Below are 144,179 nucleotides of genomic sequence, written 5' to 3'. Positions count from 1 at the left end.
TAGTCAGGTTTAAATTAAGCATTATGGCATAAAATTGTTGTTTTGATGGTTGTCCAAGTGAACGTCTTCTACGTAGCGACAATGAGCCGAATGCTAACATGCTAACCAGCTAGCATTTTTCTCTCGTAACGTGTGTTTGTGTGTGATCATAGTATCAAATGTACTAGACGGGCAGGTTTTTGTGAGGGCTAGATGCTTCAAATCCATGAAGAAGAATGAGGAACCCCACAAACTAGAGGTTTGACCATAGATAGTGCCAGTTGGCATAAGCTCTCGGTTCTTATTGCTGCCGTTGCAGCTCTTTCTGACGAGTTCTTACACAGCTGGAAGTGTGGAAAAGTACACACACACTCTTGTTTGTTTGTTTCATCTCTTTCCATACTTCTATTTCATCTCTCTCTATTGGCTGTTACTTCATGTTACTGTTGACACTGTGATGTAATATGATATTATAATTATTCTCTTTTGTTGTTGTGTATAGATATCACTGTGCCACTGACAGTGGAAGTTTGATGGCTTATTCCTGCAGCTGCGTAGCTGGTAAAGGCTTCTGCAACCATGTAGTTGCCCTCCTTTACCAGACTGGGCACACTATTCACAGCTGGGTTTGCAGACTGTTCCACCACCCCTGGCCTGCACAAGTGATCTACAACGCTGGTATAGACCGAGAACACAGGTGGGTGTAAGATAAGTGGAATCAAGAGTAGAGTATTTTCATTTAGAGCGTTATTTTACGATCATGTTATTTATTTACTTTGGTTTTAGGTGTTTAAAGCTGCAGTCTGCAAGATTTGTTGTTGTCATACGTAAAGTCCTACTTTTTGGCATTTTAAGAGTTAACATGATCTATCAGAACGCTTGAAGTTGAAAACGGTGACCTCCATAGTCGCAAAATGCAAGAAATGCTTATTTTTTAACCGAAAAATAAAAAGTTATTCAACTTCCTGTCCCGCCCCTTCAAAACACATGAGAACTCGTGCACGTAGACGTGCACGCCAGATGCGCCTACACGACTCCTCATTCATCAACTCACCTGTCATTTGCGATCATGGAAGACACAGTAAGTAGACTAGCCCGTAATGAAGTTCAATAGTCCAGATAAATAAGCGTGGGGACGAGCCTACCTTGTATCGCGCGTGCACAATCGGTGATTGACAGGCAGCAGAGCCCAGCTCGTAAACCTGATTGGTTACCTTTTACCGGTACGGTCTGCAATTTTGTAAACAAACCTGCTGGCTTTGGAGGGACCTAGCGGGACATATAGGGGACCTAGAGAACTCTTTTTTTTGTATTGGGGTATTTAATGTACTACTTTCAGAATCCCCGGACAGTTCCAGGCATTATGCTGGAAAAAGAGTTGCAGACTGCAGCTTTAAGTACTGATCCACACATACAGTAAATCGTAGCAATTCCTGCAAAAGTGATCAAATTTTATTCAAAATTTTAAGGGAATCCATCCTGAACCTGTGAATAATGTGGTGGTGCAAAAGCCAACAACGGTGGGCAAGAGTGGTCTTAGCTCCACATTGTACCAGGCATATACAGGTGATATTTTATGGCCATTTTAATGTTGCTTTGAAACTACAGTAGTACTTGACTAACTCTTCCTTTTTTGACCAACCAGCCAAATAAATAAATAAATTAGAACCTTGTGTATCTTTTCTTTCTTTAGGACCGTTTCCTGATCCTGACATGATGGCATCTGGAGCAAAAAGAATTTGGCGCGATGATTCGTTCATAATCAGAATGAAGGACAAATTAGACCTTTTCTGCTACAACACATACATGAATGTTTACTTGGAATCACACTGCACTGTCTTGGACTCTCAATAGATACCTGATGTAATTTACCGTGAATAATTTTTCATCTTTGCATAGCACAAAATCAAATTGGTTCATCAACTCGTCCCTCCCACCACAGACTTTTATTCTGCCATGTTGTTTTAAGTTTGGCCTGGCCACTCCTGCACATGCCTCTTAAAGTTACTCACTATAAAATGTGATTCAACAACACTGTACATGTCTAAAAGTAGAATGTTTGTGTGCAAGATTAATATCCGGGACCTGTCTCCACATATGAAAGTCTTGCTCAACTCACTTTTGCTTTAAATGTCATGTCTGTATACAGAAGACTAGCTTTTGGTTCATTATTCAAAGTCTCCACTGACATGTTTAATATCTTTCTGTGCTTTCTATGGCTTTATATAAATTGTTGACATTGATGAAATTGAAATGTTGATGTTTATTGAATCATTTGATGTTAATCTACCTGTCTAACTCCTTGCTCATGGCACACAAGGCCCAAAATGGTAATGCTGCCACTTACCTTACCTACTCACACTGTGAAATGTGGTGAATTGATTCAATAAATCAGTTGTTTATCCAGTTGTTGTTTGTTCATTTTGAGTAAAGTAAAGGATTCAAAGTAAGTTGAACATTATAATTTATTATGAGGTAACATGCATAACAGTACTGATCTGGGCACCAATGAATGTATTTACAAAGCATCTCATCTGAAGGTTTCATTTCACACATTCTAATTAAATAATTAAAGGTTAACACATTTATAGAACATTAAGTGTTACTTTGTGTTAGATTATTGTTCATTTCTATTATACTGAACCACAACATTTATATATAAAAATATACAACATGTGAATCTTTGAAAAACAAATGCTCAAAACTACATAGTATGTGTATATGTGTTTGTTTGCTGGGGTTGTTGATGATCCTCTCAGCAACTTATTCTTCACAAGACAAAGGTCCTTGAAAATGAACCATGACACAGCAGTTGTGCCATATCTGGCTGACAGTGCCCATCAGAGTGAGCGGTACAGGTGAGTCCCAGAATATTTTGAACACACGTTCAGATGGACATTTTGTGTAAAATCGTATCTGGTCGTCTGGCGCACAATATCGGCTGAAGAGGGTCGGGGATGGTAGGGCTACCTTCTTCAACGTGGCTTTCAAGTCCTGGATATATCCCACTGCCTCATCACGAACACCTAGAGTGATTGAAAAGAAATACAGAAACTAATTCAGCCCTTCATTCTTTCAATCCTACAGTGAGATGATACCGAAGTATTCAGTAGCAGTAATGTCATCTAATAATCTATGATGATGATTGTTATTAAATATGAACTTTTAGCTTTGATCATCTTTGATCATAGTTATTGTGATTTTGTGGTTTTGTACTGTGTCTTCTATATGGACCTTATTTAAAAAAAAATGATTAATTGTAGTTACTAGTTCCTTTCCCTAGAAGTAATTGGGTTAGTAACTGAATTGATATATAGCAAATGCAACTCATTACCAGGAAAAGTAACTATTGGGTTACTTTTTAAAATAAAACACTTTAATATGTCAAATTACTTGGTCTCCAGTCAAATGACGGCGAGTAATGCCGCATTTTATAACGGCAACAGCGTTACAAAGGGGGAAACAGTCACTTTTTTGATTACTCATTACTGAAAAAAGTAGTGCCGTTATTCCCCTCACTTAACATCATGTAACAGATAGGAAAAGAAAAGTAAACATTTTGGTATTTTGTTTTATGGAGATGATTACCTGGTGGGGGCGGCGTCGCATAATCGTGGTCGAGTTTTGCCGCCTTCTTCGCTGTATGTTGTTCTGGCCCGTCACAGACAGCACAGACAACCGCTTGTTGGACCTTTCATAGACAGACTCTCTTTTCGGATGAGATGTGAAGTTGTTCCAAGGGAAAAGACTGGGAACAGCCCCGGGTATTACAGTTTTTCTCTATTGGTTTGGCTCATTTCTTGAAACAGAAATTACATTATCAAAATAACATGGACAAATCTCCAAACCACCTCGCAATTGTTCACAACAGAATGGCATTTCTCATTGCTTTCATCAAATTGCAATTCTCTTAATACATGTGTCGATTGTTTCAGTGCATCTCTGCAAAAGATTAAGTACATGTAGCCTACAGTTTGCACAGTTTGCCTACATTTAGCACATTTTCCAAGTGAATAGATTTTGGTGATCTGAACTGATTAGTTGATTCTTGGTCTAATGGTTCTTCTATCCAAAATATGTCCGCATGATTTCATTGTAAAAGTCATCACATGCACAATAATCTGTTCAATTGCCAAAATCGGCCAAGAACATGATACCATCAATACCATATAGAATCTCATGTAACATTTGATAAATTCATGACAGTAATTGACAATCAGGTGAAACTAGAACTTTACTAACGAAGAAGGACTTCCAAGCACCTCAGGTGAGCAATCAAATGGTAGGCATAGCTAGTTACCTGGCAGATGCTGTCCATGATTGTGTATGCTGCCAAACATGTAGACCTATATAAAGAGCTTGACCAGAACCAATTTCTGAACATGGAGGCACCAGGCCAAGCAAATGAACAAGGGCAAGTTCCTGCTCGAGGAAGAAGAAGAAGAAGAAGAAGAAGAAGAAGAGGAGGAATGAGGATGTGTGGTGGTGGAATAGGGGGAAGAGGCCGAGCAGCACGAAGACACCGTGCTGTACCAGATGAAATTCGGGCCACAATTATAGATCATGTCATCATCCATAGCCACATAATTTTGCTTGTTTTTTTTGTTTGTGTTTATATTACAGTATATGTGTGCTATGTATATTTTTCTTTTCCTTCTACAATACTATACTGTATGGAAGTTACGTACTTCACAGTATTTGTGTGAATAAAAATGGTTGGTATGAGTGTATTGTGTGTGTTCTGAGGCTACTCTTACTGTGAAACTTTTTTCCTCCAGTTTTATACACTATTGTATTCTGTTAGTTAGTCCTGTGCCATAGTGACAAAACATCTAAACATTTTGACTTGTAGTGCTCACACAATGCCAAAAGAACAATGCATTTTGGGGGCACTGACTATTTGAATGAGAAAGAAACTTCCTTTTGACACATGGCAGAACTGTTTAGGGGGAGATATGAGCTTTTGCTGATGAACCATGGTGTTTTGCTCAACCATTCAGTTTAGTTTTGTAAAAAGTACTAAAGAGTGTTGAAAACGTCCGGTCTGTTTCAAGAAATGAGCCTAGGCAATTGAGAAAGATCTTTGCAATTTGGGTGGCACTGACTCTTTACATGGGAAAGAAATCAGGTCTGAAGCATGGGTGAACAGTTTTGGGAGAGATAAGTGCTTTTGCAGGTTAGCTATGGTGTTGTGCTGAACTATAAGAGTGTTATGCCAAATGATCTTAGAGTTTTGAGCCGAATCGCCTGAATACACCTTCGCCTAAGATCGCTGTCGACCGGGAAATAATGAAAAGAGAGGTCAGGGGGTTTGCGTGCCTCAGGGACCTTAAGAGCTATACCAGCAGGAGCTTAGACTTCAGGTGGGACACCCAAATTGGACAGGTCTGACGGTAGAGGTCTGACAAAGTGCAATCCACTTCTCCGTGTTGGTGTTGGACGCAAAGCTAACAACCTAATTCCATGAAGAAAACACTGTTACTATAAGCACGGGAAAAAAAGTGCTGGAGCCTGATGTTTCCGCATGATGCCTGTGTTGATATTAATGTGTCATTACCAGTGGTGACCAGTAGAGGGGGCTGGTAAATGTGAATGACATAGATACACTTCCTGGAGAAGTGATTCAGAATGTGTATGCAGAAATAAATAAACGTTGAAGCAAGTTAGCTCAAAGAAAGACAAATGTGTCATCATTATTAAAAGATGAACAAGACAATGCCCCACATTTCTGACTGCCCCCTCATATGCCTGCCTAGAACTGTGATTTTACAACTGTCACTTAGACAGTTTTTATGTATATAAAATGTATTTATTTATTTTTTAAATGTAATTTATGACACGTGCATATGAGAGCCGGCAAATAATTCCTTGTATGGGTCTACGCACTTAAATAAAGCTGATTCTGATATATATATTTCAGACTGACATCTGCACACTAATCTGCACACTAATAAAAGATGATGTAACATTCACAGCATCATCACAACTGACACTTGACCAACTCTGAAAGCCTTTCTACACACTCTTAATTCAAACTAGTTTGGTGTGCTCACGAGTGTCCAAAAGCAAAGGCAGTCCACGTTAACGGAAACACCGTAAGGCTGAGTTATTCTGTTTATTTCTTTTTTCTTTATCAAAGTTAGCAGTCGGTCCCTGTACACAGAGTGCACGGTTGCCACAGAATATGAATCACAGTCATTACTTCTCCAGCTGTTGCAAATCTGCGGGCAGATGTTTACTTTGCAACACGGCAATCATAGAATTTTTGGGCTTCTTCGGAGTCTCAGAAGAAGTCTGTTCTCTGAGTTCTTCTCAAATTGATTGATTTATTTGTTTATTTAGTCATTTATTATTATTATTAGTTAGTAGTAGTATTTTTACTAGAATATATATAATTATTGTTGTTGTTAATATACAATCATTGTAAATATTTATAATTTTTTTGACCTACTTGACTAATTTGAATGGGGGATGAATAAAGTTTTTTTCTATTCTATTCTATTCAAAAAGGTGTCTTTCTCCATCAAAGGTGACTCTGAGTCGGGCTGGAAAAAGCAGACGGAACGAAACGCTTCTCTGGTAAAGAACCCGTTTGACGCCTTTCGACACACTCTTAATTCAAACTAGTTTGGTGTGCTCACGAGTGTCCTCCAAAGTCCACTTTTCTGATATAAGTAAAAAAAATGATTGTGTCAAAAGACTGAAATCTTTCACTTTTGTTTAATGGATTAGAGGATCGTTTACCCGATTTCTTTTTGTTGTGTTTGTTATTTTGAATAATCACGTGGATAAGGCACTGGCCTCCTAAGCCACGGATTGTGGGTTTGAGTCCCATCAGAGATGTGTAGCAGAGTGGCGCAGCGGAAGCGTGCTGGGCCCATAACCCAGAGGTCGATGGACTGAAACGATCCTATGCTATGAATGAATTTTCAAATCAAACTCAACATCTCTCATTAAAAAAAAACCTGGAAAAGATGATGTAACATTCATAGCATCACAATTGACACTTGACCAACTCTGAAACCCTTTCTACACTTTCTTAATTCAAACTCGTTTGGTGTGCACGTGAGTGTCCTCCAAAGTCCACTCTTCTGATATAAGTAAAAAGAATTATTGTGTCAAAAGACTGAAATCTTTCACTTCTGTTAAAAGGATTAGAGGATCGTTTACCCGATTTCTTTTCATGCTCGCACTATTTTCTTAGCGGTGGCGGAGTAATATCAACGAACATCCAGTACAAAATGTCAAATAAAACACGACAGAAGCAACTTTTCGCCACGAAATTTGATATGGATTACCAGTGCACACCAGTAACCACTCCGGTGAGTTGATGATTTTGAAAACGGACGTTTATGGTGCTTTTACGGACCTTTTTGTACATGCACATGACTTGCCATTCTGAAGCAGGTTGAGAAGAATCAAAATTAGGCAAATACCGGAGACAGCAGTAAACATCAAAGCGGTGAGGGGGGTTCTAAAACATTGCAGACGACTCAGAAAAGAGGCTTAATGTTGAAAATACCGCAGTTCTCCTTTAAGATACAGTTCAATGACATTGGTTCTACACAGTGATCCCTGGCACCCTCTGGCACCACTCACCAGCGGCTGCGCATAATGGTAGCCTAAACAAACTTTCGGCAGAGAAAGCGGGTTGGGTAATACCAAGTAGTCGGTTGGGGGGGGGTACATTACAGATTATTTAAAACATGATACTATCTTGAAATGAAATGAATGAATAAAGAAAACAAACCAAAGTTATTCATTCAGAATTTTATGATATTTTTTGATAATTTGATTTGATGATATTGGGGGGGTTATATTAGCTGGATCTGATTTTTGAGGGGGTCATGACCCCCGTGCAAATTACGCGCATGCCTTACTTGGATAAAGGACAGTCTTTGAGTTAGGATTCGATTCAATTCAATTCAAACAAGAAATAATGCCTTTCTAATCCCAAATTGAAAAAGATTACATTACAGTGATTGCTTTTCCACAATTTACATATTACCTTTACATTTGACTATGTGTCCCAACAGGAAGCTGAGGACTTCTGTCCTGTAAATAGTTTATTCAGCTGTATAAATATATATATGATTTAATGTATAGGACTCAATGATTACCGACCAGTAGCTCTCACATCTCATGTGATGAAGGTGCTGGAGAGACTGGTCTTGACGCATCTCAGACCGCAGGTGGCTTCTTCCCTTGACCCTCTACAGTTTGCCCACCAGCCTCACCTGGGGGTGGATGATGCTGTTGTTTACCTGCTGCAGCGTGCTCACTCATACCTGGATGGATCGGGTTGCACTCTGAGAATCACATTCTTTGATTTTTCGAGTGCATTCAACACGATCCGGCCAGGTCTACTGAGTGACAAACTGCAGGTCATGGGGGTCGACACATCCATCACCTGACAGACAGACCACAGTATGTCCAGCTGGGCGGTGTTCTGTCTGATGTGGTGGTTGGCAGTACATGAGCTCCTCAGGGGACTGTGCTGTCTCCTTTCCTGTTTACCTTGTACACCACAGACTTTAAATACAACTCAGAGTCATGCCACTTGCAGAAGTATTCAGATGACTCTGCGGTTGTTGGGTGTATAAGGGATGGACAGGTGGGGGAGTACAGAGCGCTGGTAGAGGATTTTTAAGGATTTGTCTGGCAGAAATCACCTGCTTCTGAATGTGGCAAAGACCAGAGAGATGGTCATTGACTTCAGAAGGAGGAAGACGGCTCCAAAGCCGCTGTGCGTTCTGGGAGAGGACGTTGCATTGGTGGAGGACTACAAGTACCTGGGAGTGCACCTGGACAACGGACTGAACTGGAGGACCAACACCGATGCTGTCTACAAGAAGGGGATGAGCCGACTCTATTTTCTGAGGAAGCTGAGATCCTTCAACGTGTGCAGCAAGATGTTGGAGATGTTCTACCAGTCTGTTGTTGCCAGTGCACTCTTCTTCGCTGTGGTCTGCTGGGGAAACAGCATCAGAGCCGGTGACGCCAGCAAGCTTAATAAACTTATTAAGAAGGCTGGTTCTGTCATCGGCTGCAAACTGGACTCATTTGAATCGGTGGTGGAGAGGAGGACACTAAACAAACTGTTATCCATCATGGATAACCCCACCCATCCTCTCCACCAGCTGCTGGTTGGACAGTAGAGCTCCTTTTCCAACAGGCTCATCCAGCTCCACTGTCACAAGGACCGTTTCAGGAAATCCTTCCTACCAGCAGCCATCACCATATACAACACCTCCCCTCTGGCTGGAAGAGAACTTCAACCTCAATAGGCTTGAAGTCTCTCCTAAAAAACAATAACAAAAAAAACCCCAAAAACGAATGTTTATTCACTATTTTTATTTATTTTATTTTATTTTATTTTATTTTTTTTTTACAAATTTATTGTTTCCATATCTTTACTGTATGCTTCTGCAACAAAACAATTTCCCAAATTGGGATTAATAAAGTATTTATCTATCTATCTATCTTATGAGGAAATATTGTTAATTGTTCACTTTCAATGCCGTATCTCAGCTCAAGATCAAGGGTATGATTAAGAGAGTGAGTAAGTCTGTGTACGATTCGAGAAAATTCAACTGAATCTAATATAGAGTTAAAGTTGATATTTAGGCTGTAATTTTCAACATCTAAATTAACGTTAGTCACCCACTACAATGACTTTATCTGTACTCAGCACTAACTGATTAAAAAAATATCAGAGAATTCAGACAGAAACTCAGAATAAGGGATAAGATATTTATATATACATATATATATATATGTGTGTGTGTGTGTGTGTGTGCATACATTTCCTATACATATATAGCCTCTAGAGTTCTGATGAAAACTAGTAGGAGAGAGTAGGAGATTTCTCCAATTTTAACTTTACTTCATTGGCTTCCTGTTAAATCAAGAATAGAATTTTAGAATTCCTCTAACCCTAACCCTATATTTGTTTTTTTTAAATGTTTTAAATTGCAGATTTAATGTTGAAGGATTGGTATTCAAACACTCAGTACAGCCACTTTAACTGCCTGCCCCCCCCCCCCCCCCCCCCCCCCCCCCCCCCCCCCCGGCTAACTAAAATAACAATTTACGTAAAAACATATATACAATGTTTCTGTCAATGTATATATGTTAATATATATACTTAATAACTTCTATTGTAAAGTGTTGAACCAAAGGGAGTGATTGGTGCAGATAAGATAACAGCAGAACTGCTGTTATCAGGGTGAATGAGGTCATGATGCTGACTGCCTTCTTGTAATATCTCTCTATGTAAACTTCTGTGATGGCGGTTAGTATACAGATAATGTGATGGCATAGAGTTCCACGAGGTTCTGTACTTGGACCAATTCTTTTTACTTATTTCATGCTTCCATTAGGGGCCAGTCTTAGGCAGCATTTTCATTGTTACACACTGTTTTGAGGTGTTTGGTGTTTTTTCCTGAGCCGTAAGTTGGGCTGAGCAGGTCGTACAACCAGCGCTTCCCATCAAAACCCTGCCGGACCTCTGCAAAAGTAAGAAGAAACATTCATCACTCAATACAATCACTAGATTATTCTATGGACATTCCCCTCATCTCTATTCTGGGAATGACCAATTTCTCTTTTCTCTTAGAGACACCTACCTTTCACTTGGACAAACTCTTGGATTACCTGATAATATGCTTACCAACATCTGTACAAATAAGCCTTTTTATCTAAAAAAAACTATATTTCTTGTGGTGATCTGCTCAGTTTTGGCTCAGAGAGCCATGATAAGCATGACATAAACTTCCATTGCTTCACAGATGATACTCAGATTATTATTACCCGGATCTGTTCTTTAACTCGCATATAAAGCAGGTTTCTAGGACCACCTTCACTAATCTTCATTGTATTGCAAAAGTTGGGACCATTCTGCCTAAGATAGATGCAGAAAAAAAACCAAGGAATTAATTTGTTACTTTAAGATTAGACTGCTGTAATTCTTAATTGTTGGGCATTAAATCTGAAAAGCCTCCAGAGTTCTGATGAAAACTGGTAGGAGAGAGTAGGAGATTTCTCCAATTTTGACTTCACTTCATTGGCTTCCTGTTAAATCAAGAATAGAATTTTAGAATTCCTCTAACCCTAACCCTATATTTAAATTTTTAAAATGTTTTAAATTTCAGATTTAATGTTGAAGGATTAGTATTCAAACATTCAGTGCAGCCACTTCAACTGTCTGTCTTTCCCCCCCTGTTAACTAAAATAACAATTAACATAAACAACATAATACAATGTTTCTGTCAAAGAGAGTATTCATTTATGTTGTAATTGTACATTTGTTCATGTTCTGGGTCATTGTTCAGAGTAGGGTTTATTTCCAAGGCTTTGTTTCCTAGAAGACATGTCCTTGTGTAATCATTAATCCTAGTGGACAGTAGATGGTTGTAAAAGAAGGGATGGTTGTGTCACAGTATCACCATCGCTGATAAAGGGTAATTTGCGAAGCTGATAATCAAATAAAGGCGCCACTCTTTCTGTGAATTTTTAGGTTGCAGCTGTGCGGAGGAAAAGAACTCTAATAATCAGGTAAGAAAGCATTTTATTCTTATGAATGAAGTTTGAATGAAGTTTGAACTAGAAGTTTGCACTAGATCAGAAAGTCCGGTACAATGGGAAGCATTTCATTTATTGATTGAAGCCACAATGCTGCTAAAGCAAACTAAACACCAGCCGGCAGGAGAGAAGATGACTATAATTTATTCTCCGAGTGCAAAAGTGTTATTAACGATGCAAAGTCTTCACATATTTTCAAAATTTCATCAGATGAAGTGAGGTACTTTTATACAGTGAAAAAGTATGTGCCTTGTGAAATTGAGAAATGTCCTTGAGCAAGACTTTGGACCCCATGTTTGCCTACCGATGCATCAATCGGTGTGTGAATGTGTGTAACAAAGGGAAAAAAAGCACTGTATAATGACACCATGAGTGAAAGTGGCTGGTAGTGTAAAAGCACTGTGAGTGGTCAGCTCGACTGGAAAGGTACTATGTAAGTACAGTCCAGTTTACTATTTGAGATAATGGCGCAACAACAGAAAATGGTGTATTTGTGAGATTGCTCCAGAGATTAGATCGAGATGTACCTCAGTTTCTGCCAGTTGGAAGGTTGATGGTTTTAACTCCTGGCCACGTGTCAAAGCGTACTTGGGCAAGACACTCAACCCTACGTTATGTGGTGGAAATTTTAGTAAGACACAGAGTCAGTCATTTTTTGAGGAGATAAGATGCTTTTAATAATATCTTGCAAGAGAGAACAACACAGTACAGAGTACAGAGCTGCCTTGACCACTTTGGCAAAAACAATTCAGTTATAATACAGATTATTACGTAATCGCTCCTTTGAAATGTTCAAGCGTTTTTATCTATTTTCCCTCCCTTCCTGCAGCCAAGGTTACCCTGACACTATACCATCTTTCCCACTATCCTCCTTAAAGTTGTTTAATCATATAACGCGCACACAATCCCCTCATTGAAAGGAAGAGAGAAAAACAGGTTGGTGTCTTTGCAGAAGGTTATTACAGGTTATACACAGTAACACTCCATACAATGCATATAGGAATTAATTCCCCCTTACAGTTACCTACCGATTCCATTGGTGTTTGAATGTGTATCTGGGGGTACCATAATGGCATGTACCCACAAATTCAGACCATTATTCTATGTTTTCATATTTTACATACCATTTTATCATGGTTGTGACTCCCTAAGTGTGCAGGTTAGTCAAGGTCATAGAGTGTAAACCAGTTCTGGACAGAATTAAAATGCACAGTGGCCCACATCCGGTTGAGCGCTGGTTTATTTGGTCTGTTTTTGGTTGACATATGGCATTGTGGTGACTTGGTTTCGGCCCACTTTTGGCAAACATGAGTGGACCACCCAAGTGCCATCAGCCCATGCTGTATGTGGGCTGGATGAACATGTCAGGTGTGGGCCAGATCTAGGGGTATCATATCTGGGGTATAATAGAGGAAAAAAAGCGCTATGTAGCCTGTAAAAACTGTATAGACTATGCTGTGTGAGTGAATGAGTGAATGTGGCATATAGTGTAAAAGCACTGTGAGTAGTCAGCTAGACTAGAAAACAGCTACATAAGTACAGTCCACTTTACCAACAATAGAAAGAACAATAATGGAATATGCATACCGTTTCTCTCAGTAGTTTTGCCGTTTGCGTCGCGTATGCTCCGGTTGTTTTAGTGATTGCCAGATTTTTCTCTTGCAGCGTTTTACTGTGGGATTTGTTTTGCCGTTTGCAACGCGTTTGTAAGGCCACCTTTAATAATGCAAAACATTTACCACTGTTAGAGAGCCACTGAGAATGATATACATATATATACTGTATATCAGCTTAAACTAATGGCTTTTAAAAGTTCTATTCATAGCCATTAACCACCAGCTCAAAAGATTCAAAAAAGACATTGATGTGAAATGTACTTTCTGTTCTATACAGACTGAGGTGCTGTTTACACATACCCGGGTATTTTGATAAACAAAGACCTTTCCCTTCGTTTGTGCCTTTCGTTTATACACAAACGGAGTTTTTTCCTCCGAAAACGAGGCATAAAAAAAACTCCGGCAAAAGTGGAGATTTTTTAAAAACTCTGTTTAGCGTTAGTCTATAAACTGGTTGAAAGAGACAAAAACGGAGTTTTGGGCAATTGAGAATGAGGAATTGTCGTCATAGTACAGAGCCCCGCCCCTATCCGCCATGTTGGCAGGATACTAGCGTGAAAACGCCATTCTCTCCGACATTGTTTATCTGGCAAGCATGGAGGTACTAGCACAATTTTGTTGTTGAGAGCTATACTCGCTTGTGTGATTTTGAAAATTACAGTCATACAATTTTCAGGGCTTTAGCAGTTTTATAGTCCAGCGCAACGTTTAAAAGTAACTCAGTCTCGCTGTCAGTCCACACACATGAGCCTGGCACCATACTTTCTTCTTGAAAAGGATCCGGAAGTTCTTCCTGTCAGCGGTTCTCTATTAGGCTTCTGATTGGCTTGAGTGGAATTCTCATTGTTCACTGCCACCGTCAGGCTTGGTGTAATTTAACAGCTCTTGATAGCGTATTTATGCTGATCAATGTAGACGTGTTTTTTTTAAAAAACGGGGCTGTGTGCACCTTGTTATTTTTGCAAACGTAGGTTAGAAAATATGCGTTTATCAAAATACCCGGGTATGTGTAAACAGCACCTGAAACTGTTTCCCATTTATTTTGGCACTGCCCTATTGTCCAAAGACTGTGGAGTGATATCTGTAACTTTATCGCTAACAATGTTGATAAGGACTTTGATTTATCTTGGAGGAGTGTATTGTTTAGGCTCCCTGACATTAACAAATCCAAAGAAAAAAACAACATAACTTTTATTATCAACCTCATCATTTTAATGGCTAAATTTTGTATCCATAAATGTAAATTCATGAAAAAAAACAAACATATTTTCTTGCCTTTCTCGGTGAGCTCAGGCAGTACATGACCTCCATTAAATTCTCAAACAATCAGAAAGCGATAAAAGACTGTTGATATCAGTGAACACTTGAATATTTTATTGTGAGCTCTTTTATCGCCTGGCGCATAATATTGAAATGTTTCATGTGTAATGTAAAAAAAAAATAAAAAATTAAATAAAAGGAAGTTTAAAAAAATAAAAAAATAAAGAAAAAATGAACCACCTGCTCTTTAAATTGGGGGAAAAAAGGCTGCTCTGATTCTCATAAAAAAAATAAATCACTAAATAGGGAGGAGTATACATTTTGGTAAGTGGAAAACTCTCGGATCACAATCTTAGAATGGCTAAATTTGCAATTATCTATATCATAATATAGATATATATTATGTTTTATTCAAGTGTTTTATATTGAAAATTGGAAAAAAGTACAGTATATGTTGGAAGTACCGATACAATTTATAGGCAATAAATCCACAGACTCCCATCCAATGATTCTGAGAACACCGCAGCACTGTTCAACAGTAAGTCATCTGTCTTAATAATTAATTTATATTATTGACCGGGTCATCCCAGCACTCCTATCCGGTGGCCAGCCCCGCTCATTGAGAATAATTAAATTACTTTCAGAGAATAATTAACTGAAAGAACCATGGCATCGGAAAGGAAAATCTGACTTTCGAACCTGTCAGTTACCAGACCATTGTGCGGGGTGAGTTGATGAAACGTAATATTGATGTATTTACTTCCTTTAAATCCTTGAGCAGCACAACTCAGCATCCGCGGTAAAACATTTGGATGAAAAACGTAATTGTGGTGATAACCGAGCCACATACTGTCATGCTCACAGATTATAGACATTTTCTGGACTCAATTATTTTCCTGTTTTATTTTGTTAACCGCTGTGTCATCCTTATTTCACTTCCTGTTAAGGTTCCACCAGTCTCAGCCACACCTGGTGGCCATCAGTAATCATTGTCTCAGTACCATTTATACTCCTTGCTTCAGACCTACCTTGCCAGATTGTCTAGGTTCCTGTGTTCCAAGCTATCTAGCGGTCTCAAAGTGTATGTATACCCGTGTTTAATCTTTTTCCAGTGTTTTTTGACCCTGCTCTTGCCTTGCCCAGTTTGATACCTCTGCCTGTGGATTTTTGACTCTGCCTCTGCCTGCCTCTGCCTACCCCTGCCTGTACTTTTACCCCACGGGTTGCCTCCCTGTGTATGACGTTTATTAAATTGTGTTAGACAGTGTGATGAAATGGTCCGCACACTGGGTATAAGCTCCAAAAAATATACTTTATTTAATTTATACATAAACGGCAACGTTTCGATCCACCTATGGGATCTTCCTTTGCCTGAGGAAACTGTTATCAATGAGTAGATGAACATATTTTATGCCAGAAATAACGTCCAGGTTTAATAATAAACAAAAATAATAACAATAACTTCCCCTTTAACAGGCGCAGCACCCACAGTGAGACAGAGATTGCACGGACTTTTGGACTTCGAAGATCTCTCCAGATTTGATGCATCAATCTGTAATTGTGACACGGACCTGGTTGGCAATAAAAGGTTTCTGTGTTCGACCAAGTCTGTTTTAGCAGAGTTCTTCCTTTACTTCTCTCCTATCTACACATAGGCTGTTTGAAGATGACCAACCCTAATACGCCACAAAACACAACTAGAAATTTCCTGTCAAATTTCGATCCATGATGATTTCCTTAATAAGGGTCACCTCGTCATCTTTCACCCAAGGATTAATTATGTTTCGTCGCAGTGACTGAATATGACTGCTGAAGCACTACAGTTGGAAAGAGGGGGACTAAGGTGCAGTGTAGATCTTTGGGAGAGTTGCTTTATAAAAAGAGCCCACAATGGCCAAAATACAGCTACAAATTTCAAACCTTAAACCTTTATTCGGTCTGTTAAACAGCTGATCCATCTCAACTGAAGCCGTCCTCTTTGCCCAGTAGAATCTCAGGAGCCTGGATGTGTGCTGAGTAAGGCTTGCTCTGAAGTTGTCTATCAGGTTCTTGTTGGTGATTCAAAGCAACTTGTCCATGGTCTGTTCAAAATTACAACCAGCAAATTTAAATGTGTATTTTACAGTAAATAAAACTTAAGCACAATTGCCATACATATTTGATGCATGCATTTCACTTTATATATGACTCGTCACTTGTTTTGACAAGCTTAAATCAGACAGCATAGTTGTAAAGTCTGGCTGAGTGGTTGAATTATGTGATATCCACACAAAAATCGTTAGCTATTGTTGCCACAACATTAGCGTTTGGTGTTGTGAGTTAGCAATCAATATTTTAATATTTAGTGCCACTGTTAACCTACAGGAATTGAAATATCACTCGTGGTACTCGTATAGCTCTTATGGCATAAATTAAAATCACAATTAAGACCGCTTTAAGCAGTCAGGGGGAAAATGTTCACATTTTTGGAGGATTGTCTAATTGCGCAAACATATATCGGCATCTTTATCTCAATAAAGTAGGCCTATTGATTTTTAAATGTCGTTTATGGTGTGTTTACCCCAATGTAATACAACACATATTCATAACAGATTCAAATATCATTTTAACCTAATTAAATACAAGGAAAAACTTTCACTTTCACACTCTCAGACTCAGACTCATAATTAAAAGCCCTAACCCTAACCGCATTTCACAACAAAAGCACCAAAGTTAGCAGAACTTTAGCACATTGTAATGAACTAAAACTTATAAGATAAGAGATATAAGTACTAAAAAGCCAATTATTGGCGCTGAAGCATACGACTACCTTGATTTGCCGGACAGACTTCAATTATTGCAGCTAACGAGTAAAACTTAGATCTTCAAGGTTTTACAACCAAACTTCTTTTTCACGCCAAAAAACGTGGTCACACAGACTTGATCGAACACAGAAACTTTATTGTCAACCAGGTCCGTATCAGAATTACAGAATGATGCATCAGTCTGTAGAGATCTGTCAAGCCTGGATCCCCTAGAATCTCTGACTTAGTGTTGGTGTGCTTTTGGTTAAAGTGACCATCCGGGATTTTGGACACAGGACCTCATTTCCAAGTCAGCAAGGGTGTAAGAAATGTGTCCAGGTGTTTTTTTTTTACATGTCCTTGTGAAATCTCGGTGTCCTGTTGCTAAGCTAGCGCAAGTGAACGGCTATGGTCTAGCCTGCCCCGAAAACACTCTAAACCTATTTATTTAACACTGAAAGCAACTCAATTATCCTGGCAGGTTATCGATGCAAATATATGTGTTGATGGGGGCGTTTAGGAAGTTAACCAACCTTGCAATTGTGTTTGATCACCATCAATCTCTCTTGGGGCTCCCTGTTGATGACAGTGTGGTTACATCACAACTGAAGACAGCGAGGTAAAATTCCGCTGACCCCGAGAAAATAGTCCCTCAACATTCTAAAATCCAGGCAGTGCTAGGTCGGTTTTATTTCAAACCTCATTATATGAAGACAAACATTTACATTCGGAGCCTGGCATAATTACGGTTTTGTTTTGAATGTTGTTTAAACTGGATAAGACTGTTTTTGGGACAGGCTAGAGCATAGCCGTTCACTTTCGCTAGCTTAGCAACAGGGATATGGGATTTCACAAGGACTGCATGGAATGCAAAAAAAACGTTCTGGACACATTTCTTACACCCTGGCTGACTCGGAAATGAGGTCCTGTGTCCAAAATCCCGGATGGTCACTTTAAGTAGAATCTGCAATTTTGGTGACCTTGAAGATGTTGCATGTTTCCCAATCAACAGGCACAAAGCCTGGATATTGTGTGTGCGAGACTTAAGAGCTTACTCACCATGGAGCTGTAGTCAAATGGAATAACCAAATAAGCTGAATTTGGCCGTTAGGTCACCCTGGAGCCCCCTGATGCAAACTGAGTGCAAGAGGGATGCACAGAGAGAGTGCATGAAGGTCCCAAACTCATTTCGCAGAGGTCAGAGCAAGAAGTACAGCGCTCTTGTATGAAAGGCATTTCAAAGCCACAGACTCAATCGGCTCAATTGGAGGACCACAAAGGGCCTCAAGCATTAAGGTCAAATTCCATGAGGTAATGTTTGATTTAAGATAAGATAAGATAAACCTTTATTGCCCCAAAGGGAATTTGTCTTGTACTTGGAAGCAACATACAGTATAGCACAAACAGCACATACAGAAAACACACAAGACGTACATATGCAGACAAGACAGAATAACAGACTAATAAATAAATATACAAAGAGCAAGAATTGGGTATTTCAGGTGCCTAGTACATATCTTCGGGTGGCTCTCTCCTTGAATTTAGCCTGTTAAGCAACTGAATGCTCCTGGGCACAAAAGATGTCAGTGCTCCATTTGTTTTCACCTGAGGCATTCTATATCGAAGACCAGGTCTCAGTATACGGTCGCCTTTCAAAAAGTGCATGGCCAGAGGATGAGCACCTGGTGTCCCTCCATCAAAACCAACATGACGGGCAGAAATAGCAGCTAAACAGACTTTAATTGTGGACAAGGAGAGACCTTTGTCCAGGAGCCGCTAGAGAAACATCAAAACATCCACAATAGGGCACTGAAAAGGAACAATGTTCCTGTGCTGACACCACTGCTCAAAGGCCCGCCATTTATAGGTATGTGAACCTCTAGTAGAAGATGCTCTAGCTCTCAGAATTGTTGCCACCACAGCAGCCGCCACAGTTCTGGCCTGAAGGTAAAGTAAAGCTCCCCCTCTGCTTGAGAGAGGAGATCCCAGGGGTCAGGGAGCTGCCAGGGCCTCGCTGCCAGAAGACTGATTATTACTGATTATAAATATAGCATAGTTAAGTCTTCTACAGAAAATAAGACTTTGTCCCATCTATGGCCACATACTTTCCTCCTAGTCATTTAAAACTTCCTTAAGATAATTTATTTAGATCATCTTTGCCATCCAGCTCGTTTTCCATCTGACACCAGGCAGATGGCAGATGTCAGATGTAGGAGTTCTCTCTGCCTGGTGTCAGATGGAAAACGATCCTCCACAGATGGGTTGTTTGGGACAATAGGAGTAAATCCTGGGAAAAGACAGTAATATTGCATGCTTTGTTGAAGGGTGTAGATTTGAAGGTAGGCTGGAGCAACACACTGAACTACTATCATGTTTAGGTATAAAGGATGACAAGGTATAGCATGCTAGTGTAGTGGGGCTCTTGAACGTAGCCCTGCATGGCTTTACCCTGCCCCGAATTAATGCCGGCCAGCATATCTTTCATCTCCCTCGCTTCCTGACTGTCTGTGGCTTCCTGAGCGTGGGCTGCTGGCTGCCTAACTGAGTTTCCCATTTCCACCTATTGTTTTGTTCAGCCGCTGTTCAGTTTGGTTCTGTGTCCAGTTCTGTTTTTGCATTTTTTTTATGTAAATTTAGTTGAGTTTCGTGCGTTGAATCTTTTGTGTTAGTTTTTCTTTTTTTCAGGAGCAGAGTGCTGGATTGTGATATGAGGATTGCTGTATAGCACCAGTGATGAGTAGTGGTAGAGCCCCTGGTCATCCCTCAGTGTAGTCTGCCTCTCCACAGTTGGCTTCTGCTTCCTCTCTTTATAGGTTTGAGGTCTATTTTAATAAATTAATTGAAGACATTTTAAGCTCTGGCCTTATTTTAATAGTAGTCCCAATAAATACAAGTTTCTAACCTTTATTTCTCCTTTTTGGTGTGTCTTCTTTTTGTTTTTGCTTACCCTTTACAGCTCCAGCCCTGGTTGATTTAATTTGTTTGGAATAAACATTTTCATTTTATCGTGAAAGTATGTCTCTGCCTATGTATCTCTGCCTCTTCAATACTAGCCTGTGTGCCTTATTTACATCAAACCAAAATTTAAGAGCATTTCCTGGGGGCTTAATTCCCCAGGTGGCGTTGGCGACCCTGGTCATTCTCCACAGCCCCTCACCACGCATGCACAGAACAACAGAAAGTAGGGCTGCTCGATAATGGGAAAAATCAATATCATGATATTTTCAGTCAATATTGATATCACGATATTTTAAACGATATATATATATGTTGTTTTTTTTTGCCAGCGGCAAAAAATATCCCATGGGCAGCCCTCTGCTGGCCTAGGTCTACCTCTACTAGAGCTACACTTTGTTGAGTGCTAAGCACATACAGTATAATTATTATAGGCCTTACCTTTTTGTTAACACTGTATATTTTGTATTATGACTATATTTTATTCTTTTCCAAACGACCCCTACTAAAACACCTAGACATATCCATACAGAAAAGGGTGTATAAGCTCACATTTTGAAACACACACTTATATCTTTTTGTTGTTGCTAATCTCTCTTCAGCGTTTTTTATTTTTATTTTTATTTTTTAATAATATCGTTTATATTCGATATTATTAATTTTGAGATCGTTTGACACCAATATCGTTATCGCGATCGAAATTCGATATATTGCACAGCCCTAACAGAAAGAGCTTTAAAATGGGTGTTATACCTCCAGGTTTTTTTTTAATATGTACATAACATTATTATAAGCAACAGCAGACATGCTTATGTAGTGGCCCTATTAGGTCTTGAATACAATCCAGGTAGTCAACCTGTAAGCACCTTCCTTAACTCCTTCCCATGCTGTAAATAAAGCCTCAAAATGGCTCCCTTCAGCCTCTTGCTGAGCTTGTGTGGTGACCTAATTCAGGTGGTCAGTAGGGTCCCGGTTTCATCAGGCATGTGTGGTGCGATCCTTTGTTCCTACTAACGCGTTTTTGACTTTTTAGGTTCACTTGCCGCTGTGCTGTTTTTTATTAGTTTGTTTATACAGTTCTGTTGTGCTGTTTTGTTTGCTTCGTTCTACTTTTCTTTTGCTTGTGTGGTTCTTTGTCTTTTGTCTTTTGTTAACCTTTCCTTCTTTTGAGTTTCAGTGTGGCCTGGGTGTCTTTAGGTGGGAGGCCAGGCACTGTGGTGAGGGCCTCACTTCCGTTTTGGCATGCAAGTACACTGGGGCACTTTTAGCATGTTAGCTTTTCAATTGTAGTGTTACACCCCAGCTTAAGAAAAGAGACACACATCCGGTAGTATGCCTTCCACTGAGGCCCCAGCCCACTGATTTTAATTCTCTATTAGTCATTTGGCTTTTAATATTGTCATAGCCAGCCTTTTAGCTTTCTGTTAATAAAAATACTTTACTAAATTCGTCTTGTTTAACTCTTTTCTCTCGTTTCTTCTTCGCAGCAGCTTTACTTAAGCTTTATTCATAAATTTTATTTTCAATAAATATGTTTTCTTTACTTTACTGTCTCTGCCTCCTCAGTCACGACCCTGTGTCCTTAGAGCATTTGGGTTTCAGTTGTCATATCCTGGGGGGCAAGTCCCCAGGTGGCGTTGTTGGCTCTAACAATTTCATCCTTTACACTGCTCCTTGCCACACTTATATTGATCACCGTACTGCATAAACATTTTTTTTCATCGCTAAATATAATCTGTTAACGTATTCAGCGATGTGTTTGCAGTGTCGCTTCCCTATAAAATTTAGAACAGCGATAAATGTTGTGTCTCTGCCCCCCTCCTCTAAAAAAAAAAAACAAGCTTTGAAAGATACATAGTCATTGTAGTGGTCACTGTGCATTATTGGTAAAATTTTTTTTTCCGAAAACTGTGGGGGTAATAGTATTTTTTGCGCTGCGTCCCCCGCCAGAACTTTTGGAATATTTGAAGGCTACGGGCAGTGTTGGGAGTAACGCCGTTTAAGTGTAACGGCGATACTTTTCCAGTAACGGAGTAATCTAATTAATTACTTTTCCCATCGTTACAACGCCGTTACCGTTACTGAGAATATAAAGTGGCGCGTTACTACAATTTGGTTGTAGGCTTTCGGCTACACATCAGCTGCATGCTGCCTGGAGAGAGCAGGGGTGGGGATGATGACACCGTTGCAAATGCGATGATGATTGGCTGGGTGGGCGGATGCCCTGCTCACGCTGTCTCACTGCACGCGCTGACGACTACGACTAAACACACACGAGACAGCGACAATGGCGACGAGCCAGGGAAGTTTAAAGGTAGCGTTCTCTAACTGGAAGCACCGGCACTACTTCTGACTCGTGGAGATAAAAGGCAAGAATCTGTATGTAACATGCACGCTATGCCCAGGGAAAAAATCTTTATCCACGTCTGCCTCAAGTAACTCAAATCTGATGAAGCACCTCACATCAACCCATGCGAATATGAAGCACTTGTTGCTTCTGCAGCTGCTAACCCAACCCCAAACCCAAATGCAGCTAGCGTGAGCCCCAGCGAAGGAGACGGAGCCACTCGAAAACAAACAACACTCGATTTTTCGGCTCAGAAACAGGCGACCACCATCACCATTTTATATTCAATATATATGTTTTTATTTCTATGCATCATATGGCAGGCTGCAATCTATTGAGTTCAAATAAATACCGAATGTTCTAAATGACTGTATATGGTGTTTTTATTCTTCAGTCAGTTAATATAAACATATTTGATGTTAAAGATGTTATAGAACGTAACAGTGTTATAGAACATAAAAAAATAACGCCACAGTTACTTTGCTGAGTAACTAATTACTTTTGCAATGTGGTAACTGAGTGACAAACTCAATTACTTTTTGGGAGCAGTAACTAGTAACTGTAACTAATTACTTTTTAAAAGTAACTTGACCAACACTGGCTACGGGATCTACGTGACCGTGTGTCAGTTCGTTCAAAGAGTGTTGGAGCTCTCTTTCTATAAGGCGCTAGACTTTTCTACTATTTATAGTGAGTGGCAAAGAACCCAGAGGGCTGACCAGGCTTAAGTTTGTGTTGGCCATGACCATCCTTGGCTTTGCCACCTGATTTTATTTTGCACATCTAAGGTACTTTTAATGTTATGCAGATCACTAATTACTAATCACTACTAAACAAACAACGGGGAATATTCTCTTGACTCACACCCATTTTGTAAGTCATAACAGTGTCATAGCATATGTGTTCATATAACACATGCTCCGAGCGAATTCGTCAGTTTAAGGTGGAATGCTCGGGCAGTGTGAGTGGCTTCCAATCCTCGCGTCACACATACTTTTTTCCCTATCAAAGCGCACGCGACGCCTCTGTGAGACGCAGTGACTTCTTGCGGACTTTAGCCACCCGTGGCATGCTCTTAAAGGTGAGTTTACAGGCTGTTTTTCAAGTATTCTCACAGATGAGGCTTAGACGGACAGTGGCTTTATTAATTACCCCCCGTGAAGATGATCAGAACTGATATAACCGTCGCAGCCATAAGAAAAGCTAAATGATAAATAATGTGACTAAATTAATGCAAGCTCACCCCCCACAAACTACTCAGACGAGAACAGGGATATTTGTTTTATTCATTCGTGATTTTATTAACCTCTTCCCTCCAGTTTGCTACATGGAATAATGTAAGCCCTTTTTTTTTTTTCAAGCTATGGCAGGCGCAACACGTTGATACGTTAACACATTTGCAGCACTGCTGTTCCGCTTTTTATTTTCTTTTTTTCAAATGATTTTTTTCTTTTTTTCACCTCAGGAATATTCGAGCGTGAGAACGTGTTTCTCGGTTCCTGTAGTCTGCCGCTGTCCCATTATATTTAGCCTTACGCTGAAGCGTTTAGAAAGTGCAGTGTTATTGATGGGTCGATGATTTATTCTAGAAAACGGCTCCCCTTGATTTTACGTGACGATGCATTATTTAGGTGTGCCCTTGATCATGATGAGTACAGTAATATATATATTATGCATAGTAATAATTGTAATATAATAAGGTATGCAACGCAATCCATACAATACCTTTCCACTTACAAAAAGGTAACTGCTCCTCACCTTAGACTTTAGGGCTCTTTTTTTTTGTCTGAGAATGATTTGCTTACATTCAACAGAGTTATATAAACATAATACACAAGTTGTTTGCACCCTCTTCAATGTCCCCGTGAGGGCAAAACAAGATATTATCAAAGCTGTTTTGTTGACATGCTAAAAAGGGATTACAGCCACTGATTTGTCATTAAAAAGTTGATTCTGCCTTAAATGGTTAGATTTCACCCAAGAGAGTTATGATGTGGTAAAAGTAGCCCATCTAACTCTTTCCAGGCTTATAGTACACCCACGGGCCTGCAATCAGGTTATGGCAGACTTGCACTTTTTGGTTGGCTTATAGGCCATTAAGTTTAGGATCTCAAAGCATGCACAGTGATTACGGAAAGTAACACAAAACAACATCAAAACAGCCTGTGGGCCATGATAAAATCAGGTACATGTCCTTATTAATCATGATGTTCAGGACAAAATCAAATCAAATCAAATCAAATTTATTTGTATAGCACATTTCATGTACAAACAGTTCAAAGTGCTTTACATAAAATAAAAGCATTGCAGCAGGGAGTGCAAGAAGCATTAAAAATACATAAAATAATATAAAGAGAAACAAATAAAATCATTTAAATGAATTTAAAATCAGGCAACAGTCTAGATAAGTTAAAAGATATTTCATGCATAGACACATGAGGAAAGAAATGTTTTTAACCTGGATTTAAAAATGTCTACATTTGGTGAAAGTTTAATCTCCACTGGCAGTTTGTTCCACTTATTTGCAGCATAACAGCTAAATGCTGCTTCTCCATGTTTAGTCTGGACTCTGGACTGGACCAGCTGACCTGAGTCCTTGGATCTAAGAGCTCTGCTAGGTTTATATTCTCTGAACACATCACAGATAAACCATTCTGGGATTTGTAAACCATCAGCAGGCTTTTAAAATCTATTCTGTGACTGACTGGAAGCCAGTGTAAAGATTTTAAAACTGGTGTGATGTGTTCAGATCTCTTAGTCCGGGTTAAAACTCTAGCAGCAGCGTTCTGGATGAGCTGCAGATGTTTAATGCTCTTTTTGGGAAGTCCAGTTAAAAGAGCGTTACAGTAATCGAGTCTACTGGAGATGAATGCATGGATGAGTTTCTCCTGGTCTGTTTGGGAGAGGAAACCTTTAATTCTGTTGATGTTTCTGAGGTGGTAAAAAGCTGCCTTGGTGACAGCTTTGATGTGGCTGCTGAAAGTCAGATCTGAGTCTATCAACACTCCGAGGTTACCAACTTGGTCAGTGATTATAAGGTCCCGAGTCTCAAGATATGTACCAACGCTGACCCTCTTCTCTTTGCTACCAAACAGAATGATCTCAGTTTTGTCTTCATTTAATTCTAGAAAATTCTCTCTCATCCAGGTGTTTACTTCCTCCAGACACTGACACAGAACGTCAGCTGGGCTGCAGTCGTCCGGTGACAGAGACACATAAAGTTGTGTATCGTCTGCATAACTGTGATAGTTGATGTTAAAATTCTGAAATATGTGACCCAAAGGGAGCATATACAAGTTAAACAGAAGAGGTCCAAGAATTGACCCCTGGGGGACTCCACAAGTCATGGCCACTCGCTCAGATTCATAGCTGCCAATTGTAACAAAATAACTCCGGCCTTCTAAGTAGGACCTGAACCAGTTAAGGACCGCTCCAGAAGGTCCAACCCAGTTTTCCAGCCTGTGCAACAGGATTCTGTGATCTACAGTATCAAACGCAGCGCTGAGGTCCAACAGAACCAGGACTGAAACATTACCAGAATCAGTATTCAACCTAATGTCGTTTAACACTTTGACCAGAGCTGTTTCAGTGCTGTGATGACGTCTGAAGCCTGATTGAAACTTATCAAGACTTCCACTTTCATTCAGAAAGTCGTTGAGCTGGTTAAATACAACTTTCTCAATAATCTTGGATATAAAAGAGAGGTTAGAGACAGGTCTGTAGTTGTTCATCATAGAGGCATCTAGAGTTATCTTCTTTAGGAGTGGCTTAATGGCAGCTGTCTTTAGTGACTTGGGAAAAATGCCTGATGCCAGTGAGCTGTTAACTATTCGTAGGAGATCACTTTCTACTGAGGTAAAAACAGTTTTTAAAAAGTCGGATGGTATTATGTCCAGAGAACAAGTTGTTGATTTCAGCTGCCGAACTGTTTCCTCTAGGATTTTTAAATTAACAACATTAAATTGTGACATAACGTCAGAGTTATTTCTAGGTTTTAGACACAGATTAGTTTTCTTGTTTGTCTGTGTTGCGTGAATGTTTTGTCTAATTGTTTTGATTTTTTGGCTAAAATTCGTTGCATTTCTCAGTGGAGAGGAGGTCTGGGTTTGACTGTTTAGGAGGATTTGTGAGTTTTTCAACCATAGCAAACAGAGTTCGAGAATTGTTGACATTCTTATTAATCATTTCAGATAAATGCAGCTGTCTGGCCTTGCACAGCTCATTGTTATAAATACGCAGGCTTTCTTTATATAGCTCATAGTGAATCTGAAGCTTTGTTTTCCTCCATTTACGTTCAGCTTTCCTGCATTCTCTTTTCAGATTTTTGACCGTAGTGGTGTTTCTCCATGGGGTTTTCTGTTTGATCAAGGTGCTCTTGATTCTTATCGGTGCAACAGCTTCCATTACATTAAAAATTTTCAAGTTAAAATGATCCAGCATTCCTTCAACCGACTCTGCGCTCATTGTTGGTAACATAACTATGGCCTCCCTAAACTGAGCACTTGTTTTCTCATTGATATACCTCTTCTTAACTGAGAAGCTGGTTGTTTGAACATTCTGAGTAATATGTAAATCAAATAAAATGCAAAAATGGTCAGACAAGGCCAAATCAGTAACAACAACAGAAGAAATATCAACACCTTTAGAAATGACCAGGTCCAGAATGTGACCTCGAAGGTGGGTAGGTTCTGTTACATGCTGCCACAAACCAAACATGTCCAGCACAGAAGAAAATTCTTTGGCAGTACCATCCGTCATATTATCCATGTGAATGTTAAAATCCCCGGTCAAGATAAAATGGTTAAAATCAGTCGAAATAACAGACAATAATTCAGAAAAATCATCAATAAAACTTGCACAGTATCCTGGAGATCTGTGAATGATTAAGAACAGGATTTTAGGAACACCCTTTAAAATAAAACTCAGATATTCAAAAGAAGTGAAATCACCAAATGATATCTGTTTACACTGGAATGTATCTTTAAATAAGGCAGCCTCCCCCCCACCTTTCTTACCATTTCGGCATTTATCCATAAAACTAAAGTTTGGGGGAGCTGCTTCATTAAGAACAGTAGCACTTGTGCTCTCTGTTAACCATGTTTCTGTCAGAAAAAGAAAATCTAAATTGTGTGAAATGATGAAGTCATTAACTAACAGTGACTTATTGGACAGAGATCTAATATTAAGTAAGGCTAGCTTTGTGGCGTTTACAGTGGTCTCTGTTGTATTCTGAGTTGTACGTGGTACTGTTAACAGATTAGATAAATTCACCCAGCAGGTTAACTGTTTTCGATTCCTTCTTTTACTAACTAATACAGGAATCCTATTGGGCCCCAGCTTGTTCTCAGAACAGCTGTCAGAAGTCGGACTTCTATAGCAGGGACCCTGAACACATCATGGCATGGTATCTTTGGTTTGAACAGTGCTATCTTTGTTTTGAACAGCAGTTCAACAGCAGGACAACAGTGACAAAGTGACACACTGACACATTATGTTGGTGCATTAACACTTGTTTTGCAGCACAGCACTTCTGTTCTACTTTTTGTCTTTTTAATTTTGTAAAATACATTTTTTTCACATTTCCAGGAAATCAAAGAATTTTCGAGTTTGAGGAACTTTCCACATGTCTACGTGACTGAGCTCGGCGTGGTTTATCTGTTCGGAGGTGTTTCTCGGTTTCTGTCATTTACGGCTGCAGTGGCGGCTCCTGACATTTTTTTTAGGTAGTGCAATTTCCAGTCTGTGAAAGCTGCATCAGAGTGTGCTGTGCGAAGCTGAACCGATTGCACTGATGCAAACCTCTTATGTTCCCACACAGGAAATAAAATGTCCAATCATCCAGAAACTCCTTGTCTTCCTTAAATAAACACAACGCAGAGTCGAGGGGTTATTTGGTCTTCCAAATAACCAAAGTGACTGCAATTTCCCCCGTTATGTCCATAAGTACCATAAAAGTCCATAGGACTGAGGTATATTTGTCTAGGTAGCATAATTTATTGTAATAATTTTAAATAATTTTTTGTTATTTTTTGCATAATTTGCCAATCAGTTCATATTACACCTTAACCATTATTTATTTATTTTCCTCATATTGTTCCAGGATTCTATGAAATAAGTAAACACATAAGCTCTTAATGATAAGATTTTCATTCTAAAGAATGTAATTAAAATGACAGCATATAAATCCAAGTCAAGTGTTTATTGAAGTTTTGGAAAATATGACTTAGAAAAGCATAACCAGTTGTCAAACATGGTTAAGTGCAGCTTACTTATGTGAGATTTCTCTCTTTTTTAAATATAATACTGCATCATTAACAATGAATGCATCATTATACATTCTGCTATCATTGTCAACATTATATAAAAGATTTAAATCATTACAAGTCAATGACTGAGCACAAAAGGTTAAGTTAATTAGCTACATCAAATACTACCTGGAAAAATAGCAGGGTTGGTGGAGCTCTGGGTTTCATCTTTGCCTCGCAAGGCGAGCCCGAAAATCCTGCAAAATTCTTCCAAACTTCCTTCTCCGCATTAGTACGACGACTAAAGGGAACTTCTGTCAGAGACAGTACCGTATTGTTGCACTCGTCATCTCCTTCATAGAATGTTTTTTTTTTGAAACATGAATATAACATGTATTCATATATAACAGGTTAATATATTCATAAAACATGAATATATTAACCTGTGTATTATTTGAATAGCTTAGTATTGAATGTACAATAACAGAGTAGCTATGTTTATACACGGCACTAGGCCCCGTTAAATATAAAACACAATTGTATGCCATAAAAATAGTAGGGGGGTCCCTGCTCCAACACTCCATCAGTTTGGGGGTCCCTGGCCTGAAAAACGTTGAAGACCCCTGGTTTACAGTATATATCACAGTAAAAAAAACATTTTGAATTAAGTAGCTTTTTTAAATATCTAACAACAAACTACTGTCTATTTACAAAGTGTAATAAATTCTGCTTCTTTTATACATGTTTTTTTTATTAAATCGCTATAGATCTGGAAAAAAAAACTAAAGAAAACGCATAATCAGTTTCTGAGGTAAGATATTAGTATCTAGTGACACACTAGAGCGCCACAAATTTGTTTAGTGATAGGGGATGAAAAGCGTAGGAATCCATTTTGGCGTCATCATTAATATTACCAAAATGAATGCATTAACATAACTTTTTCATATCTCTTTGCTTGCTTATTTCCACCTTTCGATTCCAAAATTCCCTCAGAACAAACCACCAGTTTTACTGTACTTTTCTGTACGAAAACGGAGATTTTTTGTCCATCCAGCCAACAGCTGCACTCATGGTGTCATTAGGCCCTTTCACACACAACTTTCAAGTCAGGAGTGATGCGTATTCTTTGTGAATATGTGTCATGTCTGAGCAAATGGAGGTGCAATGAGAAATCGAGGTTAACCGCAGTTGAAAATGCGCTGAGCCGTCAAGGGAGGTAGTTACAGAGATGAGATGACCCATGTGTGTAAGGGTGAGCCGGCATTATTTTACATACAGTGTATGTAAAATGAACCGTACTTTACAATTGTTGTGAGATACAGTAAGATGCTGTCGAAAATCAGTTTTGAATTTCTGCTAATCTGAGCCAACAGGTCATTTTACTGCACATGAGGCTTGTCTTTTGAATTCTTAAAGATGTTGGTTTATATATCCTTTTCAAGTGACACTTTAAGAACTTCCTGCCTTTTTTTTTTACCATTTACCATTTTATTTGGAAGTGCATTCCTCTGGTTAAGCGGGAAATTCTTGTTACACCAGGTAATGATTACGACTCCAAAGCCAATGAAGATAAAAAAAATTAACTGAGAATGGTGCTGCATAGTTTATATCAATGGGCAGTGTTTATGAATGATTTTAATCTTTTAATCTTCACAAAGGGAAAAAAAAATCTTTCTAGCAGGAAACATAATAATCAATGTTTTACTCACAAATGGTTGCGGTGAAACTGGCAAAATGATGACACCTTTGAAAAGATAATGGCATAACATGTCAAATGATAGAGAAGGAGCTTGAAGGGTAAAAATAGCTTGTAGTACTCAAAAATCCCCTTTCAGTTTGACTTCATCTTGAAAAGAAAGGAATATATATTGAATTAAATTATATCAGAAATGGATGGATGGATCATTGGATGGATAGTGTTTTCATATGTAATCACTCCTTTTGATGTGAAGCCAATAATTGTGATGGTTCTGACAGTTTGTTGTATAACACACAAAGTCTAAGTATATATGTGTATAGTCATGTAAAAAAAAAAGATGCACCCTCTTTAAATTTTAAGGTATTTTGGGAGGCTTCGTAAAATGAAATGGGAATTGGACAACATTCCTCTCTCAAATGGCCAGCAATTGGTCTGCCCAGTTCCCAGACATTTATGGAATCTTGTTAAGAGACAATGCTACACACTGGTAGACATGACCCTGTTCTGACTACTGTGAGATGTGTTGTTGACATCAGTACATGTACACTAACAGTCAAAATTATTTGGATACTGTAGTGTCTGAAACTTAGCAGAGGTCCAGAAGTGCATCAGGTTCAGTGTGTCCAGACAGGAGATGAATAATGATAAACATCTGGAAAAACACCCCTTAACACCCCATGCTTAACTCCCTCAATTAAGAATGTCCAGGACAGCCACACCAGGGATATATACATATTTTTTAGCCTGACTAGCGAGCCCACCCAGGGTCACCAAATAGGGGAAGGTTTACCCTACATAAGGAGAGAAGCACCCTCAGTGGGGAGAGATGACAGATTTTGGGGCTTCCAGAATCCCTCCAGATTTGATGCATCATTCTGTAATTCTGAGACGGACCTGGTTGGCAATAAAATACTTCTTTGTTCGACCATGTCTGTGTCAGCAGAGTTCTTCCTTTACCATCTACACATAGGCCGTTTGAAGACGACCATCCCTTATACACTACAATACCTCCACTCATTCAAAATATTTTTTTTTATGCATTTAGCAGATGCTTTTTTCCAAAGTGACTCACAAATGAGGATATAAGTATGGAAAAGGGTGTCCAAACTGTTGACTGTTCGTGTACATATATCGAGGAACCAGTGAGGGGGGACATTTACCAGGAAATTGGACCAATGAATAGTTCAAAACCCAGACACACCTAATTATAAAAGATCTCCACAAAGGAGCAATTTCATCTAACTACTGGCTATTAAACTGCACAACACGGAAGAATCCTAGAGGATGGGTAGGTACATGACTCATAAGTGGGGCCCAGAGGGGAATTCGACTACTGATCAATAAAATTGTCAGTTCAAACAATTTTTTTCAGAAAACATCTGTGCAATGCCTGGACTTCCTACAAGTAAGCCTATAACTAAACGCCCCACATTTGAACATTAAAATACTTGAGATTCTGTAACATTAACAGGACACCCAGAGAACTCAGTGGAGCTATGTAAGACAATGCTTGAGGGTATTTAAAAGTCCAATGCACAAGGTAACATCAAGTGTGGTAACTGTCAAGGAGATGCTCTGTCTCTGCTACTGTTCTGCATAGACCTGAACCCCCTCAGCTAAATTATCACAAAGAGTGGCTATACATACTGGTTCCAAATTTTAGCAATCACTAGCCAGCTTCTCCACATGGATGATATCATTCTGTATGCCAGGACTGAGCAAAAAAGGCTGGTCAGTAGCGATAGATTTAGCTATCCCAAGTGAAAGCAACAACAAAAAGAAGGAACATGAGAAGCATGAAAATTTTCAAGAACTGAATGAAGAAGCTGGGAAGATATGGAGAGCAAAGGCAAACATTGGTGACAGTGGTTATCTGAGTAATCAGAGCCATGACCCCCAAACTGGGAGAGTGGCTTCAACAGTTCCCAGAAACATCATAGGTCTTCGTCAAGCAGAGCACCGAGCTTGAAAGTGCGTCCATCCACAAGAGGGCCGAGTGTGGAGTTGTTATGCATATTGTAACACCTTAAAACCAACTTTTAAACTTTGCCACTTGAGTTGAACCTAAACTTTTCTTTCACTTTGACCTTGTGTTTCACATTTAGGTAAAATGACTCCTCAGGGAACAAAGGTGGTGTTGTCACTGGAAGCTGAGGCAGTGGACTTGCTCAAAGAAGGAGTCAATTTCAAGAAAAACCCAGAGGATGGTAATTGTTACATCATCTACAAGAGTAATGATGGCTTCAAAGCATGTAAGAATCAATGCAAACATCAAGGGGGGTTATTCATCAGAGACATCGAGGACTTGGGCGGCAGGTGAGGCCAGTCTGCCAGAATGAAACACCAGTTGTGTCGCTAAAACTGTTAGGTACAGCTAACAGGCTACTTTTTTTCTTACAGGACTGTCAAATGCACTAAACATAATTGGAAGTTAAATGTGTCCACAATGAAATATGTGAACCCACCTGACAGCTTCTTGCAAGACGAGCTAGGTAAGTTGTATTACAAGGTGTATACATAGGAGATAGCAAATGTGTCAAACTTGAAAATACAGAATCCAGCACATTTTGGACATTGACTTATTGTAAAATGTTAGGATATTTATCCTTTAAATTCAAATTTTGAAAAAAAAAAGAAAAAAACCTTTTCCTTTGGGGGCCCAAATAGAAAAAAAGTATATATAAAAATGGCAGATCACTTCTTGAGTTAATACTCAATGACAATTTGGAATATGAGCTTTTCTAAGCAACTTTCTGAAAAATGCCACAATACAGAATACATTAAAAGATTAAATGTAAGCTCAGACATCCACTATGTAGTTATTGCAGGCAGCAGTACTGGCGAAAAACTAACTTAGAGTTCAATTAACTGCTCTGTCAGCCTATTAATATACAGATGAAATGCATACTTGTAACACATTCACACATTCATGGCTACAAACCTTACAACAGTCTTATTTGTACGTACAGTACATTAACCACATACAGAAAGCACACCATTCTTTTATTCTAAGGTTTTACAGTATGGAACAGAATGGAAAATTACCTGGACCTTACAGAGTCTTAGAATTAGGTTTTTCTAACAGACCCGTGTGTCTGTTAGAAAAAGGTACATAAATGAGAATACCAGTGCTAAGTTTATGGAAGTTATAGCTATGTCATCAACTGCGAGTGCAGAGACAGTTGATGAACTCTTAGATAACTTTAACTTGAAACTCTCAAATGTCATGGATACTGTTGCACCTGTTAAAAATAAGATGATCTTGAGCAGAAAGCGAACACCATGGAGGAACACTATTATGGTAAAGGCCTTGAAAACAGAATGCAGGAAAGCAGAGCGTAAATGGCGAAAAACTAAACTTCAAATTCACCATGACCTCTACAAACAAAGTCTTTGTAATTTTAACCACGGGTTACTCCGGGCTAGACAGCAACACTTATCTGAAATGATTAATAAGAACATCAACAACACTCGTGCTCTGTTTGCTATGGTTAATAAGCTGACAACCCCCCCAAAACAGATAGTTTCAGAACTCCGTTCCACAGAAAAATGCAATGAATTTGCTTGTTTTTTCAATGAAAAAATCAAATCTATAAGGCTAAATATCAATATAAATGAGCAAAATAATAAAATGACGCAATCCTTAAAACCACCTAGGAATCAATCAACTATGATGTCAGAATTCAATACAGTTGACCAAAAAAACCATAGAAGAAACAGTCCAGCATCTTAAACCATCGACATCCTGTCTTGACACAATGCCATCTGACTTCTTTAAAACTATTGTAAGCTCTGTCCAAACAGATTTGCAGCAAATAATAAACTGCTCACTTCAATCAGGCACGTTTCCTAAACCCTTAAAAGTAGCTGCCATCAAGCCACTCCTAAAAAAGAGAACATTGGATGCTTCCATTTTAACCAACTACAGACCCATCTCAAATCTTCCTTTTATAGCCAAGATTGTTGAGAAAGTGGTTTTTAATCAACTCAGTAACTTCTTGAACTCCAGTGGACTCCTTGACAAATTTCAGTCAGGCTTCCGACCTCACCACAGTACAGAAACGGCTCTTATTAAAGTGTTGAATGACATAAGATTGAACACTGACTCAGGCAAGGTGTCAGTTCTGGTATTGTTGGATCTCAGTGCTGCATTTGACACTGTGGATCACAGTATACTGCTGAACAGGTTGGAAACCTGGGCAGGACTCAGCGGGACAGTCCTAGAATGGTTCAGGTCCTACTTGGAGGAGCGGAGTTATTTTGTGACCATTGGAAGTACTCAATCTGATCGAGTGGCTATGACATGTGGAGTTCCTCAGGGGTCAGTTCTTGAACCCCTTCTGTTCACTCTATACATGCTGCCTCTGGGTCAAATTCTGAAGAACTCTAAAGTCAACTACCACAGCTATGCAGATGACACACAGATATATCTGGCACTGTCTCCAGATGACTGCAGTCCTATAGAGTCATTCTGCGACTGCTTAGAGCAAGTCAGAAAGTGGATGAACCAAAATTTCCTTCAGTTAAATCAAGAAAAAACTGAGGTCATTGTGTTTGGCAACAAAGAGAAGAGGTTTGCTGTCAGTAAACATCTTGAGTCACTGTCTCTAGAAACTAAAGACCAAGTCCGGAACCTCGGCGTGCTGATAGACTCAGACCTGATCTTCAACAATCATATCAAATCAGTCACCAAATCAGCCTTTTATCAACTTAAGAACATATCCAGAATTAAGGGTTTCATGTCCCAAACAGATCAGGAGAAGCTGATTCATGCTTTCATCTCCAGCAGACTTGACTACTCTAACGGTCTTCTGACTGGACTCCCCCAAAAGAGTCTCAAACAGCTGCAGCTCATTCAGAACGCTGCAGCCCGAGTTTTAACCAGAACAAAGAGATCAGATCACATCACCCCAGTTCTCAAGTCTTTACATTGGCTCCCGGTCAGATACAGAATAGATTTTAAAGTTCTGCTTCTCGTCTACAAATCACGGAATGGTTTAGGTCCAGAATACATGAATGACATGCTAGCTGAGTATAAACCCAGTAGAGCTCTGAGATCTGCTGACTCAGGTCAGATAGTGGAGCCCAGAGTTCAAACTAGACACGGTGAAGCAGCTTTTAGCGTTTATGCTGCACACAACTGGAACCAACTACCAGCAGAACTGAAATCAGCCCCAACTGTAAGCACTTTTAAATCCAGGTTAAAAACATTTCTCTTTCGGTGTGCTTATGGTTGAGTTTATATCTTTCTTTTTCCCCTCTTCTTTGATTGCTTTTAACTGTGTTTTTAATTTTTATTCTATTTTTTTTCTCTTTAAATTGCTGCTTTATGCTGTTCTTTTAAATGCCTTGTCTTTATGTAAAGCACATTGAGTTGCCTGTGGTATGAAATGCGCTATATAGATAAAGATGCCTTGCCTTGCCTTGCCTAAAAACAAGGTCAGACGAAGAACCACACATGATACAATACACAGTTCATGATTTTGGTTGCAAGTACACCATTTTACTTTATGGTCACTTTACTTTATTTGGGAGTTTTGAGGGTGTTTTTGTGGCTTTTTCAACATAACAACAAATTAATTTGTTATTCATTCATATTTGTTAGGGAAATTAATAAGAATACTCAGGAATACTGTCTAAAAATCAAAAGCACAGGAAATTTAATTAGAGAACAAGAGAACATTTTACAACCAGAAGCTGTGAAGCAAATGTTCAAAGATACAGCGTTCTCAGGAACCTTTTACATGGTAGAGAAGACGGATGTTTGCGTCTGTGCATGAGACATTCCCTTTTGTGCTATTGGTAGCAGATAGTGGTGTTGATTCCGCCAAGGCTGTGGGACACTCAGATAGTGGTAATCTCCCAAGACAACTGTTAATCTCAAGTCAACAGTTACACAGAAGTAGAAATGATTATGTGGGCATAAATAGAATTTTTCAAGAATTTCCCTCCTGCTTATACTTTATGCTTACTAGAAACTTCCCAATCAAAAAAGAAAATATTAAACATACGAAAAGAGTAAAAATTCCCTCATGAGATTGTTTAATAAGTGGATCAAAAGTACATCTGTAATATCCACACACTCTACACTTTGTTAGATTTCCGTAGGGTATGTCATATGCCATTCACTCATGTTCACAGGGCACATGCTTTAGATTTCTGTATCATCATAGTTATCATAGTAGGCATCTGCAGTAGTTAGGATCTGTTGATACATCAATGTTTTAGTTATAGCTGTCTCAATCAATGTCTCTGAGCCAGGCCTCTGATGAGTCTAGCCTGGCTGACGCGTCCACATCTCGATGAGATGGTGGTCTGGGAACTAGGTGTGCATTTTCTCGTATTTGAGGCGTGGCTTACGAATGCCTAGAGCCGTTTATTGGGCGCTACGAATATCTATCAAATGGCGTCTGGTTCTTCCCATGCTGCTTTGCGCGCGATTCATAGCCAATTGTATCACTTATACCAGATGACGTATGTAGAGCAACAGAAATTCGACGAGGAAGAAGAAGAAAAAAAAGTAAACTTGCATTCTAAGCTACTTAAAACACTTTCTAAGGCTGCATCGAACGGTAACGTTGTGTCCGCTGCCATGTTGGATTAACACTCTACAAGCTTCGGTGTCGCGCATAGATGTCGTCATCGTCTTGCTGCCCCCTGGCAAAAATAAGGGCGGTGGTTTCCAGGCTACCTTTGCAGTGTGAATGAAATCGCGTGCATTTCCACTACGATGGAATGTGGGTGTAATTGCCGGCATACGGGGAAAGGTAGGGTGGATGAGCCCCAGCCTCCAGGGTATACAGGTAGTGCAGGTTGGTGGAGTTTCAAGGAGGTTTAGGAATTGTAAACAACTTTAGGCAAGGCAAGGCAAGTTTATTTGTATAGCACAATTTAACTACAGGGTGATTCAAAGTGCTTTACAGATACATTAAAATAGTAGAAATAAAAAGCATGATTTAAATTTTAAACAAAAAAGAAAGAAATAAGATCAATAGATAGAATCAGTAGTTAAAATGTGATTAATTTTTTAAACTCAAGTTTCAGATTTGGAGCTTTATTCAAATGCAGCTGAAAATAGGTGTGTCTTCAACCAGGACTTAAATACACTGAGTGTTTCAGCTGATCTGAGGCTTTCTGGGAGTTCCAGACATGTGGAGCATAGAAGCTGAACGCAGCTTCTCCATGTCTGGTTCTGACTCTGGGAACTGATAGAAGACCGGATCCAGATGACCTGAGGGGTCTGGAAGGTTCATACTGGGTCAGGAGGTCACTGATGTATTTTGGTCCTAGACCATTCAGAGCTTTATAGACCAGCATCAGAACTTTAAAGTCTATCCTCTGATGGACGGGCAGCCAGTGTAAAGACCTCAGAGCTGGACTGATGTGCTCCACTTTTTTGGTCTTAGTGAGGACTCGAGCAGCAGAGTTCTGAATAAGCTGCAGTTGTCTAACTGACTTTTTAGGTAGACCTGTAAAGATGCTGTTACAGTAGTCAAGCCTACTGAAGAGGAACGCACAAACTAGTTTTTCCAGGTCCTGCTGACACATCAGATCCTTTAACCTTGATATATTCTTAAGGTGATAGTAGGCTGACTTTGTTACTGCCTTAATGTGTTTTTCCAAATTTAGGTCCATCACTACACCCAGATTTCTGGCCTGGTTGGTAGTTTCTAGGTGTATAGATTGAAGTTCTGTGGTAACCTGTAATCGTTTCTCTTTGGCTCCAAAGACAATTACCTCAGTTTTGTTTTTGTTTAGCTGAAGAAAGTTGTGGCACATCCAGTCATTAATCTCCTCAATGCATTTACCAAGAGCCTGTACAACTTTAAGACACACTTATAGCCTGCGGGATCAATGTTAGGGTCTGGAACTGTGCCAAAACTTGGCCGAGCTATGACGCAAGCTAAACAGTCATGTCTTAGTCCAGTGTTCTATAACTTTATTCAGATATTCGGATAAGTTACTATGGATCTAGATGGTGGTGGAGGTGAGCTAGACTGACTATCATCCATCTGCAGAATAGTATTGATCATTATCAATGAGGAAGGTAGGGCTCTCGCCCTCACACAACTTCACTGTTACCTTGTCTCCCTTATTGGGTTGGGATTTGCTGGCCCTCTTAATTCTATGGTGTGCTTCACCTGCTTGATCTGATTAAATAGCTGCTGGTCAAACCATAACAGAGCGGAAAACAACAAGAATAGTTCAAACTGTCAGACACATTGTGCCTCATAGGCCACACATGCCAGGCTGTCTAAATGGGTGCCAGGGTCGGCCTCTTACCCTGCCATTTTGAAACAAGTAATTTAGCAATGCTTAGTTGGGTTTCTGTTGGTCTCTTCACCCTCTATTTTGTTGTTGATTGCTTCACTGAGTCCTGCAAGATCAGGAAGTGTTCCTATGATGACACTTCCTCTGGATTTTAACTTACCCTCAGGTGGTGGGTTCAGAGTATTTACAGCTCACCTGACTCTGGCTTTGCTGAAATTAGTTGATGCCACTTTTTTGCAGTGTGACGGATGGATCCAGGAGGTCCTCTCAGTAATTTTCACGGCGGTTGGGGTGGTGAGGAAAACTTGAAATGGACCTTCCCACCAGGTCTTCTTTTTGATAACTTTGATGAAGATTCAGTCTTGGGGTAGTGACCTGCTCGAGTTCCTGTGCTGGAATAGTATAAGCAGATTGGACACTTTTGTTGGTTAACATCTTGTAGTCATGTAGTCAGCCAGAGTTTCTTCAGCTGCTTCATCACCCCTGGTGAGTGGTCTCAGTTGTGGAATGACATAAGGTCTTGCATACATCATCTCAAATGGCGTAAGACCTGTGCTTGTTGGCACTATTTAGCTGTACTAGTGGTAGACAGTAAATCCATTTTTTTCTTTTTTCTTTGTCCCTTCCATGTTTTTCCCAGTTTGGATTTAATGGTTCCTTTGAATCTTTCTACCAATCCTGCTAATTGTTTACACAGTGTGTTCCGTTGTCACTGTAAATTCTTTCTTCGAAGCCAAATTGTGGTATTATTTCTTTAACCAATACTTCGGCTTCTGTCAGTGCATCTGGGTCTGCACAGAATATTCCTCTATATTTTATATTATATATAAATATATATTTTCTAATCAGAGCAGCTCAGACCTGATTATTGAACCTGATTACCTGAACCAGACTGATTATTTTAAATTGACTAAAACCCATTCTTTTTCACAGCTTATTAATTTGGTTGAGTGGCATCTCTTAACTGTTATCATGTAAACACAGTTTTTATGTCTATGCCACTCATCTTATTGAATATTTACTGTTTAAATCAATGAATTAATATTTATCTGCAAGCAGAGAAGTTGCTAGTAATATTTATATTTTGCTCAGCTAGAACAGCTCTCTGGTCACTGTGGCTGTTTTTAAATTCACCATAAAAATCAACCTTGACTTGACTTGTTGTGACTCAGACTCACTGTTTTCCTCTTTAAGGAAGCCATTGGCGATATCTGACTGACATGCCACTCATTTCATTGCTGTGTTTTTGTTCTTTATCTGATTTATCTAATATTAAGATGTGGCGAGGACCAGATTATATTATTTTTATTATTCTGATACAGAGAACCTAAGAATTAAAAGACAGTGTCCTGTCTTTTATCACATCACCATGTCACATCACAATGTCAAGTAAATAAAAGTTCAACTTAAAAACAAAAGTTTCTGTGATGGTTTTAAATGCACTGTACAAGATAGGGCATGAATATGATATGCACTGGGAAGAATGGTGTGTCGAAAACACATAAGTAAATAAATTGACAGTGCTTGTTCAGCATCGGTCCCCTCATACAGTAAATAATTTAATCTGCAAACACTCTTTACGTCCTGTAGAATACAAAACAGATAGAAGGTATTACAGAGTGAGAAAGGTGTTTTAATTAAGTAATTATGCAGAAGTACAAATGCAGATAAGCAACTATATACAAAAATGTGTTTATTACAACAACAATCTTGTAGTTGGGTTAGAAGTGTATTAGAAATGCCTTGAACCTTGTAAAAACACTTTCATTTTTGTTGGGTATGTCTGACCCATTTTAAAGAGAGGTGAGGCTGTGACAAATGAAAAACCAAAATAAGAATAAGTGTAACTATGTGTTATCTGTTAAACATGTCAGCAATCTAACCAACTTGCTAAATTTGAGTTCTTTCTCTCTTTCACACACGCACACGCACAGAGGTGGAGGTCATGGATGATGGTAGGCTTCAGCTGGTGGAGCTGAGCCCTGTTGACCCCTGGCTGGCTGACCCCAGAGAGCCTCTGGAGCTCCAGGAAGGAGAAGTGAAAGTCTGTATTTTCCTACTGCACTTTGAAAAAGAACGGCTAATGTTTGAAAATAGTAAATCATTTTCTGAAAATGTTCAGTCCTGTTTTTTGTAATCGTTTAAAGATTAAAGGGACATTCCACCAGTGGAGACATGAATATGTATTGAAAGTGGGCCATATATGTAGTAGAATAGTAGCATAAATTTCTAATTTGGTGCCTTCTTGACCGAGAAAAGGCAGAAAATGACTTTTTTGTGCTTGTGGATTGCAGACAACCCCATAGTGCATTGCAATGCTCAAGATCCGCAGGCCACTCCCCCGAGAGTGCGAGAAAGAACCTCAACAACGTACATTTTAACCATTTAATTAAATAACTATACAAACAATACAACTGTTGAATGAATATAAAACAAGGAAACTATAGCTCCTCCTGAGCGTCCTCCACTTCTTGGTGCCCGCAGTACTGGCCGTCTGGAGCTGGGTAGTTCTTGCGGATAGCCTGCACGACACAAGCAGGTAACACGACACGACGCCCTCTGCCCAATCTCTCTCCTTGCAGGACCCACTCAAGAAAGTGCCGGTACGCTGTTAGACGAAATTGTCTAGACAAAACATTGATCACAAAGTGAGTGATGGCATTTGAGCCTAGCGTGCCACAGTAGCTCGCATAACTGCAAGCTATTTGTGCAATGAACATGCCACGTTAGCGTGTTAGCAAGAGTACTCCTTGACATAGTAACAAAGAAAACAAACTTACTTTAGACGTCCATTTGGCCCTGTAGGCTTTGGCTGTCGTTTCCAGTTGACTTTAGGTATTCTAAAGTAGGTCTCCAGGATGCCACTATCCATATGGGGTGCGAAACTCGGGTGATCAACAACACACACGTCCGTGTCATCCTCCGATTGCGTGATTTCGTCCAGAAGAAATTGGCACCGCTGGAATTCTCGGCAGCAGATAGACTCTTGTTCTGTGACCATTGGTGCACAGTTAGAGCACAGGCACCACCAATTCGCCCCAGCTCGAGCCATTGCTCCTCATCCGCGGCAGGCAGGTCGTCTGCCTCGGCTGTAGTGGCAGCAACTTCAGCCGCCTCCTGTTCCTCCATAGCCCTCAGCTGCTCGTCGCTATATTGCGGCTCAAAAAGATAGCCACGAACATCCGTTTCTACCATATCTTCTTCAAAATCCCAGTCCTCCGTATTGCATCCGTCTGAGTATTCGGTACCTTCGACCATGTTAGCTGCAGCTCTCTGCCAGTGACTTCAAAAGCACTGGCACTGATCTGTGATAGGTCTTATTAAAGCGCATTAGGTCCAACCCCCTATGGGCGGTGTTGAAGGGTGGGAACTAGCGCTTGTAGTCTCAACAGAAATCCACCCCTCTTACACTTCCTCCTACAATGACGCAAAATGACAATTTTTGCATCATTGTAGGAGGAAGTGTAAAGAGGTGAATACGGATTTCTCCCGTCTCAGGGGGAAATGAGAGATAGAGATGCTTAACTCGAATCGTTTGGGCAATCCGGGCTGATTGGATCATTTCGAGGAGGGGATTCGAGTTATACGGATCACTTGAGTCACTTATTAAAAAAACAAACAAACAAAAAAAAAACATTTCTGCCGTTTAGTGGCTATGCGCCTGGCCTTTTTTTTTTGTCCCATTTATCAATTCATTTTGATAAATCAAAGAGCAGCCTACGGCTACAAGTTCATTCATTTATTTTTGTCAAGTAATAATTCAGTGCCATTTTATCTGAAAGCCAGACACAACAGCTAGTGTGTGCATTTACACAGCGACAAATGTGGTAGCATTAGGTGAGGCAATGCTGAGTTTAGACCTACAAGTAAACAACATGGAATGATCTTGCCCTCCCTATATCACTAAATGATTATTTTTCAACGACTGTACAAGATGCATGAAGCCACGCTAACCGAGCCTGTAGCGAGGTACAGAGGCTTCAGCAGTCAGATGGGTTGACGACAATCCTTGCTGCCGACCGGGCGCTTGCTCGTCAAGTCACGAGACAGAATCGAAACTTAAAAAGCTCCGAGTTGGCATGGATTCGCTACTTGCCCGTCTGACTGCTGAATCGCTGGCTCTGGTTGACTCAGCGGTCAGACGGGCAAGTAGCGAATCCATGCCAACTCGGAGCTTTTTAAGTTTCGATTCTGTCTCGTGACTTGACGAGCAAGCGCCCGGTCGGCAGCAAGGATTGTCGCTGTCGGGCCGTGAGTCACCCAGAGCCAACATGATTCGCCAGACTCAGGCACCCGCTTCCTTGACACAGAAACAACTCAATACGATCTGACCGAGCAAGGATCTGTCATGAAGTGGCGCTGGCTTACGCTTGTCGTTCATTGTTCCGTCAACGCAAGCCGTATCCAACGCATTCAGTTCATTTTCAATGAAATCCGGCCGATCGTTGTCGCCGTGCTTGCAAAGCATGCTGGGATTCCGGCACGGCGAGCGGGGGACCTGCGGCACGTCAAAAAAGTTGGGCTCGCTCAAAGTTTATGCAAATTTGCCACGGCAGCCGTAGTGCGTTACCCAATGACAGTAGATCATGTGATCTCCTGTGTCGCATCAGCAGCAGCAGCAGCACAATAGCAGCTCTCCTCGCTCGCAGATCCAGATCCATGGTGCAATATGAAATAATGTTCCATTGCTGACGATTTATACACATTAATTTCCCTCCAAAACTCACATTTTTAGAGGGAGAAACTTCGGTTGGTTAAAATCACAAGTTATTTACTTTCCCCCGGAGCCATTCTACCCTATGTTCTATCTACAACTTCGTATACACACCCCTCTGTACACGCCTACTGTACAGGCAACACGACGACACTAGGCATCCAATCCGGCGAGTTAAGTTGACGTGACGGAACAATGGACGACTACCGTTAACTAGAGAAAAAAATGCAACGGTACGAAGTTGGAACATAAGTCGTGTTTTTATTGAATAATAAAATATTAAATAGGCCTAACACACAATAAACAAATTTAAATAAAATTATAAATAAAATCTCACAATGTCAAAAATGGCTTAGATAAGAGCACAAGAGAAAATGCAAAGAAAGCAGTGAACTGTGAAACTGTCAGCGGGGATTCGTCCCTCACTGTAAGTAACGGACGGATCGCAAGTCAGGACGGATCAGTAGGGGGCATGGCTCACTTAACCGGCAAACGGGGCGGGAGTTAGGTTTCGTTTCACTCAATGTGTGACTGACTGTGTGTTCGTGACTGAACACCATGCTAGAGAATGACTGTAGCCTAGTAGGCAACTAAAGAGGGATATATATTCCGGTTTCATCATTTCTCTCACGACTAAGGTTGAAAACCGGATAACCCGGATTTTGTTACAGCTCTAATGAGAGAGTGTTGCATGACCATTCAAAAGTATGACAGGGTTTCTAACAATGCAAAGCCTAATGCAAATGGGTGGAGTGTCCCTTTAAGAAATAAGGCTTGGAAACAGTTTGCTTTGCATTCTTTTTAGACAAAACCTCAGCAACCAAGTTACACTGATGTCTGCTTATCTGTGCGCATTATTTCAATAAAGCAGGGGTGCCCAACCGCCTGGACATGAACTGTCCCAAGGCTGCGAAGCTTTCAATATCAGGCCGTAAATGGTCCTGCAAAACGGAAAAAAACAAACAAATGTAAAATGCAAATATAACACCAAACAGTAATTGTTTGCAATGACAATGAACGTAGCATATTGGGCCGCATAGAAGTCGAACACATAGCAGCAGGATTCCTCATGAATTGTGGTGACAGTGAGTGGAAAAGGACAAATTTGACATGTCCCAGATAGTAGCTGGGAGTTTGGGCAAGACAGTCGGACTGTCCTAATCCAGGCTAATGTCATCTGCTTCACTGGATTATATCACGAATGTTGCTCATCTTATTATCCCTCGATTGGGCAGTTTAGTTGCACAGAAACAAGACTTTTATTTATTATTATTAATGTCAGAATAAAACATATACTATATGTGTTATATCGCTACTAATTAAACAGTTGATAATATACACATGAAGAAAACATGAAAAAAGCTACTGTGGTTGAATAATTAGCTTTGCTTAATGACCCTACATTGACGCACACACCCACACAAAAAAAGCATAAGAGTTTTGTCAGTATCATAGCTGATTCACTATGGAAATAGATTGAGGACCTCTACTTTATGGTATTATATATTTGGATTTGACAGTAATGTCAATAATCCCAATTCTCTTACATTTTGTCACCACTTAATTTCTATGAGAAATCCTCCTCTGCTTACTTAACCAGCGAAAATGTTCTGAATAAAGCTTAATGCTGTCAGATCTGTTTGCCATAATGGCAAAAATGTGACTTCTGCGACCGGTAAACCTGTAAAAAGCAAAGCTTCCCTTTCAGATAACCTACATCACCCATGCCTGCATGGAGCTTCAGCTCGGACAGAAGCGGTTCATGTTTGATCCTTGGTTGACGGGTCCTGCGTTTGCCAGAGGCTGGTGGCTTCTCCATGAGCCACCAGAGGACTGCCTCGACAGACTGTGTGCAGCAGATCTCATATACATCAGCCATATGCACTCTGACCACCTCAGGTGAACCCTTATACTGTTGTTAAATTCACTATGTTATGAAATGATGCCATAAATTTAGCCTTATACTAGAGGAGGGCAAGAAATGCACACACTGGTGTGAAGACAGTAAGTTGGAGAGCAAGATGAGTCATCAATATTTTCCACTGATTTCCAAGAAATGAGAAAACAAGAAGCTCTTAAGAATGCTTAAAAAAAATCAGTGGTCATTGTTGAGCTAGATCAGGGATGTCCAAAGTCGGTCCTCGAGGGCTGTTGTCCTGCAGGTTTCATATGTTCCCCTGCTTCAACACACCTGATTCAGATGAAATGGATCTCTTCAAAAGTTAGGCACAAGCCTACTAATGATGACTTGTACTCTGTATTTGTCCTTCTGGAGACACGCCTCATGAGGGCCAAACATAGGAAACACTGCTTGAATAAAGGATATCCGTAATGTGCTGCAGCTTGACAGCACTCATCGACAGCTTCACCCACAAGCAGCCAAACGACCTGCCGATGACACCGTTGTGAAAGCATCATAGAATAGCCAGGTTGCTGAAAGATAAGACCATTCGTAGAACCACCATCCCATGATATTCAAGCCCGCAGTTTCCAAGATGAAGATGAAATTCAAAAGTTGTCAGTTAAGAAAAGACAGTTAACAAAAGAAAATGTAATATTGGTTGACCTGTCCTGTTTCCCCTCCAGTTACCCAACTCTGAAAGTCTTGTCAGAGAGGAGGCCAGACGTCCCCATATATGTTGGTGATACATCCAGACCAGTCTTTTGGTTAGTGGTGTCGCATGGTTCCATTTAACACAATTTTGAATGAAGATAAGCTACATTTATTCACTTTACCCTCTTTCTTCCATGTTGTAACAGGTATTTGGAGCAAAGCCAGGTCAAGTTGACCAATATCCATGTCACTTCTTTTGGTGTGTGGCAAAACGTAAGCTTCTCACGTTTCTCGTATCAAGTCAAAGTACAATATTGATAATACAAAATAACTGAGAAGAATTCCACCCCTTAGATAAAAACTGTGATACGATATAAATAATTCATATCACCACAGATTGATGAACACCTGAGATTCATGATTCTGATGGATGGCGTACATCCTGAAATGGACACCTGCATCATTGTTGACTATAAGGGTACAAACGTTGAATTATTTTTTATATTTAGATTGCTGTATCTAGAATTGGAGTGAAAAATGAATATAACATGATTGAATATTTAGAATCCCTCCCAATTGCAGGTCACATGATCCTCAACACTGTGGACTGTACTAGGCCAAATGGGGGCAGATTACCACAGAACGTGGACTTGATGATGAGCGACTTTGCCGGGGGAGCATCTGGATTCCCCATGACCTTCTATGGAGGGAAATACAGTGGTGAGATTTACCACACTCACACCTCAATGCACAGCACAGTATAGTTTTAATATTTTACATGCATCACAACACTGCTGTTGCAAAATAGTGAATGTCGTTTCTGTCTGCAGTGGTAAAATGAATGGCAGTGTTGTTGGCAGCATTTAGGTTATCCTTATAACTAGATGTAAACTGAATTGTAGAGTTTTTAATGGTGAAATCATAAGCATCTTATAATTTCATTATAAGCATTATTGTCATTATAAGCCTCTGATGTCACACTGTTGGCTCAATGAAAGCCAATTAGACGCTTCTTATTTTTGGTCACATGTTCACCTTTAGTTTTTAATCATTTGTCTGGTTGAATTGGCTAAATTATCTATGATTACCCTCTGTATCAATCAGATCTATATTTAAGCATTGGATAGGACTGGGAAAATCGATGGTGAGCAAGTTTGATATGGACGCTTTAAATTTACTAAACAGGTAAAAATTAGCACATGGTCGTGAATCAATAGCCCCTTTCACACTGCGACCCGCTACCTTAGCGGGTCCAAATTGCACCTTCGACCTGCGTCGAGCAATGTGAACGCTTGGCGTGTCAGGGTGACCCGTGTCGCCTGAAGCCGAGTTCAGGGGGAGTTGCCTGGTGGCAGAGCGTCACACGAAACACATAAAATGCTGGGCGTGTACAATGACGTAGGCACAAGCCATGCGTCGGAGGTAGGGTTAAATACACCTTGAGGACTCGTTTTTGCAATTGTATATGCAGTTCATGGAGATGTTATTGTACGGGGTGTGGATGGTTACAACGTGGGATGCCGCCGAAGAACATATGCGGAGAATACAAGAGCACTATAGTCCCTGAAATGTGGCGGTAAATAACGTCCTCTGCTCGGAGGCTGAGGAGCTCGCGGACCTCCTTGTCTCACCAGTTGGCCATATTAAAAAATGTCTCCAACTTGATGTAGGCTAAAACAGAGTAAAATTTGTCCTCACCTGTCGCTGTTGTTCTGAATCAGCTGTCCATTCTGTCTTTTAAACTCCTCACGTCACACCACGCCCACGTCCGACCCGCGTCGATTGCGTTCACACCAAACTCGGCTCGGCATAAAAGACTAGGGTCCGACGCGGGTCGAAAGGCGAGTCGAGTTGACGCGGCAGCCCGGGTCGGCAGTGTGAACGCAACAGCGGACACGCTAAATTCGCGGATTAAACACGGGTTATTCGGCAGTGTGAAAGGAGCTAATAAAAGCGCTAATGAGACGTTTGCAGGGGATTTACGAACACAGCCAGCTCAGTTAAAAAAAACAATCTGGAAAGTTGGAAAGTTTTTAAAAGAGCAGTAAAGACAAATCTGCAATTTGTTTTTGTTTTTTATTTGAACATTTAATTTAACAGACACGAGTACAAAGGAAAGGATTTTAGGAGTCTTTGCTTGTCAGGTATACCACAGTTTTGTTGTTCATGTAACTACACTCCTAAATCTTGTACTCTAAAAGGGGGATTCTCTTAGTTTCAAATTAACAGGGCCAGGATCTGTAGTAAATGAAGAAAGTAAGTTTTTTAATAGCAAAATGGGATTCATATTAGATGGTATAATCAATGTAGATTTGGGCAATGTGTTGCTGAGATGGAAAGTTTAAACAAAGTGGGCCAAAGAATGATTCTGAGGGGATATTTTAGTCAATCTGGTGCAAGAAAAACTGGAGCTGTCAGTTTTATATAAATGAACACTTCTAAGAAGACAGAAAAATAATCTTAACAAAGCCCAAAGATCATTGTTGAGCACCCCACTGCTGGCATGACACATGGTGTTTCACTGTTTTTGCAGATTCGTGGAAGACGGAATTCATTAAGACCGAAAGGAAGAAGCTACTCAATTACAAATCGCTGCTGGTTAAATCCCTGCAACCGAGGATCTACTGCCCATTTGCTGGCTATTTTGTGGAGGCTCATCCATCGGACAAGTTGGGTTTGGTCAGGGTTTGTGCAATATCAGTGTCCAGTGATAAATTAAAGCCAAAAGACAGGGGCTAAATAATGGCATTCACAACTCAAATTCCAACAAATTGCAATGCTGTTCTCATAAATATTTTATTCACACATCAGATGTTCATAGTGAGACATTTTGCTCCCTGTTACTGCTAACGAGAGCAGGATAGAGAGATTCCTACCGGTAGCTAACTTCAGCCAGCAGAGGACTCACAGCCCCAACATTTTGAGACAATACATTAAAATGAATTAATTTACCAAATATCCCTTCTCTTACAGTTTTATAGAATCCGCTTAAATGCCATCACAGTCACAAACAGAACACAACAACTCTGCTATCTTAACAACTAGGGGGAAACACAACTGTTTCTCCAACTAGCTTTGGCCAACTTCTCCTGCAACGTGCCTGAGGTCCACCTACCACGTAATCAGGAATGGTTCCAACATTGTTGTACGGAGAAGAGTTGGGCCCACTGAACTTGTATTTTTGAGAATGAAGATGATGATTCAAAGCAGTAATCATCCACCCTAGTGTTGATGACTGTTTTTGCATTTGTGATGTCTTGTATCTCATTAAAACTAACACAGTTATGCAAAAAACTTAATTTTTAGCAGAGTTAAGAGTAACTGAGTCACCTAAACAGTGATGTATAAACTGGCTCAGTCTTCTTAGGTCCTTCTGAAAGTGTCTCTTTGTCTTTGTTTCTTCTGCCTGTGTGTTTACAAAGGTACATTAAGGATACAAATATTAAAAACCGAGCAGAGGACCTCAATGCGCTCATCAACAAGGTCGCACCAGACATTACGACATGGACGCCCAAGCCAGGAGCTGTGCTAGACCTTGGCCTTGCTCTGAAAGACCCAACTAACAGGTTGCCAACAGCTCAAAATCTGCTTGTTTGTTTTTCATGATATTCAAAAAAAGACCTATATATACAGCAGGTGAAGACACTAAAGACACTTTTGTTTTGGATGGCCTGTTCGGCTTTGGAGTTTTCCACTTAGGCAGTGGTGTGACGTGTCAGGAAGTAACTCACAGGCAGGCCCCTTTCAAATCCACAGTAAAAGACAAACACTGAGATTAAATGAAAACCGAGATAAACAACAGGGTGAACCAGACTGGTGTACATTAAGAAACGTGATTACAACTAAAAGCACCGTGTGAGGCTTACTGAAGTCAACACGGGTATACTGTTGAAGCTGGGAGTGTTTGGACACTTACATATTTTTTGTCCTTCAGGTGTGCTGTGCTTGTACTACTTGAACATATTTGAATAACCTGCATTTGATATTTTGTGGCAAGTCTTTTCCACTTAACCGTTATTTTAACTTATTTTAACCCAAACGTTCACAGCAGTCACACCCAGCTCTTGTTTGTTCTGAAAGGCAGTTGCTTTTTTTTTTCAAAACTTCCTCATTCAATCTGTGAGATAAATTTGACTAGATAAACACTGCTTATTTACATGCTGGGTTCATATTTCCTTAAACCAACAGTATGCACATATATTATCAGATATGTGCATGCTGTGGCTCAATGTACCAGTCTACAAAAAAATTTTTTTATTTCACCGCCAACAATTTATCCTCTAGGAAAAAATGTATTTTATTTGATTAGAAAAAAAGGGTTAAACTTTTATGGTTTTCCTGTCTTTTTTAATTTAGTTAATTTCTTAAATGTTGTCTAAAAGGAACTCGGCAACAAATAAATGCCCCATCAATCCATCCGTCCATTTTTCTATACCCGCTTAATCCGTCGGTCAGGTCGTGGGGGGGCTTATCCCAGCAGTCATCGGGCGAGAGGTGGACAGGTCGCCAGTCCATCACAGAGCCACACAAAGACAAACAAGACAAACAACCACATACACGCTCACACTAATTGTCCTAAGGACAATTTTAGAGACACCAATTAACCTAACATGTTGGGTTTTTTTGTAAATGCCCCATTTTTTGACAAAAAGGTGAAAAATCTTTCCACCATTTGCTTATGGGCAAAAGGGTCATAATTCAGTGTATTGCCACCAGGGCTTTTATCAAACGCCATGTGGCGCAATTGAACACTTGGTGGTGTCTGACATTTATAAAGCCTCGGCCAATGAATCTGAATATTGTTTTATCCAGAAAGGAAATAACAAGATCAGAAAATTCGAAACAAGAACTGATTCTGGCTTTACAATTTGTTTGCAGCCTGGACCAACATGTAAGATTTTGGAATGGGAGGGGATGGGAGACAGTACTGCATTGTAGGTGCAATACTCGAGGGAAAAACCTACATTAGCAGGGAAGGTAGTCTCACCATTGGCACCTTAAATCTTGTGTTCAAAGCATGTTGGTCAAGCAGGTAAACAACAATTACCTAACTGACCCATATACACAAATGACCGTAACGACTCTTCGAGTGTGAATGCACCGAAATTCCCCCCTACAGGTGTCCCTGAATAGACACCTGAGGTCCGTTTCATGTAGCAGGTTTAGTGAAAACTCTGAGTTGGTTAACCCTGAAATGAGGGAAACTCTGAGTTTTCCGTTTCACAAAGGGAGGTAACTCAACCCTGAGAAAGAGGGGTAACTCTAGCCTGTTTCACAAAGAGAGGTAACTTAACCTCTCGGTCAGTTACCTGAGTAACTGACTCTCTGAACCTAACCTGGTCGGGACCAGGTTTTATTCAAGAAACCTCGAGTTTCTTTCTGTCTCCGCCCTCTTTCAGTCACACACGCCATTTGATTTCCTCATTCATTCAGTCAGCAGAGCGAGTTCTTCTACTTCTAGAAGTCCATTAGGCACAGTAGGAGGCGACTTTTTTCACGAACATGTCCTTTTGACAACAATCCCGTGGATGGTGCAGCATTATTGCGCAGAGAAATAAATATTCATCGGAGATGTTTGCATTTACAGATAATTATCTTTTTGAGCAGCACCATCAGAATGTGTTGGGACAAAAGAAAAAAAAGACATAAAAGACAAATAAATATTTGTATGAATAGGCTTAAAAAAGACATATATAGGCCTATTATATTTTATAAAGACACTCGTGTCTTGGGGGTGGACTCCCTCAGCCACTGGCCTCCCGTTAGAGGTGGCGGTGCTGGGCAGCACCGGTTTTACGGGCATCTGCCTTCTTTCTGTTGGATCAGTAGAAGTCTGTGTTAGTTTAAATAGGCTTAATTATTTAACGGAACATGATATAGATGATGACTCTAAATTGTCCTTCGGAGTGACTGTGAGTGTATATGGTTGTTTGTCTCGTTTGTCTCTGTGTGGCCCTGTGATGGACTGGCGGCCTGTCAAGGGTGTACCCTGCCTCTTCCCCATTGACCGCTGGGATAGGCTCCAGCCCCCCCGCGACCCGACTGACGGATTCAGCGGTGTATAGATAATGGATGGATGGATGGATGGTATAGATGAGAAGACATAGTTTATGTGTGTGAAAACAATGATGTTGGGAATAATATAACTGCACAGTCAAATAGCCACTTAATATTTACTTTATAGTATAAAACATGATCAAAATGAGGTACCTCCATGCCGAGGTCTCACCTGTTTGAACAATGTTTTTATATTTCATCTTAAACTGCTGCCAAGTGAGCTTCTCCCCCGCGGGATTGCACCTAAATGAAATAAATGAATGGGCTACCATTCAAGCAGTTTCCCTGTAATATTATTGTGATTGCAAAGGACTACATTTAAACTTACACTTTTGCAGCTGCAGCGGTGTTGCACTTATTTCTAAAAACGTATTGAAACTCACCTTATGAGCGCATTAAGATTTCCAATTCGAGGTTGGTGAAAAACGTAGCCCCTCCTCTTCCCCGTTGCCATGGTGACTCGTCGAATCGGGGCTCCATTGATGCTGGCTTTTTAAAGTTGTGCTAAACTCAAGGTGAACCTACTCAGAGTTGATTAACCTCACTCAAATCAACGTTTGTGGAACCGAAAACTCAGGGTTTTCTATCTCAGAGTAGATCAACTCAGAGATCAGGAATAGATTCAGAGTTGGTTGAACCTGCTACGTGAAACGGACCCCTGGTGGTGTTTGCAAAATGTTGTGGAAATGGAAAAAAATTGTGCCCCATTTGGCTGTGTTTTCAATTACTTTCAAGCCCCTACATTTATCTGACTCAACATTCTGTCATTGATAACGCAAACTGTCTCAAAGCAAAGCGGAGACACTGCAGTATCCATTATTTTATTTCAATTTGAAGCAAAGACCCTGAAGAAAAAAGAATGCGTACAAACTGCAAAAACAAACAAAATGTTCCCATTTAGGCCAATTATATTTGCATGTAATCATTAGAGAAAAGAAAACCTGGATGCATTCAATTACCTCTGTCAGAAAGCACTGACGTGATTTTATTTTTTCAAAGATTACTGAGAATTTCGATTTGTTTTATCAACCATGTAATGTAAAGAAAAGCTCATGTAAAGGAAATAAGCAACTTGCGATGATTGAACTTTTGAAATACAACGACTTAAGTACTTAACTTAGTGTAAGATCATTTAACTTGGTTAGTATCCTGTAATTATTACCAATGTAGTTCAGTCTATTACAATGCAGATTGTAATAAAATTATGCAGCTAAGGGGGGGAATCTTAAGCCCTCTAAGTTTAATATATCCTTTACTACTTTCTTTATCTTGACCAATCACAGTGAGGCTATTACTGACCCCCCAGCCAATGCAAAAATCTACAAGGACACCTGGGAGTTTGACTTGTATGTGGATGAACTGAACAGTGCCATCAGCAGTGAGATATTCAAACATCAAACCTGGATACAATTTTATTACACCTGGACAGGCTTTAAAAACTACAACCTTGTGGTGCGGGTAAATATACTTGACAGGCATCGTTATTTGTTCTGCATCAACGCTTTGCTCTTTCTTGGAATAAACTTATATGGATTCATGAGCTGCATTCTTCAGCATAACTTATGATTTCGTGGCATATGCTTTGTTTTAGTTTTTTATTTCAAGAAATTGTGGCTTGGTATGATGGTTACTATCTATGGCACTATACCCTTAATCTAATCTCTTCCTTTTCACTGTACAGAGCCTTGCTGCAAAAATATAGATGGATTAAAAGATAGGAACTTGAAGGGGAAGTTGTTGTTTTTTTTAAACCTGGACCTTATTTCTGGCATAAAATACGTTCATCTACTCACCAATAACAGTTTTGTAAAACAATACAGCTTCCAAATAAGGCATTATCTGTCTTTATTTCACCAATACTTTAAGACGAATGAATGAATGAACGCGTACTATTGCACTGTTAGTTCAGAGCTTCCATGTTGTTGTTATTGGGGGCTATCGGGGGGCTTATGGGGGCTTTCTACACACGCATCTAGTGGGATGATGTCATCGCTGCTCGCCTCTGCAGAAAACGTCAATGACGTCATCCTAGTAGATGCGTGTGTAGAAACCCCCCCGATAGCCCCAGATAACAACAACACGGCAGCTCTGAACTAACAGTGCAATAGTACGCGTTCATTCATTCATTCGTCTTTAAATATTGTTGAAATAAAGACAGATAATGCCTTATTTAGAGGCTGTATTGTCAATGCCCTGTTCTCTCCCGTTATGTGGATATACGCAGATCTCAAGTAATCTAAATATTTTTCGAAGGACGCCGACTTTCACCAAACTGTTATCGGTGAGGAGATGAACGTATTTTATGCCAGACATAAGGTCCAGGTCAGTGTTGTGCGTGAACGAGTTTAAAAGAACGCGTTCATTGAACACGCTCATTTTTTCTTGAACGTTGAACTGAACGCAACACATTTTTTAATAAAGAACTTGAACGTGAATGAGTTCACATTATGTGTCATGAACGGCAGACATCACTGTAAATGAACGTTGGAATTTGTTTTCCATTGAAAACTGAGTGACATCTGTTTTCTCTTTTGAAATGTAACAAGAGAAAGTTCCTCCCTCCTGTATTCTCGCTGGTGCCGCTTAAATCACGTATCACCAGACAGAAATGGTTTTGACATTGTGTGCGCAATGCATTGCGGGCAACGTAGTGTCTGGCTGAGAATAATTGAATAACATACTGGTTTCCGCACGACTTTACCCGTGATGAATTGCAGCAGAGCGGGGTAGGCATAACAACGCCGCGTAGCAGGCAACGACGAAAGCGCGGAGGGCTGGAGGAGCGAGCAAGCGAGAGAGAGAGAGAGAGAGAGAGAGAGAGAGAGAGAGAGAGAGAGAGAGAGAGAGAGAGAGAGAGAGAGCGCTGCAATTAAAAAAAAAAAGGCTAGTGGAAGTGATGGCACGAAGACAGACACCGATTCTCCTAATGAACATTTAAAAGAATTTTACACTCTTGCAAACCAAGACCCCGACGGCATTTCATATTATATATTCTTTTTTTAATTAAATGCTGGTAGATTTCATTGCACTAAGTACAGAACTGGTCTACCTTGTCTGTACTGCTGCAAGTTTCATCACCTGGTAAGAAACCCACAATTGCAGTGTCATAAGCAAATGTCTACAATGAGCAGTTTCAAAGAACGTATAGTGATTTCTAGCTCGTAGTGTGAAACAAAGTATTGATTTGAATATCTCACGAAAAAAGTAAAATGAACTGAACTTTGAACTAGTTCAGAATTAAAATTGTGAACTTTGAACGTGAACTGTTCACTGTGAGCATGTATGAACTGAACTTGAACTAGTTCAGAAAAGCTGTGAACAGGCACAACACTGGTCCAGGTTTAAAAAAGAAACAACAACTTCCCCTTTAAGATTCTGTGTGCTAGCAACTTCTCCAACACTGACTTGAAATTAACTTTTGTTAATGAGGAAGAGGTGTGGCTCTCTGATCATACCGATCTCTTTTAATACGGATCATGACTGGCATGACATGCCTTTTTTCACACTTCAGTACAACCAGTAATACAAGATCAGAACAGCATTTATGAGGGTAAGGAGTGAAAAAAAAAACTGAGCTAAAATGCAGAAGCAGTGTGTAAAAAAACTAAGTCCACCGCACAATTCAATAGTAGTAGAACCCCTGTAGCAGTAGTAACTTGAGGTAATTATTTTCTGTTTTTAGAGAGAAGAGGCTTTCTCCTTCAAGACATCCAAACAAGCTATACTTGTCTGGGCTTTTTCTTATTGTACTGTATTGCTGCCACTTACCCTCTTTAATCCTGTGGAAGCAGTTAGGATGTGTGAATTTTTTTCTTTCTCACTGCTTCTGTGTTTTTACTTAGACATGGCATAATACACTGTATAACATGTTGTTGTTCATTTAATGTCTGGTCTTGGCCAGGACCAGATTATGATCATTTTTATTCCCTTGATACATAGGACCTTTAAATTTAACAAAGGTGTGCTTACTTTTTCTAACATGACTGTATTTATCAAATATCTGTCATGCTTGAGGCAGGGATGGACTCTGAGACTGAGCAGTAAAATAAACAGATTGTCTTTTATTATGTTTTTCCAGACAAAAAGGAATCCAGGTAATCAAGGTCAGACAGGCAAGGGAAAAGGGTTCAGGAAATCCAGGGGTGCTACTTATGGAACAATGAGAGGGTGGAGACTGTGGGACAGAGGACGAACAGGTTTCAATACTGGGTCAAACAGACAAGGGGAATCGACAATAGGGACTGTGCGCATTGCCACATTGCCATTGCCGGAGGAAGCCCCGTCCTAGCAGCAGATGGGAATCAAGGTGATTAGGATCAGGTGTGCAGGTGGTCACGTCCCCTAAGCAGGCGTGACAATATCAGCTCAAAAGAAGCATTCTGAACAGTCATAGCATACTATTTTTTAAAAGATAGTGTGCTGCTCCGTTTCTTCTTCTACGCTTTTTCTTGCTTCTCACTTTGGCAGCTTAAACTCTATAGCCTGACTCTTTTTGTTTTTTCCGCTTTTAATGGTACTGTTAACTGACCTTCATATAGGTGATTGAAACAGATGACAAGTTTGAACCCCAAACTGATGGCTATGATTACCTGGTGGACTTTTCGGACCTGTCCTTCCCCACCACGAGGCCTAACAGAGAGCATTCCTACCTGGAGGTGAGTCACTGTGGAGCACTTAGCTGACACTGCAGGTATTTCCACTTCATCACCTTGAAGTCATACAGTATATTTAAAGATTTGGGTTAAACAGGAAAGGTGAAATACCTTTTTTTTTAATAACATTAAAGATTAAACATTGTATTTGAATGATCTGGCATTGAAGTTTACACTCCTCAAAGGTGAAAAAGCCTGACATTAATCGGAGAAACGGATTATAAATTACACACAGAGTTTCGAGTCACCCACAAGCTCAACTTTTACACAATGAATGAAGTCTGTCGACCCAACCCAGACTCATAACCAAATGTGCGGTAGTCACAAAAACTTAATGTTTTGATTTGTTTCCACAAAAGTACAAAATAACTACATACAGGAGCACAGTGTCATTGAGTTGCATCACATTTAACAAGCAACAAAGTCTACGCAGCTGATGGTCAAGCTGAAGAAACAAATTACTAATAAAGATTAGACATTGAAAACTACTTGTTTAAGGTTTGGAAATCATGACTTGCATTATAACTGATCCAGTAATAACGTCTTGCATCAAAATTTTCTTTTCCTGTATTACTTGCAGCCCCTAGTTCTATTGAACTTTACACAACACTTTTCTTTACACTTCTATACTTTTAAGAGTCAATTAATAATTTTGTGTTTTTGAGTATTCCCCATGATGGGAAAAATGCAAGCTTCGCTGGTATGAAATCAACAACTGTAGGCCAAAAGGCTGCTGTAAATATGAAACTACTGATGGTTTGGCAGCTGGCTAAATAACAGACTTACAGGACATCAGTCAGAAGTCCATTTGACAAAAGGCGCCCAATTTGAGTAAATCACAGATACATGGAATCTCTCTTGCTTAAAACTCTCTCTTTCAAAGAGAAGTAGCCCTGACGTTTCTTGATCTCCTTTAAGATTAAAAACAGGGTCGGGGTGATGAGGTACGTGGTGCTGCACGGCCGCCTTTGGGACGACCTGTACATTGGCTTTCAGAACCACATAAGCCGAGACCCGGATGTCTACCACCACAAGTACACACACACTTCATAGATAGTATTAACAGAATGCAGTATTGAATGATGGCAACACAGTTAACAGAAACATCTGTGTAGCTTTGATTAGTTGCCCTGCACGTGTCTTGTAAATGTCCAAAAATGTCTCCTGTCGGCCCTTCAGGTTTTGGAATCACTTCCAGACAGAGCTACCACTTTGCAAACCAGACTGGGACCAGTTTCTGCGGCAGGTGACCCTCATCCAGGAGACAGAAATTGCCTTTGATGAGACTGGAATACTGACCTCTTGTGCAGTGTTATAGATATGCTGTGCAGGTTTATAGAGATGAAATAACCAATTTCCTGGTTAAATGTCTAAACCTGTTTACAAAATCTGCGAGGTATAAAGATTAAACTGGCTTCAGTTATGTAATCTATCCCACTGAACAATAACTCTGTATAAATGTCTTCACAGTAATGAGCAAGACAGTGCTGCAGCAGCTGAACTAAATAACCGTTCTAATACACAATCTATACAACACTTTCTTCATGTTATTTGTGTGCAATCCACACTCTCTGAAATACAAAACAGAGTGGTAATAGGTTTAGTTTTTTTTATGCTTTCTATTCTATTGGATTATTTTTTCCAGTTTCAGTCCACATCTGTAAGTTGCTTGATACTGTATAAGTTATACATTGGATGGTTCAAATTAAATTTATTGTGTGGTGGAAAGGATGTTTTGGGAGAAGTTGGACCTGATTGATGCTGCAGGACCTTGGAAGGGTCAGTCTTGTGATATATGGTATCAGTGGGTTCAGAGAAAACATATGACATGTCAACATGGCACCAGTATGTCTGGACTTTCGCAATGATGAGGTACTGTTGCTCAAATGTTCGTAGTCGTCTTGGTCTCATGATGTCAAAATGTGAACAGCATGATGAGGAGGACTGTTTAAATGCCAATTCTAATTGAACCAGGAAATGTATTGGTCGATTCATGGATCAAACGCCTGTTTGGAATTTTGCCGTTAAGCTCCTTGTTAGAGAACAACAACTGGTGCAAAAAGTACTGAAATGTTGAACAACTGGACATCTGCATTCAAAAGTTTACAGAAGGTCACATTAAGTTCACCTGTAAAAGTTATAATGCATTTTAAGTTGACCCTGAAATTCCCCCCGGAAGCCAAATATCCCTTACTTTTTGTGAGTGGTATATATATACATATTTTTAAATCCAGGTTAAAAACATTTCTGTTCTCATGTGTCTATGCATGAAATCTGCACGCTATCTTTTAACTTATCTAGACTGTTGCTTGTTTTTAAATTCATTTAAATGATTTTGTTTCTCTTTATATTATTTTTATGTATTTTCATGCTTCTTCCACTCCCTGCTGCAATGCTTTTATTTTATGTAAATCACTTTGAATTGTTTGTACATGAAATGTGCTATAAAAATACATTTGATTTGATTTAATTTGATATTTATTTATAATATATATCTGTAGCTAGTTTCATGTAGTTTAAAGTACTCATATGCTAAAGATGGGTCTTTTTTAGTTAACTGATGCACTAAATGTCAGTCTTAGTTTTACTAGATCTCAGTGCTGCATTTGATACAGTTGACCACAATATATTACTGAAACGACTGGAAAACTGGGCGGGTCTTTCCGGAACTGTACTAAACTGGTTCAAAACATACTTAGAGAACAGGAAGTACTTTGTGTCAATAGGTAACTTTACATCTGAGCAAACAAGAGTCACATGTGGAGTTCCCCAAGGTTCCATCCTGGGACCTCTTCTGTTTAACATTTACATGCTCCCAATGGCACAGATTATAAAAAAACAACAAAATAAACTACCATTGCTATACAGATGACACGCAGATATATATTACAATGTCACCAGTAGACCGAGGCCCTGTACAGGCTCTTGGTAAATGCATTGAAGAGATTAATGACTGGATGTGCCACAACTTTCTCCAGCTAAACAAAAAAAAACTGAGGTAATTGTCTTTGGAGCCAAAGAGAAACGATTACAGGTCACCACAGAACTTCAATCTATACACCTAGAAACTACCAACCAGGCCAGAAATCTGGGTGTAGTGATGGACTCAGACCTAATTTTGGAAAAACACATTAAGGCAGTAACAAAGTCAGCCTACTATCACCTTAAGAATATATCAAGGTTAAAGGATCTGATGTGTCAGCAGGACCTGGAAAAACTAGTTCATGCATTCATCTTTAGTAGGCTTGATTACTGTAACAGCATCTTTACAGGTCTACCTAAAAAGTCAGTTAGACAACTGCAGCTTATTCAGAACTCTGCTGCTCGAGTCCTTACTAAGACCAAAGAAGTGGAGCACATCAGTCCAGCTCTGAGGTCTTTACACCGGCTGCCTGTCCATCAGAGGATAGACTTTAAAGTTCTGATGCTGGTCTATAAAGCTCTGAATGGTCTAGGACCAAAATACATCAGTGACCTCCTGACCCAGTATGAACCTTCCAGACCCCTCAGGTCATCTGGATCCGGTCTTCTATCAGTTCCCAGAGTCAGAACCAGACATGGAGAAGCTGCATTCAGCTTCTATGCTCCACATGTCTGGAACAAACTCCCAGAAAGCCTCAGATCAGCTGAAACACTCAGTGGCTGTGTTCGAAACCGCCTACTTCTCCTACTATTCCTACTAGTCGTACTTTTTTAAGTTCCCGGATGTACACTAGATGCATACTAGATTCGCCGAAATGTTGAGTATTCATCATGAGGTTACTTGTCACAATCAAACTACCCAAGATGCAACGTAACGTGATGTTGCCCATCGCCATTTGAACGGTCAAATTCCGTTAACGGGACGAGAGCAGTCAAAACGGCATAACTGGAAGTGCGTTGCTCACTGCGGCTAGCTTTAGTAGCGCCGAATTCGTGGGAACAAAATTGTAAATAGCCGGTATTTTGTCAGATTTTCAACACCTTGGGGGTCTAAATGACTACTTTCTCGCCTGAAAATGTTTCAAATGTTGCTAAAGTTATATATTTACAGAGTTTATGCGCAACATGGGTCAAAAGTGACCCGGCTGAGTTTTAATTTTCCATATCTTTGCAATAAATTAACTTTATCATTCAATATTCAAGGTGTTCCTCAATTAACTTGTTTTTAATCATCATGCATCCTTATTTTTTTTTTTCCTTACTTACTTTTTGAATAAAAACCCTTTTTGTATCACTACCCCTCTAATGCGCAACATGGGTCAAAAATGACCCGCATTCATTTTCTATGTTACTTCATGTGTGGCTGAGTGTTTCTATGATATATCTCTGAAATAAATCAATCATTAATCATTTTCTATTCCAAGTATGCAGTAAATATCTTGTTTTTGTTCAGCACAAATCTTTATTTTTATTTTCCTCTCTTACTTTATGAAGAAGCACACCTTTTGTATTGCTACATCCAGTTTACACACATGGGTCAGACAGGACCCGCATGCATTTACTATTTCACAGCTCAGCACAGCTTCCATCACACATCTAAGTACAGTAAGTTTTGCTTTTCAATTGTACTAATATTACTTTAGAGATTTCTTGATGACAGTAGTGAAAGATAACATTACATTACATTATATGATTATTAGGTTTAGGTTACCTTGAGAGTGAGTACATTACTTGTCAGAAAGTTACAAATAATCATTATTAGCTAGCTGTTGACATATTTTACGTGTTATCTGTTATCATGGTTATGTTATTTTCTGTCTAGGTTCTGTTTTTTAGTTCCTGTTTTATTTTTGTAGTGGTTGTCCTCTTGTGTTCCATATTTACTTCCTGTCTTTGTCTTTTTCCTGCTCGTTTTTGATTGCTCACACCTCTGTTTTGTTGTATTGTTTGTTCATCCCTGCCTGCTAGTGTTTTCCCCACCAATCCATGTTCTGCTCACTCCCCTCACCTGAGCTTCTCCTCCCTCTCTTCACCTGTTCTTCTTCCCTTTTGTATTTAAGTAATTCATTTTGTTGTTGCGTCATTAGTCTTACAAAGTAAGTCTTGCCGTTCTGGTCTTTGTCTGGTAGTTGTATTTGTATTATAGTCGTCATAGTCAAAGTCATAGTCATGTTTTCCCTATTTGCCTTGTTCTTCCATTTTCTGTTTTTACATACAGTCTGAGATTCACATTGGGATTCACCCTTTTTTTTGAGAAACAGATGACCTGTGTTTTCTCAACAGACAAACAGAAGCCCCATTCTTGGGACCATTCCTCCACCGTACTAACAGCACCCTGCATCCTACTCTGTAGGCCATGGACACTTTTGCCCCTCATCCATAGGGCCCCGTCGTCGGCATACAGGGCCCTATCTATCCTGAGGTCTACCTTGTCAAACACGTCATTAATCATAATATTAAATAAAATAGGGCTACACACACTCCCTTGCGGAGTGCCGTTGTCAATGTTATACATTCCGGAGTGACTTGCTCCAACTCTCACTTCAATGGTCCTGTTGTTCAGGAAGTCCATAATCCAGTTATACATTTTCCCACCAATTCCCATTTTGTTCAATTTAAACAAGAGGCCCTCTTTCCACAACATATCGTAAGCCTTTTCTATATCAAAAAAGACTGCCAGGACCATTTCCTTATTCACCTGAGCCTTTCGGATTTCATTTTCTAACACAACAACTGGATCCATAGTGGTGCGCCCCTTCCTAAAACCACTCTGATGCAGGGAGAAAAGACCCCTCCTCTCAATCTCATACACCAGTCTCTTTGTTAACATCCTTTCCATCAGTTTACACAAGTTTGACGTCAGGGCTATTGGCCTATAGCTCCTGACTTCTGTTTTATTCTTCCCTGGCTTAGGTATAGGTACAATTACAGAATGCCTCCAACAGGATGGTAGCCGCCCTTGTTCCCACACTTTATTGTAAAGTTTAAGTATGACATTCTTAGACACATCAGATAAATGCTCAATGAAAGCATAACATACTCCATCCTTGCCTGGAGAGGTGTTTTTAGCACCATCAAGAGCTCTTTTAAGGCTCAAACAGTGTAAAATCCTTATCTAGGGCACTGTCACTGACTTCCTTCCTGCCCAATAGCACTCCATTATCCTGTATCACCTTTTCCCTCCGTACTTGTTCTTCAGTAGACAGGTTGTGGGAGCTATGAACTCTCATAAACGCTTCAGCAAGCATTTCTGCTTTTCCAGCATTCGTCACTGCTTCAGAGTCTCCATTTTTAAGAACTGGCAAAGAAAAATCCCTCCTTATTCCACCCATCTTCCTAATCATACCCCACATGTCCTCTATTTTGGTCTCTGATCCAATGGTTCCACAAAAGTCCCTCCAATATCTCTTTTTATTATCTTTAATAATCCTTCTAGCCTTAGACTGTGCTTGTTTATATGCTATTAGTTTATCAAAAGATTGATTACATTTAATCGTCTTAAATGCTTTATTTCTAGCCTTAACAGCTGCCTTGCATTCATTTGTCCACCAGGGAACCATTTTATTTTGCCTGTGGCCAGTAGACTTACCTATGGTTTCCTCTGCAGGATCACATATTATATTCATGATCACTGAGTTAAATTCATCAACATCATCAACAGTCGGCAATATCCCCATAAATTTGGCATCCGCAGTCATGCTATATAGTCCCCAATTGGCCTCTCTCATACTCCATCTAGGCTGCAAGTTGTGCTCCAGATAAACATTATGTTCTCTTATCTTGACCAAAATAGGGAAGTGATCACTTCCCAGAGAGTTTTTAAGAACATTCCACTGAGTGGTTCCTGCTACTTGTTCTGACACTATAGTAAGATCTATGGCCGATTCCACTCCACGCACCACAACAAGTCTCGTCCCCTTTCCATCATTCATACACACCAACTTACAATCATCCATAAAATCCTCAACTACCCGTCCATTATCATCTATTCGATTACTTCCCCACAGTGTGTTGTGAGCATTAAAATCCCCACATAATATCAATCTGCTACTCCCTTGACTGCAGATTTCCTCAAGTATCTCTCTTGTTATCTTTAAGCGTTGGGTTATAAAAATTAACCACTTCAAACTTTATGTCCCCAGCCCACACTTCGACCCCAATTGCTTCCACTTCTGCATTTAAAGTTAACAACTTATAATTAAGGATTGGATGAAAATAGCTACTCCTCCTCCTATTCCTACACCTCTGTCCCTACGTATGGCTGTGTATCCAAATATTCTAAAATCCAGTACTGGTTTGAGCCAGGTTTCCTGTACACATATAATGTTTGGTTTATCGTGTTGTCTTTCAATCAAGTGCTTAAACTCTTGGCCATTTGCTATTAAGCTTCTGGCGTTCCATTCCAGTATAGACAGTACCATCACAATCCACCACCACATGACTGCTGACTTTCATTTACCTTTGCTTTTAATAATTCATTGATTGTTTCAAATGACAGATCTTCCATCCCAAGATATTTCCTAGCTGCTCTTATAATTATATAGGTTTTTTGTGTCCTACTTTCTACCGTTGCTGTACAATTAATACATTCCACCACAAATGCAACAAATTTTTGTTTGTCAACAATCAGGGTTTTCTCATTATCAATGTGTCTCGGGGGCTGTGGGCCTACCAATGTTTGCGGGGAAGGCAGGGAGGCAGAAATCACTCGGGCGACTGGTTTTGCTTTGTTCACTTTCTTAATAGCGTCAGCATAGGATAGTTTATCGTTCACTCTCACATTTTGTACCTGCACAGCTTTTTTATGCTCCTCGCAGCCCTTATATGCAGCGCTATGCTCCCCGCCACAATTACAACACTTAACTTTAGTTCCCTCAGCACACTTCCCATACTCGTGTTCACCCCCACACTTTGCGCACCGGGGTGTAGCCCCACACACAGCGGCAATGTGTCCAAATCTTTGGCATTTATAGCATCTCGTTGGAGGGGGAATATACAGTCTAACGCTGTAACTGACGTATCCAATCTTAATCCTGTCTGGTAATTGCTCTTCATCCATGACCAACATAACAGACAGACTTGCACTCTTGACTCTAGTGATAGGCGCTTCACTTTAACAATTCGTGCACCCCTCACGTTAGTTTTAATCTCATCGTCAGACATGTCAGTCGATACACCTGAAATCACCCCCAAGACTTTACCTTTCTCTTCCCACACCTGTGGTTTAATCGCTTTCCCCAAAAACTCTTTGCATTTCATTAGACTTTGTTGCTGATCTTTGTCTTGACACACAATCATTAAATTACCGTTCTTCAAAGGCCAAACTGCAAAAACATTTCCGACCAATTTATGAACTTCTTCGCTGGCCTTGGGATTGACAGTACACGGGGATTGAAATCGCAGTATTACTTTGATTTGAGGTGGTTTACCTTCCTCCTTGCCGCTTTCGTCTGATTCAGATGATTGTCCCTTCCTTTTCTTATTCTGATTGCTGACCGTCTGCCATCTACCTCCTTCAGTGCATCTTTCAGCACCCTGTATCGGCTCATTTGTTTTGTCAGTGCCTTGTTCCATGTCATCTATTTCTTCTCCCTCATCCTCGCCTGACATCCTGCCTCCTGAGTTTACCTCACTTTCTGTGAATCCCGGATCACACCTCAAACCCAACGCCAATGCAGCTTCTCCCGGAAGAGTCCGACGTGCTTCAATGTCGTCCCTTTGTCATGTCTATTAGTTTTAGGTTTTAAGTTCCTGCTTAGTTTTTGCCATATTTCCCATAGTTTCTCTTGCTCTGCCATCACCTTCATTCACGCCACCTGTGTTTTTCCCCCTCAGCTGCACTCACTCACCAATCACTCCCTCAGTATTTAGTTTCCAGGTTTCCTCAGTCACTTTGCCAGATCCTCACTGTCACTCAGGCCTAGTCATTGCGCTGATGCCATGCCAAGTCATTGTTGTAATGCTATGCCAAGTCAAGTTTGTTTGTGTCAGGTTTGTCCTTTTGTTTATCATAGTAGTCAGGTTTTGTTTTGCCAAGCTTTTTTTTTTCATTGTTTAGTTTTTATATTCCGGCTCAGCTGCGCCTTTTATTTGTTCTTAAAAATAAATCAAGTTTGGTTTTTTTGGAAGGTCTGCATTTTGGGTCCTCCTTCTCTCTACTTTAGAATTCAGACTTATCTACTGTTTAAAAGAAAAAAAGCAAATGATACACTGAAAACTGAGTTGAAGTACTAAACTGCAGTTCTTCGAATAAACTGTAGGTGGTGACAAAACACAGAGGTTCAGATGAGGCTTGGCTCTCATGAGAAAACTAATCAAAGAGAAGGTTACCGCTCCACCCATCATCATTCTCAATCTTAAACCCAACAGTGTCCAAAAACACGCTTTGTATAAATATGGGTTCTCACAAAATCTAAACTCTAGTCTCATCTGTTGTTCTACAGTCGCATGCACAAAGGTAACGCATTCATGAATGTAATTACATTTGAAAGTGTTACTTGAGTGTTTCTGCAAAGTAAGAGCGATTGAATGTGGACCATGCATTTCATTGTTCTTAGAGCAGCTAAATGGCATCAGAGTAACACTGGATAATGAGCCAGAGTGTTTGAAGGATTGCACAAATGAGCACATTATAGCTGTTTCTTCAATTTATATCCGACTCTGTGGAATATAATATACGGTAATAATATATGGATAGAAAAAGGCAAGAATATGAAAAAGCTTGCAAAACTTTGTATCATGATAATATACTTTAACAATAAACAGTGGACTTTAAAAGCAACAGAAACACTGAAACACTGATTAGGGTATTTTAGAATAAAATGAATATGGATGTGCCTCAAGTTTCTGAGACGCATTCAATGTAATCAGTGTAAGAGTGGAAAACGTACGGTGGGAACCATGTGAAAACGTCAGAAGACAAACTGTGGATGCCACGTTCAGTTTTATCCAAATCAAGGATCAGGCAGGTAATAACGAGACAAAAGACTCAACTTAGCTGTTTCTATACAGCACTCTTCAAACACAAGGACACTCAAAGTGCTCCACAGATGAAAAAGCCAAACTTAAAAGGCCCAAATGTGGAAATAAGGTCAAAAGATTTTTTTTTTCTAAAAGTTAAAAAGCACACAAAAGACAAACGTGAACATTTTAAAACAAGTAACGCCAAAAAGATAGATGACAGCTTTCAAATCAACTCGTCCTCCAATTGAAACAACCATATAGGTAGTTTCTTCATACCCCTAAATATGACATATTATATGGGGGCAGCTATTATAATAACTGTTAATAAGGAGACTGTTACCATCATGGATATATTTTGCCATTTGTCTTGGTTATATTTTGTCACTTCAATAAAATCACTTGTTTATGGTTAGAAATCTGGTCTCTCTTGGCAACACCATAGGCGTTCTGGCCACAGTATTTTGGATCAACAACAGAATTCCTAAAGAACTATTTGGTTACCCGCCTAAAAGGGCATTGCAGTGATAAATGCATGGACCATTTTTTTCAACGTTACTTCCAGATAGGATGCCCCTGATTTTTATAATATTACACAGTTGAAATATCCCGTTTCAAAGCGAGGGTGTCTAATGGTGACCTCAGAGGACTAACAGGATCTCTAAAAACCCTTCTCAAGAGGGGAAGCAAGACCAAATTCTTGCATTGGATAAAGACATCTCAGCGTCTTACAGTGGAAGGCAGAAAAAGTTATTTTAAGCGATGAATCAGCAAGACTCGTGACGATAACAGAGAAGAGGAACAAAAGGAAAAAAAAGGAAAGGAAATGTTACAACCGGATTTAAAACGGTTATTGAAAAAGTCTGACTCTGCCCAGACCTATTGGTGCTTCAGTCTCAAGCACAAATGCCTGTGCTTGTTCTGCCTCGTTATCCTGCTTCATTACGAAACCTTTTCCACAAAGTATCAAACCAAATGGACCTCAAAGCTTTGCAAGAGCTACGTGAACACCAACAAAGAACAAGTACGCCCCCTGCCCCTCTAGATTTACGATATACTATTCTTTATCTCTATTACATGCACTTGACCTCCCATTCACAGAACCTTGTGGCTTAGTGGTGAGAGTGGGTCGTCCAATAACCTGAAGGTTGGCAGTTTGATTCCCACTCTCACTGCTCAAAGATTGGTGAACTGACAGCTGGAGAGGTGGCAGTCCACCTCCTTGCCACGGCCGAGGTTCCCTTGAGCCAGGCACCGTACCCCCTATGCTCCCCCGGGCACTGTGAATGGCTGCCCACCGCTCCAGTGTATATAACATCTGTCTCATGAGTGTGTGACCCTGTGCATGACCAACCTTGATGGGTTAAATGCGGAGGAGTAATTTAGTGTATTTCATGTATCTACATGGCAATAAAGTCTTAATCTTAATGCAACTGTTTTTTATGTTAACATTTACATCTGGAATCTCTAAATCAAATAACTATGCACATCATAAAACCATCTGGGCATTCCGTGGTGTCATATCTCGTCAAAAAAAGCAGAACACACATCCTGTTTCTGTTGGGTGTGTAATTTCCTGTCATAGCTTTACAGAACGTAAGAGTTTAGGTAATTGACAGAACCATGGGCAGCACAGTGGCGATGTTACTGTGGATGTGGGTTCTCCTGGACCTGGGTGTCTGCTCCGTCTCACTGCCAGAAATCAGTGACAAGAAGTTCATTGATGAATGCGTGAGGGAACACAACAGAGCACGTTCATCCGTCAGTCCACCTGCCAGTGACATGCTGTACATGGTAAGTGAAGACGGGATTTTGTTTCTCTCTTAGTTTTGACCTCCACAGACGAGTGGCCACTGCAGCAGTTTTAACGGTCTGTGTATCATAAAAGAAGCTGAAACTCATTTGTAATTTTCTTAAAAATTAGAAACAGGAAGCACATTTGTTGCACTGTTTTGAAGCCAGAAGTGGGAGAAAACAAGTGTCTACTCCAAACAAAAAAATGCCAAAAAGCAGACCAGCAGAAATCTCCTCATGTTAGCATTTGATGTCATAATTGTGAAACAAAAAACAAACCCAGTATTGTTTTGCTTTTTAGAGCTATTGATTAATTCGTCCCAATCAGTGATGTGGAAAATCCATCTGCAAAAGCTGCATAAATACTGATTTGAAGTGGGTAGGCTTTTTATGTGGAAACTGTGCTAATTCGCTGCTAAAAATGTCTTGAAGACTTAAAGGCCTGGATGGCTCTCAACTTTTTAAAGTTCAACGAAAGTAAGACTAAAGTCTTGGTTAATTAGTGGAACAGCTGAGATTCCCCCTCTTGAGATAGGTTATTTGGCCTAGTGTATGAAGTTGGCCATTACAAACCTTTGGGTTAATGTGGATGCTAATCTTAAATTTGACAGTCAGATTCGGGCAGTTGTGAAATCAAGTTTTTTATTTATTAAAGGGATAGTTCGCCTCTTTTGACATGAAGCTGTATGACATCCCATATTAGCAATATCATTTATGAACATTGACTTACCCCCCGCTGCGTCCTGTGAGCCGAGTTCCAGCCTCGTTTTGGCGTTGACGAAGGTAGTCCGGCTAGTTGGCTAGGGTCCCGAAAATAAAGCGTCTTGCTTCTCAAAACAATATGCGTTCAAAAGAGTAATACATTTGCATCACAAAATCGTTCATCCAGAAAAAGTCAGACCTCACAATCGCTTGGCGCTATTTCTCTCTTCCTTTGTATCACTACAGGCTGTGTAAACTGTGCAGACCGAAGTGCAGACCGAGCAGTAAACACCGTAACAGGTGCGGCTATCGCTAGGTGGCTGAACGCAGTGATATGAAGGTAGAGAGAAATAGCGGCAAGCGATTGTGAGATCTGACTTTTTCTGGAGGGACGATTTTGTGATGCAAATGTATTACTCTTTTGAACGCATATTGTTTTGAGAAGCAAAACGCTTTATTTTCGGGACCCTAGCAAACTAGCCGGACTACCTTCGTCAACGCCAAAACGAGGCTGGAACTCGGCTCACAGGACGCAGCGGGGGGTAAGTCAATGTTCATAAATGATATTGCTAATATGGGATGTCATACAGCTTCATGTCAAAAGAGGCGAACTATCCCTTTAAGGCAGTTGGCCAAAATAAAGCCAATTCTAGGAAGCACTTTGAGACAGTAATCCATGCCTTCGTAACTACTCGGCTAGATTACTGTAATGCACTTTATGTGGGGGTTAGTGGTTCCTATATTGCCCAGCTATAGAGAGTAAAAAATACTGTGGCATGTCTTTTATCTGGCACACACAAATATGAGCACATTTCCCCCATTTTAGCTTCACTCCACTGGCTTCCCATACATTTTAGGATTAATTTCAAAGTTATTTTATTGGTTTTTAAAGCTCTCCATGGCCTTGCCCCTTCTTACCTCCTTCGTAGTTTTTATTGCATGGCTAGTTATATGTGTTTTAAAGTATTTTGGATTTTAGTATTCTATGTATTTGTGTCTGTGTAATGGCATTTGTCATTTCAATGTTTTTTATGTATTCTGTACATCACTTTGAGAGTGGCTGTAGCTCAGGAGGAGGGGCCACATGTCGAGGTGCCTTGGGCAAGACACTGAACCCCACGTTTGCCAACCGATGCATCCATCGGTGTATGAATGTGTGTGAATGAGTGGTGAGTTTGACGGCCCATTAGGTGTCTTTCAGGACCTTGTGTGGGTGTGTATTTCTGATCTCTCCTCAGATCCTGAGCTGACTGGAGCATTGGGCTCTGATTAGTGCAACTCGGTACACTTGGCCAGTGTTCTGTGAGGTGGTGATCAGAGCTCTGTCTCTAGTCTTTTGGGGTTTTTCTTGCTCCTTGAGGACAGCAGCGCATTTTGGGTTCTGTTGGCATTACCTTTTGGTTCTTAAGTTTCGCACCATACAACCCACTGGCAGCACATTTTCCACTTACAACCTCACTGCACTACTGACAACTGTTTGCCACTCCTCACATTTATTCTTTTGTTGTATATTCAGTTTAGTTTTTGGATTACTTTAATAAGTTAAATACTTATTTTGTAAACCTTTAAACCGTGTGCTTCCTCCTTTTTGATGCGGCCTTTGAGCCAGGTCGTGTCATCAGCTACACTAGAAAAGTGCTATACAAGTACAGTCCATTTAGCATTTACTTTGGTCCTTGTGGTAATGTAAAGTGCTTTAGAAAATAAAGCTGGATTGGATATGTGTTTTTTTTTTTTCATTGCATCAAAACTATCATAACCTACATATAACGTATTATACACAATCAGGCATGACATCATGACGTCCCACATAATATTGAGCCCTCTGACCAGTCAGGAGCTTGTGCAAAGAACATCTGAGTGTGTCCTGGAGGGTCTGGTACCACAATTTGAAACATAGTCATTGTGTTTCATTTGGCAGATAGTTTTATCCAAAGTAATATACAATCATATCCCAGGTAGGTAGGTAGTGTAAGGGGGGAAAGTACCTTTCATGCAGGGGGAGGGTCAGGATTCAAACCCCAGTCACCCACATGAAAGGCGGCAATCTTACCACGACACCATCGAGTCTTTGTGAGTTGTGGTGTGGCGTCTTTGTATATTGGGCTCCCTTCTCACAGATCTCATCAGATTGATATGTGATGACTTTGTGCAGTTGGGTGAACACCTCAGATTCTGCCTACCTGCTGGGCAAGGCCGCTACTGCAGAGGATTGCTGTTGCCAAATGGATCTTAGTGAGCCACTGCTGTGACATTCACGCCAAGTTTCATTTTCTGCCACGCAACCATCAGCTGTTTACCAGCTGCCATTGACAACAGAGGCATATTGAAGTAGTATTGTACTACATTTAGGTTGTATGAGTGTCATCATCAGCTGTATTCAACATTTGTTCTAATGCACTCCACACCGATTCACTGACAGCTTTTGAAAGCTTCTTTTATGATTTTGTCAAGTTTTAAGGGATCCAAATGTCTCCTAATGCCCTAGTTGAAGGCTAGATTTCCACTATTCCTAGAGCTGCAAAAGAAAACGGGCACCTTGCCAAGCAAAATGGTGGGGTAGGGCAAAAGGGGGTTGTATGCACATTGTCCTATGCACTGAAAAATTCAACATCAGTTCATACCCATAGATGTCACTATCCAGTGTTAACCACACTTCCACTCCCCTTCATTTTCATGAGCTCTCGTGTCTGGCCAGAAACTCATCACTCATTGAAATCTGTTACCTCAAAACACATACCATAAAAAAAAAAAAAAGAGAGACGGGATTCATATCTTCTGTATTTGCTTTTCTAGACATGGGATGACGCCTTGGCTATTACTGCAAGAGCATGGGCGAGACGCTGCATATTTGGCCACAACATCTACCTCAAAGAGGTCCGACGCATGCACCCCAACTTTTCCTCCGTAGGTGAAAACATATGGACGGGCTACCCACCATCATCTTTTGGCGTATCGAATGCCATACAAAGTTGGGTGGATGAAAAACAAGTTTACAACTACCAAGCCAACAGCTGCAGCCATATCTGTGGCCACTACACACAAGTACGTGCATTCTTTAGATCTTTAGGGTTTGAACCTGCTTCAACTTCATCACGGGGAACCTTTGAATGTTTGAAACTTGGCCTGCATGTCACTCTTTCATTTTGGTCTTGTGCAGGTTGTGTGGGCAACTAGCTACAAGGTTGGCTGCGCTGTCGTGCTCTGCCCGAAGGGTGTCATGGATTTTGATGATCGCGAGGGTGCCATTTTTGTATGCAACTATGCCACAGCGTAAGTTGAACACATAATTATGATTACAATGAATTGAATTCCAATTGGCTTGAATTGGACTTTATTATCTAAGTGCCTTGAGATGACATTTGTTGTATTTGGCGCTATATAAATAAATAAAAATTAAAATTGAATCTAAAAAACAAACAAGCAAAAAAAATAAACACCTCTTATTTTGCATTCTACATTAAAGGATGCCTCTGCGACGCTTCCCTTTGTGGTTAAGATGGCTGTTAAACATAGCTGCGGGTGTGGTTTTAGGTGAAAAAAAGTGGCTTACTTTCTGTCTCTAAACATCCAATCCACCAAAGTGCATGACTGGAGATATTCTATGTAGAAAACCATGAACACATTTGACAGTCTGTATCCAAAGCTTTTCCATATGCTCTAAGACGCTTCATTGACTACAATTATATCAAAACATTATTTAGGAGAAAATTTTCAGGGCAAAGAAGACTCTGAAAAGGGAAAATGATATCACTTAAGTTGGGCTTTCTTTGCAGTGGTAATATGAGAGGAAAGCAGCCATATAAGTCTCAAGGGGCACCTTGCTCTGAATGTGAAGGAACTTGTGAGAACAGTCTCTGCCGTGAGTATTTAATCTTGGTTTTAGTCTTAGAAATTATCTATTTCCCATTGTAACCCAAACTAGACAAGATAAGCTTAAAAAAAAAAAAGAAAAAAAAGAGGCATTTCTGATGTGTCTTAATGTCTTTACAGGTAGCCAAGAACGAGATTCACAGAAAAGTAAGTGTCACGGCAGTAAAGCAAGAGATTTATAACTCTTAAATCCACAGCCACACTTTGCGAATTATTATAGTGAAGAGGTGAACTTTTTTCAAGTAGAACTAATAACTCCTCTGGAAATCACTTTGTATTTCCAGGCTATAATTGGGCACCAGATTGGGCAGCAGATCAGGATCCTGCTTTTACTACCAGTGACTACACTTATGTGCCTGTTCTAGTCGCCAGGCCCATTGCCCTCATCTTCACCTTCATCGCAGCATATGCAGCTCACTACTTTTACCCGAATGTCTTCTGCTATGAATAGAGATTGTGTTTCGACATGAGCAGGGACCTCTGTTAGAGTGATTTTGCCGATTGAGAAGTTCCTAACATTGCTGTATGTAAACTGTAAAATCTACTAGTGCACAAAGTAGAGTGACCAGATTTGAGTTTGTGGAAAAAAACTTTAGCACAAGGGGGTGGTTCTACTGTATGATAATATGTTAGCCTTTATTAGCCTACTTTATGCTGAGCTTTTCCACTATCTATATAGGCTACTTTCCACAATATGAAACAACAACTTGTCTTATTTCTTTTTTGGGCCAAATATTAAATAAAGTGTAACTGTGTGAAGTGTTAATTCCATCTATTCTATGTTTGTCTCTTTGTAAAGGAATATACATTTATAGTATGTTTATAGTAGGATTTATGAAAGTAAGTATCAGAGGCATAGAAAAACTTTTATTTCACATTTCTAAGTGAGCGAGCCTCCCTCCTGAACATAGAAAACAATCCGAGGCGTAAATACTGTCCATGTACAAAGGCGGACAACAGAGGAAAGAAACCATTTACTGTACATTTTCTTTTACACTCTTGGTATACTATAAATACTGAGCCCAGCAAATGCCAGTCCGTATTAAAAGAATATAACAGACAGGAAATTCTCCAAAACAGAAGGAGTAGATTAAAACAGATTTAAGAGATTGTGATGGAATTATTCATCTTAATCCAAAAACACAAACACAGCATGTCTGTGTGACAGCCTGTGCTCCTCTGTGCTTACAGTGTCTGTAACTCTGTCCAATTGATACCATAATATACGGTAGCAGTGGCTTTGGCGTGTGGTTAGCCTTTGTTTTTGTTCTTTTTCTTTTTGTTGGTGGTGGTGGCGGTAGTGGGCGGAGCTGGGATTACTGGCGGGGCCCCCAGTTTCTTTGTTTTGGCTTTTTTCACTTTGTCCTTGATGGCTTCGATGTCCAGCTTGCCTTCTGTAGGTGCTGTGACAGAAACGGTCGACAGGGGTGGGATAGAGATTAGTTGTGCTATAGCTGTACCTTTACAATACATGTGCTTTGGTTTTTTTTTTTGTTTGTTTTATTTTTACATCTACCTTTAGCAGTTTTCTTCAAAGGCTTCTCTTTAGGAGGAATGAAAGCTTTGTTCCGCTCTTCTTGCTTCTTGGTCAGTACTTCCGCCTGTTTCACCTGCGAAAGAGGAACGTCAACGGTCACATATGTCACTTTGTGGTTTTGTTTCTTTTTCCTTTTTAAATGACGCCACTTTGAGCTGCATTGGCCGAAGCCAGCTGCTATTAACTGAAACTTTTAAGAAACAAAGAGACAGAGGAGATAAAAGTTTTTAAAAAAGCTCACCTTGATTTCCACCATCTTCTTCCTCTTTTTCACACTTTCACGTAGGAAGAATTCTCCAGTTGCCAGCTCCTGGTCAACCTGTTAAAAAAACAACAACACACATATTCAAAGTTTGTTTATCTCAGCAGATTAGTCTTGAAAAATGTATAGAGAAAAAAATAGAGACTGTTAGTAAGACTCAATCAATGAGCGACAACATTAAAGCGGTTAGGCAGATATCTGGCTTCAAGCGAGCTCCCCCTGACCTTGCTCTCTGGCTGCGGAGGTGGGAACGGCGTGTACTCCTTCTTCGTGCTCTTCTTCTTGGGCTCCTTGCGCTTGGACAGGTTCTTGTGGCGGAAGTTGGGCAGGAAGCGTTCCCAGCTCTGCGCTCGCAAGTCGGGGTCCTTGGAAAGCTCCCGTTTGATCATCAGCGTCTAACCGGTGCAGCCGAGAGAAAGATTGGGAGAGGGGAGTAAACAAGAGGAACAAAAAGGTTAAACTTTGGGGGCTGTCCTGCTTCCACCAAAAGTGACTGCTTTGTGATCACGATCAGTACCGAATCGCTAACTTGCTGATAAAAATGAGGTTTGTTTTGTTTTTTTTTTTTTTGTTTTTTTTTAACTCGTCGCCGTGACAGTTTAAGTTTCAGAACAAACAGGCTGACATCACACAGTCAATTTAAGACCTTGTGAATTAGTCAGGAAACGAACAGGAAATTGTCACAGTGCAAACAACGCTTAGTTGTGCATCATCGCCGAGGAACTTTAACTTCCTCTTCTCTTTTTTTTTTTTTAGTGCATGGAGCAGTTATGATGAAGGAGAACAGATGTGAAAACAGCACCGACGGTGTACTTGTGTGGGGGTTTCGATGAAGACAACCACAGAAAATGCATAATGGTTGGATGCGTTATGGTTTGGAATAACATTACAAGAGCATTGGGTCGACACTGTGATGAAACAATGTGTGTTCAGTCAGAGGCTTCTTCAGCTCAACTGCTAGCCTGATTAACATAGACTTTCAAATCTCTTCGAGATTCTGGTCTGACCAAGACCATAACGAATACGATTCGAAATGGCCTGGTCAACCCGCCTCCCTCGGGTTGCTACTGGTTGTGGCCAGAAAAGGCTGTGCCTAAGCTTAAGCCAATCACACCACTCTTTCCTCTGACGTATGATTTAGCTACCAGCGGGGCTAACTGGTAGATTAAACTCTTACCAAAGCCAGTAGGGAGCAAGACGAAACGTCTTTCCTGTCAAGAAATGATTCAAGGGCTGTTCTTTGCTCGATTTTTAACGAGAATCTCCCGTCGAACACTTTCATTACAGCATCTACAGCAGTGTCAAAAGCTTGACGCTGCTCCATGTTGATATTGAATGAAGCGCTTCCGTGTACAATCCATGGGTTGAGTGGCAGTTCAACCACGTCACTACCTTGAACACGCCTCTACCCTGGGCCGTTGGCGCTGCTCAAAGTTGATTGCTTCCCGACAAAGTGGGTGGAGTTCCCATTTTTTCGGGAACTCGAATCCACCTGAATGAGCAGTTTGCCTGAGTAAGTGTGGCAGAGCCGAAGGTGTTGCGTCACTGCGAGGGCGGAGCCTGGGTACTCAACTGCAGCACTGAGCAGGTCACAGATACAGTGCAATGACACATGCAATGGCTGCTGATAACTAGTGATTCTGGGTTAATATGGAAAATAAAAAGAAACATGAACTACAACATTAGTATTTCCCTTTGGGATAAACAACACATTTCTTAAATTTAATCTGATTAAGTCAAGATAAGTAGCGTGCATGCAACCCTGACCTCAGCAAGTCCAACCGCATGACACGTAGTAACCGTAGTAACCATGATCACTGCTTCACGGGAAAGCAGGGAGTGAAACCCTTAGTTTAAACCGATTTATTTCTACACCTGGTCCTCTAATCGTGCCCTCAGCTCCAGGTTGAGCCAGCCATGGCATACAAACCCAGAGAAAATTGGTTTCAGTCAGGAGGTCAAGAACAAGGATGGAGAAAATCTTCATTGGGCATTAATGCAGTCACTGATGGTTTTGAGTTGTAGGCTAATACAAAGTGTCTCGACCGTAACAACTATACGTCAACCTACCTTGATGTTGTAGATGGGGTGAATGTTCTTCATGGTGTCCAACACCACTTTACGTACCTACACAACAGAGGGACGAGACGTGATTTCCATTTTATTGTTACAAAATGCTGCTCTGATTTGATTATTCACTTTAACTCAGACTTGATAAACATAATGAAGTTAAAAAAAAAAACATCTGAGCAACAACCATTGGTGGGTTTTTTTAACCACCAATGGAGACCTCAGGTGTTAAATGGATAAAAGTTAATCGTGAAATAATCATTTTAATTGTGTTAAATATATGAAGTAACTAAAGAAAATTCAAGACAATATATCTCCACTTATATGCATCATGGAGCAACATTTCCAAAAACATTTGATGTTGGCACTTCTTGACAGTTGTGCCTGAGAAACACTTCCAACGTGACCAAGCTCACCAGCTAACGGCGACTGCTGTTGGCCACCAACGCTTTACCTCACTGCATAAGCCCCACTTAGCTAGTTAGTCAATTGAGGAAGGCAGCAAGAGCAGTTAGTTTAAAGCAATACAGTGTAACTTCTCAAAAAGCCCACTATGGAGCTCCCCCTACAGGCTTGGAGGTAATGTACGGTTACACTGTCGTAAATACAACACCCTTTCGCTTTCACGTTTGTTGACGAACCGGCGAGGAGTCAGAAGGTGCAAGCTATGTTGACCGAGAAGGTAAGAGTAATCAAATGTACCTGGGAGCGTGAGAGGGGAGAGGAGTCTATTTTTTTTTGCGGTAGGTGTGCCAGAAAGCAAGTGGAAGTACTTCCGCTCAGCTCCCGGGCCGGTCCAGCAAAGTTACATAGCGCAGTTTTTCCAACTCAGATCCCCGAAGGGCATAGGAGACAGGCCAATCGTCATATTAAAACTCATTCTAGCCGCACAAATTTTTTCAAGCTGTTATTTTAAGGTAGAAATGCTACATAGAATTGCTTTAAGTAAAATAAGCAAAAAAACATTAAAATTGTTTTTTATTTACAGCCAAATAGCTTAAGTAATTAGTTTGGCAATGCTACTCTAGCTAGCACAAGCTAACTGGCAAAGCTAGCAGCACTTGTTGAGCTTAGTAGCTTGAATGTATTTAGAAACTAACTCGGTGAAAATAAGAATTCTGAGCATTGTATTATACCGAGTTGAATAGCAAGAAGAAATAGTCTTTATTTCACACAATTTAAAGAAGCCACTGGCTCACATGTTTGTCTATCATTTGTTGCTGGAATCACCCAGATTTTCCTACAGAGCTCAATAGTTTCACCTCTCCACTATCCCAAGCATAATTAACCTCAGGGAAATTTTGCTGCCTCTCAACAATGGCAATTAAAACATTTTCAAAGGGTTTTTCCACACTAAAAGATGGGCTTGTATAATAAGCACATGTATGAATCTAACCAATGCAGACACATTTTCATGGGTGCAATTCAGCCTCGTATATCTAACAATTCATTTCAAACTGCGATTCAACGGTTTCTTCCCCCCTGAACAAGTACTGCGAATGAGTTCTTCGACTGGACGTCTGTGAACAGAAGGAGGATCTGTGAGAAACTTACCTCTTTCAGGCCATTGAAGGGCCCCAGTGCAGACACCGTGTTGCCCTGCACCATCACATAGCAGTTGGTCAGCAACTCTAATGCCTGGAGAAAGGTGACGAGGGAGAAATAAACATTAAAAGGGAATATGCTGTGGAATCATCAATTTTCTGTGCTTAAGAGCATGTTATTTTGGTGTCTGAAGTCACTACAAAAACTCTAAAAACACAGCCTAAACATTTTGCTCTGAAACTGGAATTTCAAACTTCCAACTGGTAATAAACTGAACACCAATTCGAAGTCTGACTCCTTTGTTGGGATATAACATTTTTTTATTAATACTGGTAGAGCACTAATAGTTTATTTTTTTTTTACAGTAAGTGAACTGTATTATTTAATGTTGGGATCAGATGTTAACCCATAAGAACCCATGTCACGCGCCCTTTAAATGTTCTGGAAAATTCCATGAAAAACTTTATCCTTGATTTCAACTCATGAATTGCCAGAGTGACCCATACTTAACATCCTGGTGGGTCATGTGACAGGTTATGCGATTTAGTCTTCCCATAATAACATTTCCAAGATGTCTGTGTGCCAGGTTACCATTACGGGCAGAGGTAGCTAAATTTAAATGGCTTGTTTTTGGTTGCTAAAGGAAAGATTCAAACCATTTAAACCTTTTAACACCCATTGACACATCTTTGACACCAGGGAGTGTTATTTTGAGAAAAATGTCAGAAATGTGTTCTATATAGTCTGTTTTATGTCCCCATTAATGTCCTTGATGGAGAAGTTATCAAGGTTCTTAACGCCCAATGTGACATATGTCACATTACAGATCTGACAGTGGGGGGTGGTATTTTGAAAAAAATTTCAGAAATGTGTTCTATGTGGTCTATTTAGTCTGTGTTATGACCCCCTTAATTTTCATTTAAGTAGAAATGGGTCCAGGTTCTTATGGGTTAATATCAAACCAAATGTCAACAGCAAGAGCTTCAACCTTCCAGAGGTGCATCGTCATTTGAAGTTGAAGTTATGAATGTTAGCGGCTGAAAACTTACAACGAGTGTTCTTAATAGTGTAGTCATCACGTTCCGAGAACCGTGTTTTAGCAACTTGGGCCAGATCAACACAAGACTTGCCTAAAAATACGAGACAGTGTCTAAAAGAAAGATTGGTGACCCACCAGCTGCCGATCGTCCAACTGCAAATTAGGGAAATTTAAGCATTTCAGAGCAAAATTTGCAATCGAGTTTTTCCTCTCAGTTTGGCATGTGGTCTGAGCTCTAAGTCCATTTTCTGTTTGTTTTCTCATACCACAACAACACACTCAAAGGTTATTACGAACGGCAGATGTCAAAAGAGGCAGGGTGGAGCCACTGCAGTGCCTTGAGAGGACATTTGTTGTGATTTGGCACTATATAAATAAAACTGAATTGAATTGGAGTGGGTTCACTCCATGCCCTAAAACGTTCTGCTTGAATAGAAGTTTAAAGAAGTGGAAGAAAAAAAGCAGCTGCTGTTACTGCCTCAAAGGGCATAACATGTCTTGCATAAATTATATGAATTATATGTCAACAGTGTTGATGATCTGGCTGAATACAGACACTTCAGACACTGAACATCTTAGAGATTAAAAATTGCTGCACGTGACCTACAGGCAAACCCACACACAAAAAAAAAAAAGAAAAAAAAAAAGGATATAAACATTCTTTAACTGACTCTATAAAGACTGTATAATTACTTTACAGAAAGCTAACCCTCACCCTAATCCCAAAGATGTGCGGCCAGCATCAGCAACAGGATAGAAAATGTTTTGTCCCCCCGTGCAGGTGGGAAATGCGCTCGTCTCTGCTGCGGAACTTACCTTTAAGGTGGAGCCCTTGGGGCCGATCAACCGCTGCCTTCGCTTCACAAAGCGCTCTCGGTTCCTCACCAGGGTCCCAATTTTGATGATGTCACAGGCCATATCATCCTCTAATATTCGTACAGCCTTTAAGGAGCACAGTGAATACACAAATCAGCATCATGTCTAATGATTGGATAAGGAAAAAATAAATAAATAAAAAAAAAATCAGTTCCTGAGAAGACCATTACCTGCTCAAATGGGACGCTCCTCGCCAGGAGCTTAATGAGGTCTCTTGCTCTCACAATGGCGTAGGGGTCAAACGTTTTCTTAGTGGTGCAGACTGTAATGCTGCCTTCTATCAGGTCGAGAGAAACTTTGATGTGCTGAGAGAAACACGATCAACGCAATGAACGATTTGAGACAAAATGCAAAATCAGCATGACAGAGTGAGGAAGATGACATGAGATGACATTTCCTTACATCAGCATAGATGTCAAACACTTAATCATCCAAAAACAATGATAATTAAAGCTAAAAGCACTTCAAACCCACACTGAAAGGGAATTACTTATGATTATATCTCAACCCCTATTCGTCCTGCATGTACAAAATATCCAGTTAACGAGTCGTTTCACTGGTTGCCCACTGGTTTGTTTTCTTAAACGGACTTTGAAATCCTACAGCAGGGTGTAAGCCACTTGTTCGTGCCATAAATCAAAATGATCTCTGAATCCATGTCGTCTTCGTAAAGCCTGGTTGAGATGGTCTTTCGCAGCCATTATACACACAACCTTGGCGCAAGGCTGCAGTCACCTGTCGCCGCTATAATTAAATAAGAACACACTATAAACATAATAATAATAATAATAAGAAGCGAAATCTTGCCAAGCAAACTCTATATGCTTTTTTGTTAGAACATGTGGCCTCTAAGTGTTCACGCATTAATCCATCTGGCCCCAGGTCTGTTAGCTAAGGATAGCCAAGCTACCAGAACCACTTTTTCTTATCAATACCATAAGGCTAGGGCCATTAAGTATCTGTAAACTCTAAATCTATACGTATGAATTCAAGATGGAACTTCTTTTGAATTTAAACAACAGGGCAATTAATCTACAAACTGATGACAGCAGCTTCATTAAGCAACATCTGCTGGTAGAAAGCAATTTTGAGTGAAGGGGAAGAAAAGCAGTACGTCAGTGCGAAATGAGCATGTTCCACTGAACCAGGAGGGACATAACCATCAGCAAGTTTTCAGTGTTTCCAACATTTTATCGACTGCTGCCATTTACGTTCAGGTAGAAAACTCATTTCCAATTCTGTGTACGTACTGCATCTCCTAAAGCCTTCTCCACCAGTGGCCAGCACTCTTTCAGGTAAGCTTCTCTGTACTTGGGAAACAGGGTGGCAAAGCTGCTCTCCTCTAGCAGGCCGCGGGGGTTGTCATCTTTAGTGAAGCCTGGCTCCTTCCATCCATCAGGAACAGTCAGAAGTTCAGATTCATCCACTGCAAAACACGTGCGTTGCAATCACGAAAAATATGACACCTCATATGTTTATGCTTATGGTTGTCCATACAGAGGTAACACATTCACTTAAATACATGTAGAGTAGGGAAACCGAACAGTTTTGCATTACGGTTACTTTATTTGAGGACGATGAGTGGTTCTTTCCGAAGTTGCACCCGTTTGCCTGATGTTCTTCATTACTTTCCAATTTTAGAACAAATAAAGCGGCATCAAACCGCAAAGCATAGTTTGATATGTATACAGCAGAAATACAAGTAATACTCGTGCTTAACGTTTGTGTGAACATCTGTCGTAGTTTTAAGAAAGGGGGGGAAAAGATTGTTTACAACATGAAGGCTCGCTTGCTAACTGTATGCTAATTTGTGCATGGCTCGCGAGAGTTATGTCAACATTACAGTTAAATAGAAAAAAAAAATCCTCTCTCTCATTCACTATTAACGGATAACTGGGTACCAGCTAATAGTCTCCGACCCATGTACAACTTACCCTGATTTTTAGTCTTTTTGGAATTTTTCCTCGGGTGTGCTTCACTCATGCCGTCTTCGTTCCTGGAGGACGCCATGATTGAACATTAGCGGAAGTGACGTAATGTCTTCCGTCTTCTTCTTTGAGGTTTCAATGGATCCGGCATTTGTGCATTCACAGTACTGCCACCTGCTGAATTTAACTACATTCAGAGCGCTTCAAACTGGAGACCGAATAGACCAGTCCTCACAGGGCAGTCAAGAAGGTCTCTGTCCTTGTCTGCTTTCACTACAGCGCGTCAACGTCATTTTCCGTTGGTTTTTCAAGTCATTTTCCGTTTCTCCTCGGGTTGAGAGAGCGCCATACTGGTGCCAACCTCTCTCACCCATGAGCCCAGGCAACTGCAGAGCAGCGCTGTGATTGGTGCGATTGGTTGCATTTGGCTATGCATCACGCATCTATGTCACTCGCGTTACATAGATATGTCTCGCGGGCCACAAAAAAAAATTTCAAGTGGGCTGTATCTGGCCGGCGGGCCGTATCCGGGCCGCTAGTCAAATAGGTCTGGTTTACACCATTGCCCCTTGGGATGACCCAACCAGAGCCAGACAGGTCCATCGGTCTTTGCTGAAGGCTGAGTTGAGGGTCAGTTCTCCAGGCAGAGCTGGTGTTTCCTCTCCACCTCCTCCTGCGCTGCCTCAGTCAGAGGATGAGCTGTTGTGTGATGGAGATTGGGCAGTGTTGGGGCCTGAGAACCTGTTGTCTACCTTTGTTCAGGCCAAAGCAGTGGCTCAAACTAATCCTCGCCAGCTGGTTCCTCCGTCTGACCCAGTATCCTTTATGCCACCTTCGTCTGTGGTTCCAGCGATGGGAATTGCTTCTTTTGTTGATCTGGAACAAGCTGCTGTCCGTAGGACCACCAGGTCAACTGCAGGTCATCTCTTCTGACAAGCTGGCCGATCTCTATTATTTGTGTCCTAGCAGCTTGTTTTTGTGTTGCTGCGTTCTTTTTTTTAAATAATTTTTTGGGCTTTTTATGCCTTTAATGGATAGGACAGTTGGAGAGAGACAGGAAGCAGTGGGCGGAGAGAGGGGGAAGACATGCAGCAAAGGGCCGTCCGGTGCGGGACTCGAACCGGGGACCGCCGCAGCGAGGACTGCAGCCTCCGCACACGAGACCACCCCAATGTGTTGCTGCATTCTGCTCTCCGCCTCCTCATGCACTCCATGTCCAAAGCTGGTAGCTTTCGTTGGAGCATCGATCCCTCCGATCCACGCTGGTCTGTAGCGCGGTGGCTTTAGCTTCCTCCTCCAGTCATGGTAAGGTGCTCATGCCTGTTTTGTATTGCAGGGCAAAGAATAACCAAGCAGCAGCACTACACCGGCTAACCTGAGAGACCACTACTGCTTTGCTTTGTCTTGGCTTTTTCCTGGGCCTTGTTTTTGTGTGTTTGTTTTGTTTTGCCCCAGCCACGCTGCTTCGTTTTGTGGGTCCCCTAACTGGGTCAAGCCACATTGTCACTGTGTATGAGTGACAGGCGGTATAAATTAGTTTGGATCTTTGGTTAATCGTTTGTGTTTTGTCAATTTGTGGTTATGTAGAGCTTTTTGTTAAACCATTTATCAGTGTTTTCTTTTTGTTGTTGTTTGTTTGAATTTAATAATGTGACTTATTTTCTTTTTTTGTATTAATTTTTGTTTAGTTTTCTATTTTTAACCTGTTACTCTCATCTTCCCCCATTCAGGTGCTGAGTCTACAGTGGTGGATTGGTGTCGCTACACTTTCATGCATTTCCAAAAGTGGACCTCTCAGTTGACCTACTGATGAAAATTTTAAGCAGAGTCGAGACATCGACTGAGGTCACTGAGCGTTCATAATGGCCAAACTTGTTAGTCTCTCTTTTTTTTAAAGCATAATGCAGTGGCAGCTCCTGACAAATTTCTCAGGGGCAACAGTAGCGATGATGACTAAAGTGACCCATTCAATGGGTAAATTGATAAGTAGCAAGTCAGCTGTCCCAGTTAATTTTTTTTATCTGGTCAACTCACATTACCAACACCGCATATAAGGCTTACCGCAACGCGGTGTCCATCATCCAGCTGCGCTGCTATGCTAATGTTTCCAAGCACAGCTAGTTTGACGCAGTTTCCCATATGAACTCTTGATTGTTCGTGCTTCTTGATGCGTTCGGAGAGGTGCCTCAAGTCGGTTTGTCCTGACTGTGTCCACGTTAATTCACATTTGTCACTTTTAAAAAGAACAGGATGAGAGGAAGAAGCTCTCAGCACCATCCCCTCATTAAACTACTTTCAGTAAATTTCCAAACTGATCTGCATCGAATGTGAAGTTTAGTTTCTGTCCTGTTCTCAGCTGTTCCTGCTGATCTGCAGTGACAGAGTTCGAGCCTTTGCCATGTTCCACTCAATTTTTCTCAGTCTTCAAATCTTGAAACCAAGAGACTTTATTGGGATACAGAGCATGAGAAAGAACAGTCCCAACCCAACCCAACACAAATCAGCTGAACAAACCAAAGACAGTTGATGAGTAAAGCTGCTTCACTGGAAACATGTTGGAAGACTAAAAAATAGTGTCTGCAGTCATCAGTCTCGGGTAAAAAGTGCCAAGAAAGCAACATAAACAAGCAAAGTCTTAACTCAGAGGGTCAATAAACTGCTCTGCGACTCTGAGATCATATGTTCAAGTCCTGTGAGTGCTGCTTAAAAAAGTTTAAATGTCTCCACTGAAAATCTTTAAGTTGGAAAGTTACATTCTCTCATTTAATGACTCAAACTGTGACTGAGAAGCTTTTAGTTTGTCAGGATGAGGGATCAAAGCTCTTAAAGAAATAAACTCTGCAGTTCAGCATCCAAACAGAAGAATGGAACCAGCTCAGAAAGGAGACTGAAGCTGTGATTTGGTGGTTCAGGCAGGTACAGAGCAGCTTCTGGAAGCAGAGGGAGGGGGTTCAACTCCTGTGGATGCTGATGACTTTTAGAAAAGGAAGGGCAGGTTGTTCAGCTCAGAGTCGGCTGGGATTTATGAAGCCGAAATGAAAAGAGAAACTTTAGGATTCAACATTTCAGTGTGTAGTTGAACTCAGGCTGTTTTGTGAACCTTGAGCCTCCTACAACATGGAAACTGATCACAGGACTTTTAAAGTTGAACAAAGTTGCTCACAAAGAGTAGCTCAGGATGATGGGATGCTGTCTGGGGTTGGAAGCATCATGTGTTCAATTCCCTCAAATGCTCTGTGGACTTCTAGGTTTTCTTCTTTAAGCAATCTAATCATCATTTCTCTCAGGGATAGAGACCAACAATCAAAGTAAGGTTTGTGTGAAAGTGTTACAGGGCAGATAGCTCAGACTGATAAAACAGTGAGGTGGTGTTTGGGAGAGTGGGGGATCAAATCCCACAGCTGTTAAAAGCTTTAAAGGGTGCATAGCACAGCATTGAAGGGCAGATAGTGTAGCGCAGGGGGATCATAGCATAGAGGAGGATAGTGCAGCACAGGATAGCATAGAAAGAGGAGAGCATAGAGCAGACCAGCAGAAGAGAACATAAAGAAAGGAGGAGAATACAGTAGCATAGAGAGAGGAGAAGGAAAGGGGGCTGAGGGGCTCCTGAGATTCCCAAAGGTAAAAGCATGGGGTTATGGACAGTGAATATGTTGCTATAATATTTATGTCAAAGTAATGCCACTATTGTGCAATAGTGGTATAATAGTCATCTATGTATTGTCAACAACAAAAATTAATAATAGCTACCTATCTTCGCCTATTCTATCCCTATCTTGGCCAATTCTATCCCTCCCTATCTATCTATCTTCTCCTATTCTATCTCTAGTCTGGACTATTCTATATCTATTTCTGCCGAATCTATCTCTATCCTGGACTATTCTATATCTATCTCTGCCTATTCTATCTCTAGCCTGGACTATTCTATATCTATCTCTGCCTATTCTATCTCTATCTCTGCCTATTCTATCTCTAGCCTGGACTATTCTATATCTATCTCTGCCTATTCTATCTCTAGCCTGGACTATTCGATATCTATCTCTGCCTATTCTATCTCTAGCCTGGACTATTCGATATCTATCTCTGTCTATTCTATATTAGCCTCTCCTGTTCTTCTAAAACCTGAACCTTCACTTCTTTCCTGCTCTAGTTGCTGCGCTGCTCCAGGTGCTGACATCAGGGCCCAAACCAGGGTCTTCTCCACAGGCAGCTCATAGTGCCCGACTGCTCCATCATGGTCTCCGACAGCTGTGTTGCTCCAGGTGCTGACATCAGGACTCGAACCAGGGTCTTCTCCAGGGGCAGCTTACGGTCTCCGACAGCTCCATCACGCCACCAGTCCTCCCGGGACTTGGAAATGTTCTGGGAGCGCATTTAAGTCTTCAAGTGTTCTCGGGGTTGGACTGTAAAAGTTGTTCAGTGTCAGAGTTTCCAAAGTTTAAATGATTCACCTAACAGGATCTGGTGCCTTAGCAGATGTGGGCTTTGATCCCACACTCTCTCAAACACCACCTCACTGTTTTATCAGTCTGAGTTATCTGCCCATCTCTTTCACACTCTCACACAAACCTTACTTTGATTGTTGGTCTCTATCCCTGAAAGAAATGATGATTAGATTGCTTAAAGAAGAAAACCTAGAAGTCCACAGAGCATTTGAGGGAATTGAACCTGTGATGATCCCAACCCCCGGCAGCATTCCTCATTCTCCGAATCCCAAAGCAGTTTATTGACCCTCTGAGCTACAACTCTGCTTGGTTGTGCTGCTTTCTTGGCACTTCTTACCTGAGACTGATGACTACAGACACCATCTTTAAGATTTCCAACATGTTTCCAGTGAAGCAGCTTTGCTCATCAAAGGTCATTGGTTTTTTCAGGTGCTTCGTGTTGGGTTGGGACTGTTCTGTCTCAATCTCTGTATCCAAATAAAGTCTCTGACTTGTTGGTTTCAAAATTTGAAGACCGAGAAAAATTGAATGGAACCTGGAAAAGGATTTAACTCAGTTCCTCTGGCTTCTCCAGCTGATCTCTATCAGCCAGAGCTGTTGTTCCTGACAGTACGTCAGTCTTTCAAGAATCTTTTGTCTCTTTTTTTTTTAGTTTTGGCCTTCAAAAATGGAACCTGGTAAAGACTTGAACTCAGTCGCTGAGAATTCCCAAACTGCTCTCTAACAGCTTGTGCTGTGTGACCACATGGCTGAGATGCTTCTTGAGCACAGTTCAGTCTTCAGAAAATCCCTTTCAGACTTAAAGTTTTCTGCTGACAGCCTGAGCTGTTGAAGCAAACAAGAAGACTTCTTTCTTATAGCATTTCACTCTTTCTTTCATTCTTGTTGGCTTTGACAAAATTACAGGAGGGCTGAACCCGAAAACTCTGCAACACCAAGCTTCTTTCTAACATCCTGAACTATCTGGTCTGGGAGAATTTCGCTCTTTACTTTGAGACTTAAGCATGAAAATGTTTCAGTCATGAGCTTCGACAGCTGACAGCTCCAACAGCCTGAGCAAACACTCTTTCTTAAATCCTGTGTCTGTCTGCCGTTGAAATTCAGTTTAATGACACTTATTTGTTGCAAACATCAGAGAACCAAACAGAAACAACAGTGAGTTTAATACGAGTACAACATTTGAAGAGTTAATATGAGCACAGGCAGGTCTGCAGAGCAAATGTACTAAAACTAACGGGACCTGATTCATATGAAACCTCAGCAGCTCCTCTTGAGATGGACCAAACTCATCATTCCTAAATCCGTCATACGCTCAGATCCGGAAGGACAGCTCGCATTCTCCGAAGACATTTTTTAATCTGACAGCTCAGTACATGCACAACATCTAAGCAGTATTTATTGACATTCAATCACTCGTAATTAAAACAAGCCTACGCTGTTATCAGATCAAATAGCTTTATATTACGTCTGTTCATTTTTCTTTTTAATTTTCCCCCATTGGGGGATGAATAAAGTATTTTTCTATTCTGTTCTAATAGCGTTTTATTTTTGGAAAGAACCACTGGAAGTGTTAGTCATTTGTAATATCTCTGGCTTTATCTTTTCTGTAGATACCAGTTGTGGCCACTAGAGGGCAGAAACGCTCTGCTCACATTATAAAGACTGCATCTGTGGACTGCAGCTGGTTGCCTTCATCATAGTAACAAAATGACAGATTTCACTCCATTTCAGACACAACAGGACAACAACGCTCTCAGTAAAACATTCAAACTGACAAAGTACATATGTTCATATTGACTTTCAGGGTGTAGTTTCAGCGTATGGCCACCAGAGGGAAGTATAGAGACAGATGCAAAGATGTTATCAAGCTAGCAGATACCACAGATTCTATAATGGCTGTGCAGATACGCAACTAGACATCACTTCCGGTGAGGACATAAAAATAAAAGCTTCCCAATTAATTGAAATCGCTTCTTTTTTATCCTATATTTATGTATATAATAACGTACTTTTCTTAAGAAATGTACTATTTTTTGTATATAAGATATCCCCAGTTCACATATTGGTTGTTTTGTGTTTACTTGGAGTCTTCATTTAGAAGACATGAATCTTGAATCTAGCTCATGTCCCACACTCCAGATACGCTCAGATCCACAAGGACAGCTCGCCTTCTCCGAAGACATTTTTTTAATCTGACAGTTCAGTTCCTGGACAACATCTAAGCAGTTACTGTTGGGTCTCTGAGAGAAACGTGATGCTGAGGTGCACTCAGCCACCCAGCAGCAGAACATCTGTCTGTCATGAAGGTGGCATCACTAAACTGAAGAAACGGAGAACAAGGAAAAAACAAAAAACAGGGAAAAGTAGTTGAAACGTGGCCTTGTTTCGGTATAAGATGTGAATAAGCCCAGTAACAGAAGGATGTACATTGTTTACATTCATACAAAACACAAAAGGCATCCTATTCTGAGAGACTTTATTTATTCCAAATCCCAATTCCTCTCCTTTGCTGACTCGGCCTTATCCTTCTGTTCCTCAGGGTTAAGGTGCCCTGTGAGAGGCCATCAAACAGGCTTTAAACAGAGACAGTGGAAACCATTTGGGGTGACCACACACAAATGACCACAACTTCTGTATCCCCATTTAAAAAAAGGGCAAGTTGTCCCTGGAAAAACCGCAGGGAAGGGTGCTGGCCTTCCCTCTCAGCCCAGTCCCAGTTCATCTCTCTGATCTGCAGAGGTAAGTTGTACCTTTTAGTTTAGGAATCAAGGAGCAGTGGGCATCACTGTACGCAGCATCTGTAACAGCCATTTAAACAAAAAAACATTTTAAACACCAGTTAAATGCAAACAGCTCATAATCTTAGCTTTAAAAAATGTAACAAAACGCAAAGAAACGGACCAACAGTGCCTTCTTATCCATGCTCTACACGCTTTAAATCTAAAGAAAACATGAGAAAATAACTCATCTTGTTGCTATAATATGGTTTTAGGGATGTGTACTTTCTTTTTACAATGAAAGCAATGTGCCTAAACACCACAACAAACCAGTCTGAAAATGTAGACTTCCACCACCAAAGTGGCCTTGAGTTGGTCCTCACCTTCCTCTGCTTCCACCTCATGATTCGCTCCTTCCTGAGTTCACCAAGCCGTCAGTTTTTATTTCATCATGTTAGCTGCTGTAGGTGATATTTTCCACCCACACACTGGACCATCCATCCATCCATTTATTTATTGCTTATTATTGGGCTGAGATTTCTCCAGTTTTAGCTTCTTTTCATTGGTTCCCTGTTAAGTTCAGAATAGAATTTAAGATAGTATTCCTTGCATATAAAGCTCTTAATGACCAAGTCTTAAAGATGTCACAGTTGGATATTTTTCTAACAGAGTTCCTCTTTTTCAGCAGGTATCCCTGGCCTGGTGCCCCCTTTCCTGTCCTCTCGGCCCCCGGCTGCCCTGCGCTCAGGATGGAGGATCGGACTGAAGAGAAGTTTCTGTGCAATTTGTTGGTTTCCTTAGTTAGGAAATTGTTTTTGAATTAGCTCTGTGTGAATGATTTCAATGAATTGAAGTATATTATTTGTGTGTGCTGAGATGATATTTCGTGCAATGTAAATACGACTGAATTGTTTCCGGAAGGAAACAGTGTCGCTGTAAGTTAGCAGCAGATGCTGGCAAACAATGCTTTCTCATCAACAGTAACAGACCAAGCCGTACACAGTGTAACTCGAAGTATTGCATGTGTACTGTTATTTGTTTAAATATATTGTTTTTGCTTTCCTTGTTTAGGTTTAATAGTTTGTCTGTGCTTTGGAAACTTCATTATTCTGCTGTGACACTCAAGAATATGAGTGAAAGATATGGTGGTATATGAATGTTAAAGTGGTGAGCAGATAGCTCAGACTGAGAAAACACTGAGGTGGTGTTAGAGTGGGGGATCAAAGCCCACAGCCGCAGAGGCTCCAGCTGGGGGTGCTGTTAGGGGAATGATTTTAACTTTGGAGGCTCTGAGATATTTATCCACTCTGCTGTTTTGTCCATCCATTCATTTGAGTTGTTGGTTTCAAAATTTGAAGACATACTTGAGTGGAACCAGAAAAAGATTGAACTCAGTCCATCTGCCTTCCCAACCTGATCCCCAACAACCGGAGATGTTCTTCCTGACAGCAGTTTGGTCTTTCTTTTTTCTGGAGTTTTGGCCTTCAAAACGGAACCTCGTAAAGACTTGAACTCGGTCCCTCAGACTTCCCAAACTGATCTCCAACTGTTCAGCTCTGTATAGACTGTGGGACAGCTGCAGACACAAGTCCTTTTTTCCCCCAAGTCAACTCTCAAGTCTTTGAGGACCAATAACAAGTTAAGTCTCAAATGACTGAAGAAATTGTAACTTACATTACATTTATTAAAAAAAACAAAAACACTTGGGCAGCTAAATGTGGATGAGAGCTAATCAACCTGGAATTTTATCAGGTGTCCCTGAAATAGTAAAAATAGGCTATTTTAAAACAGTAATTATGAGTAAAAATGAGAAAACTGGTACTGTATAATATTTATGTACACGCCTCATGTGTGAACATATTTACGGTTGTCATTCAACGTATAATACGACAAATGGCAAGATGTGAAGAGAACTCGTCTTCTTTCAAGTGGTGTGAACTGCATAATTGAACGTCTTGCCAATGACGACTCCCCTCCCGTCCAGAGGTTCCCACCAGAAGACTTTCAACAAGGTCGGCGAGGTTATCCTCCCGATCCTGCCAGGCCTGCCCGTCATTGCTTTGCTCGTACCTGCTCTGCACCAGGAGCTTCGAGTTGAATGAGCGGAACTGCGGTCAGTGTCGATTCAGGTTGGAAGAGGCTGCTCCCTCAACTTCAGCCAGTTACAGGTGTGACAAGCAGTTTGAGTTCAAAAACAAAAAAAGAAACAACCTTTTTTTTTTTTTGCAAGAATTTTCTATTTCTTTATGTTTCAGTCTGTATTGAAGGCACAAACTTCACACGCCGGCAGTGGCTTTTCCAAACACTTTATTGCGGCTGCAGCTGCTGATAGTACGTCATGATTGCTTTGGCTGCACTCAGCGAGAACACCGTTATTCCCAAGAAGCTTATCGACGCTGCCACAATAATGATGGCGGTCATGTGCTCTGGCCCTGAAACGAGAAAGTCGAGTTACTTGAACGGTACTGTTAGAGCATATTAGCCCCCTATACGAGATCAGCCACAGAATACAATATGAGCAGATTCTCAGTGGACAGGAACTCACAGGAAGATGGCTGGACCGACTTCACTCTCGTGTTGACTATCAGAGGTCCAGCAGACACAACAGCACCTCGTTTCCCCTTTCCGTCCATGTGGCTCAGTGACCTTTTGGGGCGCTGCTGGCTGGTGCAGTTCTTGTTCAAAACAATGTTCACCTTTACATGTCAAATTCTAATGTCTCATTTTGATTGGAACAAATCAATTGACTTTTCTGTGGGTTTTACTGTACAGACGTCATGTTTATGGAGTCAAAGTGATCACATGCTGATCACAAACGACCTTTTTATGTAAACCGCATCTTTAGAGCATGTGTGTCAACCTGACTTTTTCAAATTTACCTTTGTGCAGTCTTCATCATGTGCACATATGTTGGCTCGGCAGTGAAAGTAGATGGGTAAGCCCTTTGGCATGGTGAACATCTGGATGGAGAATCTGCTTCTCTGTGCCAGACCATTAACAGAGAGCCAATGGAACGTGTTGTCAACAGGACAGCTGGAAAAAAAAAAAAAAAGAATTAATGAAGTACAATAGCCATCCTTCTCATCATTGAATGCAAATAAAATCGATTATACATCTTAAAGCTACTTTTAAATTGCACCTTTAGTTACAACATTCCAGATCGCACCGTTGAACCTTTAGAGATGTTCAAAATGCAAGAGGGAAATCTTTCTCACACATTTCTAAAAGTATCCAAATTGTAGTCAGTGGCATTGCTAGATAGATGCATCTGTTTCTAGCCACGCATCTGACATGGTCACATTGGGGGACAAAAATAAAATAAAAATACCCGTCCTCAAGAATAACGGCCTGGACGGGATCCTGCGGGTTGGTGCTCTCAGTGGCCCAGCACGAGTCCACCTGCAGGAGCACGTCTGAGGCAAAAGAGCCGTTGGTCTGTAGGGCCACCTGGAAGAACAGGGTGTCCTCAAGTCCGAGGTCTACAGTATCCACGTAGCTGTATGCATAAGACTTATCCTTATGAAGTGTCATGGTCAGACCCAGCTGTAGTGATGAGTTGAACTCCACCAAAGTAATTGATGAGAGCCTACAGTCAAAGAAACAGAACCCACACTCAACTCTTCTGCTGTGTTTGGATTTGACATCCGTCATCATACAGTTATGGAAAACACTGGAATCGATGCGTCTCACCACTTCATATCTGCGATGACTTGAGTGTTCCGGACGTAATGCCGTGGGTAGACGCACTGCCAGACAACTTTTAGGTCCCGCCTGGTAATGGTTTTCTCTCGTGTCAAACTGATGCTCAGAGTGTTTTGGAGCAGGATGTGGCTTTTGTTGACCTAGACAACAATTTTTATATATATATATATATATATATATATATACATACACACACATTTTTCAAACTCAAACAATGCCGCACAAAGCAAAGGAACAAACGCATACCAGTGTGTTTGAATGAAACAAACATCACCCCAACATGGAAAGAGTAGTCAGCTATTCAAAGGAAAATGGCCCGAATTCATCCCACAGCAGTTCATACACATTTCAACAACGTAAAGCATCTTTATACCATATTTGTGATCTCAACAGGGACTGTATGGGTTGCCATAGAACTTAAGATTGTAATATTTGCCTTAACCTTACATTTTATTGCCACTTTCATCTACATTTTGTCCAAAATCATGGTGTATAGCCAAATATCAGCAACTAATGGCATTAATCTTTAGTTGTAGTTTTTGTTTAACGACAAATAATAAATGTAGGCATGATAACAAGCCGAATAAAGGCAGACTGTAAACCAGTAGAGTGTGGGTTTTATTTTTATTTTCAGGGTTAAAGAGCATTTCTACGATACAGTATCGTGATAATGTGCATGTGACAAAACCGGTAGAAAAGAAAAACTGGCCATTTTTACTTTGCTCGGTTAGTTTAGTAGAATCTAAGATGAGAAACTCCGCCATCCAAATCAGCCAATCAGTAAGGGCTGCAGATACAGAAACAGCAGCGAAACAGTTTACCTGTTTTTCGGTTCCACACTCCGCCGATTTCCGTGAGGTGCGGAAGTAGTAAAGCGTCTCGCTCTCGTTCACAATGCACTGGCCACCATTCAACTTCACCTCAACCTCTCCCTCGAAGTGAGAGGTCAAGAAAGCTTTGGCTATTCCGCCGGTCATCACTTTATCCAGACACTGGCTGAAAAGACCTTTATCTGTTTGGACACAAGGGTCAAAGTGCAAGAGAACTGGAAAATCCGACGAGAAACATCAGATACGTTACAAGGACTTCAATACGGCCATTTCTAAGCTCCAATACAATCTTTTTGCCGGGTTTAGAATTTCCAGCAGCAGCATTATTTGTTGATGCATTAAAATGACCTTTAAAAACCACTGGGTGTCATGCTAGAGAGGCAGAAAAACTGATTGTAGATTTATCTGAAAGGATGAATTCCTGCTCGTTTTGTGGAAGTCTTTTTAAACTAAATAATAATGATGGTTTATATGAGGGAGAAAAACCTAGACCTAAAATAAATAAAAAAACTTCCCCTTCCCCAAAAATGCTAGTGTGTGTTTTATGAAAGAAAAAGAAAAAGAAACATTGGTAAAGGCCTTTGTACCTTTACAGGCTGGTTGTGAGGGAGGATCAGTGATGGAGCTGACATCATAGTAACCGAGCTTGCACACACATAAGTATGAGCCCAGAGTGTTAATGCACAGAGAATTGCGAGGACACAAAGGTTGCTTTGAGGAGGCACACGTGTCTGGACCTGAACAAAACAAAGTGATCAAAACAACTAATATCCCACCAAAGAGGAGATTCAGAATATCATATTCGCATTACTGCAAAAGGTATGAGAATATACTGCATCTGTATGTTGAAATCTTTAGGCCTGTGCAAACTGTTCACCATCACTTACCCTCCCAGTAGAGGACTCTGTTCTTAATGCTGATGTTGGGGTTATTCAGGGAGTCGATATAATTCAGCAGATCATCAACAGGCAGGGGTACATTTTCTTCACCTTCGGAGGCATCAAAAGACTGAAACAGAATCTCCGTTTTGTCTGGCTCATTTGCCAGTTCAAAGGAGTCCAGGTTGATGCGGGCTGGCTGATTAAAGTCTTTCAACAGCTCCTGCAGCTAAAGGATGAACAAACAAAGAAATCTCTCTTCCATGAAAACACAACGCTTACAGTTTGGAAAATGAACAGCTATATAAATAAATTACTGTTTGGCATCAACATCTAGGAAACGGATAATTCAGAAAATGGTTTATGAATAAATGTAAATAACTAGACATCAAAGCCATCCATGAGTAGACTTGTCAAATATCTGTTGAGACGTTTGATTTGACAAATAAATGCCCTGTTTCCACACAAAAAAAGAAATTCAAAACAGAATTTAGATCAAAAGTGAAAATCGCAAAGATATGCAAAGTTGATTTTTTTACACAACACCCTATAAGATTAAAATAATTGGTTCTAACCAATCAACTTCCTCCCACCTCTTCTGTGAAGATCTGCACCAATTTAGCTTGAGATTCTGACGAGTCCTCCTGCAGATCCTGGGGCAGTGACCAGGGTACGACCATTGCGAGACCCATGTTGTCCAAATCGAACTCTATGGATGCCATAAAAATGGAAATGGGTTTATCAAAGATTTTTTTTTTTTTTTTATGAAGGACAATGAACAGTCCAGCAGGACTAAGGAACCTCAGACTGACCTCGGTCCAGACCAGATTCGGCAGCCCTCACATGAATCTCAAAAGATGAATTGGCTCCTTCAAAGGACAAATGGGACGGCTCAGACTCCCACTGGCCGTTGCATTCTTCCCACACCTCGAGAACATAGGATTTCCCCTCTTCCAGCTCCGGGAGGGGCAGCTCTGTCCTGGACACACGGCTGCTCTGGATTGTGGGGCCGTTCTCCAGAGACAGCTCATAAATATAGGCCACGGCTGGCTGTGCGATGCTAGGTACCCACACGGCGGTGGAGTCATTGGATCGGTACCTCAGGTCAGCCACGCCACGAGGTCCTGGATGTATACGCAACGTGCAGTAACAAAAATTAATGATACACCAAAAATGCGTACTTGAAGACAACCGTGCTTAAAGCTTCACCATGAAGTACTGACAAAGGAGCAGTAGTTTAAGAGAAGGTAATCTTAGTTACTCAACTTGAGCACTTGAACTTGGATCATCTTTATACTTTTTCACAACCGCTTAGAGAGAATTAATACAGTTTTTATTGCACTATTTTTTTTCCAACCTGACTCACCAGATGGCTTTTGACATATCAGGAAAGTGCTCTATATAAAAGGTTTAGATAAAGCATCTTTCAATCCGCACTTAGTTTGGAATTTTCTTTAAAGATGAAGATTTTAAAGTTGAGATGTACCGACGACAACGGCAAATAGTATACTATACAGGCAGAAGGATCACATTTACTGAACAATCTTACTAGGTTAATGTAGTCTGCCATACATTCCGTCATGGCATTGTTATCATCTCCATGCGGCTGAGAGCGAATTCCAGACCATGGCCCCAAAGTATCCCCCAAACCGTTTTCAGTGCCATGAGACTACTTCTTCAAAGTCTGTATGGTCGCAGATTGCTGCTGAACAATGAGTGTATGTTTGGAAGTGAGGAGAACCAGATTGTGATCCGATTTTCTTAACCGAGCATGGGCAGAGCCCTCAGTGGGAGTCATGGCTCTGATCATCCCAACTTTTTGAGACTCGTTGCTTCCATCAGATTCAAAAGTGGCTAATATCTTTTCACAAAACAGTGAAATTTTTCAGTTTCAACATGTTGATGCCTTTTCCCATTTTCTATTTTGAATAAATGATCAGTTCATGAGTTTACAAATCACTGCATTTAAAGTTTATGCAGTCCACCATAACCTTAATAACAGTTTCAGTGCATTTTAAAACGATCCATTAGCCCTCCTTACAGTCAAAGCAGTTTTGTCATCAGAAGTTTCTTACCAGTGTCAGGTTTACATTTCCTCTCTTTGTGCACCGTTTGATGCTCAGTTTTTCTAACCTGTGTGGGCTGCGACTGTCCTGGAATTCATGAGCCCCCTCTCTCCACACAGCGCCTCCACCTTGGCCTGGTACTCGTTGCATGGCAGCAGTCCCATCACAGTGTAGTTGGTGAAGAGTGTGGTGCCCTGCAGCACCCCCTCGTGGTAAACTCTGAACATGGAGATGGACGAAGTGTTCCTTATCTCCCAGCTAAGGGTGTAGTTGTCGGGGCCAAATAATGACTGACGCAAGGCTTCAATGTTAGAGTTGACTGAGGAGAAAAAGAAAAAAAAAAGCCTGTCCTTCAGCAGCTCTAGCATAAAGTTGCTTCAACTGTTGCATACAATAAAAGAAAAAGCACTATTACGTCACTGTTCATGGGAACATCCCCTCATTAAACATCTTTGGTAGAAAGTGGGACTTTGTTTCTCTCGTATTCAACACGGACACCTTTACGCTCTGAATTGTCGACATGATTTGCTGCCTTCTTCCTCCAACTTCAGTTAAACTCATAGAAATACGGTGAACTGTGTTACCTTCTACCCGTTACAGAGTTTTGAAAAACTTCAAAGCTGCCACTTTGCAAATGGCTGCAAAGTATTTCAAGCCAGATTTTTTTTAAACTTGTATTCCTGTTGAAAAGCTTGTAAAATAAAAAAAGATTTTTGGAAGTGGCTCAATCACATGACAGAAAAAAAAATTATGTGCTGCATATATACCGCATATTTTTTTTAGTTTTCAAAGACTGATAGCTTTAAAGGAATAGCAAACATTAGGACTACAAATCATGACTGCAAAAAATGGGGTTCGGAATCAACTCAAACTACAACAATGACTTCAAATAGATCAAACTAAATGTTGATGCATTTGGTCAACAAATGCAGGACTTACGAGAGTTTCCGTCGTTCAGGACCATCTTGCTGTAGCGGGACTCCAGCCCAGCCTGGCAAACAGTCTGCAGGCCAAACTTCACCCTGCTGCAGGGCTGCAGATCGGACAAGATGAATGTAAAGCTATCGTCTGTGAGCCACAATTCCACCTCCTCTGTGATGTGGTCTGTACCATTAAGGTAGAAGGTCGTGAGGAGGTACAGGGAATACTTCAGGTTGACAGGACAGTTCCAGGCCAGTGATATGCTGCTGCTGTTCCATGATGTGACATCAAAATCCATTGGAATGTCTGGGTCTGGTAGAGAGAAGAAAAAAAATAAAAATTTGTGATACAATACCATAAAAAAATAACTTACGATAACTTTTACAGGCGTTGATCCTGTCCATACCGGTAATAGTTGAGAGACAAGTGAGGGAGTGAGTGTCAGCAGTCTCCACACAGATTAAGTAGTGGCTGCAGGACTCCAGAGCGGTGAAGCGGTAGTGGTTGCGGGTGGTCGAGTCCATGCTGAATGTGTTGTAAGATCCCATTTCTATGTGGTACAGAGTGGTGATGTAAGTGGAAATGATATCTGAAGGATTCTCCCGCCAGGAGACCAGCAACATCGAGGGACTCCTGGACTCCAGCTTGAAAGGGAAGCGCAAAGTGTGTCCTAGGATTGATAAGATGTTAGACATTTGGAGTGTTTGAGCATGCAGAGATGTTAAAGTAAAGCAATAATAAACTCAGGTTTCCTGCTCATTGGCACTACGATACATCTTGGATAATTAAAGACACAAGACTCATCCTCTGAGAGCCATGAACATCCGGTGCGATCCAGATTTGTTGAACAAGGGCATTTCTCTACATTTTAAGTATTTATGCCAAGTTGATATGCGAGTGTCATCCCTCCTCATCCAAGCCTCAATAAGGCAGAAAATAAAAGTATCACCACAAAGTGGGGATCCTCACCAACTGCAAGGAAGAAGCTTTCATCCTGGTGGATAAACGTTGTGCCATTTTCACATGCAAACACCTCATTGGGACTCAACAACTCCAGGAAGCCCTGAGGAACAATTGGATCATGACGGCAGTCAAACGAGTCAGCAAAAGAGTCAGTGTCTAAGACTTTAACATCCATGTTTGTAAAAGCAATACTTGACACATATTATGTTAGCTGTACCTTAGTGGCATTCGTTGGATACTTCAAAGGTCTGTGCCGGCCTGCAATTTTAATGGACTTTGTACCTTAGGGTGAGATAAAACAGTTTTTTGTGTTTTTAAAAAAAAAAATATTTAACATTTGTTAACCAGAGATCCTTAGTGGATATAATTAGCTCGTAGAGATTAACACTATCGTCCTTACGTGGGCTGATTGTTAAAGTCCACCTCAGAGTAGAGCCCCCGTACTGGAATACTAGCTTGTTTTCTACAACCGGAGACACTGTAAGGGAGGTAACTTTACCCAGCTTCATGATTGATTTTAACGATGTGCCGTTGAGCCACAAGTTTCCATCTTGCCTGAAAGAATTTAAAACAATTTAGCCCTGGTGCATCTCATTTAGAGGCTCATGCAAAAAAAACCAAAAAGAAAAACCAATAAAATAATAATTAAAAAAAAAAAATATATATATATATATATATATATATATATATATATATATATACACACACACACACACACACACACACATTTATGATTTTCAGATATTTGAAAGTTAGCTTCAACTAAAGTACAAGTCTTTGATATCTTGAAATACAGTACTGAGCGCAAGTCCAGAGTCACTCCTCATTTCTTTATATTTTGCTTCCAAGCAGCCAGACCATCTTGTAATCCTTTAAAGTGGTTTTGATCAATAGTTCTCAAGGCTTTCCGAAGATCTTTTGAAGTTTGTCTTTGGAGATTGGCTTCTTTTTCCAGTCCTTGTATCGGACCAGTTTTAGAGGAATGCGTTTTTGTTTGTCAATGCTTCCCGTACAAATCATCCAAGCATAGAAAAGATACCCAACTCAAGGAGTTTAACCTGAGCCGCGTCTTCACATAACAGGCAACTTAGAAAAATATCTAATTCTAAATTGACGGTGTGTGACAGGCAGCCTGTCACAAAGACGCATCATGTCTTCCCATTGGTTTTACCTTTTTGCATTCAACAAAAATGCCAAGAAGCATTCGAGGAGACTGCACAAGTGCAGGAAAAAGAAGAAGTGGTAGGCCTAAAAGCTATCTACAGCAGATGAACTGTATCTGAAGGTGTTGCCATTATGAAATACGAAAAACAACTAACACAGGACCTGAGAGATACTTCTGGTCCTTCAACTGCTGCATCTATCTAGGCCCAATCAGAAATGGTCTCCATGGAAAGATGACTGTAAAGAGGCCATTGTTAAGGAAAAGAGGCCATTATCTAGGAAGAGAAAGGGGGAAAAAAGGCTTTTATGTCAAATGACACAAGAACTGAACTGAAAATCAGAGGCAACCGGCCTCATGGAGGGATGAATCCTCCCTAGAGCCTAAACCTCCACATTGTTGAAGCAGTGTGGGATCATGTTGAATCAGACAAAGGACGGCCAACATCCGAAGAAGAATGGAATGTTGGTAAGTTTGTATAATGTTTCATTTGTACCATTTGCTAAATTAGTACAAACTATTTTTGACTCATGATGCATGTCTGCCAGCGTTTTCAGGTTTGATCAAATCGAGGCACCCGCTTCCCATTTTCATGGAATTTATATATATAAAAAAAGAGGGATGGCTAAAGACTTTTGCATGGTTCTATACTTCAATGATTTCTACAAGTAATTTAATTGTTTTTGGGCCCTAAAGTTTTAAGAATGTAAATTTGACTAGGTGGAGCGCTGTTATGGATGTCTAAAATGCATTCACAGGTAGACGTTTGGTTTGATCAAACGACGAAGCAGTTATAGAAAATGGATGGATGAAAGACAGATTTATTTATTTCATAAAGATTACTGTGGAGTGTTTCTAGAAGAGTGTTTCAAACGGTTAAGTATTACCTTCTGATTTGTTTGTTTTTTCTAAAATACCTAGTTCACATTTTAGTTCACAAACAAACAAAAAAAAAGTATCAACAAAAGAAACAAAACAGACAGTCAAACACTAAGCTCGTGGCTCGAGCTTGAGACACACAACAGAGAGATTAGTATTAGTTCTATTGTTTCTTCTTCACTCAAGCAGTGCCCAAAACAATTTAAATCTAGAAAAAAAAAATTCTCCCTTGTGTTTACCTTTCCAGAACATCCTCCTTGCCTGCCCAACATATTGAGAAGGACATATCGAAGCACCGTCCTGTATTAAAATCAGCGGGAGTGTCGTTCAATCAATGAAATTCCGCTCGTGCCTTTCAAGCAGTGCGTCGCCGTCAGTGCGGCTATACTCACCAAACGAATGAGGCACCAAAATGAAAAACAAGAACGAAAATTTGACGGAGTTCCTGTAAAAAATTTAAAAGCTGATTAATTTGTTAAACTGGAGCAATGCGGTTTATTAAAATAAATAAATAAAAACAACAACAACATGCAAATCATTATTATCTTACATTCTTGTTTTATCTCTTATTCTCTTTTAATCTCAACAAAGTAAGGTATGCCTATGTTGTGTTTATCAAAGCGAAGGCACGGCACCGACTGACCAGCTGCTAATAAGTGGCAGGTGTGCGCTGTCATGTGACACCTGCTCAGATTTACTAAACTCCGGCGGAAGTGAGAGAAGTTCAAAGTCCTGTTGTTTTGGGGCGAAACCAGTGTCTTATAGAAACACAGTTCCGACACTCTTTGAACTAACTGACGCACGATCGATTCAATTCAATTCAGTTTTATTTATATAGAGCCAAATTACAACAAATGTCATCTCAAGGCACTTCAATAAAACAGTTTCAATTCAATCCAATTGGAGTTAAATTCATTTTAATCATAATCCAATCCAATCAAATCCAATCAATGAAATGAAAAATGAGTCCAATTCATACATACAGAGCCAATTCAAAAACATTTTCCGAGCTAAGGAAACCAACAGATTGCACTGAAACTTCTCATCGGTCCAATCTCCCGTCCTGAACATGCATTAGGGGGCTGTAGTGAGTAACGACTCCCTTTTAACAGGAAGAAACCTCTGGCAGAACCAGACTCGGGCTGGGGTTTGAGAGGACAGAGAAGAGGGGACAACAAACACCGTAACACCATTCTAAGGATACCTGTTGAGACAGGGAAAGACAAGTTAATGAGAACAATAATGGCACATGTATATAATATCATTTGAGAAATTAAACGGGGGGAATGAGAGAGCAAAGTGAGGAAAGGTGTGACATAGGAGGCCCTCCAGCAGTCTGGGCCTATAGCAGCTTAACTATGGGATGTTTCAGGCTCACCTGAGCCATCCCTAACTATAAGCTTTATCAAAAAGGAAAGTTTTAAGCCTAATCTTAAAGGTAGAGAGGGTGTCTACTTCCTTAAAATGCAGATTTATCATATAACGAGCACCCGATGCCCTCAGGAGGAAAGAGAAAAACGGGTTGGCATCTTGCAGGAGGTCATCTACAAGTTATACACAGTAACACTCAATACAATGCATATAAGAATTCATTTTCCATTACAGTACCAAGAATGATGTTGCAATGCTGGAACTGCTGGTGTTTCGAAATATCGACAGCTCCATGACCCACGTGACTTCCGCGTTGCTTTCTTTCTACAGAAGTAGCGTTAGGGTTGGTGGGACTGTCGCCACTCTCTTTTTTTCACCACTTTGGATGAAACTACATTACATTACATTAATATCGATGCCTCTCGTCAGTTGTGTCAGTTACCATGCTTTTCTAGCACTTGACTATTACGAACTCTTTTCTCTTAATTGCCATTAATATCATGTGTCATGGGATCATGATTCACCGCTCATGCGTATCTTGGATGCCTCTATGCTGCAGAAACGACAATCTGTGACAATAGTAAGGTTTTCTTTGTTTATTACTTAAACTCTGGGTTCATTCTTTAATGTTAAAGACAAGAAAAGTTACTCAAGATCTCTTAAATTTGATACTTTTTAATAAATCGTTGTATCCTGTTTGTGGTGTGAATTAATGAAGTGCTTTTCCATCCCTACATCCATTTTTTTCCTTGCTTATAGGTTGGTTCGCGGAAGCAGCAGGCTCAGGAGGGAAACCCAGGCACATTTGATAGATAAAAGCAAGAGAAGCATAATTGTGTGACTTTTTTTTTATTCTGGAAACAGCTGACCTCTCTTTCCTGACTCCTGCATGTTGTGGTGCAGAGGGCCTGTAGGTGGCTCTGCATACCTTATTACAGGTCTGATTCAATCTGCAATGAAGAAGACCACCTATATAGGTATCTGTACAAAGTAAACACCAGTTACTGATACAATTGAAAGGAAAAAGAAGTAAAAAAAGCTTTGAACAAAAACAAATCCAACTTTTCTTCCTCCTCCTCGAAATCTGCTGCGTGACCTATTCCCATTTACTTTATATGTGTGACTGTGATTAGCCTTTATGAAGCAAAGGAAAGACAACTTGTTACTTATTAGTGGTTCTGCATCAGTGCCTGTGTCCAGCTGTTCAGAGTCTGCAGGACAGCAGTCAAACAGAACGGCTTTTGTCTGAGAAATCTCCACAAGCAACCAGCAAAATTGGAGTCATGCACAGCTTGTGAAGAGTTTGAGGCTGCGCACTTATGGGAGCTGCAATGCCTCTACCTCAGCTGGTCCATAATTCAAGTCAAATCATGATCTAAGCAGCAGGGTTTTGGGAAGTATAAGAGAACTCTGGCACAATATGGAGAGCTGGCAGTATCTGCTGCTCTTGAGCACAATAACTTTAGTGCTTTCCTCTGGAGAGGTGACGAAGAATGATGATGGAATCGACCTTGTCAGCTTTTTGAGAAATATCTACCACGGACTACTTGTGAGAGTCGAGCCATTCATCATCACCAGAGACTTTGAGATAAACTCTCTTCAGGAGCTGAGACACCCAGAGGACCTGACGTTCATACGGCAAACCGAACGCAAAGCTGTCAGTCAGGAAACAGATAGGGCTCCCAGACCAGTGGTGTTTACCAAAAATGGCCAGGTCAAGGGGATTACTGTGGATAAATCCCATTTATTCTATGGAGTGCCCTATGCAGATCCCCCTGTTGGGGCTTACCGCTGGAAGCCCCCCAGATCTGTGAGCCCTTGGCCGGGGGTTTACGATGCCTCCTTCCCTCGAGCGGCATGCATGCAGGCCTGCAGTGGACCTATCACTGAGGAGTGTCCTAAGATGGTAAGGAACATGACAATTTCTTACTTGTTTGCATGCTGCTGGGCTGTTTTAAGATATTTTAAGTAAGATTGGCTTAGAATACTAGACTACTGTTCTCATGTGAGAGAATATACATATACAAGTCCAAGTAACATATTTCACAGTCCTTTTCCTGCTTTCTGTGAGTACCGTTGCACTCATGCACCTATTAGTCAATGCGTGCATGTTTGTCTGTGTGAGAGCCGATGTGTATACTTGTGGTTTTTTTTACCATGGGTACATCAGCTAAAAAAAGTTAGGGCTCTCATTTTTTCCTTCAAAACTTGAAATTGGGTCATTTTCAAATATTAGTTACTCTTTCTTATTCAGAAATTGCATTTTGTAAGTGCCTCAGAACATGTACTGTACAAATGGATGCGTTTTACCATTACAAGTAGTTTGCCTTGAAATCCAGCAGATGGCACTCTAGTATCAGCTTGACATGATGCATGCCCTGGTCAGCCCTCAGTTACACATGCTAATGTTATTTTTACCACATTGCTATGGAAAGGGGGGAAACTAGCAATTGAAGCGAAATGATGTTTAGCAGCACTTCAGATTTTCTTCTAATTACATTTGAAGTATTGTATTTGTTAGAATTTATCCCTCTTGGAGGGTCTGTAAGCTACTACAAAATTAATAGATGACAATACGCTATATCATGCAGGCTATGCTGGACCACAATTTCTGATAACTTGATAGAACAATTTTCTGACATATTTACTGTAGATTAATTTAATATTTGTGACTAAATAATACAGATGACCCAGCGGGACTTGAACTGCCAGCTCTTTTGCAGACAGATAGAATTGATCAATGTTTTCTCTCTTTTTCTCTATGAGTTGGTAATGTCAGTAACAGAGTCTCCATGTAGAACATTACAATCAATAAATGTGTGTTTCTTTAAAGAAAATGTCAGCAAATTAGCATGTAAATGGACTGTACTTGTATCTAACTAACCACTCAAAGCACTTCAACCACATTCACCCATACAGCACATCTTGGTCTATAACTACTTGCTTTGTAGTCATTCTCACACCGATGGATGCATCAGTAGGCATCTTGAGATTCAGTGTGTAGCCCAGGGACGCTTCAACTTGTGGCCCGGGGAAGCTGGAGTTGAACCCCAGAGCTTCCAATTGTTGGACGACTGCTCTTCCTCCTGAGCTACAGCTGTAGTTGAGTTACATTTCTGGATGTAACTCAACTCCTCTTGTAATTTTACAGGCTACACAGGGCCTTTTCTCCATCACACAAATTCACACGGAACAATAGGCAACAGGGGGTTCAACATGTGGTCTGGAGAAGCCAGAATCGAACCACCGACCTTTCAGTTGTAGACGACTACAACCACCCCTTAACCAGTTGAGCTATACAGCGCCTGGATCTAATTCCCAGTCTAATCTTGAATTTTGAATGACTTTTTCTTTTTTTACCCGCCCCTAATTTATTTAGTACCAAAAAAACATTGGAAATCCAAAAACCCATCAATGTTCATCAAGCATTCGTACACTGAGTGTTGCTTAGAAAACTCCACATCAGCCTCGCACAATGATCACAGGTGTTCCCCAGGGATCTATTTATTCCCCTGTTTTATTTTATCTTTTAATAAAGGAGTTAATACATGTTTAAATCAAGCTAAGATATAATAATATGCTGATGACAGTCATTCATACAGTGGCACCCTCTTTGAATCAAGCTATAAAGCTCTTTTAAGAAGCTTCCCAGCCATTGCAGTTCGCTTCATTTATCCATCCATCCATCCATCCATCCATCCATCCATCCATCCATCCATCCATCCATCCATCATCTTACACTTAAACAAGGTTGGTTTCAGGAGGCAACAGGTCCAGGAGGGAGACATGACATTCCTCTCCCTGTTGGACGTGCACGAAAAACTTTCAAACCACCTCAGCTGACTCTACTCTACTCCAAGCTCCTTATGGATTATCGAGCTGTGGAAATTATCTTTTTAAGTTTGCTCCCCGATTCTAAAACATAAACTCAACACACACCTAGTCCTTGGAGGAAACACTCTTCTTTTGAGCCATTAAATCTTACTTTTAATTTCATTACGTGAATGCTTAACATCACTTTGCCAACTGACACCATATTCGAGCAGTGTTGTTGAGTAGCTCAACAAAAATAGTAATATGTGGCTTTTAATGAAAAGTGAATGACCTGCTTCTCCTTATGTCTCCAATAGGTCAGTGAGGACTGTCTGTACCTTAACATCTTTGTACCTCGAGATGTGAACTTCAGTTCTCCTCTGCAAAGCCTCCTGCCTGTCATGGTATGGATCCATGGGGGGGATTTCATAGCTGGGTCAGCCTCCAAGCCCATGCACGATGGACGCTTCATCAGTAACTTCACCCACACTGTTGTTGTAAACGTGGAGTATCGACTTGGTAAGAATATGGTCTCTTTTTATTCTAATATGGACCTATGGACCTTCTATTGTAATAAAGTGTGTATTAACATATGAAAATGTGTATCCTAGCCGTGTATTTTACATTAATATGTCAAGTTATGACATAAATTGTACCATGTGTGCACAAATAAAGTCAGAGCTTTAGCAGTGGTATTGGCTTGGGGAAGTCAACAACCAGGTATTTCGTTAAATGAGCGCACATATGTGTATCTCGTGCGTGTCTGTGTGTAAGACAGTAAGCTGAATAATTCGTCTGTGTCGTTATATTGAATGGCCTTCCAGCAAGACTGAAAACAGGAGCAGTGACATGTGAATGGTAATTTGCAGCACAGAGGAAATGAGTGTCGTGCCTGAGTTGATTATGTCTAGCTGATCATGTGAATTGATGCATGGTTATAGGCGCATTTGGATTCCTTGTGTCGGGCAAAGATCCTCACACCTCAGCTGCAGGGAATTATGGAATTTTGGATCAGCAGGCAGCTCTTCTTTGGGTTCAGCGGAACATTGCTGCGTTTGGAGGTGACCCCAGCAAGGCAAGCAAGCAAGCATACACACTCAAATCCACATCCAATGTCAATATTTTTGTCATTCTATGTACTTTTTGAACTGTTACGATGTTGCAAAGACTCCTTCAGCTTAATACAGTGAGGTGGGCTTTTGCAATAGTAACACACATAAGCACAATATTTGGAACTTAGTTTAAAATTATGAAAAAAGAAAAGAAGAAAACCTTAACCATTACCACATTAAACAAGAGCAAAGTAAATATTGACAGTTTTGACCCCCAAACCACAATTTTTTTTTTCAAAAGTTGCTCACATTGTGAAAATGTCCATTTTTAATCAACACAAAACTTTTGATTTTGTTTTGCTTTGTCAGGTGACAATGTTCGGGGAGAGTGCAGGTGCTCAGTCAGTGAGTCTTCACCTGATGATCCAGAGCAGCAAGCCTCTGTTTAAACAAGCCGTCCTGCAGAGCCTGCCATTCTCCATCCCACTTAAAACCAGGTGAGGAGCCGTCAGCTTGGTTTGGCTGGAGTTACAAATTACAATAAAGTACTAAAAAACAAAGATTTAGCTGTCAAAAGCACAAATTAATGCAAGGGCTATGGACTTTCCTCAGCTCTTTATGTATTTAAACCTCGCAGGGATGTCTCTGACACACTTCTGGTTGACTTCACACTGAACTGTAGTTTTGTTTTTCTGTATCTCTTTCCAAGACATGATGCCCTGAAGCTGGGAAAAAACTTTGCTAAACAGACCAACTGCTCCGTGAGCGACTTTGTCTGCCTGCTGTCTCTCCCTTCACAGACCATCCTGACTGCACAGATGAAAACGAGTAGGGTGCCACACACCTCTGAATTTAGAGCAACACTCACGACTGCCCACACAGTTACATAAGAAGGCAGGATGTAGTGTGTTTATCTGCAAAAGATGTTAAAAGAATTCAACTTATACTGAGAAACTGGGGGGAAAAGAAAAAAAACTGAACTGTGTTCCCGAAATAGGGGCAATTACAGGGATTTTCCTGCCATATAGCAAACAATGTATGTAATATATCTACAGGATTATTGATCAGTATCTCTTCTGTAACTCTGTCCTGGGCAGCAGTTCTCTGGTTGCCTGAGCTAAAAAAAAATCAGGGAGAAAAAGCCAGTGTGAGGGAAGATATCAAAGCTGACAGTGGAATGTCATTTTTCTAAAGAAGAACGAATGACACTAAGAGAATATAGCGTCTCGCTTTGTAAAAAGAGATAGTTCTTCCTTTTACTTTAAACTTACCAGGCTCCCTCCTATATTTTTAAAATGAGACTGTATTTTCCATCTGATGTTTCTCTGCATTCCAGGTTCTAAGATCGTGAACCCCTTCAGGTTCCTGGAGGTTTTTGAAACATGGGGTCCGTACATCGACGGGGAGTTGATTAAGGAGCAGGCTATCACTGCATTTCAGAAGGGCCACTGGCAGAAAGAGAAGGCATTGCTGCTGGGTAAGAGACACACCAGCACACAAACATGTTGGGGTAAAGAAAAAGATGGCGTTGTATGATTATTATTCCAGATATGGACTCCTATAGGTCCTTATTATATTGGAATGATTTTAAAACCCAGACGAAATCAGACTTCAGACAGTCGACTAAATCATAGCAAGGCTAAAGACAGCTTAAAAGTGTGTTTTTTAGGACTGTTTTCTCTCCACAGGTACAACCTCAGAAGAAGGGGTTCTCTTTGTGTACGGAGTCTTCAACAAGCCAGTGTCTGCAGTGGAGAGCACCGTGTATATCACTGCCATCTTTAAACAACATGCTCTACGGATCCTACACAAATACCTGCCTCTGTACAGGGATGCTGACCGCAGGGATATGCTAGCTCAGGTAAGACAGGCTCAGAACAATGATCTCCTCATGCCAACTTTGACGTACATGACTGTCTAAATAGATGCAGCAATACACATTTTTCATGAAAGGCCAGAAAACAGTCTATGGTCAGGTTATTTATCAAGAAATATTATTTATCAAGGAAAGTTTAGCTTGCTAGCAGACTAAACTTTGATGTTAAATATGGTGAACAATACCTGCCTTCTGCGTTGTAAGTATAGATGGTATAAATGGACAAAGTCTCCAGGTTTGAAAAACAAAGCCAATGGCGCTTTTTATTGTCTTAAGACTGCATTTTACCTATTGTCCACCAGGGGCAATGTATGAAATTTAAAAAAGAAGGCAGGTTGTGTAGAATGCTATACTATATAACAAACTTCTCTATTGATCTGCTTCCTCAACAAACATTTTCCTTGCACGTTTATTGTCACAAAAGATAGTTTCAGTCTTAAAGGGATAGTTCGCCTCTTTTGACATGAAGCTGTATGACATCCCATTTTAGCAATATCGTTTATGAACATTGACTTACCCCCCACTCTAGTGTTGCAACGGATCAACATTGATCCGTGATCCGTTCGGATCAATTATTTCGGTTCGGCACACACATGATCCGCGGATTGATTTATGAAAAAAAAAAATTGTGCGCATGTTCAGTCCTCACACAGCCGTTACCATTCCTGCTAGTTCCAGGGACAGAGCTACTTTCCACGCTCTGGGTAAAAGTCTGCAACAGTTCCCTCTTCAATAAGCAAACAGTCCTATGGCTCGTTTGTGATTTATTGTCCTCAGCGTACAGCATGTAGAACAGTGGGCATGGAAAATAAAAGTAGGCTAGACTTCGGTGACTACTGTAACGATAACTGCTGCCTCTAGTGCTACGTCTGTTTCCATATACTCGCGCTGCCACACAAACCTGTTGCCTAGGTTACCACACAGATATAACACGTAGCTGACATAGCGATAGCTAACATAAAGAAAACCCCTAACCTGCAACACAGCGTGGTCATGGCGAGCGGAGGAACAGAAGAGCTTGCCCCACGTCATTTAAATCCCCAGTTTGGTAGCATTTTGGCTTCCCTGTCAAATTTAATGAAGAAGGAAAGAGGTTGGTGGATAAAACCGTGACGGTGTGTAGGCACTGTGGCACAAGAAAGCCACACAACAGTGGAAACACATCGAGCATGGCCACGCATTTGCCGCGACATCACCCCAGTGTTTCACTGACAGGAGTGAAACCGAAAGCGGCTCAAGAACCGCTCATCACCGCGGCGTTTAGGCAGCCCCTTCCTTCACAATCCGACCGGGCTAAAGCGATCACAAACGCTATCGGTGTGTTTTTATGTTGCACTTTAAGTTGTTTTTCTTTGATTATGTTGAAAAGAAGATGTTAATTGTGCACTTTAAGTTGATTTTATATATTTCAATTTAATAATTTAAAAGTGTTAATAAACAAAAAGACAAAACATGTTTATTTGTCTTGTCTATTTTCATTTTTAATTTTTTTGCTGGTCCGAAAAATTATCCAATCCGTGACTCTGATCCGAGGAACGATCCGAACCGTGAGATTTTTGATCCGTTGCACCCCTACCCCGCTGCGTCCTGTGAGCCGAGTTCCAGCCTCGTTTTGGCGTTGACGAAGGTAGTCCGGCTAGTTTGCTAGGGTCCCGAAAATAAAGCGTTTTGCTTCTCAAAACAATATGCGTTCAAAAGAGTAATACATTTGCATCACAAAATCGTTAGCCAGAAAAAGTCAGACCTCACATCGCTTGGCGCTATTTTTGCCTCCCTTCATATCAATGCGTTCAGCCACCTAGCGATAGCCGCACCTTACGGTGTTTACTGCTCGGAAGCAGGGGACTGCTCGGTCTGTTCTTCGGTCTGTACGGTCTACACAGCCGGTAGGGATACGAAGGGAGAGAGAAATAGCGCCAAGCGATGTGAGGTCTGACTTTTTCTGGAGGGAGGATTTTGTGATGCAAATGTATTACTCTTTAGAACGCATATTGTTTTGAGAAGCAAAACGCTTTATTTTCAGGACCCTAGCAAACTAGCCGGACTACCTTCGTCAACGCCAAAACGAGGCTGGAACTCGGCTCACAGGACGCAGCAGGGGGTAAGTCAATGTTCATAAATGATATTGCTAATATGGGATGTCATACAGCTTCATGTCAAAAGAGGCGAACTATCCCTTTAATTAACTTGGTAGTCATTTTGTAAATTATGGCCCCATTTAAGGTTAAAAATAGATGTGAAAAGGGGTAAGTCTTTGTGGCGAGGCTGCCTTGGGCGTGTGCACCGTTAGCACCTTAGCTACTTTGTCGTTAGAGCTTGCTCTTTTTCAGACCTCCTCAGCAACTAGCAACAAATCTAGGCACATTTAGGAAAAGTGTCTCCATCACTGCACTGCAGCCGTGACGTGTCTGTCCCACCACACTGAAGCATCTATCAGTCTCCACTCCGCTCAGTTAGCGGCTGAGAGAGGCAGCAGCAGCACCAGTGAGCTGGTTACACACGTACTGTGTTGCCCTTGTGGTGCCTTTGAGGCTTGGCACTGCGTAGGAGAAAACACAGTGGGTTGGGAGGGGAGTGTATGTCAGAAAGTGCATGTCTTTGAGCTTTCATTTCGAATCTCAAAATATGCACGCTTGCCATTTTGAGATGACGCTTTCAAGAAGCCCGAAGGCTTTTGCAGTTGTGAAACAGAAAGTACACACTTTTTCAGATGTAAGGTTTGATGTATAAGGACATAATAAAGCCATCTGCTCCTTACTAGGTCTTAAAAATGAGAAACACAGAATCCCAAATGAGAAGCACATGACAAATTACACTGAGACAGTATTTAACAAAAACGAAGCTAAGATGTAAGAGCATTGTGTGGGAAATACCCCATGATTTAATAGTTTGTGGAACCATCTTTAGCAGCAGTAACTTAAAGTAACTGCTTTATGTGTGACTTTATCAGTCTTTGACATCATGGTCAAAGAACTTTTTCTTGGAATCCATTTATACAAAAACCTCAATTGGGTTGAGGTCTTGCAGTTAGGCTGACTTTAGCTGGGCCAGGGCAACATTTCTTTTCTTTCTCAGCCATTCTGTTGTAAATTTGCTGCTGCGTTTTGGGGATAATTGTCCTGTGGCATGACTCAATTTCAGCCTAGCTTTTAAGCCATCAGACAAATGGCCTCACATTGGACTCTATAATACTTTGGTATGGTGTATTAAAATAGTTTGTGCTCAACTCAGTGACTGCGAGTTCCCCAGGTCACATGGCTCCAAACAAGCCTGAATCACCACCCATTCACTTCTGTGCGTGACAGCTGGTATGAAGTGTTTGTGCAGCCAAACATGTCCACTGTGGTCTCATCTGTCCAAAGGACACTGTTCCAAGCATCTTGTGGTTTGATCAAATGTAATTTTGCAAATGCAGAATGATGGACTCCAAATCATTTGGAAATTACCTTGTGACCCTTTACCAGATTGGTGTGTTAACGCACACCTGAATAGTCCATACCAGCAAACGGACCAAACGTGTGCTTTCATTGAGGTGCTCACTTACAAATGCTGATCAGTGACTTACCTGCAGTGACTAACAGAATGCAGACAAGTTGCATATATGAATATGTTCTTTCATTTGGTGTGGCTACATCTGGTTATACCTGTTTGTCGGTCACCTTACTCTTGGCCGAAAAAAACTGCGAGAACCTCGAAACTTTCAGAAAATCACCACAGACTTAATATCCTGGCACATGTTTAAAAAAACAGTCAAGCACCTTATGTAAAACAAAAAAAGGAGGAGATCTTGTTGTGTTCCAAATTTTTCCTCCCTCTCCCTGACTGAGGAGTTAACACTTGGTCACAGTCTGCCAAACACAACCCCACACACGTGTCAATAACCACTCTGTCCGAGGGTAGACTCTTATGCACCGATACTGTAAATGTCCCACTTAGCCTGAGCTTGGTGTGAAACAAGGACTTGGCTGTGTGCTGTGTTGTCTACAGCCTTTTGATGACGAACTTTGAGCGGTTGAAAAACTTGAAAAATGTCGTATTTCCTATAGGTCAGGCTGATGAGAAAGAAAATCAAACATATGCTGTTAGCATTTTGCAACTCTGGCATCTTGCAGTTTAACTGGCAGCAGTCTGAGTCACAGCCTGACTATTCTACTAAATAAGGACTTGTTTCTTATGAACATCTGCAAAGACGGGAGGGATCAGCTGAGGAATCAATCGTGATTCAGGATTACTAGAATCGTGGGGTTACATGGCACTGAAAGGATCAGATAATTGACTAAATTACAATAAGAATGAGTTGAGCAAGGGTAATTATCCTTGGATATATGGCAGTGAAATGACACCCTTGTTGTATTAATGAAGAAAGAGAGAGTGGTGAAACAACTATGCAAGAATGTAACTGTTACATTATAATGGTGATGTGCATTAACATGAACGGATTTTTAGAAAAACAATTTTTCAGTATTTTTGTTCTGCCCATGCTCTAATGAATATAACGTGTGAGTCTGACAATCTAAATTGGCCTAACATTTGCAACACATATTGATGTTTTCAACAAGATTACGTAGCTATAATGATCCTATAACTTTTCCTCTACCACCATTATAAGGTAAACCTTTCAGTATATGTGATACTTGAGTTTTAATTAAATTACCCAGTCCATCAGCCCTATTAGCAAACAATTGGATGCTACATGCTAACCTAAAGCACGGTAAATAATACCTGCTGAGGAGAGTTGTCTTCGGAATGAATCCTTAGAATGAATGCAGAATAGGCTTTTCCTTATCAAATAGGGCATTCCTCTATCATGGGATGTGATTGGCTATACCCTATTGTATCTGTAAGGTTGATTATTATTCCGTCTTTCCGTCCATCTTCCTTCCGATTCTTCGCAAAAGGTACTCGGAAAACTCTTCAAATTTTGCAAGCACCACCTGCCAGTCGACGAGATGAAAGAATTTAAACTTTATATTTTTGGGAGTCGCTCATTGACTCTGTAGCGCCCCCTACAATACTTAAAAATGGTCCCCGCATAGGGGTTAGTTTCGCGTGGGACAACGATATTCGGTACACTCATTCATCATGCCTAGATGCACAAAAATGTCTCATATCGCCATGGTCCCACGTCCATAGGAAGGCGGCCATTTTGGATGGAAAGTGAGTTTTCGTGCCATTTTTCCCGATTCCACGCCTTGCATATGATCAAACTTGTCCAACAGATTTAATGCTACAGACTTCAAACTTGGCCAGGTTACTCTTAGAACATAGGGGTAAAAATCATTGGGCAACTTTTTCAAAACTTAAAGGGCGTGGCCGTGGCGACGCCTCAAAGTTTGATGACTCACAGTCACTTACCACAAAAAATTAAGTCGCTTATAACTCCCACAAACATTATCCAATCTGTCCCAAACTTCATACGGTGAATGCTGAATCCAGCCTGAACGCGCACATATAACATAGTGGCATCCACCTTTAGCGCCACCTGCTGGTGGTTGTAAACGTCTTTTTGTTTCCACACCTCGGATTTGATCAAACTCCTCCTTCAGATTTAATGGTAAGAGCTCCAAACTTGACCAGGTTACTCTTAAAGGTTGGGTAGGAGATCCTGGATTCCTGGTCCAACGAAGCTGCATTTTGAAAATACACAGGTCAAAAGTCCCAACCCTTTTCTTCAGATTCTGACAGCAAGCATTGATCGATGCCGTATTTAGTATTTAGTATTTAGTATATGCTAACTATACGTTTAATAATGCTAGGTGCTAGCCAAGCTGGCTCTAGTTTAGCTTCCTGCCAAGCTTCTGGACACGCGTAATTCGTTCACGAAAAAGGGTACGCGCAAAGGGGAAGGAGGCTGAGGGAGGAGCAGATTGCAGTTTGATCGACGGCATCAGAATTCAATCATTGTTAACGGTCCATTCAGTATGATTGGATACTGTTTTTCCTAGATTGTACGTTTTAGAGGCCACTAAAACTTTTCATTTTTGTGTCAAAACTTTTAATTAATTGGTTGCAATGGGGATGTGAAGAGTATTTCAAGCAATATGTAAAAAAAAGCTCCAGAAAAAGAACCCCTACCCCACCTTTAAGACATGGGGGAAAAAAATCATGAAGAAACCTTCCCAATCTCTGAACGGTGTGGGCGTAACCAGGCGGTGAAAATCGTGTGATGGCGTTTGTGATTTGGAAGCCTTATCATAATCGCAAAGTCATGAAACTTGGCACACACATCCACCCTGTCGACCTCGACCTTGCTTAGTTTTGAGACAGCTAATGATTATGTTTTTAAAAAGTGACTAGCTTTTTTTTTATTTTGCCGCTTCTGACTTTCTCTCGGAGCAATCAACATATATGTAGATATGGCTGACATCACAAATGTTTAACTGAGCAGTGTTTTGTCACCCTTTCCGAGTACCTTTTAGCTTCAGCTCCCTTGCCAGGAAAGCCTCCGATTCTCGAAACTGGCAGCACTCTGGCTGCTGTCCTCTTCTGCCAATAAGACACAGAAGTACTTTGCACAACCCCACATCCAGAAAAAGTAAGAAGAGCAGTGCAGAAGCTAGTACATTTAAACAGGCCGCGGGTGAACACATGGTCTTGTTTAGTCATGAGAACAAAAATGAAGCAAAACAGGAAAAAAGACACCTGGAATTTGGCTGTAATAAGACATATTTTATACGAACAAACATCAGATGTAAAGGGCTGGTTCAAAGCAAAATGCAAATGCATCATTTGACGGCGTTTTCCCACATGGATACCACCACAGATGGCCATGCGGTGCCTTTCAGCTGAGCACACTGCTAAGACTGAGATCCATGGTTACTGGATTTATAGTTGAGACGGGGAGTACTGTTCAGTGTTGGATTCTCATATCACCACCGATATATTACATCTGAATTCAGCAAGCTGTGTCACACTTTAATTACGTTCTCTATGAGTATCTGTGTTTGCATTATTACATAAAAGGTCTGAAAAAAAACAAGGCCTGCCTTGTTTAGTCAGAGGAAGTCAGAGTAGTCTGTACAACAGCCATTCATGTACGTTCATTTACAGAGACAATGAGAGAGGGTTGTATGGAACACACACTTACCAGTGGAAATGGCTTTGCTGTGTTTCCTAAAAAGACAAGACTTTTATCTTAAACTTGCATGTTGTATTCTCACAGAGGCCCGAGCACATCAATTAATGATGAGTTTTGTACACAAATGATGTGTTACTTCCATAGCTGCATTTTCTCTTTCTCTTTCAGTCAGGTCGCCACAGTATATACGCGTCCTACTTTTGAGTTCTTGATGCTGTGAAGACTCTTCAGTGGACTTTTGAATGATGACAGAGTCGAGAAAAGAAAGCCTTTAGCAGCTTTTCTGTCACTCTTTCAATGCAGATCACAAAACGTGGTGACCGGGGGGGTCAGTTGGTGGCACTGCTGGACATTTTTAGTATTCAGTCACAGCTCACTGTCCAGTAGGGACACAGTGCAATCACAGCCAGAGCTCTCAACCCGCCCCCCCCCCCCCCCCCCCCCCCCCGATGTGGAGAGCTTTATTCCTTCTCTTACATTTTTGTTTCTGGTGTGTGTGCAATTTTTTTTCTTCGTATTACACTTTGAATTTGCAACATTCTAACTGAACGGATGCGATGCAAATAAAAGAAAGTGGCGAACAAGAATTGGCCATCGACACAGGGACACATGTTTCGACCTTGTTTGCCAGTGTGGCAGCAATGTTTAGTTTATTTAATTATGTTCTCCTCCACAGCAAGAAAATCAATTCCAAATGGCTCAGCATTCACAGCATGAAAGGGTTAGATGTATTTCCATTGTGGCGCAATGTAACACAGCACAAACGAAAGAGAAAAATGTTTTCGATTAAAACCTCCAAAAAGGATGTCTGACAATACGAAAACATGGCCAACGCACACATGATTTTATTCATGTTCTTTTAATCTTGGGAACCACACGTCTTTGGTGCTAAAAGACACTTCAAAAGTCCCAGTTTTTGATTAAATAGTTTGGAACCACGGGATTCTAAGTGTATCACGGTCCAAATTACTGCTGGTCAAGTATTTGTCATGATTTTTACATGTATTACCCTCACTGATTGGGAGTTTGGGCTCTTTGTTTCTCCATTACGTTTATTCGTAAGTAAATCCATCACCGTTGAAATGCCACACCGCACATACATTTGTACGTGAACGCAATTCTATAATTAGAACATTAGAATTAGACTCTAATGTTATTATAGAGACAAGCAGGGTTCTGTCATGCCCTCACTTGCCAAGAACTAGGGCAGCAAATTTTAATATATATCACATGATTTTCTTTGGATTAAGATTCTTGTGGCGGGGTTGACAATTCAAAATGACTTCTCAATTCAGTACCAAACTCTTTATGAAAGCATACCAACATTCAGAATCTATTCGAGTCTGTTGCAGGCACAGAAAGCACAATGAAAGCTGGATTTTCCTGGAACCAGGTTCTTTTAGGTGGGGTCCTTTCCCGGGCCTCTACCATTTCGACCGCAGGGGCGGGGAGCTTAAAGAGTTCTGGAGAAACTTAAACGGTGTATCTCTCATTCAGCTCCTGGGAAAATGTAGTATTTCCTGCTAAATTTATTCAGTTAACTCAATTTGTATGATGTAATAGTAAAATGCAACTATTTGCACATTTCATAAACCAATATTTTATTCACAATTGAACAAAGAACACATGTATTGTTGAAAGGGGGGGGACGATTTTAGCTCATCTCGATTTAGTTAGCAGCTACATCTTTCAAAAATGTTGGGACTGGGGCAACATTAGGCTGGCAGAGTGCGTGATACTAAATAGAAACAGCTGGACAAACATGTTGCACCTAATAGGTTGTTTGGCAACAATTCAGGTACATGACTAGGTGTAAAAAGAGCACCTGATAACCAGCCAGATCGTCCCTCTCCTCTTTAGTGCGGATGGCCTGACGTCTATGATTTGCAAAAAGAACATAACATTTTAATTTGTCTAGCCACAGAGAGGTTTTCCACTTTGCCTCAGCCCATTTGAAAGCTTTGGCCCAGAGAAGATGGCAACGTTTCTGGATCATGTTCACATGTGGCCTCTCGTTTTTGCATGACAGAGCTTTAACCTGCATTTGGGGATGGCACAGTGAACTGTGTTCACAGACAATGATTTCTGGGAGTGTTTCCCTGACACAATCGTGCCTGTTTTTTAACGCAGCGCTAGGCCCAGCCTAGAGGAGGACCTCGGGCATCCGGTAGGGCTTTTCAGCTGTGTCTCTCTTGCACGCAGAGATGATGACATAATATACTGTAAATGATGGAGTATTCTTCCTATGGAAGTTTATGTTGAGGAACAGTATTGCTTCACAATTTGTAGACGCAGTTTTCTGTTGATTGATGACTCTCTGCCCATCTTTTACTTCTGAGTGACTCTGTCTCTCTAATGCGCTCTTTTTTTTTGTATCCAATCATATTACTGACGTGTAGGGCTGAGCAATTTTATCGATACTGCAACAAATATCGATATTTTGTTTCCCAATAAAGTATCGATTTTTCAGCTGCCAGTATCGATTTATAATTATTATTTTTTTTTTTTTTAAAGCAAACTTTTTTGAAAAGTCAGACGTTACAATTAGTGAAAACACAGAACATTAATGTGATACAATACAATGCCAGGGGGTCATTTTCCATGGGAGGTCATACACATGGCACATCATTCTTGAAGCATAGCTCTATGGCATTAGGTAAAGAACGGTAAAAATAAGAACAGACATCAGGAAGTCACTCAGAGGAAAAGTATTTAAAGAGCTCCATATCTTTTCCAATAGAGAGCATGCGTTACATAACATTGCATCTCCACTTGTTATGACATCGGTGCTCAGGGTACAGTGTGTATCAGCTGGAGATTAATACATCAGTACTTATGTCTGTTTGAAGAAGACACAAGTTCTGAAGAGGGAGCAAGAGCATGTGTTTGCGCATGCATGTTCATTAACTTTCTCCAAATCAGCCTGTCTGTATTCGAGTGTCAGATGCGTAGCTGTGTGGGGGCAGGTTGTAGCTGCTGGAAAAGATACACTGGTTTCCAGGTAACAAACAGGAGAAGGCGGTCTACCTTTCTTTTTTCGATTCTTCCTTTTAGCCAGGAGGGAATAACAGCTTTTGCTGTTTCGCCGATCTCTTTGTAGAAGTTAGTTTTACTTTTTCTTTTAGATAGAGGACACGCTGTAGTACTGTGTAATCTGCGACAATGCTGAGGAATTCATCGAGTTGAAAGCAAATATTTTATCGCTGTTCTTTGTGAAAACGTATCTGGTTTCAGAAGAAGATTGTAATCCTTTTTTCAGTCACTGGACAACACGCGGCTACAGCTAAATGACCCAAACTTTAACCATTAGCTACTATTTAACTTATGTCTATAAGCCAATAAAAAAACCCACAAATGATACTGTGTAAGAAGTAATTGATAGCTAATTAGGTTTAAGCAAACCCAAAATAAGACAGTTCGATACCAACATGAGTCAGTCTTGAAAGTCTTGCATTTCTTTTCCAAGACTGGGAAAAGAGCGCGTGATATCAAGGGAAGAGCGAACACGTCATTGTGAGAGAAACGATAAAAGGCCCAGATATCTTATGTAAAGCCATGATTGCTTTTCATTTTCTGTGAGTCACAGAAGAAGACATATATCTTCAGCTACCTTCAGCCTGAAAACAACAACATAGCGATGCTCCTATCCTAGCAAGGCGCTATCTTAGTATTGTGAGTTGGAATGCTAACATTTAGTATTCACAACCACATATGCAGTACATGTAGCTGGGAATGTCATTGTTTAAAAGATCATCTTTGTAAAGTCTTCACATGTAAGGAGACAAAGCAATAGACAGATTAAACCCTGAAGTTCTGTACCAATCCATCTAAGTGGTTTCCAAGACATTGAAGTTACTTCTAAAAAAAAGCCCACCTCATGATGGTGCTAGAGTATAGGAAAAAGTTGAAAATGTACCCAAACTGGATTCGTTTTTGCATCAATCCTCCCGCTGAAAAGAGCTCACGCAATGGCATCGCTTCCTTTGAGCTGAGAAAAGCCACGAAAGTGAATGAAGCGCCTTGTTAATTGGACATTATGGAGATGCAAATACCAGGAGATACATGAGAATTTTTCTGACATTCTCGCCAAATCTCATGGCATTGTTTTCTATTGTTGACACCTTTTACACAAAACCACAAAGTGGAACCTTTTGGTGGTGCTAAAGGAAAACCCCGATTGCCGTGCCTTGTTTGTAGAAAATGTCCTGGCAGTTTGACCAGCGTTTCTGGCCCACAACAAAGTCAAGTCACTAGTGCTTAAAGGGATAGTTCGCCTCTTTTGACATGAAGCTGTATGACATCCCATATTAGCAATATCATTTATGAACATTGACTTACCCCCCGCTGTGTCCTGTGAGCCGAGTTCCAGCTGAGTTTTGGCGTTGACAAAGGTAGTCCGGCTAGTTGGCTGGGGCTTAAAAAATAAAGCGTCTTTCTTCTCAAAACTAATACGCGTTCAAAAGAGTAATACATTTGCATCACAAAATCGTCCATCCAGAAAAAGTCAGATTCACATCGCTTGGCGCTATTTTTGCCTCCCTTCATATCGATGCGTACAGCCATCTAGCGATAGCCGCACCTGTTACGGTGTTTACTGCTCAAAAGCAGGGGACCACTTGGTCTGCATGGTTTACACAGCACATAGTGATACGAAGGGAGAGAGAAGTTTTGAGAAGCAAGACGCTTTATTTTTTAAGCCCCAGCCAACTAGCCGGACTACCTTCGTCAACGCCAAAACGAGGCTGGAACTCGGCTCACAGGACGCAGCAGGGGGTAAGTCAATGTTCATAAATGATGTTGCTAATATGGGATGTCATACAGCTTCATGTCAAAAGAGGCGAACTATCCCTTTAAAACAATTAACTTCGATCTAAAGAAACGAAAGAATTTTAAACAGGCTGATGAGCATTTTTCTTCTTTATTTCTCTCCCCAGATCGTCACCGACTACGTCTTCTTGTGTCCCTCCAGGAGGTCAGCGCGCGCTGGCACTACAGCAGGAAGTCAGGTGTGGTTGTACGTGTTCGATCATGTGGCCTCAGACCACCGCATCTGGTCGGGTCTCACTTTCTGCTACCAGCATGTCTGCCACGGTGCTGAGCTGCCCTTCCTTTTTGACTCGGCATCGGTGGCCAACTACACCTTGTCCCTCCCAGAGAAGCTGCTGTCGAATCGGATGCTGTGCTACTGGGGGGCCTTTGCTCACACTGGTGACCCCTCTTCCAGGGTGCACCAGACTACTTTCTGCCGAGAGCAGCGTCTCCCCGTTTGGCCGCGCTACTCCGACACCAGTGGCTGGCTCAGCATGAACCTGACGGTGCGGTCACATGCACAAGTGGGAACCAGGGACCATGTATGTGACTTCTGGGACAAGCTCGGCATCTACTAGTGAGGAGTGTCACCGTCATAATTTGCTGTGGAAAGTTACAGTTTTTAATAACAGAATTATGCATTTATTGGAAAAAAACATGAAACTCAGCAACTATCTTAATCAGAAGATTTTCTATTATTCCTCTTCAGCAACGTCTAATCCCTTAGAAGGCAAAGCTGACAGTGCAAATCAGTTTTTGAAAGCAGCTTTAGAGAAATATGCCAAAAACCAGAAAGTCCAGTGAAAGATTTTTAGAGTTTTAGTTTACTTTTTAGATTTTTTTGTTTACTTTTTAGATTTTTAGTTTTTCGTTTTAATAACGAGTTCAATCTACAGGTGATTCTCAGAGCCGAGAAGGATCTTAAACGCTGTGGGGTTTTTTTAGGATGCCGCATTAATGTTGCAGAAGGACTGATCCGAAGGCAAGAATCTTTTAAAATACTTCTATTTCTGTGTCCTCGTCGTTATCAATGGACCCGCAACCTTCAGACTGAATGAGACTGCATATGGATGAAGGCTGGCACAACATACATTTGACATTTTTTGTTTGTTGTCATTTGTTGTCATCTTAAAGTTACAAGCATCATAATGTGTTGCATCAAAGGACAGCAAAGTATGAATTTCCAGTACAAATGACTGCTAGACAACCAGCTAACATCTATTTAGATATTTAAGAGCTGTGTCAGTTTTTCAGCTGCCACGTGTGAGCTGGGTGTAATTGACGATGGGTTTGTCCTAACCTGTTCCCACTTATTAGAAGACTTTTTCCTAGCCTAAAAAGGACATGACTTGGAAGTACCCATCCGAACAAGGAAGCGTCCTTGAATTTGAGCTAGATATGCACAGTGTGTGGTTAGCTTGCTAGCTTGTTGTGCGCAAAGTGCAAAAGGAAGTCGAGAATCAAAAATTGCCCAAATGTCCATCCCTTTTTAATCCTTTTTAAGTGCATCCACTATGATGCCGTAGAAGCCTATGAAGATTCATTCTTTGATACAACTCGTTGTTAGATCAGGATTCGATAAACGGAGACTATTGCTTAAAAATGTGCTGGAACCTCTGCCATTTAACTTTACAGATAAACTTAGCAGCCTATAGTTTGTGTATGAAAGGAAACTGTGCTATTTATTATGCCGGGAGAGGCTCCCTTTCCTGTTCAGCACAGCACTGGTCAGAAATAATAGTTCAATCAAACGCAAAGGTGTAAGTTACTGTGATAAATGCCATCACAGGACTTCACTTTTCATCTCTGCTTCATCCCAAAAATGGTATTTTGTGAAATCAAGTCCAAGTTGCTAGTCCTTGTCACTCTGATAAGAAAAAGCCCTCTGTAGTGGCATGAGAATATTCTCGTGTGGTTTTGTTGTTCTAGCTGAAATGAATCTTCAAGCTGAAGTCCTATATTAAATGTATTTGTACTGTAATTTTTTTTTAAACTTTTCATCACGTTTTTCATTCATCGTTACTTCATAAGAACTAGGATTTATGAGATACTACAGGTGCCTGCCCGGTATACCTAGACCACTTCATCTTTTTCTAGCTGTTCAGTATAAAGACATTTAGCTTCTTTTTTTTTTCTTCTATTTTTCTGAGGACGTGGAGACACCAAAAAAAAATATAAGGAGACATAAATTGGCTTTTAAACTAAATTTTCAACTAAAGAGATACCCGATCTGATGATAGCCTTTAAGCATATTAGCTCAAACCTAAAATATGTTTGGCCTAAAGACACAGAACAAATAAAACATTTAAATCTGTTTGGATTGAGGTACTGGACAAAACAATAAAGAAGTTCAACAGGACCAGTGTTGTATAAAGTACTGAAATCTCACACTCAAGTAAAAGTATAGGTACCCCTCCAAAATATGACTTTGGTAAAAGTCCAAGTCACTGACTGAAATGTTACTTGAGTTAAAGTCTTAAAGTATCGGAAACGTCTTGTACTTAAAGGATAAGACCGGTTTTTTTACATTGAGCCCTTGATTTCACATTATAGCATGATGTTCTACTCACCCCTGCTTGTTGTTGGTCATTTGGAGCTGTTCCGAAGATATTCGCGAGGCGTCTGGCTGCTCTCTTGAGATATTCGGCCATGAAACGGTTTCCTATGGGCAAGCTTATACAGGTACAAACTATGCTGTTTATAATTTATTAATTACTCTACACTAGCACTGATAACGTGGAGGTGCGTCGCTTACTTAAAAAAATCCGGGTTATTGTAATTTTGATTTTTTTTTTTTGTCGTAAAGTGGGTGTTACTGACGTCCTCTGGTGCTACTGCCACAGACAGCCCACATTTTTTATATTTTAAATCTTTGAAGGTCAATACACTTAAAATCTACACGCAACCAAGTGCAGGCAAAATTTAGACCAGGTTTAGACAGAAAATACAAACTTTGTGAACCTTTAAGTTTTTCTTCTTCAAGTAAGGTCAGTGCTGAAAATGAGGCGTACATTACACCATTAAGAAAAAAATTAAACAAAAGAGGCTGCTACTGTTATTGCCATCATTATAAACAAAATTTAAAGAAAAAAATAGGAGAAAACAGAAGCTTATCTGGCATCTGAAGAGAGAGTCCAGTTTGAAACCCCTTTTGTAAACCTTTCTAAAAAATAAATAAAATAACTGTGATAAAAGCTGTTACGATTACTGTACTTCCCAGGTGCACACACAACCGGTCATTATACAAAAGAAAAAAAGAATTGGGAGGGAACTGCAGCTTATCTGGCATCTGAAGAGGAAGACCTTTTTTGTAAAACTACCTTAAAACCTAAAAAAGGGGAGTTTCTGTAAAACAGAATTTCCACGTCTTTGGGCAGGCATAACATGCATGGGGTCAAAACACTGTTGCGTTCTCTCTCTCTCTCTCTCTCTCTCTCTCTCTCTCTCTCTCTCTCTCTCTCTCTCTCTCTCTCTCTCTCTCTCTCTCTCTCTCTCTCTCTCTCTCTCTCTCTCTCTCTCTCTCTCTCTCTCTCTCAACGAGTAACTAAACCAAGCAATGAAAATGTATTGGAGTAAAAGTATGCAATTAAGTTCGGAAATATGGTGAAGTAAAAGTGAAAGTTGACAAAAAAATTTAAACTCGAGGAAAGTACAAAGTATTCCAAAATATACTTAAGTACAGTAGTGAAGTATTTTTACTTTGTTACGATACAACACTGAACAGGACCCTCTGATTCATTGTACACTATATTGCCAAAAGTATTCGCTCATCTGCCTTAACACGCATATGAACTTAAGTGACATTCCAGTCTTAATCTATAGGGTTTCATATGACGTCGGCCCACCCTGTGCAGCTATAACAGCTTCAACTCTTCTGGGCAGGCTTTCCACAAGATTTAGGAGTGTGTTTATGGAGTTTTTGACCATTCTTCCAGAAGCGCATTTGTGAGGTCAGACACTGATGTTGGACGAGAAGGTCTGGCTCACACTCCGCTCTAGTTCATCCCACAGGTGTTCTGTCGGGTCGAAGTCAGGACTCTGTGCTGGCCAGTCAAGTTCTTCCACACCAAACTCGCTTATCCATGTGAATTGTAAAATGGCGTCCATTAGGAGGATAGTCACATTGTAAAAAAAAAAAAAAGATATTATTCTAGCCCATAACCAACAAAAATGTTATTGTTTAAACCTAACGAGGAAAGGACAAAATTGTTTTAGCACAATGAGAAAACGGTTGGCATATATTGTTGGTTTAGCGTCACAGGAGATTTATGGTTCAAAATGCTGTGCGTAGCTATCCAACCTTCATTTTACAGGATGCCATTATGGGTGAAAATTAAGTGTATGAACAAAAAATCATGAACAACATTGGAACATTCTACCCAAAGAGGTCTTAACCCAAAGAAGAGGTCTTTTGAGCCAAATGTTTGTTGTGAATTATATTAAAAATTGAATATCTATCTGTATTTGAAGCTGTGATAATTACTCCAGTACATTCAGCCTTTGAATTATCTCTCTGATACTGACACTAAAAGATTGTAGAAATGGCTCTGTTTTGTAAGAAAGAAGAAAGTGAATGTTTTTTGTTTATTTGCAGCTGGCCTTTCTGAAGTACTCAAGCAGAAGTGTTTTCCATTAAGAATAGCCCAAGGATAAAAGACAGCAGGACCTTTCAGTGTGGTAGAAAAGCAGTAAAAAACTGTGCTGCCCTTCGAGTCTTGTGTGTAAATGTTTCATATCATAAAAAGGTGATGTATGGTGTTGGTGATGTTTTGATTGGTGCCATGAAGTCCCTGACACCTTTTTTGCTTTTATTTATCACAGTATATATATCATTTCATATGTGCAAGATTTTTTTTCTCCCAACTGAATGCAAATTAAAAAAAAAAAACTCACATAAACTGGGCTAATGTTGTGTTATCAACTCAAAGCAGAGCCGACAGACAGTCATTTTTCGTTACGGGATGCAAAGAAAGCTCTGTTTGTCAGTCGACCCAGCACTCCATGTCCACACTGGAGTATTTCAACACACCAAAAATGGATTAATGTGATATTTGGTGAAAACACTAATGGATCACGATGAATCCGAAAGCTTTTGTGAATCCCAAGAGCTTCCTTGCTTTGCCACAATGATGTTTTCAAGCCAAAATTACTCTGCAGTGACGTTTTCAGGTCCAAAAAAGTAAACACACGATCCTTTATGTAACACTGATGTTTGACAGAAACGTCAGCTGTTTGCTGGCCGCCAAGAGGATGACTTCCGGGTCTGGGTCTCAGGTGCATAGTCTCTCTTTGTTCTACCACTTCAAACAAATTATTCCACATTTAAGGGGATTTGACCACAATTACTGTCTCCTCTGGTCTTCAGCCTTGTCGCAGGGACAAATAACAGTCCTCCACACAAGGATCTTAGTCCACAAAAAAGCTCATATCTTACTAAATGGATAAATAAGAAGATGAGAGGCCATTGAGAGCCTTAGAAGTTGACAGTAGGATTTTAAAATCAATTCTAAAATGTGCAGGTGGGCCAGTGCATGGAGGCTAAAACGGGCTTCGCTCTTGTTAAAAGTAGACAGGTGTAGAGGCCGTTGCAATATTCAAGTATGCGGACATATGAAAACGATGTCTTTAAAATGCCTCATGGGAGGCCAGAAGATGGCAGGATTGTTTAGTCATATGTTGAGAACAAAAAGTGTAACGGGTAAATACAGATGTGTGTCATCGGCATAAAGGTGAAAAGAGAACACCTTGACTCTGGATAATAAAGAAAGCATGTAAAAGCAACATTAGTTCCAAAACTGAACTCTTAGGGACACCACTGTTTTATAAGAAAGAGGCTAAACCTGTGGTTTTTGAAAAGGACACAAAATATTCGATTCGACAAGTAGGAAAAGAACCATGTGATGTTTTTACAGATATTCCAGTCCAGTGCCTCGGTCTCTAAGTGGGTGTTGTGATCAACTCTATCAAAAGGACCAGTATTGAGCAAAGTCCTTCAAAAAGGGTTCTTGTTTTGTGCTGCTGAAAGCAATTGTGAAAAAAGGTAGCAATGAGATTATTACTGTAATGCTCTTTTAACTGGACTTCCCAAAAAGAGCATTAAACATCTGCAGCTCATCCAGAACGCTGCTGCTAGAGTTTTAACCCGGACTAAGAGATCTGAACACATCACACCAGTTTTAAAATCTTTATACCGGCTTCCAGTCAGTCACAGAATAGATTTTAAAAGCCTGTTGATGGTTTAGGCCCAAAATACATCTGTGATATGTTCAGAGAATATAAACCCAGCAGAGCTCTTAGATCCAAGGACTCAGGTAAGCTGGTCCAGTCCAGAGTCCAGACTAAACATGGAGAAGCAGCATTTAGCTGTTATGCTGCCAACAAGTGGAACAAACTGCCAGAGGAGATTAAACTTTCACCAAATGTAGACATTTTTAAATCCAGGTTAAAAACATTTCTTTCCTCATGTGTCTATGCATGAAATATCTTTTAACTTATCTAGACTGTTGCCTGATTTTAAATTCATTTAAATGATTTTTTTGTTTCTCTTTATATTATTTTATGTATTTTTAATGCTTCTTGCACTCCCTGCTGCAATGCTTTTATTTTATGTAAAGCACTTTGAACTGTTTGTACATGAAATGTGCTATACAAATAAATTTGATTTGATTTGATTTGATTTCTAATTATTAGGAAAGAAATGATCCAGCCCTGGTTTTTCAAACCAATAAGAAATACAGACACGGGAGCATGATGATTTATGATTTATTTCGTTCAATAACTGGACTAAAAAAAAGTGACTATGCAGGGTTTCAGACGTTGAACCAAAAACCATTTTTTTGAGATCTTGAACCAGCTACTGAAAAACTGTTGATGAGCTTCTGGTGATTTGTAACTTTTGAATTTACTTGAGGTACTTCCACTACTTCCACTTCTGCAATGTTTGTAGGTAGTAATTAGTATATAAATCAGTGTTGTATATCTCATCACTTTGCATTGCAATTCAATTTTTCAGGGTAATCGCCCCTTTTTTCCTACATTTCCATTTCTGGCTCTTTTCCTCTCAATCAGATTTGACTATTTTGACCAACTTTAATTGTATCAGTAACAGATGGCATACCTCACAAAGTAGCGCTCCCATCCCAGGATGCAACACATGCCTACATACTCAATACAAATTTATTTTAAAGCAATACTGGAGAATTTGGAATGCGGCTGAACTCTGTACATGCGTAGCTATCCACATGAATAAATTGTAACACTTTAGGGGCTGACAAAACACCCAAAAACAAGAAACAAGGTAGTAATGTTACATGACAAAAAAAGAACAAGACTGCATATCATTATATACTATGATTTAATATATGCGATGAAAAAACATGCTTACAAAAAGACAAAAAAGTAAATAAATTTGTTTTGATTTATTTGCAATATAGTTAGCTTTTCTGATTTACATGTGTTGTATGTCAATTCAATCATATATATTGCAAGTGCCATGTAGTGCAAGTTAGCAGAGCACCGTTTGAAAAGCTGCAAACTTCCTAGACTTTAGTGTGAAACGGTGCCAAAAAACTGAGCAAACATTTTTACATGAGAAAATCTTTCCATGCTAGCCTGAAACAGAAGGGAGGCTTCATCTGTTAGGCAGAGATGATAACGATAGGGTGATAACTTAATGATGATGATGACAACAATATGGGATAAGTAACATAACAGAGCTGAACATGCTTCTGTTGTAATGTTAGGTATTTCCCATTAGTCGTGATCCAGAGCATTAAAGTAAATATCTGCAGTATATTGACATTTTTCACTAGTTTTACGACGAGAATCAGCCACAGCTTCTCAGCCCACACAGAGCTGAGAAATGATCATGCTTCTTCTCATGATTATTAACCCAAACGTCTGCAACTTCACCAACAGAGCCAAGCAAAGCAAATGTGACAGAATAAGGGAGCTAATCAGTTATTACTTACTTTATTTATTATGGTGTGCTATGGTGTATTAAGAGCGTTTTTATCTATTTGCTGGTGCGTGGCATGGTGTCGTAAAGTCAAACAATGCTCCAGGCTTATCTTGTGCTCGTTTAACCCCAAATGCTCCTTAAAACTACGTTTTAAACAGAGCTTTCTAAACAGAGCTCATTAAACATTTGCCGTTACATCAAACTATAAAATAGATAGCTGTATACCATATACCTGTAAAAAGCTGCACTTTTTTGTCAAAATTAGCAAATGTTAGTATGTCCGTGCACTAATATGAGATGATAAACATACTGAAAATGATAGCTCTCCCATTGTGAGTATGGTATAGAAGCATACTGACATTAGTATTAAGATAAAAGACCCAAAACAACTCACAGAGCCATTTTGGTCATGGGAAGCCACGTCTTCTTTTGCATGAAAGTCTGTGGAGGGAGATCTTTCTTCAGGAGTAAAGTCATAGCTTGCTCAATTTTCAAACAGTTTTCAAGCACCAGACATATTTGTATGATGAAAAAAAAACGTGTTTAATCTAAATAGTTTTTTATCATTTAAAAATTTTTTTTTTTTATTTTGTTGGTAGTAAGATTGATAGTTCTACATTACATTGTATACTATGTGTGATGTCATTTAGTTTACGATTTTGAAAAAAACGAATCAAATTTACATTTAAAGTCACATAACATACAACCTGCAAGATTTTTGCTGACTCACCTGTGCTGGACTGGTTATCTCCTGCTCCAAAACTGGGTCTACTCTCCAGTTGGTGCTACTTCGTCATCCACCCTCTTGGATTATTTGAGAGATCTGGAGTATTGAAACCCATCAGGGCTGGACTGGGACCAAAAAATGGCTCGGGCATTTTTGGCCATGGCGGCCCACCATTAATATTTATACGATCATACAAGTAATCTCATCACTTTCTATGAAAAATGCAATTAAATCTACACACTCTAAACACTGTCTATGGGCCATGCCTCTCTCATGCTCTTCTATTCTTTGGTGCACATGCCTCCAGTCTGTCATGCCTATAATAAAGGCACTAGGATCATTGGGCTTGCTAAAAGCAAGGCAAACAAAACAAAATAAAGCATGGTGTTGACTACAATACGTCAGCCATTTCCATGCCATGTCTTCCGCTCTCGCAAAGAGCCTCTGAACAACTGGGTTTGTAGCATCCTGTTGTGGATGAAACTTTAAAAATTCCTGCCTCTTTGTGGGATGGGGACGGCTAAAATAGTCAACAACTGCCTGATCTCCCGGTGACTCCACCACTTCTATTTCAACAGTCTCTCTTGACTAAACACAGAGAAAGAGAGAGAGGCAGGAATATTAATTTCGTATTTCTCCGGTTACCTACCAATCCATTTCAGCAAAGCAATGTTTCACAATTACATGGGCAACTGTAACCTGTTACACCTGCAAACAATATAGTTATCACAAGCTAAAATAACACTGAACACTTTGGTGTCTACATGAGAGTGTCATAAACATTAATGACACACTTGATATCTATGACTGATGTCATTGGGTATTTGCAATATCTGCACATCAGTCAACTTTACCTAAGCCTACAAAATGGAATGGCACTAGATACGTTATAGCCTTTCCTACATTAATGATGGTTTAAGTACTGTAATACTAATGACAGGCGCATGTCACGTTTACACCTTCAAATAAAGTAAATCTACTCATAGCATTAGTTGAAAATAAAGACTGAATGATCTCTGTGACAGAAACGCGCAGACACACACACACACACACACACACAAACACACCACAGTCGGTGACCACCTAACCAAGAAGGTTGGGCAAAAAAACAGGCTAGGCTTTTTATTCGTGTTCCAGCCTGACTGGATAAAATAAGTAATAATTTCAGCATGATCAATTCCCCCCATACTGATGTAGTGAAGATGTAGCCTACCAGTCGTTTATCTATAAATACCTAATTTAAGTCTCCACACACACGGAGAGCCCTCAGTCTTCCCATAAAAAAAAAACATGTCGTCATTCTGCTAACATTTCGCCTAACATTAGCCTACTTCTTACCGGGCTGGCTGTTCTGACCTCCTCAATCTGTCCCTGGGTCACGTCTGTCTCCTCCTCCTCCACCACCTCTGAATCCACCTCGATAGCTTCTTCCTATGTGTTTGGCCTTGTGCTGGTGGTGCTTGCTAAAACTGAGGTGGAAGGGGCTACCGAAGCACCTCTACTGAACATATCGGTTATTTTTGTGCATTTTTAAGCGTCTGCTGCCAGATTTTTAAGCCTTTTAGCCCTGAGCTTTTCAGCTCGACCTTTCCGCTTTGGTCTATCCATCTTTTGCTGTCTTCCAGTCTTGGCAAACTCGCGCGTAAATACAGGGAAGAGGTGGGCCGTAATAATTGGTTCTGTCTCAGATGGCGCACTTGTGCACTTGACTTCAGGCACCGTTTAGGTGCGTATGGTGTATTGGTTACGAACTGAAACATAGTTCCTGAAGAGGTGCATAAGTGCGCTAAGACAAAATTTTAGACACAATTTTAGCCCCCCCCCCATGTGTTGGCCAAGGGCCGTCAACATTAAATCGTGGGCCGCCCGCCGGTCACCTTTTTGCATTAATCCAAAAAAACAACAACAAAAAAAAAAACGACCTCACCGGCCCTCGAGGGGCGTCGGCCCACCGGGAAAATGCCCAGTATGCCAAACTGTCAGTCCAGCCCTGGAACCCATCACTACTCACCTGTTTTATGGAATCAGATCCAGCCGACAGCTTGTCAGCTTCTGTGACCAAATCACTTGCTACTCTGCACTGTCACCGTTTATTTAAGATTGAGAAGAGTTACATGCTCCATGGAAAAACCCTCCCGGTCACCAACAATCTTTTGCTGCATCACTATTGGACATATTCAAGACCTACCTCAATGGTCCGGCTTCCCATCCACAGACCTGGATTCACTGCCCCAGAGAAACTCATTCTTGTTTCAGCTGAAACAATAAATCGTTTACCCATTCTCGCTCTTCGTTTTTTTGGCTTCTGTGTTTGGATCCTGCCATTTCCGAGCAATCCGTAACAGAAATGATTCAACATAGATTTTGTATCGTTAAAAAATTACCTGATTCAACAGCACATTTCAATGGATTTTTGGATGGATAAAGAGGCAACAGAAGACTGGGAAAGTTGTGTAGTCGTTAAAAAACAGCTGATGGATTTCATTATTTAACACTTAAATTATAGATCAGAGAGCATCCCATTAGAGGCTTTAATGTAGGGGACACAACAGCCCTTTAGAATAAGCCATCTGGGACTACTTGATACAATAACAAACACAAGTGAGATAACTGGCAAATATGTTCTGCATCTTTATCGAAAATTAAATGGCATGCATGGTGTTGTGGTGTTTTGCAGTGTCACCTCACATTAAGAAGGGTCCCAGTATGATACCCTGTGGGGGTCTTTCTGTGTGGGATTTCATGTTCTCCCTGTGCACACAGTTTTTTTTTTACAGGTACTCTAGCAGTGTCCCACATGCATATTGTGTTCATTGGTGATTCTGACCCGTGGAGTGAGCGTGCAGTTGTTTATCTCATTGATGGACTGGCGACTTGTCCAGGGTGTACACAGCCTCTCGTCCAGTGGCAGCTGGAATAGGATCAAGCCCCCCGTGACCTTCAATTGCACAAAGTATAGAAAATGGATAGACGGATGGAAAATTAACCAATTAGACAGATACTTTACTAATCCATTCATGTCAACCTTCAATTTTCATGTTTTTCTTTTATTGGCATAAAGAGATGTGTTTGCATGGCTGTATATTCTTCTTCTTCTTGTTCTTTTTATTAGAGAAGTGCAGGAACTTTTTTCATACTGAAGGCAAATATGAAAGCTTTAATAAACTGGGCCACAGCTCTCGTTTATCATCTGGGAGTGAAGTATGCAGCAAGTTATGAAAAAATAGTGCCAGATTATTGTTTTTGGAATGATTCAACAGGAAAAAAAGTTCTCCAGATTCTTCCCATTGATCTGGGAACATAACCTGCAAATGTTCAGTCAAAAGGCTGCTTGTCCAGTCACTCTATAGCGTCACCATCCTGTCTCCATCCTGAATAGGTGTCTCCCCCCCTCTTGGCATAAAGACACTGTATATCGCCCTGTTTCTTTTGGAATCAGTTTAGAATATGCCATGTGCACACACTCATGTACACACACCCATCCCAGTTTTACCGGCTGTTTACATGTGGGCATCGATTGGCAGAGGGCTAACACGTAGGGCGTGTCGAGGCCACCTCATTATCTCAGCAGACATTTACTTTGCTGTCATCCGGTATCAAAGTAAGACTCGCTTGTCTGAAATGGCCGCACAGCTAATCAATTGCGGATCATCCCAGCTCTGTGACCATAGATCTGGACTCACAAGGCCCTCTCTCTTCCCCCCTCCAAACCGTGCTGCTCATTATGGTGACAACTGATAACAGAGAGATGGTGCGACAATGGAAAGGGACTCAGACCTCTCTGTTGCCTCGAAATAGTTACTGAAATAAAGTCTGCCCGTCGCTCCGTCACATGAATGCCTTCCAATAAAATCTGATTACAGGCACTGTGCCTGCAATTAAAAATCAGATGACAGCTCTCTGTGCCCAGCACTCTACTTAGGCCAGACAGGATACTCGAGGAGGAGGGGGATTTCTGTTATCTGCAGCACACTGTTCATTAGAATCTGTCTCAAATCAATAGAGCCCACTCAACTGTATTGAATTGTTAGGAGATACGCTTATCAGCATTAACGCTGAGTTAAGATAATACAAACATCCTCCTCATGTCTTAGCTGAAGCCCATGCTAGTTAGCTTAGTGTAGCACAAATTCTCAGTGGGAAAACAGCTAGTCTGTTTCTGTTGCAAGGTAAAAAAAAAAATCTGGCACATATTTTAGTAGTTGACACTAGCAACTTGAACCACACAAGAACTGATATGAATAAAGTGGATTATGCACCAAGCTATAAGGCATATAACTGTTTTGAAAGAAACCAAAGCTCCTTTTGAACAGGTCTTGGGGAGCTGTATCCCTCCAGTTGTTATGCTAAGATTGTCAACAAATACCCTTTTTGATTTTTTTCATCAGTATATTTAGTACCTATTACTTCAAAGTACTGTTAAACCTAACCAAAATACTTAAAAAAAAATGAAAAATGAAGCACTTTTAGTTTAACTAAAGAAGATTTGTTTTTCTAATAAAACTGATTTTGCCTATCTGTTCTTTTCCATGGCTTTGCTCTTGTATGCAAAAATAAAAAGTAACACAAGTAAATGTTGAAAGCTCAAGGGCAGAAATGAGAGGCAAAGGAAATTAGGATTGCTGATGTTTACTTCCAAGATTAAATTAAAAGATAAATAGGTGGAAATATCACAAAAACAATCCAATTCCAGTTTATATTTGAACACACCCACAGTGATCTCTTTCTTTATCATAGTGCTGCAGGTGAATATCTTTTGAGGATGATCTTGAAGCTATTCCATTTACTGTACTTTGAACAAAGCACTCAGATTTTTTACTGTGCAGTATAATCTCTCATCCAGTAAACTATGGACTCATGAAACATTCAGCGTGTGATACAGTGATGGTGGGTACCATCTTTATCAGTGACGCTGAGGGATACAAACAAGTGGAATTACACTAAGACCACTGCGACCTCCCGGGAGACAAACATGCAAACTAAAACAAGAAGGGATAGCATTAAACTGTATTCTGCAGCCTGTGTTTGAACATAGTTTCAGAATATCAAGAATTTGTGAGTGATGATTAGGCTAGTTTATTGTTTTGGATCGGTGAGTGAGCTGCCAGTTGTCGTTCCAACAGGTAATATCAATCAAATCAACAGACTTTCACTTCACTTTCACTTCACATGGAATTAAATGCTTATTACACATTTTCAGAAATTAGCAGATGTTAGACTTTTTTTTTTTTTACCAGTTTAAGAAGGGCCTCTGTTACCTCAGATGAATGCTCTCCTTACACTGGCTGTGAGTTCGGAGAGGCCTGCTCTTTCTTCACAGGTTTTTGCTGTGGCGCCATATTCTTTCCATACTCTAGCAGGTTGTTGTGCAATATATGCCTTTAATTGTGTTCTAAAATGCTATAACTTGGTGTTAGTTCACTATGGCAGTCATAGTTGTTCTGTTCTTGTTCCTTTTAGTTAGATATTTTTTCACATTGTGAGGATAGCACCAGTAAGGGTCGTATTGATTTTCATGAGTTCCCCATTCTGCGGGTGTGATGGTGTGTTTGGCTGATTTATGCCAGTAAATGAACACTTTCCTCAGAGAGCACTTTCCTCAATTTCTCCATTTTAAGTCTCATCCCGAGCCCGCCAAAATTGTATGCTATATCAGCATATGCTAAATGTTATATCACACTGCATGCAGGTGAACTTCACTAAACTTAATACTTTTCAGTGCTTTTATTTTGTAGAGTTCTTTAATTTACTTCAACAATTTTGAATATTTTTTGCAAGTTTGTTATATTGAATCCTACAGCACATCAGTTAAATTACAGGCTGTGATGTAAGAAAATAGAATAAAAGCAAAGGGGATGAAGACTTTTGCAAGACACTGCAATGTTGAATCATTTTCCTTTTATCATTTTTTCCATCAATTAATTTACATTTATTTAATTTGATTTATTTAGTCTAGTTGTCTTTATCTTATGGCCCTTTTCAACTATGACCTATGCAGTCGGGGTTCCAAATGAGCTGAGTTGAGCCGAAAAGGTGTTGTCTACAGACTGCAGGCCACTGATTGGCCAAGGAGTGAAGTCACTGAATGAGTCATGAAAGCTACTCCTTCACAAGAAACCCCGCCATGTTTAAAAACCCAGCAACAGCGACTGTGCGATTTTATTATCTCTGTGATCGTCAATGAGGTAAATGGCTTCACGCAAAACCATAGACCAAGCAGAAGGTATACCATCGCCTTGATATCCTTGATGTTGTGTCATGTTTGTGTCTCGTACAAATGATGTCACAGGACTTTTGGCCGTCTTACTATAAACGAGCCCCACCGACATTGAGGCGGTACTCAATTGTAATGGAAAATGACCGAAACCGAGTAGAGCCGAGTAGGTACTAGTAGAAAAGAGCCATTAGGGTTATAGTCGAGACAACTTAGTTTGAATGTTTTTTATAATCACAAACAGGGGACAGGCAGTCAGTGACATTCTCTCTTTACAGTAACTAGCTGTATACATGCACGCAGTCTCTTTGTTGGTGTGTGTACGGGCAAAAAAATGTTTAAAAGCCTAGGAGTTCATTTCAGTGCACCGACGCTCAAAGAGACAAAGAGTCTCTACTGGTTTTAAAAGGTCAAAAAGAGCGTCCCACTTGTAAAAATTTGTGGAAAAATCCAATGTGCGCGCTACCGTTTCCACGTTTGTGCTGTTGTTACTCCTTAGCATTGGTCTGCCATGAGGAGACAGAGGACAAAGAGCAGCTTTATTCGCTTTATAGATCTGTCATCATTCGTGATCCGACTCGAGCTTACTTTCAACCAATCCTTTTACAACTTACGCTTACCATCATCTAAGACGACTGAGACATGGAAGACTTCAGGCAAGCCTATCTGTGTGGTTGCGTACCGAAAGTTCTTGGGGGTGAAACCAATACAAATGGATACGTACATGCTACCATTTATCACCTTTAACAAACATAACTGTTAAGCAGGCAAGCTGACTTTTGACTTGCTTTGATGTCACTGTTTAGTCTTTACAATGTATTTGTTTAGGGTTACATTTAAATATCTATATTACAGATTTTTCTTATTTAGTAGATGACAAGTCCTGCCCTATCTGCAAATGATAAAAACATGGAGCAGGCACAAATGAAATCACCAACTGAATTAAATACATTGAAATTTAATGAACACTGACATACTAAAATACATTTACTAAAAACTTATTAATTTATGTCCATCAGCATGACAACACTGATCTTAGTCAGGTGATTTTTTAACAATTTATCATGAAATCAGACTTTAAATTCTTTATTACTTTAATTCTTTACAAGCCACTCTATTTTTTTGCTTTGAGAACCGCCGACACAACGTGATGCTGCCACCACCATGTTTCACTGCAGGGACAATGTCGAAAGGGTATGAGCTTTGCCTATTGTAAGCCAAAATTAGTGTTTGAAGTTTTATTCCAAAAGAATAGCTCCTGCTCTTTGAAAAACTCCAAGTGGGTGGTCTTTTTACGCAAAACTGGCTTCCATCTAGCCCATAAAAGGCCTGATAAATTAAGTATTGCTGATGTGTTCAGATGAGTTCTGAAAGTGATAACCTCCCTTAAACGTATATCAAGAACTTGTTCGCTTGAATTGTCTACGAATTTGATAAATATTAGTCTGAATACTTTTGTAAATAAGAGATTAATAAAAAAAAAATTCTGATCTGTTCTAAAAAAAACAAATAAATATCTAGAAATCTGAATTAATGTTAGTAGATTTCTTGACTAAAATATATACAGCTAAATTACATTTATGAAAAATACTTATAGATAAGTTTTCTCATGCTGCTGTTAACGACTTTCTTCTTAAAGGGACACTGTGTAATTTCTTCCCCCATCTAGTGGTGCAATTTTATTTTGCAAAGCCGAATAAATTTGCTCTCGCTCTCTAGCGCCTCGCGTTTTCAAATGTGCGTTGCAACTTGTTGAACTACGGCAGGCGGTATGTGTCAAGATTCTCTTTTTTGCTTTTTTGGCGACGAGGATCCCTTCTCCTGTAGCGTGGCATAACTATGGTCTTCCATTGCGAACAAAAGTGCAGGTCGTTCAGGCTGGTTTATACCAGAGAATGTCTAATGGTGTAGACTGGCTGTTTTTAACTGCGTGCAAACGTGACGTCAAAATGACGTCATTTCCGCTTGCAGGCCTGGCGTTGGGGAAAACCCGATTCAAAGTGCTTTATGTCCCTCTCGGCACTTCGTCGCTTTTCATAGACCGGAAGGACATGGCAGCCTCCATAGAGCTTGCCTGCTCTATGTAGATACAGACAAGTTATTCTTCACTCTGGAGGATAAGTGAGATTGTTGACAGAGATAATTTTACATCAATGAGGACAAATTTATGAATGAATATGTTGATTTGAGCTAATAAATGCCTTAATATATTACAGTGTCCCTTAAAGTACATCTGTGGTCAGTTTCATTGTGTACCATTAGTTTTTTTAATCAACATGCTGTGTGAACTGCGCTGTAATTTTTCACTCTTAAGATATGACTTGACGAGTAATACTGATGGAGATATTTTGCAGTCTTGAAATCTTATCAGGAGTTATATTTGGACAGAAGACCGATGTTGGCCTTTTCAACCTGATACCTGAGCCTCGATAAAGCAGGAAAAATGCAGTCATTTTAACACATTTCTCTGTTATATTGTTTTTCATGCCATTGAAGATGTAGCTTACTTCAGGTATAGCTGTTTAGGCAGATCACTTGGGCGTAAAACGTGTAAACACAAATTGACATAGTACAACCTTTTCAGGTGAGAGATTGTAAGTCTTTAATGCAAAAATGCTTTTTGCATTAATTTTTCATTTTTGCATATTCTTTCAGCGAACCTCTCTGCTCAGTGCAGCCATGCTTGACATGAAGCTTGATGACACAGAATGACTAAGTGTGGGGATTACAGCACAGACGCACCAGTAGACAGAACAAATTTTGTTGTTGGAAAATCCAAGTAGAATAAATGCTGTACTGCTATTCAGTAAACCAAATACCAGGCCAGTGGAAAAAATTACTAAATTGGATTAGAAGTCAGAGGTTTGGATTTGCTCCACAAATTCCATACAGTGAAGAGATAGACCTCGGTATAATTTTTTTTTTCCGGTTCACTGCTCAGGACACAATTATTCTATGTTGAACTGCACTTTTCCCATTATATTACTCCACACAGAAACCCAGATGCTCCATATATCCTTATTAACAAAGTCATGTCTCATATGGTGTGAAAAACACTGCCACATGCACATTAGGTCTTCTGGGCATCGGCACATTCCAATGGCAATTAAAAGTGAAATAGTCATTTAATCAGGCCTTTTTTTTTAATTACACTATGATACAGGAACCATGTGCATATAAATTGCCTCTTTAAGGAGAACTTGGTTTCTGCTGACTTGCAGGCCTCCGACTCGTTCTCTGGAGATTTACCATGTAATGGGAAAGCAGCCGCAAGGTTCTTTTCTTTTCTTCCCCCAATTGAACCGAATTTGTCCCAAGAGCCCCTTATTGTAAATTCAGAAGTGCAATTTGCTCACAAATCAAAAAAAGTGCAATCTCGAGGACAGGATTCGATTTTAAGGATGTTTAATGGGTGGTTGGGAATAGACTCACGTCTCCTACAATTTACTGTAACAATAACACTTTAAAGGACAGCTTCACTGTACTGAGCTATACACCATTGTGGATATGGTGGATATTTGCACTGTGTTCCTTGCTGTGTCAGATAGTTTCACAGAGAGGGTCCATGTAACAAAGTCCAAGGTTTGTGTTGTTTTAGATGGTAAAAAACTAGGTCCTCTGGTGGCCCTGTAGCTTTGGCTCCCCTCTAGCTCAGGCAATCCTCTGATTCTTCAAACTAAGAGCGCTCCGACTGCTGTCTACTGCAGGTGAGATACAGACTACTCATAAGAACTTCATAAAACCCCCTTTAAAAAGAATAAAGGTAAGTCAGATTAGTTCCTATAACAAAACTAAACTTAAACTCATCTGAGCTATATTATCAGTGTAGACAGATCATGGATTAAACAAAGAATAACAATTTTTCTCTATAAAAAGGGAAGATTAATTCCAGACGCTACTCCTCTTCTCTGAAAGCAGTCAGCCGAGGAAGTTCAGGCATCTAATTAGGATGCCCCTTGGTGGATTTCCGGGCACATCTAGCTTAGAGGAGATCCTGGGGCAGGCTCAGAGCTGACTAGAGGAATGATATATTCCTTCTGGCCTGGGAACACCTCAGTATCCCCCAGGAGTAGCTGATGAGGGTCACTGGGGAGAAGGATATCTGGGTTTCTCTCCTGAACCTGTTGCCTCCGTGACCCGACCTCAGATAAACGTAAGATAATGGATTAATGGATGGATGGATGGCTGCAAAATCTCATAAAGACGAAAGAAGAGGTGGATGGAGCCGTTAAGCTCTGGGTTTAGCCAAGAACATTACTTGGTTGGGTTAGAAAACTATCTTTTTTAGGGCTAAAGTAAATTTATTTTACAGTGTGACTGTCACCCTCATCAATTCTGTTTGGCCGGTTGCTCTGGTTAAATGTAAACACAACACACAATGACAAAACTTTGTCACGTCCTAGTTGGGTTTAGCTAAAAGATTCACTTAGTTAGGGTTTGAAAACAATCATGTTTAGGGCTGAAAGGGCATATTTTCGGAAGAAGGCCAGACTCTACCGAAGAGAGTTATGAACTGATGAAATGAGAGTATATCCAAAGTAATTTTTTGTCAAGCATCTTACCTGATTTAAGACAACTATATTTGAGATTCAAAGGCCCATAGCAGAACGAAAGATAAATTGAGAATGTTTTAAAACGGCCAGCAATCGGTCTTAACGTTGGCGGCATTAAAACATTTGGAGCGAGCTTAAAGGTGATAGAGAATCAAAATCATCTTTTTCACGTTTTTGGTGTTAGTTCTGAGTCTCCCCGCTGTGGGGAGTACACACGAAGTGCCAGCAAGTGTCAGAACCTCTGTTTCAAGTACTCCCCTTTTTTTGAATTGCCCCCAGAAAATGGGCCAATCTGTGTTTGAGCATAAAGGGAAACTTTTGGCGCAATCACCCCCCCACACCCAAATCCACAGCCACCCTATTTCAGTACAGTTTCACAAACCTTGCACGATTCCGAGAAGGCTTCAGTCGGAATTTAATGCTCAGTAGAGGGTCAGTTCCGACTTTGCAACAAAATCAACCCCAGCAATCAGTACAGCCTGTAAGTATCACATTTTATTTTGTTTTAAATGTGTGTTGTGCCATATTCCTGTTGTAAGAATTGCACGTTAGCTCTGGCTTGTTCATCTAAAGGGAATGAGCTAACCCCTTAGCAGCTAGCCATTTGCACTATTATGCTGGCGGTAAGTAAGCCTGTAAAGGCCAGCTTGCTTGTTTCAATGCATAACCTTTGGAAGTCACAGTTACCAAAGTAAAACAAAACAAATGAAGCCAAACGGAGTACTTTCTTTTCAGTGAGAGCAAGGGCAGCCAATCAAGCAACGGCAACCGAATAGCGCCAACACCTACCTGCATTTCATAATGAGGTTGCCAGATAAGCTCTGAAACGATGCCAGTAAGGGCAAACGACGCATTCTAAACCCAGCATAGTAACATAGCTGTTTCAGAGAGCCTTTTAGGGAGGTTCTGAGCCATTACAGACCCAACCAATTTTTTTTGGGCTACATTTCACATCACAGAACAAGGATTAATGCCCCATTCAACCTTTCTCTATCACATTTAAATGAGGCAGCGTGTTAAGTTAATTATTAAATTGCAACCATTTCTGAACTTTTAATAGGGCATTCAAAAGTGCCAATAATTTTAAACAGGACCCTACTAAGGATGATGTAGAGTAGACCTTTGTCTATTGCTTGGGGTCCGTCAAGGTCTGGAGTTGTTGGGTTGTTGCCCACTTTGGATTCCAGTCTTGCTTATGCTGGATTGATAATAATAATAATAATAATAATAATAATAATAATAAAAATAATAATAATAATAATACATTTTATTTATAACGCACTTTACATTTACAGCAAAATCTCAAAGTGCTAATACAGTAATATGTTCATGCTTTATTGCAGATAGTTGTTTTCTTGGTGCCAACATTTATGTTTATCTCAAAGTAATACGCGTGCACCAATTTGTTCTCACAAACATACAAATCAACAATGAGTTGTGAGTTGTGTTTGAAAAATTCAGATGGAAAATACAAAACTGAAACTGAAGTAGTGGTATGCTACAGTAAAAGGCAACAGGGGTGCACAGACAGTGTTCAAGGCTGGCGCAAAAGAACTAACAGAACACAGCTGCTGCCAACAGGTGATGGACATGGGGATCAATGCAGCCGACAAGTTCAGCTGGGTGGAATAAATTTATCGGCCTGCTGGTGCAGCCTGGGGCACCTTCATTGATGACTGAGACAGTTCAAGGTGCACCTGACTGCTCTTAAGTTAACTGCGCTACTCATCAGAGACAGTCCCACAGGCCAGTGGTTTTATGGACCCTGAAATAAAGTTGGTTTATGAGGCCATTTCCTCTTTATGTGGAATAATCATGTCAGTAAGCACTTGGAGCAGCACAGAATTTTAATACGGGGTCCAAACAGCTTCGCTCCTTTAGGCGGAATGAAAAAAATGACCTGCAAATGCTCCAATCAGTCAACAAGTATTAGGTTATCGTGGCTACTCTGCGTTTTCCTCTCCAGGGCAGATGAGTCAGTCGTGAAGTAAACAGCCGTAAGGGCAGGTCTGCTACATTTCTATTCATACACTGGTACCGGCATATTCTGTAGTTAAGTGTGCTTCGTGCTTTATATTTATATTTTACTATCCATCCTTCCACCATGCACCAATTTGCACTTTATACTTTAGCCTTGTTCTATGTCTATTTTTTGTCTATTTTTGTACTTGTTGCACTAAAGAGAGCGAGGTGTAACCGGAGTCAAATTCCTCGTGTGTGTCCACATACCTGGCAATAAAAAGCGATTCTGATTCCGATTCAAAGAAAAAGGGAAAACTGGTTTTGCTTAGAAAAACGTGAGTAAAATCTGTGCAGGAATCATTCACAACCAGTCTAATCAGTATATATATTCGAGGTAAGTACATAAGTTACATAAGTGTTTGCATGCAAGCTTCAAAATAGCCTCATTAATAAATTACATATATTTTAGCATACTTTCAATTCTCTAAACTTTGAACAGTTCTTGTGTTTTCGTCAAAAGAAAGCCTACTTCTTTAGGGAGCTTAGGTCCCAGTCCTTTTATTTGCAGTAAGATGTTGCATTCTTTCTCCAAGTCTGTGGAAGAGAGCAATTTGCTTAGCGGACATATATTGGGGCAACGGCATCAGAGCCAGCAACTCAAAATAACTGATTGCACATAACAGGAACTGCTCTTGAGCCCCTGGACCTGATTGGGCCGGGAAGAATGCTGGACAAGTTACTAAACATAATGGACACTACTGCACAACCTCAACAAAACACAGTGATAAAACAATTAAGTGTGTTCAGTGAGAGGTGTCTTCGGATCAAAGAACCCTACAGGATCAGAGCAGGAATGAGCTGCTATGAGCAGGACACGTCTTAAACTTTCACACAGTTCAACTTTCGCTTTCTTTGGTTTAAGATTTTAAAATCACCATTGGGGCTAAAAGGAGCTCAATGAGCCTGTTAGCTTCCCTGTTAGCACTGCAATATGCTTTATTATACACTACAACTTTATTGTGAAATTCACTGAACTTCATACAGTATATTGTTTAGCTGTCATGTTTTCACTCAATGTAATGTCACTTTGCTCAGAATTCCATAGAAAATACGACTGTCTGCTTCAGGGCACCCATGTCCACGACTAAATGGAAGTGACTCTTTTTTTAAAGCAAGCACCCTCTCAGAAAACATACTCATCCCAAATGCAAATTAAGCCTTGAACACATAAAGCAGAATTTCATCTGGATACATGGTGCAAACCACAGGGGATCCTGGAGAAGTGTTGCTCGTCTTAATGAGCTCCCCCAAAACAACGATTTGTGCAACTTTGGAAAGATCCATTAAATACTGACTATTCTCGATACACATCTTTTTCGATGTTTTCATCATCATGTGTGAAATTAGGCTATCATTGATATATGATCCATAAACGAGGGTTACCAGGGTGCATGCTTTTTTTTTAATCTTGCCATTACACTTTATCTATTGTATTATTCTAAAAATTCACATGCTGTAATGCTAAAAAATTCTGCTGTCTTATAAATGTATTTGTCATTGCTGATTATCCATCCTTCCATCCATTTACTATACCCGCTTCATTGAACACAGGGTCGCTGGAGCCTATTCTCGCTGTCATTGGGCGTGAGGCAGGGTACACACTGGACAGTGCGCTGGCCCAAAACCAAGGCCACATAGAGACAAACAAGACAATTAACCACCAATTAACCTGACATGTATGTTTTTGGGTGGTGCGAAGAGGCCGGAGCACGCATACACGGGTAGAAGATGCAAACTCCACAAAGAAAGGCTCCAGCTGGGATTCGAACCAGGACTCTGTTGCTGTAAAGCAACAATGCTAACCACACCACATGTTGTTCAGGGTCAGAATGTTCTCTGTCAAGGTGATAACAGAAGATGTGGAAATCTCAGACACAGTTGGGCCAGACAGACATTGGGCTTTGGCCACATTGAATGT

The 144,179-nt window shown here is 40.5% G+C and overlaps 4 protein-coding genes across 4 annotated transcripts; 3 read left to right on the top strand and 1 right to left on the bottom strand.

Annotated features, from left to right (window-relative positions):
• Positions 1 to 23,485: 23,485 nt before the first annotated feature.
• cmah (cytidine monophospho-N-acetylneuraminic acid hydroxylase) lies at positions 23,486 to 59,017 on the top strand. The gene is made up of 15 exons (XM_075472536.1): positions 23,486 to 23,604; positions 32,573 to 32,783; positions 32,868 to 32,959; positions 40,673 to 40,782; positions 45,161 to 45,351; positions 46,039 to 46,119; positions 46,213 to 46,279; positions 46,403 to 46,484; positions 46,589 to 46,726; positions 48,540 to 48,675; positions 49,429 to 49,572; positions 53,347 to 53,521; positions 56,602 to 56,718; positions 57,634 to 57,749; positions 57,895 to 59,017. Exons 2-15 carry the CDS (start codon positions 32,578 to 32,580, stop codon positions 58,031 to 58,033), a joined length of 1,794 nt encoding a protein of 597 aa, XP_075328651.1. The 5' UTR covers positions 23,486 to 23,604; positions 32,573 to 32,577; the 3' UTR covers positions 58,034 to 59,017.
• A 9,176-nt stretch (positions 59,018 to 68,193) lies between these two features.
• glipr1a (GLI pathogenesis-related 1a) lies at positions 68,194 to 73,738 on the top strand. The gene is made up of 6 exons (XM_075471922.1): positions 68,194 to 68,391; positions 71,890 to 72,138; positions 72,254 to 72,366; positions 72,870 to 72,955; positions 73,087 to 73,113; positions 73,251 to 73,738. Exons 1-6 carry the CDS (start codon positions 68,221 to 68,223, stop codon positions 73,415 to 73,417), a joined length of 813 nt encoding a protein of 270 aa, XP_075328037.1. The 5' UTR covers positions 68,194 to 68,220; the 3' UTR covers positions 73,418 to 73,738.
• A 75-nt stretch (positions 73,739 to 73,813) lies between these two features.
• krr1 (KRR1 small subunit processome component homolog) lies at positions 73,814 to 82,308 on the bottom strand. The gene is made up of 10 exons (XM_075471921.1): positions 82,230 to 82,308; positions 81,546 to 81,721; positions 80,466 to 80,600; positions 80,236 to 80,361; positions 78,390 to 78,473; positions 76,836 to 76,892; positions 74,990 to 75,160; positions 74,745 to 74,822; positions 74,483 to 74,576; positions 73,814 to 74,369 (listed from the first exon to the last, which is right to left on the bottom strand). Exons 1-10 carry the CDS (start codon positions 82,303 to 82,305, stop codon positions 74,218 to 74,220), a joined length of 1,149 nt encoding a protein of 382 aa, XP_075328036.1. The 5' UTR covers positions 82,306 to 82,308; the 3' UTR covers positions 73,814 to 74,217.
• Positions 82,309 to 102,512: 20,204 nt separating this feature from the next.
• LOC142385395 (cAMP-regulated D2 protein) lies at positions 102,513 to 124,233 on the top strand. Its single transcript, XM_075471919.1, has 9 exons — positions 102,513 to 102,737; positions 102,917 to 104,063; positions 106,288 to 106,489; positions 106,912 to 107,045; positions 107,392 to 107,519; positions 107,732 to 107,850; positions 108,359 to 108,499; positions 108,711 to 108,883; positions 120,911 to 124,233. The coding sequence occupies exons 2-9, from the start codon at positions 103,578 to 103,580 to the stop codon at positions 121,361 to 121,363; spliced, it is 1,836 nt and encodes a 611-aa protein (XP_075328034.1). The 5' UTR covers positions 102,513 to 102,737; positions 102,917 to 103,577; the 3' UTR covers positions 121,364 to 124,233.
• The last annotated feature ends 19,946 nt before the right edge of the window (positions 124,234 to 144,179 follow it).

The sequence above is a fragment of the Odontesthes bonariensis genome, chromosome 8 (assembly GCF_027942865.1).
Source record: "Odontesthes bonariensis isolate fOdoBon6 chromosome 8, fOdoBon6.hap1, whole genome shotgun sequence".
Classification (NCBI taxonomy): Eukaryota; Metazoa; Chordata; class Actinopteri; order Atheriniformes; family Atherinopsidae; genus Odontesthes; species Odontesthes bonariensis.
Note: the sequence above shows the minus strand (reverse complement) of the source record. Positions and strands in the feature narration are given on the sequence as shown.

Coding starts and splice junctions, on each gene's coding strand:
- glipr1a (XM_075471922.1), top strand. CDS start 68,221: ATGGGCAGCACAGTGGCGATGTTACTGTGGATGTGGGTTCTCCTGGAC. Junction 68,392..71,889: donor CCAGTGACATGCTGTACATG/GTAAGTGAAGAC, acceptor TTGCTTTTCTAG/ACATGGGATGACGCCTTGGC. Junction 73,114..73,250: donor AGAACGAGATTCACAGAAAA/GTAAGTGTCACG, acceptor TTGTATTTCCAG/GCTATAATTGGGCACCAGAT.
- krr1 (XM_075471921.1), bottom strand. CDS start 82,305: ATGGCGTCCTCCAGGAACGAAGACGGCATGAGTGAAGCACACCCGAGG. Junction 74,823..74,989: donor CTCCGCAGCCAGAGAGCAAG/GTCAGGGGGAGC, acceptor TTTTTTTAACAG/GTTGACCAGGAGCTGGCAAC. Junction 74,370..74,482: donor TTTGAAGAAAACTGCTAAAG/GTAGATGTAAAA, acceptor TTTCTGTCACAG/CACCTACAGAAGGCAAGCTG.
- LOC142385395 (XM_075471919.1), top strand. CDS start 103,578: ATGGAGAGCTGGCAGTATCTGCTGCTCTTGAGCACAATAACTTTAGTG. Junction 104,064..106,287: donor CTGAGGAGTGTCCTAAGATG/GTAAGGAACATG, acceptor TGTCTCCAATAG/GTCAGTGAGGACTGTCTGTA. Junction 108,884..120,910: donor GCAGGGATATGCTAGCTCAG/GTAAGACAGGCT, acceptor TTCTCTCCCCAG/ATCGTCACCGACTACGTCTT.
- cmah (XM_075472536.1), top strand. CDS start 32,578: ATGACTCCTCAGGGAACAAAGGTGGTGTTGTCACTGGAAGCTGAGGCA. Junction 46,485..46,588: donor CATCATTGTTGACTATAAGG/GTACAAACGTTG, acceptor TCCCAATTGCAG/GTCACATGATCCTCAACACT. Junction 48,676..49,428: donor GAGGCTCATCCATCGGACAA/GTTGGGTTTGGT, acceptor GTGTTTACAAAG/GTACATTAAGGATACAAATA.